Below are 114,583 nucleotides of genomic sequence, written 5' to 3'. Positions count from 1 at the left end.
GGGGGGCTCTGCAAGGCCTGGCGCAAATTGCCCCACTTGCTCCCCCTCCCCCCCCCACGGACGGCCCTGGGAAAAAATAAACCTTCTGCATCTCGGCACAAACCCAGTTTTGAGAAAACTTCTTTACAAGGTATCACTGGTTCTCAGCATCAGCTAGTGCTAAAAGGCACTAAAGCTCATTAAAAGGGTTGGACAGATATTTTCCATGGAAACTTTTTCTGGATTGAAATCTAGGGGTTTTTAAAAAGCAGAAAAAAAATCACAGACAATGTCTGCTTTCCTTCAAAATTTGTTGTGGTTTTTTTAAATTGAAATGCTGAAATTAGTCTGCCAAAACCTGAATATGGTTTGGGGTTTCGGAAGTGTGTGGCCAAATATTTGCTGCTTGCTGTGTTTGATTGTTTAAAGAAACAATAAAGTCTGCTTAAAAAAAATCCAAGACGTTCGAACCACCTCAGCTCATGACCAAATGCCTGAGCCTATTCAGTCAGAGATTTTTCCAGGTTTCTGATGCTCTGCTGGCTTCCTTGACTCATATCTGTCTCCATAACTTTGGGTTCATTTAGGTTAGAACATAAGAACAGCCATATTGGGTCAAACCAAAGGTCCATCCAGCCCAGTATCCTGTCTACTGACAATGGCCAATGCCAAGTCCCCCAGAGGGAGTGAACCTAACAGGTAATGATCAAGTGATCTCTCTCCTGCCATCCATCTCCACCCTCTGACAAACAGAGGCTAGGGACACCATTCCTTACCCTTCCTGGCTAATAGCCATTAATGGACTTAACCTCCATGCATTTATCTGTTTCCTAGATAAGTATAGCTTATGTACATACTCCACAAACTGAGCATTTGAGCTTTTTCCAGAATCTGGGATAAGCCTATGTTGTCAAAACTGAAATGCTCAAAATAGCGCATGCATGTGAATGGACACAGGGTGCTAAAATTAAATTAACCCAGGGGTTCTCAAACTGGGGTGTCAGGACCCCTCAGTGGGTCACGAGATTATTACTGGGGGTCGCAAGCTGTCAGCCTCCACCTCAAACCCCGCTTTGCCTCCAGCATTCATAATAGTGTTAAATATATATAAAAAAGTGTTTTTAATTTATAAAGGGGGGGGTCACACTTAGAGGTTTGCTATGTGAAAGGGTCACCAGTATAAAAGTTTGAGAACCACTGAATTAACCCTTCTGGAGCCTCAGGGAATGTAGGGGAGGGGAGGTCTCCCTTGGTAGGGTTGGGAAGGATATTGCTCTTCTCATGTGATCCCTCCAGCAGCAGCTAATTTTAAATGAAGCTACCCTCCCCTGAGATGAATCTCCCTATGACACTGAAATTAAATATAGACTATAATTTGGCATTTGAGAAGTGAAAGTGATGGTAGCCCTAATGGAAAAGCTAACAGCTTGGCTCTTCTGCAAGCCTCAAACTGCTGAATGAGCTTTAGGGTAGGGAAGGCTGTGCCTCCCCAAACAGCCTGGCCCTGCCCCCTATCCAACCCCCACCAACTTCCTGCCCCCGGACGGCCCCCCCCCGAATCCCCCACCCATCCTGCTCCTTGTCCCCTCACCATCCTCCAGAGACCCCACCACCACCCCGGGACCCCACCCCTGCTCCCTGTCTGCCCTGATGCCTATACACCCCGCTGAGTCCTGACAGACCCCCACAATGCCCACAATCCAACCCCCCCTTGTTCCCTGACCGCCCCCTCCCTGTGCCCTGACTGTCCCTGGGACTTCCTGCCCCTTGGCCAACCCCCCCAGCCCCTTACCCCTGGCTCCCCCCTCGCGTGGAGTCTCAGCGCATCCAGCAGCTTCCCTCGACAGCTGCAGCGTGTCTCTGGCCCGGCCCCTGAGCTCCTCCCCGCTCAGAGCTGCGTGGTCAGGGGGCGGGGCTGCGAGCTACAGGCTGAGCGGAGGGAACTCCGGCCCCGCTGGAGCTCGCAGCCCCGCCCCCTGACCACGTGGCTCTGAGCGGGGAGGAGCTCGGAGCCACGCTGCAGCTGTCCGGGACGCTGCTGGATGGGCTGAGGCTCCGGGAGTCAGGAGAGGGGCGGAGACGGGGTCGGGTGGGGCCAGGGAGGGAGCCTCAGCCATTCTCGTGGGGGCCCCTGGGAAGTCCAGGGCAAATTTCCCCACTTGCCGCCCCCCCCCCCCCGGGCGGCCCTGGGGCAAACTTGCTACACGCCCTTCTCTGCCAGGATGCCCCGTCTCTAACCTGGGGGAGACAGGGGAAGGTCAGTCTCCCCCCCAGGGCTTTCTTGCCCGGGAACAAGTTTGTAAGATCAACCCAACTCACGGGAGCGTCCCAAGAAAGTCAACGCCTGGCTGCTTAGCAAATCCAGCGCCTCTCAGCGCACCACGCCTGGGTGCGTGGGGCACCAACAGGCGCCCCCAGCACGGCCAAGCCGCGACAGAGCTGAGTTCAACGGGGTGGGGGGTCCAGGCTAGGTGCGAGGCCCGCCTGGGCTCGCTGTATGGCCGAGCCCAGGTTCCCTGCCGGGCGTAGCAGACGGGGGCGGTCCCGGCCCCTCTCTAGGCTCTAGGTCAGCAGGCTCCGCTAATCAAACCTCTGCGCCATTCCCGCCCCCACCGGCGGGGCGCGGCGCGGCGCGGCGCCGAGCAGGGAGGGAGGCGGTCCCTGGCCGCCCGTTGCCGCCCCCCTGATCCTCCTAGGGGCGCGCAGCGCAGGAGGCCGCGGCCCGAGCAGGAGCCGGGGCTCCGGGCAGCTGCACTGGCGGGAATGGCGGCCGGGCCGGGCTGAAAGGAGCGGAGCCGCGTCTCGAGGCCGCCATGAGGCTGCTGCGGGCTCTGCTGAGAGGCGCCTCCCCAGCCGGCCTCCCGCAGCAGGTGGATTTCTACGCCCGCTTCTCCCCGTCGCCCCTCTCCATGAAGCAGTTCCTGGACTTCGGTGAGTGCCAGGCTCCCCCCGAGCCCGGGGCGCCAGGCCGCCCGCAGCCTGAGCTGACCCGTCCGCCTCCCCGGGGCAGGAGGCTGTACCGCGCCACCAACGCCACGTGGGCAGAGACCGGGCTGCAGCGTGAACTCCTCCAGCCTATGGGACCACCGGCGGGTTGGGGGCTGCCAGTTCCACCTCTGCTCCGCGCTCACCCTAGTCCTCCCCAAGGCTTTACCCGGGCTCCTCTGGCAGCGCCTGCGGTTCTTCAGCCCCCAGGCGCCTCCTCCAGCGTGGGGGGTAGGCAGCGGTATGGGCTCTGCACCCTCCTCCCCTTCCCAGGCCCGCAGAGATAGAGAGCGGACTGGGCTCATTGCTCACAGGAGGGGACCCCCGAGTAAGCTGCTGGGCTCTCCAACCCTCGCCACCTCCCAACTCTGGCTCCCCCCGAGGCCTGATTGGCTGCTCTTTCCCCAGGAAGCGGGACGGTGGGGCGGGCAGCCCATCAGAGGGGTTTTTTTGGCCAGGTAAGGACTGAAATTCAATAGAGCGCTGCCGCTTGAGGCCTCATCAGGAGACTGGTTACAGCTGTGGACAAAGTTGTTGCGCTAGTGAATAAATGGATGACAGCTGGCAAGAAAGCAAAATATCTTGCAGAGTTTTTAAAATCAGAATTGCAGTCTACCACTAGAGAGCGAAGTGCTACACACAAAACAGTCTTAGAGGCAGACATTAGAAACCTTATCAAGTCTAGGTATGAAGTCACAATGCAATAGATCCAGTTTCTGTAGGTTCATCTCTTTGATAAATTATATGTACACATTCCTGGGGAACTGGGTCTAACACCCTTGTCCATCAGGAGTCAAAAACATAGGCTTCTACTATTTCAGTTAAAGAAGATACCCCTCAGCTGTTCAAAGTTAAAGGTCCCTTTATCCATTCAACATTTTTTACATCATTATTCATTTTACAATATGTTATGTAAAGACAAATGAGTATCCTTTATATATAAAAAGTCTATTCTAAATAATAAAAAAAATTAAATAAAACTACTACATTAAAATTAAAATGATAAATGATCTACAGCATTACACAGTAACAACTGTAATCATTCTATTGAACTAACCTCGTTATCTCTAGCTTGCTTCTTGCTTGCATATATATACCTGCCCCTGGAAATTTCCACTACTTGCATCCGACGAAGTGGGTATTCACCCACGAAAGCTCATGCTGCAAAACATCTGTTAGTCTATAAGGTGCCACAGGATTCTTTGCTGCTTTTGTAATTATTCTATGTATACTATATTTGAACAAGGATTGTAGTATTGTTCAGTTACTTTTTAAAACAAATATAGGCCCAAAACCTACTGTCTCCCCCTTACAGTGAGAATTTGCTTTCAAGGCAAATATTTCCCACAGCAATGCAGTAATTAATGTCTAAACACTGATGTCCATAAGGTCATGGCTAACCCGAAAAAATGTTCAAAATATATCAACTTTTTGACAGATTCTCAAAAGCTAGAAAACCAGCTGCTGAGGCTAAAAATTGTAGTGGATATGATTTTGTGCTCAGAGGTAGGAGTCTGGCAAAAGTACATGATCAGACATTCTCTATGCATTACAGTAGGATGGCTTTTTCAGTCTGGATTTTCTTAGTTTTCTTTTTTGAAGCTGCACCATTCACACAGACACAAAACTTGAATATTCCATATCAAGTCTACATTAAAAGAATGTAAAGATCACAAAGTCATATTATGTCATACAGGGTGAATTGATTTAAGTCAAAGCAATTTAAATCACTGATTTTAGTCTTTGATTAAATCAGCCAAGCAGTAAGCCTTGATTTAAATAATCCATTTTAATCTTGTTTTGTACTTTGTACTTTTTAGTTATTGTCCTAAAGAGATGCGGATTCACATTTTAGTAGCCATTAAAACACATTGATTTGCAACTAAACAAAGCTTTTACACTAAATTTGGTGCTTCTTTTTGCTAACCAGGTAGATATACTGCAGTGGGTCCCAAACTTTAACAACCTGTGAACCCCTTCCACTAAAATGTCAAGTCTTGTGAATCTCCTTCTAAAAATGAATATTTCCTGGGATTTTCTCCTTTACCTGAGTATAAATTATAAAAACAGTGATCTTGGAAATATAATTGTTTTATGACATGCTTATTACACACTGTTTATTATTAATTATTATTCACCATTACAGTATTTTATTACATTATGAAAACAGCAACACTCTTCCAAGATCTCACTTTCGTAGCTTGTATCACGTTGAATAAGCCTGTTATAAGACAAGGCTCCTACGTTTCATCAAGGAGTATCAGATGTGAAACAGCATGAAGGTATTTAAGAAGCCAACTTAAAGTGTTCCTCGTACACAAGCATTCAGGTCTTGAGCAGTCCATGCAAACAACACATGTTACAACAAAGCTTAAACTTATTGTTTTTTAAATTATTATGAAGAACACTAGCTGCCTGGTTAATTTTGAAAACATTAAAAAAATGCACCTCCCTTTCCGTTTCTTATAAGGAGTCTTGAAGTTTAAATTTCCTCAGTGTGTTAGATATGCTTGCTTTGATCTGCTTAGCTCTTGGAAGTCCAGGGGCTCTGGGTTGCTGGCCCTACGGGGTCCCTATGGACAGCTCTGTCCTCCATTAGGGAATTTTTTCCCGAGAAACCCTGTAACATTTCGCGAACCTCCAGGGGTTCACGAACCCCAGTTTGGGAACCACTGATATACTGTATCTATAAACATATTTAAGCATTTGTACAGCTTTACATACATTTATTTAGGTACTACATATTTTAAGTTATTAATTTGTTTAATTTTTTACTTGTGATTTGGGTCGCAATTCACATGCAATTAAAAATGCACAAAACCAGCATTTTAAAATGTTTATTATTACTTAAATAAAACTACCTTAAATATGCTGGATATATAAGAAAAAAGTTTATTAGAACATGTTTTGCATTTAAAATTAACTGATTTATTTAACAAAGGAAGTATTACTGTAATTAGTGAATTGAATCAATTTTCTGGTCACTATGTATTTCAAGATTTTAGAACTAGTGGATCTCATCCTCTTATACCTAGTTTTTATACATAAATTTGAAGAGGAAAACAAGAGTTCCTTCTTTTTCAACTCAAATTTGTTAACTTTGAATTTAGCTAGTCATTGAACTCAACTAGTTGAACAAATTGAAATGAAGAAAATATTCTCTCTGCACCTGCAGAAGAGGCTAATGCTGTCAAAAAATTAGTTTAGCACTTCAACAAACTCTGGTTCCAGATGCTTAGCCAATGGCTTTCATCAGGTCAGTGACTGAGTCTTTAAAACTTCAGCAAATATCTACTAGTTATGTTTATTTAATGTAAGCGATTTTAATAGATTATCACCACCTATGCTAAGTTCTAAACTTACCATATTTTCACATTTAATTTTAAATAGTTTAACATAAAAAATAAATCTAATTTAAATAAAAGATTTTTTTAAAATCATCGATTTATCCTGATATCATAGCTAAGCTACTATAAATAACCTTAACTCTGTGTCCTGCTGCAGGTGTTACTTCAGTCTTTAATTACATGATCACTATATTGTTTCTCTACAGCAAGCATTGTTTCTCTGCAGCATGCCCAAGTTAGACTGCACAGGATTTGAGGCAGTTGTTCGATTTTTGAATCCTCATTGTTCAATTAACAGATACTCATATCCAGTACATATTGTCCTCCAAATTTATGACACAGTAATGGCAAAACTTGGTCCCAATTATTACACTGATTTACAGAACCTTTGTGTCACTCACTGTGTATCTCTGCCTCATTCCCTTGCACCATCCAACTTGAAGACTGATGAAAGAAGTCCTATAGAAAAAAATAGTATCTCAGTGTGATATTAAAGGTTGATGTCAATGGGACTATCCACAGTGCATAAAGTTAATCACATGCATAAATTTCACAGGATTGGGGTCTGTCTCTTGTGTAAATTACAAATACATTGGGTCTCTTAAATCTTAATGCTGATGTTTTCACTATCTTAGATGGTGCACATTGTGGAAGAATAGATCTATTTAATGGGGAGCTATTATGGTTTAGGCCTTTATTCAGGAATTCACTGTTCATAGGTGCACAACTGCACTTGCTTGACACCCCATTTCAATCACAGACAGGGTTCCCTGTGGTGTGCGTGCATCCAGTGAATTTCAGAATCAGGGTTTTATGTTCTGAGGCTTGTTTGGAGAACATATATGTGATGGATTGTTATATTGATAAAGCAACTGTCACTTTAGAGCCATCTTGGCTCATCTGCATACTGCCTTGGGTTAGTGAAAATCTAGTAATCTCTCTTGTGATAAACTTGCTAAGTATGACAAGGAACTCATTTTACGTGAAACTGACTATTCCATCCTACAGATTGAAGTGTTCTCAAAATTAATTAAAAAATACCAGGGGTGTGAACTAAAAGTATTGTTACTCTGCACATGAGCAAAGAAGAGTTCCATTTTTCAGTATTCTTGTAAAAGATAAATAGATTAAAAAAAAAAACCACGTTAGTTTGGTTCTTGTGAAAGATCAGCTGACAGTCCAGGAGACTGAAGTCCTGGAATCAAAAATATTGGAGTTGGAAAAGTTTGACTTGATCAAAGTCTATCCCCCTTCCAGTGCAGGATTGCTCCCTATAGTACATTTTCTAGCGTTTTTCTATTCTAGTTTAAAAGTCTTATTTAGCTGCATAAGTAAGCTGCCCCATGTTTGTATTGCCAATGTGCTTCAACCCTTCTTTTAAAGGACCACCTGTAGGTTGGGAATGAAGGATTTCTCACCCTCCCTTCCCACCCCCATATTTTAGATCCATGATCTCAGCTAAAGCTAACAGTGCCATTTAGTGTCACCTGTGAAAGATGTGAGTTGGTTCAAGAAAATTCTCGTTGACTAATATTTTGTTGTGTTTTCATCCAAGAGCAAGTTTTTATGCCTACATAAAGTTTGACAGTGCTTGCTTTTCATGGATTGGATCCCTTGACAGTTCCATTAAACAGTACCTCTAACTTGTGATTGGTTGTTTTTTGTTTTTTTTTAAGATATAGTCTGAAAAGGAATTGGTCATTTTAGAGCTCTGTCGTTCTCCAGTTTTAAGGAACATTCTACATTTGAGCTGAATCAGGCTATCTGTTCCATTGCATACCAAGTCGGGCATTGTGCCAAAAATGTTGGAGACAATGCGGCCCATTCACATACCCTTTAGCTTAGGGAAAGGTGCATAGATCTAGAAGATAGGCGATAAAGAGCTCTGGTCTTACCTTGAGTTATCACTCTTTGTTTCTGGACATTTTATAGATCTTATTGCTGACAGTGGTGTCAGGTCTCTACCCTAGCAAGTATCATCTAGTCCATCCTCCCATGCTGAGGTAAAACAATAAAAGAGAGAATTTTTTATTAATGATAGAGCCTGTATTGGGATGTGAAGGTCCAGGGTTCAGATCCTGTTGATCCACATTGTTTTATGGTTGCATGTGATGACACCCTTCCCCCATGCCACAATACTTTTTGTAAGCAACTGGCTTATTTAATTCATGGTGAAAAATATCTTTTAAAACATAATTGTTCCTCAGTGACAAAGTAACTAGTATCTGCCAATTTTTGTTTTAAGGTGAAATAATACAAAGGGTCATATCCAAGTTATCCCTGTGTTCAAATCTGGTCTAATTTAACCTCAGAGCCAGACCACAAAAATGTGCAGGAAAATAGTGATCTATATTATGTTAACTATAAATAGCTATCTATAAATGTTAACTATATTCTGATTTTTCCAAATATATTTTGGTTTTAGGATCTGAAAATGCTTGTGAAAAGACTTCGTTTATGTTTTTGAGACAAGAGTTGCCTGTAAGATTGGCAAACATAATGAAAGAAATAAGTCTGCTTCCAGACAACCTGCTAAAAACACCTTCAGTTCAGCTGGTGCAGAGCTGGTAAGAACTGTCTTGTATTTATTATTTTACCTTTAAGGGTTTAGTGTTGTGCAAGTGTACTAAGAAATACTAAGTATATTAGGAAACTAAGCAGTTGCGAAAGAAACTCTTCACATACATGGTTGTTAAATGGTAGCATTAAACAATTTCTTCTGAATGTGACTCTTCCTATCTAAAATTCTATTTTGAAAATATCCTGGTCTATATTGATAGATTGAGAGAATGTTGAGTATTTTACTTCTAGCTGATCATCATGTTTTTACTCCTTGCTTTTCTTTCAAGAAAAAAACAGACTAGTCAGTTTCACTTCCATGTGTAGTTCATATTCAGTCAATTTCATTCATCCTTCTAGGTTGAAGACATTGAAAAGACATTTGTTTATGTTTAAGATGTTTCCTAATTTTAAGGTCAGAAGGGGAGCATCATGATCTAGTCTGACCTCCATAACAAACAGAATCTCAACCACTAGTTTCTGCATCAAGCCCATAACTTTTGTTTTATTACAGCATTTCTTTTAGAAAGATATCTAGTCTTGATTTAAAGATTTCAAGTGATGGAGAATTCCTCATATCCCTAGATAAATTATTCCAATGGTTAATCGCCCTGACTGTTAAATTTGTACCTTATTTCTAGTCTGAATTTGTCTAGATTCAGCTTTCAGACATTGGCTATTATGCCTTTTTCTGCTAGATTAAAAAACTGTCAGCCATTAGAAATCTCTTCATTTAAGTACTTATAAACTGATTGAGTCACCTCTTAACCTTCTTTTGGAAAATAAGTAGATTAAGCTTCCAAAGTCTGACTAGAGACATGTTTTCCAGACCTCAAGTCATTCTTTTAGCTCTTTTAAAAACCTTTTCCAATTTTTCAACATACTTTTTGAATTGTTGATACCAGAAGTGGTGCAGTAATATCTCTCCATGCAGCATTAGTGAGACTATCACCTCCTCACTCCTGCTTGATTTTCCTGTTTATGCAGGGAGTCCTCAGACTTGCGTTGTAAGTTGAAGCCGCTTTTCCTATAGGAATCAACGGTATGAAGGGGGGATTGGTTCCTGAACCAAGGCTTGATACACTATTTTCACCACAGTAACCCAGATTTTTGTACTAAATGACTGATGTTGCAACATCAATGTATTTACTGTACACTGTGTTTTGTAAACAGCATCCAAATAAATATATAAACTCACATATGCCGCTCAGAATGCGGGCAACATACAGGCTCAGAAACCAGGGAGAACGGTGTATATGTTGAGCCTCAGCCAATTACTGTTCAAGGTTTCTGATTGGCTCCCAGCCCCGGCTCAGCCAATCAAAAACAAGCAGCAACCCTACCCGGCAACAAGCTACCCTACTGTCTCAAAGCCAATCAGAAGCGACCCCTTCCAGCTCCATACCAGTATAACGTAACCAGGAAGTGATTTCAAGCAAACGTTATGCAAATCGAGCGCCCTAAGAGGGAAACAAGCGTTGTAGGGGCCACTCGTTGTATATCCAAAGATTGTGTTAGCCTCTTAGCTACAGCATCACACACAAGGCTTGTCTACACTCCCCTATAGTTTGGACTACAAGGGTATGAACAGCAGCGTGCACCAAAGTGCTGCTGTCTAACTCCCCTGTCTGGACATTGCTTGTGTGAACTAAAAGGTTCCTGTTAATGTGAACTAGGAGCCTTTTAGTATGCGCTCACCGTGTTCACACGGGGACATTACACAGCAGCACTTTGGTGCACACGGTTATTCACACCCTCACAGTCTGAATTGCAAGACAATGTAGACATCGCCTAAGATTTCATGTTCAGTTGATTATCTTCCATTACCCCATATTCCTTTTCACTGCCCCTGCATTCCAGGATACAGTTCCTCTTTTGTAAATGTGATCTACATTCTTAGTTCCTAGATGTGAGTTTGCATTTGGATGTATTAAAATGCATGTTGTTCAAATGAGCCTGCCTCACCAAGCAATCCAGACCTGTATAACTGGTCTGCCCCCTCAATTTTCTATTGGGCCAATGTGTCATCTGCAAATTTTACCAGCCATGATTTCTTGATCAATAATCCAAAAAAATATTTAGTAGCTTTAAGCCAAGAAAAGATCCCTGCGGGACAACATTAGAAACACCTCCACTGGATGATGGCACCTTACGTAGTTATTTTGTGATCTAACTAGTTTATAATCCACTTGATATGGACTACATTAATTTTGTGTAGTAGTTATTCCATAAGAATGTCATGTAGGAGTCAGAGACATGCCTTACAGAAATCTAAATGTATTATGTCAGTTACCTTTATCATTTTGGGTGAGATTATAACTTGGTTAGCTAAAGCTTGAAAAGACCTGTTTTCCATGAAATAATGCTGAGTGGCATTGATTATGCCACAGTCCTTTAATTCTTTGATCCCATGCAATAATTATTGAAAAGCTGATATGAGATTCAGTTTCCTAACTGCCAGTTTGTACTCATGGCTATCACCTTCCTATTTGTTATAATATTTTTAACAGCTACTTTCATTTCCTCTCTTAATCAGGATGGTTTTAACGTGAAAAGCCTTTGATTGTGGATTTATATTTTTGGGGCAACTAGAAGCATTCTTAAACAACTCACAATTAACATTCACATTTTGAGGTTTCAGTTTTCCTACCACTCGTTTTGCTTGCAATTGTGTAACTTTGGGAAATTGGCGTTTTTAAAGCATTAAGTATAGGTACTACTGGTTAGGACTATTCTATTTGCACATAAATGGCATTCAGTCATGATCATTTGCATAAAGGCAGCAGTCAATATATATCCACCAGAATGAGGTCCAGTATAGAATTATCGTAAATTGTTTGCAATATTGTTAGAAAGTTATCAACTATAATTTAATCATAATTAAAGTTATCATCCAAGGATGTTATACTAGTGGCAACATGAGACCTCTGACTTATGTCTCCAATATTGAAGTTCCCCATCATAATGCAATTTTTCTTTCTATAAATTATAAGTAGAAATTTAAGGAGCTGCTAATTCTGTTCCTTCAGCTGATTTGGGGGGGTCTATAATGGACTTCCACCTAGTAACTCCATCTTGTAATTTATCAGGTAGAATGTTAATTCATAATCATTCCAGGTCCTGTTCTTCTGAATTATCAATATTTATTTAGGTTCCTACCTGCCTCCCCTTCTGTCGACTCTCTTTCCTAAATAGTGTATCCAGTGATTTTAACATTTCACTTGTGACTCACCCTGTCAGGTTTCAGTAATACCAGTGTCAGATTTCTGATAGTAAATGAGCATTTCCAGTTCTTCTTGATTCCCAGCTGTCTAGCATTGGTATATTGGAGAATAAATTTGATTGCCATATGCCCCTCGATTCTTTATATGCATGCTATCTAGAGTCTCAATTATATGCAATGTGTTTACCCCCTTAGATGCATCCTCCCAACCACTTTAGCTAGTCTGTTCCCCCCAGAAGATTTGTTCTCCTTCTTCTGAGTTGGAGGCAGTCCAAGCCCTACATCTTTCTTTCTCCACAGAAGGTGATCCCAGGTTCCACAAAACCTGTTTTACACCACTTACCTAGCCAACAGTTTACCTGCAGTATCTTCTGTTGTCTCTCTTCTCTCACCACTGGGAAGAGAAGATCCAAGATCCTTACCTTCCTCTCCCTTCTAAGATCTTGGAGCCTTCAATGATCTGCAAAATGTATCTCCTGAATTTCTATTGGATAAGTCATGGAAATATTGGATTTGTTTTGTAAAATCTGATTTTAACAAATATAAATGTTCGCCCAAACTGACAGTTATGTCCCTATTAGTAGTTGGTTTTTCAAGACATTTTCCAGAAAGTTACCATTACTATACTGAACAATCATACACTAGCAGTGAGATTAAATACATGGTCCAGTACTGAAGGTCTTTCCATTTTTAGGTTTGTTATTCGTACCGTGTTGTATGAATTTAATATAGGACTACTTTTCTGTTGGCAGTAATGTTTTTGTTTTACTGATTAAGAGCTTTAAGAGATTAGCTCATTTCCCCCATACATCACTTAAAATAAATCACAGCATTAGCCATACCAAATATGTAAGTATGGCAGGAGCTTACTTGGTTTGGCTTTGGGCTCACTCACTGCCTCTGTTTCCCTGTTTAGGATTTCACTCCCAAACCACACATAGGCTCTCATGTAGCAAACACGTCCCTTTGTCGGTTCTGATTTATTAAAACAACATCACAGTTCAATGTCAGCTTAAATCAAAACCATTCTTTCCTCAGCTCTACAGTTCCTTCAGCCCCTGGCTGGGTGTAATAGGTCCTTCCCAACCCTAGGTCCTTCAGCCTAGTGTTTCCTAAAGACTCTTTCCCTTAAGGCCCCATACCCTCATGGCAAATAGCTCTACCCAAGTCTTTCCCTCTGGGTGCTATAGAAAGTCCTTTCCCAGGTATTCTCTAATCCTAGCTCTATTACACGAGCCTTCCTGTACTCTGGAGATCTCTCCTTCTCTAACTGAGCAGACTCCCTTTTATGGGAAGTACCATTGCTGATCTGAGGATCGGGTGGCTTCCTGATTATCACCTGATCCCTACTTCAAAACCTATCACCTGGTAAGCCAGTCTAGACGGTCAGAATGAGCCCCGTCCTTTTTAAAGGGCTAATGCACCATGTGGCAATAAGCATGTTACTACTTGTGTACTGGGTTGGGTGAGTGGAGGGATCTGCCTTCAGTGTGTGGGTGTGTTTAGAACCTATCCTCCACCCAACCCCCACTTACTTCCCTGCATAAAAATAGTTTATTGGATTTTGAGGGGCAGGTCTAATTTTGCACTTTAAAACATCATCTGAAGAATTTGCCTTTAAGATCAGCCTTGCAGCAAATGAATCATTACAATTTTCATCATTTTAAATGTAGCTGCTATACTGAACATTACTCACTTAAAAACCTGCTGATGCATCAGGTCCTCCTGGGGGAATTCTGCACCAAAAAATTAAAAATTCTGGGCCAAAGTAATAATTCATTTAAACTACAACAAAGAAATGTTATTTTCTGCACCCCTCAGAAGCAGTTCAGAGGCTTTGGGGAGTCAGGGGTAATGGAGGAGCTGAAGGAGAGGGAAGTAAATTGCTAAGAAGAAGCCTGGGTGTGAACTTGGAGAGTTGTTGGGTTGGGTGGAAAAAGTATGGAACGGGTTTTTTTTGGGTGTGGGGGAGGGATTGTTAGGGAGTTGGGGAGTCTGGTTGACTCCTAGCCTCCCCCATTCAGCCAAGCACATCTGCCCATGTCTCCATGTGGCCCTGCACCCCCTGCTCTCATCCTCGTGTGTCCCTGCACCCCACCCCCACTGTCCCTGCATCCCCATTCCCCCCTGCCTCAGTCTATCCCCCGACTAGCCCTTCTGAACCCCAGTCTATGACCCCTCAGCAGCCCTGTGTGCCCCACTCTGTCCATCCCCGCCATATCCCATCTCCCCTCATCTGGCCCCACAGGCATGTCACTGTGAGAAAAGCAGCCTCTGCTCTCTCCCTATTGACTCCTAGCTCCTATGGTGTGATGGCTGCCCTCTGTTTTGCTGCCACATCAGCCCCTGGTGGGTGAAAGGTGTCACTGCAGCGCCTCTCCAGCAGAATGTATTTTCTGTGGAGAAAAAAAAAATCTGCAGGGGACATGAATTCTTCACATGTGCAGTGGCGCAGAATTCATCTAGGAGTAATCAGGTAGAACTTATAATGAATTTAATCTGTTAAATTCACGTGAAAGTGAAAAATTGACAGGGCGGCTGCTTATATAATAAAATAAAAATGTGTCAATTAAGCAGTTACATTATGAAAGATTTATGGGAATGTATTTTATTGGGGAAGTCGCTTATTTCATGAATTTATTTAAAAAAGCAGAACAGGATAAAACATTAATATATATTATAGAAAAACTGACTTGTTTATGAGTTATCACAACCTTGAGAAGCAGTCTAATTGTGTGCGTACAACCCTGCACCTAAGGTGTTTTAAATTGGCCAGGTAAATAGAACACTATGTTCAATTTGTTACAACCTGTAAAAACTTGGCATATGTGTAGTTCTCAATAAAGCTGTCAAAATGGAGTGCAAGAAAAAATATGATTAACTTCTTCGAGTGTGAAAAACATTTTTAAATGATTTTGAGTTTTAATGCTTTTTTTATCCATTTGAATTATTAAAATTTTTAACAAACTTAAAAAAATAATCTTTTGGTAGGAGAACAAGCCAAAGCATTTTCAGCATACAAGATATTATTTTGAAAGTTGAAAGTGCCTGAAAGTAGGGGCTAGTAATGAAAATGCTTCTTTAACCTTACCTATAACATGACTATGCCAGGGGTGGCTAACCTGAGCCTGAGAAGGAGCTAGAATTTACTAATGTACATTGCCAAAGAATCACAGTAATACATCAGCAACCCCCCATCCGCTCCACCCCACTCCCAGTGCCTCCTGCTCACCTGCAGCCCTGATCAGTGCCTCCCTCTCCCTCCCCGCACCTCCCAGTCAGCTGTTTTGTGGCATGCAGGAAGCTCGGGGTGGGGGGGAGGAGCGAGGGCACTGCAGGCTCAGGGGAGGTGGCAGGAAGGGGTGGAGTGGGAATAGGGCCTGTGGCATAGCCGGGGGTTGAGCAGTGAACACTGCCCAGCATACTGGAGAGTTGGCACCTGTAGCTCCAGCCCTGGAGTCGGTGCTATACAAAGAATTGCATATTAACTTCTGAAGAGCTGCATGTGGCTCCAGAGCCACAGGCTGGCCACCCTGGGTCTATGCTTTTGTTCCTGATTACAAGCTAAGAAATGTTAAAAGAAAATTGTTAATGTCTTCACAAAATAGAAGATCTAGATGGAATATCATGACAAAAATCTACCATACAGGATTTATGTTTTAGGTATGTCCAGAGTCTTCAGGAAATCCTTGACTTTAAGGAGAAAAGTGCAGAAGATTCAGAAGTTATTCATAGGTAAGTGTGGTTTTTAAAATACTTTAAAATATGTATATTTATAAACAATGAATGGCAATTGATGGTTCAGATGAAGAAAATTTCTAAGGGTATATTTACACAGCAACTAGACACTTGTGTCTGGCCCAAGCCACCGATTTGGGCTTGCAGGACATGGGCTGTGTAGACTTCCACGCTCCGTTTGGAGCCCGAGTTCCAAGACCCTCACACGTTGCAGGGTCCTAGAGCCTGCGTTCCAGCCTGAGCCCAGAAGTCTACACAGCAGTGAAATAGCCCTGTGAGCCCAAGTCGGCTGGCATGGGCCAGCTGTGGGTGTCTAGTTGCTGTGTAGACGTACCCTAAGGGCCTTGACCTTTTAGTAACGGATCATAATCATAATATGACTCACAGGTTTTCACTAAATCAAGACAAATGAATGTTCCTTTTGTTTGTTTGATTTACCAAAAGTATAATTCTGGTCCCCAAAACTCAGTTTCTGTGAAATTGTAGAAAGTGAGTATGAGTAGAATGGTCTGGTTTAGATAATGGCACACAGGGGCGGCTCCAGGCACCAGCACGCCAAGCCACGGGGGGCGCTCTGCCGGTCGCCACGAGGGCGGCAGGCAGGTTGCCTTCAGAGGCATGCCACCTTCAGAGGCATGCCTGCGGAGGGTCCGCTGGTCCCGTGGCTTCGGCGGACCTCTCGCAGGCTGCCGCCGAATCCATGGGACCGGGGACCTCCTGCAGGCAAGCCGCCGAAGGCAGCCTGCCTGCCGTGCTTGGGGCGGCAAAATATCTAGAGCCGCCCCTGATGGCACATGCAACCTTTTACTTTTAGTCCAGTTCAAGTCACCAGTGTCTGAAGGTAGTTACCATCTGACAGCCACATGGTGATCTGTGCAAACATTGTTGGTCTCACTTCAGTTCTTACTGAAAAATATCTGTAAAACCCCCTATTATATATGGCACCGTTATTGGTAATTTCAGTTTAAATGAGGCTCAAGAGTGACCTATCTTTTTCTGCTAGGCTGGTTCTATACTATATCAGTAAATAGTGGGCTTCACTTTCCTTTGCTGACAGGAATTTAATGGGTGTTAAATTCACTTGAAAGTGAAAAATTGACAGTTCATTAATGTTAGGTTTACAGATACTGTGATAACAATCCGGAACCGACACAATGATGTAATTCCTACAATGGCTCAAGGTGTGATTGAGTACAAGGAAAGCTTTGGTGTTGATCCAGTGACCTGTCAGAATGTGCAGTATTTTTTAGATCGTTTCTACATGAGTCGCATTTCAATCAGAATGCTCCTCAATCAGCACTGTAAGTACTACTGTTAAAGGGGGGAAATCATGAATGGAATGTGTTGGTATATCTTACATTTATCTTTAGGTATTGATTATTTACTCAAATATACTGCTTACAGCATCGTCTTGATCCATTTGGAAACACCTGTGTATGCCTATAAAGCATTTTTTTTGTCATCAGCAAAGCAAATGAACCATTTTTCTTTACGAATGCTACAGCCAAAAATTATAAACTATGCTTATTCTGTTCCATTCAGCAATGCTGAAGACATGAAAACTGAAAATTGTGAAATCGCATTGCCTATTAAAAGTTATTTTCTTTGTTGGCAGCTTTGCTGTTTGGTGGAAAAATTAAAGTTAATCCAGCTCATCCAAAACACATTGGAAGCATTAATCCTAACTGCAATGTTGTTGAAGTTATTAAAGGTAAATTCAGGCAGACCAGCTGAACAAGAATTTTGAAAAGGTACATTAAAATCTATAGAGAGAACTAATATAAATCAGGTGGTTCTTATATTGTACTAATATCATCCTTGTGTGGAACAGAAAATTCCAGTTTGAATTTAATGTTTTTGTAATTCTACCAATATTTCAGTTTTTGTTAAAAAATATGAAAGGTCCACAATAAGAGTGCAGAATGATTTTGGTTTTTAGTTGATGATCTTTCCAATAAACTACAAAACATCTGAAAAAAGGAGGGAAATGTATTTTTTCTATTTACATTTTTCTGTTTTGATTTCATGTAGATGGCTATGAAAATGCTAAGAGACTTTGTGATTTGTATTACATGAGCTCTCCAGAACTTGTGCTTGAAGAGTTGAATGGTAAGTGTGTGTGGAAATTGGGGATCCTCCTCTTTCAAATGAGGAGCATCAGTCTGAGCAGAAGGTTTAATGATAGTTTTCCACTGTTGGTCTAACACAGTGTCTAAGGGGTCTGCAAAAGGTTGTTGTTACCATAAAACAGTGGTTTTCAACCTGGGGTCCGTGGACCATGTCTAAGATTTCCATTCCATTTGGACCTCCGTTTGAAATTTTTTAGTGGTCTGCAAAAGGAAAAGGTTGAAAACCACTGGTCTAACAACTTTTAACAGCCCTGTTCCCCCTTCCCCAAGATCTTTTGTATCTCTCCCCGCCTTTGTCTTTACAGTATGCCTATAGCTTTCTCATACGCCCATCCTCTCTGTGCCTTTGTCTTATTTTTCCCTCCTAACTCCTTTTTTATCGGTACAATTCATAGATCCAGTCAGTATTAAAGCTGTATTCCAATTTCTGTCTTTCATTTACCTATCAACTACTTGACTTATGGGTCCAATTAGGTACTTAGATGTGGCCATGTAAACAAGTATTTGCATCACCAATTGTGACAAAACAGCTTTTGAAAAATTGACTACAAGCATTCCTACACAGATGCAGCAGAGCTCATATCTTAAAAACTAATTGGGAATTGAGGAGTTCATAAAATCAAAAAAATTAATGAAATTGAATATCTCAAAATTACAGTGGGCACAGTGCATAAATTGAAACATGGTGCACTGGATCACATTTTTTAGTCCTTAAAACCCCTGCAAATCAATTTCCAATGCAATAAATGCATTCGAACGTGAAGGAATGTTGACTTGTTTTTTATCAATATAATTTTTGTTACGTGACTTTGGTTTTTTTCACCATTGGGAAAAATGATTCGGATAAAAGGTCATCTGTAAGATTGGTGTTTGTAAAATTGAGGTTCTACTGTACAGAAACATGCACGTGTATGTGTATATTAAAGTTACTTGAGCTCATCCAAAATATATTGGTAGCATTGATCCAAACAGCAACATTCCTGAAGTTATTAAAAGTAAATTCATGCAGATCTGCTAACAAGAATTTAGAGTGATCTAAATTGCATCTCCAAATAATTGCATGAGCAAAAATACACCATTTATGCCTGCAAAAATGAGAGCACACAAAGGAAAGCCTGATTAAGATTGGACTAAAAGTGAGGCCTTAATTATATTGTATAAGCACTTACCAGTTTTATTCTTTTGACTTTGGTAAATTTATTATTCTGTGTCAAGGTAAAATATGTTCTCCTCCATACTCTGAGCCTGAGGTGTTGGAAATATTTGTAGAGAAAAGCATGTTAAATTGCTGCAGGTGCCTCTTAGAAATTTGGATTGTATTATGAAGTATGATCAATCACACTGTAGTTTACAGTGTAGTTACAGTTTAGATATACAATCATAGAAATGTAGGGCTGAAAGGAATGTAGAGAAGTCATCAAATCCAGCCCCTGGCGCTGTGACAGGACCAAGTAAACTAAGGCTGTCCAACAGGTGTTTTATCTAATCTGTTCTTAAAAACCTGTGATGGGGATTCCACAACTTTCCTTGGAAGCCTGTTCCAGAGCTTAACTACTCCTGTAGTTAGAAAAGTTTTTCCTAATATCTAACCTAAATCTCCCTTGCTGCAGATTAAGCCCATTCTTGTCCTACCTTCAGTGGACATGAAGAACAATTGATCACTGTCCTCTTTATAACAGCCCTTTACATATTTGAAAACTGTTATCCCGTGCCTCCTCAGTCTTCTCTTCTCAGGACTAAATATGCTGAGTTTTTTTTAACCTTTCCTCACAAGTTTTGTAAACCTTTTATAATTTTTGTTGCTCTCCTCTGGCCTCTCCCCAATTTGTCCATATCTTTCCTAACGTGTGGGACCAGAATTGGACACAATACTCTAGCTGAGGCTTCATCAGTGCTGAGTAGAGGGACACTACCTCACGTCACTTACCTCACATGTCTTACATACAACACTCCAGAATATTAGCCTTTTTTCACAGCTGCATCACATTGTTGACTCATATTCAATTTGTGATCCACTGTAACCTCAGATTCTTTTCAGCAGTACTACCGCTTGGCCAGTTATTCCTCATTTTGTAGTTGTGCATTTGATTTCTCCTTCCTAAGTTAAGTATTTTGCACTTGTCTTTATTAAATTTCACTTTGGTAAATTCAGACCAATTCTCCAGTTTGTCAAGGTTGTTTTGAATTCCAATTCTGGCCTCCAAAGTGCCTACAATCTCTCCCAGCTTGGTGTCTTTTTAGATTTTAGAAGTATATTTTCCACTCCATTGTCCAAGTCATTAATGAAAATACTCAATAGTACTGGACCCAAAACTGACCCCTGTGGGACCTCACTAGATTCACCCTCCTAGTTTAAGAGTAGTTATCAATGGTTTGCTGTCAGAGTATGGTGTTTAACTAGTAGTGCACCTACTTTGTGGTCTAAATGAAATTAGCATATTTCCCTAGTTTGCTTATGAGAATGTCATGTGGGACTATCAAAAACCTTACTAAAATCAAGATATACCACATCTATTGCTTCTACCCTATCCACTAGGCCATTAACCCTGTCAAAGAAGGAAATCAGGTTAGTTTGGCATGATTTGTTCTTGACAAATCCTTGCTGGCTATTCCTTGTAACCCTCCAGGTGCTTACAAATTGATTGTTTAATAATTTGTTCCAGTATCTTTCCAGGTATTGAAGTTACACTGATTGGGCTTTAATTTCCTGGGTCCTCTTTTGTTCCCCTTTTTAAAGACAGCTGCTATGTTTGCCTGCTCTAGTCTTCTGGGACCTCAACAGTCCTCCAGGAGTTCTCAAAGATAATTGCTAATGGTTCTGAGATTATTTCAATTAGTTTAAGTATCCTAGGGTGAATTTCATTAGGCCCTGTCAATTTAAAGAATATTTATATAAGTTAGATATATTCAACCTGTTCTTTCCCTATTTTGGCTTCCATTCCTTCTCCCTTGTTGGTAATATTGTGTTGAGTCTCTGATTGCCATTAACTTTTTTTTTTCTGAAGATTGAAGCAAAATAGGCATTAAACATGTCAGCCTTCTCGATGTCATCAGTTTTTAGCTCTCCTCTAAGGGAAGGAGCTACACTTCCATCATTCAATTGCTCCTAATTTATTTAAAGAACCTCCTCTTATTGTCTTTCATGTCTCTAGCTAGGTGTAACTCATTTTGTAACTTAGTCTTTCTGATTGTGTAGTTACATGCTTGTGCTATTCTTTGTATTCCTCCTTAGCAATTTATCCATATTTTTACTTATTGTAGGATTTTTTATTTTCAGGTCTCTTAAAAGCTCCTGATGGAGCCCTATTGGTGTCCCACTAGTCTTCCTATCTTTTCTTTGTATCGGGATAGTTTGCAATTGTGTCTTTAATATTATTCTCTTGAGAAACTGTCAGCTCTCCTGAACTCCTTTTTCCCTCAGATTTTCTTCACATTGGACCTTACCTACCAGTTCTCTAAGTTTGTTAAAGTCTGCTTTTTTTAAGTCCATTGTCCTTATTCTGCTGCTCTCACTCTGTTATGCTTTTTGATAACTCATCACTAATTAATATAACTGGAATTGTGTTATTCATAAAGCATGGCCATAGTTTAATCACACTGTAATTGCAATGTAATTGCAGTGTAATTAATCATTATTGGAAAGTGTAACAGTTTTTCAAGACCATCTTTTTAAAAACAATTATTTCCCGTTCCCAATTTTATTACTAGAAATATGTTCAAATAAGATCTCAGCTTCCTCCCATTCCGTGGAAGTTGTAGGGCTCTGCACTCATTGTGTTCCATAATCTTGTTTCTGACAACTAAATCTCTACAACAACTAATCATGACATCACAAACACAGGATTTGGACTTCAGATGACGAATAAGCCTCAGGAACAGATTTGATGTTCTATGTCCAATACTTGCTAGCTCAGATTCTCCTGTGCATTATGGCTGCTCTTTGCCATTCTGGTAGTGCAGCCTGGATCTAAAGCTGACATAGCCAGCTACAGGAGGATCACCTCAGGGGAGGGAGAGCCTCTAATGGAGAAGAGCTTCTAAACTTCACCCTATGGCTGGTGTAAAGTTATGGCCAGGGATTCTCTGCACCTCAGGAATGCCTAGCTACTATAAAGGTACTATAGGACCATAGCAGCTAGTGCATCTTACACTGAGGGATAGGCTCTGTGCCCAATGATGGAAACACAAAGGTAGTTCAAAGCCACCTTTGCCCTTCCCAGATCCTGGGCCACCTGGGCATTCTTCACCCACCACTTGCATGGGCTAAGCTGAGAACTGAGGCCCCCTATATTAAGATTTGAATCTAAGGTAAAATAGCACTACTAGCTTGAGTGAGTGATAAGGGTAGGTCTGGCCTATTTTAAGAGCCAATATTTTTGACCTGCTAGGGTAAAAATAATTTTTTCATATTATTTGAAATCCCAGATGGCATACAGCACTAATCTCTAGCTGTAGTGGTTCTTAAAGTATTGGCTGCTAAAACAGCATGGGAAAGACTATTACAAAGGTAATTAGCTTGGTGAACTGATGGAAATATTTTTAGGGCCAGTAATCTTTTCCAAGCACTAGTCCTGGATTAGTGATCAAAAAAGAAGAAAAATCAATTCATGAAAATATTCCTAGTAATTTTTTTTGTTTGTTTTAAAGAGTGAGAACAAAGAGAGATTTGGAAACCAAAATGAGCAAAACTCTCTACAAAGATTTCCGGATACATCAGCAGATCTTTAAATAGACAAATGAATCCAAGAACACATTGTACTGCAGTTATTGTTCAGACATATTATGTATTCAAATGCAATATTACTAGCAGAAATAGCTTTTAAAATTAATTTCTACAAATACATTAAAACAAAGTTTCAAAACTCTGAAAGAATATAGAATGTTGAATGAGTTTTGACAAACATGATAGTAACATGTTTTCATGATTTATATTCAAATTTTCTTTTCATTTCCCTGTACTGTGTTTTATCAGTGAAAACAATCAAAACAAAACCAGATTCTATTTGTTGTTTGAACTACTTGGATATTGCCAAAACTAATAGTGGGCTTCCAGTATGTTGTCTAATTGATTGGGTTACTTTCTTTTCCAGCAAAATCATCAGGACAACCCATGCAAGTAGTATATGTACCATCCCATCTCTATCACATGGTTTTTGAACTTTTCAAGGTTTGTACAGTCGGATTACACAATCTGCATGGCATGTTTGTGTTCTGAGATGTGTATTTATTTGACATGTTGAACCAATTTTTAAACAACAACTTGCAAATTTGTATCTGCAATTGCACGATTCAGACATCTAAATTCCTGACTGCACCCACAGATCAGACAGGTAGACATCTAAATCTCATCATTTGTACACAGATGACTGTGTGTAAAATCAGAGGCTTTGAAAATGTGTCCTTTATCTTAATCATTCATGCAGGAATACTAAGACTTCCATATCAAGCCACATCTCTTCAGATACTTTTCTAACATATAGAACCTATGCATGCTGTAATTTAATCACCCTAGTGAAGCAATTCAGAACTAAAGCTATGCTTTTTCATATGCCTGTAGACTACTAATTTTTTTTTTCAAATTCACTCTGGTTGAGAACCAGTGAATTTATGATATCACACAACACTGATAAGTGATAATTGAGAGTGAGTCTGTGTAAAACTTTTTTTTATTAACAGTTGCTGGTATTTAACTCCAGTGGCTTAATTAATCCTTGGAGAGAGGATGTTTCTGTAAGAATTCAGCTCCTCTTCCAATAAAATAAGGCTAGCTCATGATATACATCTCTAAGTCTCCCCCAGTAAGACAGTAGCAAAGCCAGGGAAGACCAGACTTGATATTCCTGATATTTCTGTGGTAAAAAGCAAGCAGGAAATGTTTTTTAAGAAATATGTTTTTATTATATCTTTATACAAGTACAAAGTAAAAGTGGAAATACAATCTATAAATGGGCACACACAAAACTGTTTTTCTAAATTGACATGTTAACAGCACAAAAGTTACAATCAGATCTATGATTTCATTAAAACTACTTATTTTACTTTAATTTTAAATATTTCTCAGAATGCAATGAGAGCCACAATGGAACACTATACTGATGGAAGCGTTTACCCTCCAATTCAAGTACATGCCACATTAGGCAATGAGGATTTAACTGTGAAGGTAACTGCTTTGTTTGATGCTTAATTACTTTAATGGAAAATAGTTCGGAACCTGGGGGAATATTTTATAATGAATGGGTGATGCGACACTGGGAGTTTGTATCAATGCTGATAATGTATTGTGTAAGGAATAAGACCTTTGTGGGATTTCAGGACTTTCAGCATATTTATTTTTACGTAGCTATAATGTAAATAAACCATGTTTCTGTTCAAGGGTAAAGTGCCAATTTAGAAATGGAAGATAGCCAGCTTTGTAATTTGTCCAGAGCAGGTATCCTGTAAGTAGAAGTAACTATTGAGTGAGGTGCAGAACAGGTGTGGAATAAAGTAAGTCCAGCACAGGTGAAGCCTGCCTATGTTAGGCCTTGCCTTGCAGATACTTCTTTTAAGGGCAGCATCTCTTATATGGTTAGTGTTGGACTTTCAAGGTTGGTTGCAGTATATAGGTTTTCCTTAGAATTTAACTTCACCTATGTAGAAACAAATCTTCAGATTTTCTCTAGTAGTAAATGAGTACTAATAATTGTGCTGCTATGTAGCATCTTTGTTCCTAGAGTGCTGGCTAAAGCACTGAGAACTTTGTACCCATAGGATTCAGTTGATATGACCATTGCTGACTTTTACTGAATCTAACTTCCTCCACATGAAGATTAGAAATTGGAAGGAGGGTGAGGAAGAAAAAAAGCAGTGCACAACATGTAAGTGGGGTGTATGGCTTCTAAGCGTATATCTACGCAGTCCGCAGCAGTGAGCCTCCCAACCCATGTCAAAATTCGGGCTTGTGCCGCTGCGCTAAAATTATCAGCGTAGACCGTTCATACTCTGAAGCCTAGGGAGAAGAGTGGGCTTCAGAGCCTGAGCACCTGCCTAAGCTGTAACTTCAAATCACCACCTACACCACTATTTATAGTGCAGTAGCATGAGCCTGAGTCTGTCAGCCTGGGTTGAGAGGTCCATTGCTGCAGGCTGTGTAGACATAGTCTAAGTAATTCTGTGTAATTGTGGACATTTTTGGTGACAGCATTTTGGGAAACATCATTAACCTCAGCTGGGGTTTTGTGTGTATATATTGCTGTGGTTTATCAGATGATGAGTTTCTGTATTACCGTATATACTCGATCATAAGCCAGTTTGTTTATAAGCTGACACCCTCCCCCCCAATATGGAGAAGTAAATATGGAAAATTTCTATGACCCGTTCTTAAGCTGACCCTATAATTCAGGAGTCAGCAAACTTTGGTTCCTGGGCCATGAGGATAAGCTGCTGGTGGGCCAAGAGGTTTGTTTACCTTGAGTGTCCACAGGCAGAGGTAAACCTACGTAAACAAAGTGTCCTGGCGCGCCAGCTGCTTACCCTGATGGGCCGGGACAGCAACTGATGGGGAAATTTTTTTGGTGGGGAGAAACTGGGGGTCAGGGAGTAACTCCTGTGACCATCCCCCACATGACCCCACCCCTAGCCTGGGACCCCCACACTCTCCCTATCCTATCCCTTCCTACCTTATCTGGGGAGGATGTCTGTGGCCTGGCTGGAGCTGCTCCGGCGTGCTGGGCCAGACCAGGCAGCGCGGCCACAGCATATTCCAGCGGGCTGGGCTGGGCGGCACAGCCACAGCCTGCTCTGGGGGGCGGGCCCAAGCGGCACAGCCACAGCCTGCCAGCCCTGGAGCTGCAGTGAGAGCAGCGTGGCCAGAAGAGGAGACAGTCTGGTGCCACCTCTTCCCTTCTGCCGGTGCTCCCTCTCCTTGCTCCCCACCTCTCCCTCTCTATACCCGTTCATAAGCCAACCCGCTTCTCTGGTGCTTCCCTTTTTTACTAAAAAAAAATTCAGCTTATGAATGAGTATATATGGTAAATCTGATCCGATGATTTAATAAGGACAACTTGAGACTGTATAGTCTTCAGACTTCCATTGTACTTTATTCTTTATGAAAATCAGCTTGTGTTTCTGTTCTCTTTTATATACAAAAACCTAAAGTTGTTAATGTGTTCATTCAATTTGTAGATAAGCGATCGTGGTGGCGGTGTTCCGATGAGGAAAATTGATGGACTGTTTAACTATATGTATTCAACTGCACCACGTCCCCATGTTGAGACATCACGAGCAACACCTCTGGTCTGTAAGCCTTTTTTACTTTGTCCTCTGATAGTTGGGAAGCAGAAATTACCTGTATCTTTGTACTACTACGTGTTTTGCAGATAAGTGAATAGTCTAGCAATTCTGGTGTAAAAAATTAAATTGCCTTTCTGAAAGAAAAAAAAATTTGTAGACTCTTACAGCATTAAACAGAATTTGTAGCCTTAATGGTAAATAACAACAACACTATTTACCAAAATTTGAGTTTGAAATTCTGTTTCTTCAAGCTCTGAAGGAGAGAACAAGGAGCGACATTCCTTGAACTGTTGTAGGAGTTTCTGTAATCTGTTTCTGGGCAAGTACAGGACTTTGGTTCTGGAAGTAGAGAAGGAAAGGAAATTAATTTAGGGCTAGAAATTAATTTAGGATTTTAGGAACTTCTGTTTTTAAAATTGCCCCTTCTTTTGGATCAAGTCCATACTTGTCATTTTGAGTGAAATAGCTGTTCAGTTGTATAATCTTGACAAAAACAAAAGTATATAGCATGTGATCGTACAGATAAAGAGCTTACTCTCATGGTCCTTGCAAACTCCTAGTGTCTTCAGTAGATGTTTTAAGATATGTAAGAAATGTGGCATTGACCCACTGTCAATAACTTCCAATTGATGTTACCATCACATTACTCTGCCTTGGACTCCTTTTTTACCCCTATGTCATTCAAAATATTGGCCTATTTTATTAACAATTTTCTATATCCAGTGACTGGATAATTCCCACCAGTCTAAACCCATCAAAATAAACAGTGAAAGTACCTTTAATTCAAATTATTTGGTTCCAGAGATATTGCACAAATTAAACTAGTGATTAAGTGAAAGGCATAATATTTCTAACTTTTGCCCCGTGTTTAATTGTTAATGATTTAGGACGGGTTGTCAGACTTTCATAGTGTAGGTCACAAGCAAATTTAAGGAGGTTGCCTCTTAGGATTGCAAATGAGAAGACAGAGATGTTGGGCCACCTGCCCTAAGTCTCTGCCGTCTCAAGATCAGCAACAGCCAGACTAGTGGCTCCATGGGGATAGAGATAGTCATCCAATGTTCCACAGCAAGACAGTACTTCCACTAGTGCTCTTGCCTCCGGATAGCTGCAAGTAATAGCACCAACTGTGTTGTATAGCAGCCCTCAGAAAGAGGGTTTACTCCTTGCAGTCCCGTCCCCTCCCCTCTCCACAAAGAGCTAAGAAGGTTTTTGGGTAAATGGGTAGGAAAGGAGGGAAACTTGGAAACATTGGGGTAGGGAGGAGTAATACTTAAGATTTGGAGTCCTCAGCGCCTCTCTGGTCCTATATAAGGGATAGCATTTGAGAAAAGTAAACATGGATCCAGCAGTATGCTGACCCTAGCTGGATTTCCTCTAAATTTAAGTGGTACAGATATTGGTCTGCTATGCTGACAAATCTTCTGCAGATGATGCAGTTAACTCAAGTGTGCTTTTATATCTCTTCCCTCCACCCTCTCCCCTTTTATCAGGCTGGATTTGGTTATGGTTTGCCTATATCACGTCTGTACGCACAGTACTTCCAAGGAGATCTGAAACTGTATTCCTTAGAGGGGTATGGTACAGATGCAGTTATCTACATAAAGGTATAGTTTACCATCTTTTGGTACCAGTCTTAATGTAACTTGTAAATTTAATAAAAAAGTTTAATAAATGCTCAGCAAAATAGACTACTCACTATAGCTTCTGCTCTCTTTACAGGCTTTATCAACAGAATCAATCGAAAGGCTCCCTGTGTATAACAAATCAGCTTGGAAACATTATGTGGAAAACCATGAAGCAGATGACTGGTGTGTGCCAAGCAGTGAGCCAAAGGACATGACCACATTCCGCAGTATATAATTGTACAACAGTCCAGAAAAAGTAAACATGCTTTGGTTGTCTGTTTGCAAAGGGATTGTTTAGCAGGTTTATACCAAACATGGTTCAAATACTTCATGTGGAAATGTTTTTAGTAGGGAATAATAGGAAGTTGAAGTCCATAACTGTTTTCCAGTACTACTTTAAGGAATTAACTGAATTAAAACCAAATACACCTCTACCTTGATAGAATGCTGTCCTCGGGAGCCAAAAAATCTTACCGCATTATAGGTGAAACCGCTTTATATGGAACTTACTTTGATCCACCAGAGCGCGCAGCCTCCTCTCCCTCCCCCCCCCCCCCACCGAGCACTGCTTTACCACGTTATATCGGGGTAGAGGTGTATGTAGTTTAAGAAATACACCTGTAATTTGTTCCACTTTGTATTTCCAATTTACTTCTGGAGCAGTAATTTTAGATTTTATACAGGGTCTAGGGTAACTTATTTCACAGCTGGCTTGAATAGCACAGTTCACATAATTTAAACTCTCCTAATGGAAGTATTATTGAAATAGCAGCTCGCCAGAACTGCTAATACCAATTCTTTGTATTAAGCATTGGATGAAGTTATCAAATGATCTAAACATTGATGTATAAAACATTAAAGTAGTTATTTAAAGCATTAATAGATTTATAAAACTCATTAGGCAATTTTTCACATTTCTCCACCATCTTCTAGCCAAGGAGCTCAAAAGCACTTTACAAACCTGAATAAATTTAGCAAAATTAGAAACAAATATTTGAATTCAAGTACAGAAGCTCCAGTAGGCAATCATGTGTTGTTTTACTTTGTTCTGAAATCAATGAATCAGTACATACTACTAGTAGTAGATTATTCAGAGGGGCAAGGTAACAGCTGTAAACTAAATGATTCTCAAGTTGTATTTGCCTATACAGTTTATCAGCTGTGGAAATCATTTTAAAAAAATGAAGCTTTCTTTTTGAAAATCCAATTTTAAAAAAGGTAATAAAAGGTAATAATTGGAGATATACCAATCTCCTAGAACTGGAAGGGACCTTGAAAGGTCATCGAGTCCAGCCCCCCGCCTTCACTAGCAGGACCAATTTTTGCCCCAGATCCCTAAGTGGCCCCCTCAAGGACTGAACTCACAACCCTGGGTTTAGCAGGCCAATGCTCAAACCACTGAGCTATCCCTCCCCCCTGCTGCCTCTGGTATAATGCATTGCAGGTATAAAATACCAGTTATGGGTCTTCTGAGAACTGAAGTTGGCATACTTACTGTGAAATAGCAGCTTCTGAGGGTTTACAGTAAAGATTTGCAGGTCTTCCTCTCTCTTTCTGCAGGTAATGTCCAAATACCATTTGTGGGTAGTCAGTGGCTTTGACATTCTGGTAAAGCCTCGAATTCTGGGATCATAGATTAGGTAACTACTGTTAATATGGAGAAATATTGCAAAATCTGCATCTTTACTGGGCAGATCAGTGTAATAGTAGGACAACAGGACCTACCAGTTAACCAGGTGTATTTAAAGAGTACAAATAATGTTAAAAATCAACTTTATTTTGCTATGCTCTTTTTTCCTATAATATTTTAGGTATATCTGCTCTCTCTAGTGAGGGATGCAACAGTGTTGATGGCTTCAACTTTTCTGCTGACACCAGCTATTTAAGCCCATGTAATACCTCCAGGTCATGCGTGTACATCCCACTGAATTCTCTCATCCCCAAAAACTTAGAATGCTGCAGAGAAGCACTTGCAATCCCAGCGCCTAACTCAAATGACCGATCCTTAACTGCTCTATAGATGGTGAGAGATATGCATGTGCCAGAAAGCACACCCAGTTTCAGCAGTCTACCAGGTCAAAATAGAGCAGAGGATGGTGAGACTTACACAGGTCTGCTTGATCACAACCCTGTGATTTCTTATTATTGAATAGATAAGGAAAGAAGCTGGAACGGTAAGTATGCTATAGTCCTATTTTGTGAGGGATGACTTCAGGTGAATTCCTCATCTGTAAGTGGAGGATAGATAGGGATGTTGTGAGGGTAAATTTTGTTTGTGTGGCACGTCACCATTGTATATAAGTGCCTAAAAGGCAATACAATGTAAGACTATTTCGTACTGAAATTAATGCCCCAATCTTGCAACTGAATCCAGGCAGGAAACGGTTTGTAGAATGCGGTCAACATTTATATAAAGGAGGGAAGTGTTTGCTAAACATTTGCAACTGTCACTCTTGACAGCCTAATGCTAAAAGTAATACCATGGATTTTTAAAATAATTATGTTTTGAAACATATACTTTAACATGTTAAATATTTTCAAAACAATTTGTATAAAATTTTGAAATATCTAATCATATTTCCACTTAAGAATTCAATTGAACTGATTTTAGAATGATTTTCCATATTTGTTCTTAGACATTACTAACAGATCGGCTATAACAGATTGCCTGCACTGAAGATCTATCCAAAGAATACAAGAGAGTTTTCATGTGGAATTACTGAAGTAGAAACCTTTGCTACCCACAGCTTAACATAATCAAAATGTATGAGAACAAAAGTTCTGGGCCCCTAGCAAAGTAATCCAATGTAGATATTTCAATAGTTTTCCTCCTCCACTGGCGGTGGTGGAAATTAACTGTTTAGTAAATTTCAGAGTGTGCAGTATTTACTCCTAGTCATGACAGTTGACTTGCTATGTTTCATTTACTTCACTACAGTAGCTGGTTCAAGATATTGATTTTTATATATACACATCTTCATTACTGTACTGAAAAATAATCACTGCCACTTGGCTGTTAAGTATCAAAAGAAAATTAAGCAGTTGCAGATGTAGTGAAATGGATAGTTATACTCTCTTGAAACACTGGGATTCAACCCTATATTTAGAATTTTTGGTTTGTGTGATAAAATTAAACTGCAATGTGATTTTTTTTTTATCATATTGAAGCAATAAATGTGTCCATTAATGCAATTTAGAAAAATCCAACTTTCAGTTGACTTATTCTTTGGGTGACTGGAGACTGAAAAAGTTCTAAGGAGTCATCCAACCCTTTCGAGCCTCAAGTGCCAGGGAGGGAGGTTCTCTTTCAAAGAGTAACTCATGCAGCACAACCAGTCACCTTATCTGCACCTGTTCAACTGTCACAGTACTGCAGAGACAGGCTTGTGAAAGTACGGGCTGGTCTACACTGGGGGGGAAATCGATCTAAGATACGCAGCTTCAGCTACATGAATAGCATAGCTGAAGTCGAAGTACCTTAGATCGAATTACCGTCCTCACAGCGCGGGATCGACGTCCGCGGCTCCCCATGTCGACTCCGCTACCGCCGTTCGCATTGGTGGAGTTCCGGAGTCAACAGGAGCGTGTTCGGGGATCAATATATCACGTCTAGATGAGACGCGATATATCGATCCCTGAGAAATCGATTGCTACCCCCCCATCCGGCCAGTAGTGAAGACGTACCCTACTATTCATATATCCTCAAATACAGCACTCATTTCAATGGCCCCAACCTTCAGATATTGTGGAGCTGGAAGAAGGAAAAACCCTAGGACACTACATCAATAACCTCCAGTCCATGGATCAGCCCTTCACTTGTTCCTCACATATACCAGGGGGAGGGGACCCAGCGATGAGAGGGGAAACAGTACCTGGCATTACAGGTCTTGCACCACTCTAGAATTCTGACTAACCTGTCCCAGCAGACAAAAATTCTCCTCCCTTGTGAGCAACAAAGAACTCCTTTGGCCACTCAACCTCTGGAAATTGATTGATTGACTAGATACCAGGAATTATCTACCTTAAACTCACTAATTTCCTACGAATTAAAAATACGCAAAACAATAAGCTTCTTTTCTTAATTAAAACAGAGCTAAAAATAGAGAAGACATTTAATAGAAATACAAACTTTAAATTTTATTTGAAAATTAGTAGTGTGCATTTCCACAAAGTCCTTTTCCTCTTCTGAATTCCAGAGAAATCTTCCATATTTTAAACACTTGAGAAATGTCAGAAGTGAAATGATCATTTAATTAAAAATGAAAAACATTAATTCATATATTTAAAGGAGAACTTGGTCCACATAATTGCAATATTTAAACTAGCAATTCAGAATTCCAAGATCTTGTAATTTTCTATTCCACTCCATGATGGAATTAACATTTTTATTCCATTATTTTTCTGAAAAAAAAATCTAAGGAAGTGCTTTTGTAATATTTCTACAAGCTGTTATGCAATTACACAAGAACACACATCAAATCATGTTTAAACTATTCCAAGAATCAAATCCTCCTTTAAAAAGAAAGTCTATAGTCTACGATTTAACAATTAAATACAATGCAGAAACCCAGTGCTTCATTGATAAATTTTTCTACAATTCTCATCTCTATTTTAAGTATGGAAAAACAGTATTGTTTAAAATTAGCAAATATATAAATTTGGTCCCCAAAAATCTTGTAGTGAGTATAAAAGAGAAATACTCATTGCAAATGGATCTTATTCATAGCATAAAACTATAAAAACTATATTATTTAGGAAAAATATGTAAAAAAATTATCTATTTTTATGTTTACACCCTGTTCCAACATCCCATAGTGTAGCTTACAGAGAGAACTTAGTGTTATGCTTAGCGTAAGTAGTTTGTGAAAACTACTTACATACTATTTTCAGTAAGTTGCAACAAATGAAATTCAAAAATCAGCATATAACTACAGTAAATTTTGAATTAAAAATGGACCACTGGGAAAACAAGATTTTAAAGAAAACAATTCAATAAATTTGAAATACAGGCTTTGTTTTTTTAAATAAATTTAACATTGCTGTTTTCTTAAACTTAATTTTTCACTATACAACATTAGTGGCAACAGATAAAGTGTCACACTGAACTTGATGGCAGGATTTTCTATTGTCCATATATCAGATTAAACCCAATATTTATAGTTTAAGTCAACTGCAAGAGTTGACTAATATTTGAATGAATACCCTTTTCCACCTCCCCCAACGTGACATCCCACTTTCCACAAACATAAGTTTCAATGGATATTTCAGGGATATGGTGTTTTTACATATCAGTCATAAAAGCACGCACAGTATTTAAGGCAGAAAGTTAAATTATTGTCTATTAGTACAGGCAGAGTCAACTAGATAAAAAATATTGAAAACATTATTTCATTTTAATGGAACATGTAGTGGGGAGGGAATACAGAAATTAAAGTAAATAACCTACCATGTTAAACTGTTGCACTTTACCTCCCTAATTGTACAATTATATACAATTTTGTTGCACTTCTTCAAGTTGAAGTAAGTCTGTGCTAAAATAAAACCAGATCATTTTAACAGCTTGATTCTACAGCAGCTACCACTCTGCCACTCTTGCGAACTTCTCTTTCCTTCTTTTGACCTTTTTCTTTCTGTTTTTCCAGTTTTTCTTGTGTTTTTTTAATATCCTTAATTTTCTTCTTTATTGTGGATCGGTCGTTTTGGCTGGAAACCCCCAGAGCCTTTAAGAGAAATTATGTTTAGTTACTCTGGTTTCAAGAAAGTATTACAGAAGCTGCAAGAAATTGTACAGGTCTTTTCTATAGATTTACTCCCTTTATCTCAGATGTAGACCATTTACAATTTTTAACTGTAATGTGAGATGGTCACCTTGCTGATAAATGGGGTGGGGGAGGTGGGTAGCCTAGGTTTTGTATTGTTGTTTTGAATAAGAAGTTTCATGTGGCACTTAAAAGAAAGTGGAGCATCTGAGATTTTCTAATGAGTGATAAAATCAAATTAAACTGTTTTAAATTAATCTTCTAATGGCTCCCTTGATGCAGCTGCACTTTACATACATGAACTGCTGTTACTGTATTCCTACTCCTTTTACAGAGAATGTTGCTGAACTCAGATCAATCACCTGCGATATTTAATAGCTTGAGAAAATTACCTATGAAAACACCTTGCAGGACTCTAACAACTATCTTTTAACACAAAGTCACATACAATTCTTGGCAGTTCAGTGAACTGAATGAAACAAAGCTAATGGGTGAAAAAGCCCCTCCTTCCCCTCAGCAACAGTAATACCTTTCAAATGCCAAAATCCAACTTGAAAAATTTGTTTCAAGACACATTAAGGAAAAGTGGGTTTGTGCTTTTTTTTTTAATCACTTCATCTAGAAGCAAAAAGGGGCAGGCTCAAAGATCCTAAATTCCCAAATTTTTTTTTTTTTTTTTTTTTTTTTAAAAGGGACTGCAGGGTGATTTTACATTGGAAATTCAGGTTCTGTTTGCCCACGGAGACATTATCATGAATGAAGTTGAAAAGACAACACTGAGACAGTGAGATCTAAGTAACTGAGAAGGGATTTTTAGTTGCTGTTTAAAATCTGATTTTTTATAACATCTATTTTACTTCAGAGATTAGCAATTTGAATTAACATTTGTGAGTTCCTTCCTGCCTCCTCCCCTGCCAGCACTGACCCTAGTCTCCCACAATCCCTTCACTGCCACAGTGAGCCCATTCCAACCTCTTCTACTGCATTATTCCATTCTCATTCCCTTCCTAAACCTTTTCCTAGATTCTCGTTGTCCCCTGACTCCTTCCTCTCACAATGCAAGCCCACCCTGGTCTCTTCTATCCTCAAAAAAACCACAACACACATCCCACAACATTGTTTGTCTCTCCAACTGTTTCACCATCTCTCTCCTCCCCAGTCACCTCAACTTTTCAAATACGCAGTCTAACACTGATGTAGTTAATCCCTCTCCATCAGTGCTTTATTTCAACCCTTGCAGTTTCTCTTTTCTCTACTCTACTGAAATGATTGCAAGGTCTACCAGTCTCACCCCCCCCACCCCCTCCCCGAGTGAACACAGCCACATGTAAGGGGGCCAAAGCCATGGCGGGGGCCAGGCGTGATTCCACTCCTGGCCCTGGCCCTGCCCCTCCCCCAGCCTTGGCCCCAGGCTGGGAACAGAACTGTGCTGAGGTTGGGGATGGGAGCAGGCACAGGGATGAGTGCCACTGGGGACGGGACCGGAGCAGAACTGGGGGCAGGAAGGGGCTGGCCAGCGCTTCCTCCCCAGAGCTGTGGCCCTGCTCCCAGCCCCGGGTGATGGTGGTGGTGCGGACAGGGATAAGGGGAGGGGGCACAACCCTCAAAAGCTTGGGAACCACTGCTTTAAAGCTTTAAATGTAATTGGGAACTGATTATCTGAGATTGCTTCTCACCTTGGTGCCACATTTTTCCCATAGGTCTGTCATCACCTTGGATCTGTTAACCTCCAGGTAATATTGTAAGGGCCAGCTTTCTGCCCAGACATTTAGGAAGGGAATATTATTTACTTATTAGAAGCCATTTGTTTGTGATGGAAAAGGACTCTACTTATTATACTGAATATTAACAGGGCATTGTCTATCTCAGTTATTGTAAGCATTGTAAGAACACAGGGTAATGTCTTAATAGAAAGTAGCTTTATAAATCAAAAGGATGAAATCAAAATAAAGAAGGGCTGAAACCAGTACTCAATGAAGTCAGTGGCCAGACTCCTATTGATTTCAGTGAGTATTGGATCAGGCCCTAAATCACCACACACATTTTTCAAAGTAATTTTGAAAAATCATTTGCCTCACTGAGAACGGAGGTGTCATATATAAGGTATTGTAGACTTGTGATAGCAGTACAATCAGACTTTTGAACAAGGGTTGATTGTTCATTCATGCCATGTATTAATCCAATATTAGGATAATATAAAGAGGAATCCTGTCAGCTTAATAGTTTTTTTTTAAAATAGGTTTCTTTGACTGTTACTTAAACCATAATAGAGCGTTATAATGGAATCTACAAACTAAATAATCTTTCTTTAAACACTACTTTGCTTGTTTACTTTTTGCATTTCTCTCAAGTAGGAAAGAAAAAATAAACTAGACAATTCACTTCTCTATAGACTGTTTCTTTTTAATTTCACTTCCAGGTTCTTATGCTTTAGCACAGCATTCAGTGTAAACAAGCACTGCAGTCCCTTTAAAAAAATTCCAGTGGACTTCTAAATAAATTCATGGAAGCATTTCTATGTGTTTGCAAAAGCATGTTTATAACTTAAATTTTGAATAAAACTGGCCCTTACAAGGTACTTTTTAGGCAACTAAAATGAATATATTTTTAAAGGTAGGTGTAGTAAAATTGAAAACATCTTCCATAATTTTTACCTGCAACTGTTTATACATTTCATCTTCCTTAATTATACTTTTATATTAAGTTGGACAGTAATATTTGTGAGTAGAGTGCATTTCAATTTTTGATCAGCAGATGGCAACATCTGATTTCAGTTCCCAAACAGCAGTATTATTTTATATCTGGAGAACTCCAGTGCAATACTGTGACTGTTTGAAGCACCAACATGCCACACTTCCCATAGTTATCTGTTAAGATACCAAATACTGTTTTCCCTGTTGTCCAAGGAAACATTTCTATGTTAATTTATAGGAAATTTAGAGTTGCAAATCCATTCCAAGAGACAGATGTATTTAAATGGCAGTTAAAGGTTCATAAAACTACATTTTTTCTTCAGAAAAAGATATTCTAATTCCGCTATTAGTCACTAGATTTTGGTTTCGCACTTTACTGAACTGTGTCAGAGAAAACCTCCTTTTAGAATAACACCCTGCCAATCCAAAAAGTAGTCTAATAATATGAATGAACAAAGAAGAGCTGGAATGGACATGCAGCATGCAAATATCAGAGGCAAGATGACCGCCTCAAGGCTGCAGCTGGTTGTCTCTCTTGGGTTTTTTAAAAACCCAGCTATGTATCAAGAAAACATGGAAGGAAAGGCTTCTATCTTACAAAAAATGTTCATCAATGCCTGAATAGGAAAAGGATAAGTATCTATATTTAAAAGAAGTTTATATGAACTGGCAATCAAACTTCTAACATTTATAAATTACAAATACACACAGGGGCATGTGCTTACCTTTAGCTTATCACTGTCAAGCAGCATTAATTGCTGTCCATCTATATTCTTGGCGGTAAACTCTGCAATATATTGCTCCATGTTCATCCCCATCAACCAATGGCATACCTGTTGGGTTGTCCACTCTGAAATTGGTCTACTATGCCACTGATTTTGTTTTCCTGTTGCTGCACATTCATCATCTAGTGCCTAACCAACCAAGAAAGTGACAGTGAATAGTTTAAAATGAAACATTTTTCCCACTTAACTATACATCAAATTTCAGTTACCAACTGAGTTTGGGTAACAAAGTGCATATTTTAATACTAACAATTCTATCACACAAAATCAATTCACACAGTTCTGAACTTGAAAGTTAAGTATCTTAATGAAAATATTTTGATCTAAATTTAAGTAACTGGATTTTAAAAGTTTTAAAAATTGTATTTTTCCTCTACAAAACTTAACATTTTTTTAAGGTCTTACAGGGCCTCATAACATGTAGTCACAGTTAATTTTTTTTTTAAATTCAAGACAAATAAAAGCATCACAGTAGCCAAGATGACAAAATTCATTACAAAAGTAAGGAAGAAAATCTGCAAGGCATTTTAGTTCTGTCTGAGTAGTTTATTTCTAATGAAAGTCTAAAACTGTCGCTAGATGCCAGCTGGTAGCCTCAGCTGCTAGGACTGGACTACAGTTCCAGCTGCCCCCAACAGAGGCTACTGCAGAGCTTGCTAGCGCCTACAAAGAGGCTACTCCCTGCCTGTGAAAAGTCTGAATGGTGTGGCCCATGTGAGCAGGTGGAGCAGCAGCTACCTGCTCCTTTCATTTTCTCACACAGGAGAAGGGGAGACAAAGGTGAATTAAATGTAGAGCTGAAGGGCAGGGACCCACGAGAATGTGCCTCCCTCCTGTCCAGACAACTGCAGGGTGTACTGGACCATGGACAGGGAAGATGTGTCGAGAAGGGTCTTTCCCATTACTGAATAGTGAAAGGAAAGACAGCTCCCGCCTACTGTGCATTTGTTGTACTTTTCAGATCGATCACAGCCCTTCTACTTTACCACTTGTATTCTTGCCATGTATAGGATTTTCAGTTGTTTGTGTTCTCTTAACCGAAGGAAAGACAACTATTTTTTCCTTAGCTTAGGGAGGGTCACTATGTCAAAGTTTGAGAACGCTTCTCTTGCTTTTACTGGAAACAATGAGGTCTTTGTCTATTCAGGACAAAAGAGTTTGTGCCTGCCTCTACCCTAATTGATATACACAAGAGAGACCTCACAATTGTTACAAAATAGCTCGGTGAGGAAACAATCTTCTAAGCAATGTTGTCTGAAGTACTTTATTTAATGCCTGTATCTGGATAGAGACAGCGTGAAGTTTTCTACCTAAGAGCTTGGCTACACTGGAGAGTTGCAGCGCTGGTGGTGGGTTTACAGCGCTGCAAGTTACTCACCGTCCATACTTGCAAGGCACATACAGCGCTGCATCTCCCTGGCTGCAGCGCTGGCTGTACTCCTGCTCTGCCTCGGGTATAACTATTGCAGCGCTGGTGATGCAGTGCTGCTCCGCCAGCGTGGCCACCAAAAGCGCTGTTATTGGCCTCCAGAGGTATTTAGAGGTATCCCAGAATGCCTGTTCAGCCACTCTGCTCATCAGTTCGAACTCTACTGCTCTGGCCTTAGGTGACCCGCCCTTTAAATGCCCCGGGAATTTTAAAAATCCCCTTCCTGTTTGCTCAGCCAGGTGTGGAGTGCAATCAGTGAATCTTTCCAGGTGACCATGCCTCCACGCACCAAACGAACCCCAGCATGGAGCACTGGCGAGTTGCTGGACCTCATCAGTGTTTGGGGGGAGGAAGCTGTGCAGTCCCAGCTGCGCTCCAGCCGTAGGAATTATGATACCTTTGGCCAGGTATCAAAGGCCATGCTGGAAAGGGGCCATGACCGGGACGCGCTGCAGTGCAGGGTTAAAGTGAAGGAGCTGTGGAGTGCCTATTGCAAAGCCCGCGAGGGAAACCGCTGCTCCGGCGCTGCCCCCACGACCTGCCGTTTTTACAAGGAGCTGGATGCGATACGTGGGGGTGACCCCACTGCCAATCCGACGACCACAATGGACACTTCAGAGCAGGGTGGGGCGTGCAGGAGGAGGAGGGGGAGGAAACCGAGAGTGAGGGTACTGGGGGGGAGGGGGAGACACCCCAGAGTCCCAGGAGGCATGCAGCCAGGAGCTCTTCTCAAGCCAGGAGGAAGGTAGCCAGTCCCAGCAGCCGGTACTTGGTGAAGGAGAAGCAGAAGAGCGGGTTACCGGTAAGCGGCTTTTATTTTCAGGATGGAAATGTTTCGGGAGAGGAGAGGGGGTTAGGGCTGCATGCATGCATGCCTAGATGTGGAATAGCCCCCCAATGATGTGGTCTACCACCTCGCGGTAATCGGCCTCAGTAATCTCTTCAAAAGTTTCAGCCAGAGCGTGGGCAATGCACTTGCGCAAGTTTATAGGGAGAGCCACTGTGGTCCTTGTCCCAGTCAGGCTAACATGTCCACGCCACTGTGTCGTGAGGGGTCGGGGGACCATTGCTGCACACAGGCAAGCTGCATAGGGGCCAGGGCGGAATCCGCATTGCTGTAGAAGAGCCTCCCGCTCTTCCCAGGTGACTCGCAGCAGCTAGATATCTTCCAGGATTAACTCCTGTGGAAAATGTTGGGAGAGTGTTCAGTGTAGATGCCCCCTGTAGCTGTTTGCTGTCCCCAATGCACAGAAACCCCTGCACAGCCCTGAAACAATCAGTCCCCCTTACTCACTATTTCGTGGCTCCTGTGGGTTATGCACGCTCTGTTTGGTATGGGAAAAGTATGCTAAAGTGAAGACTGTAAACTCCTTCACTGTGTGGGAATAACTGTCTGGATGAGATTATAAACAATGCTGCCTCTGTTAACTGTTGCCATTTTTGCCTTTCGAAAAGTGTCCTTGACTACTGGACTGCCTGTATCATCGACTGCTCAGAGGCTACAAAACCTCAGGAAGAAGCCGCAAAAAAGCAAAGACGACATGCTGAAAGCAGTTATGGATCAGTCTGCCAGAGAGAGTAAGAAAGTGCAGGACTGGAGGGAAAGGGAAAGCAGGATCCACCAGAGAAATGCAGCGGCTAAGAAAAGCACAAAGCAGCTGATAAGCATCCTGGCGCACCAAGCGGACTCTATCGAGTCACTCGTAGCCATGCAGGCAGAGCACTACCGTGCCAGCCCCCCCCGGGTCCCAAAGCTCTTTCCCTTGTGCCCCAATGTCAGCTCCAAACCCCCTTCCCCAGCATCCAGGTTCTTACCACCACCAGTTGTCCCCAACACCTGTACGTTCACCAACCAGCCCTGAGAACTACGACCCTTACCCTATGCACTCAACCCCCATCACCATGCAGTATTTTCATCCCGAAGTGCAGCACTCATTGCACAGCACTCCAGACAGGACATATTCAAACCTGTGACTGTACAGTCCACCCGTCCACCCCCCTGCCCTTTTAGGTTCCCAAAATGTTGTGTGTCTGTCAATAACGTTATTTTCTTTTCAATAAATGAATTATTGGCTTTGAAAACAATCTTTATTATTGCAGAAATTGAAAGATTCCGTAGCCCAGGAAATAAACAGGCACTGCAAATCATTTTAGGAAAAACAGATTCCTACTAACATTGTAACCACTGCACTTCACTCCTGTGCAAGGCAACAAACATTACTGTTGGCTTTCAGCCTCAAATTCCTCCCTCAAGGCATCCCTAATCCTTGTAGCCCTTTGCTGGGCCTCTCTGGTAGCCCTGCTCTCTGGCTGTGCAAATTCAGCCTCCAGGCGTTGAACCTCGGCGGTCCATGCCTGACTGAATGTTTCACCCTTCCCTTCACAAATATTATGGAGGGTACAGCATGTGGATATAACCGCAGGGACGCTGCTTTCCCCCAAGTCTAGCTTCCCAGACAGAGATCGCCAGCGCCCCTTTAAACGGCCAAAAGCACACTCCACAGTCATTCGGCACCGGCTCAGCCTGTAGTTGAACCGGTCCTTGCTCCTGTCAAGCTTCCCTGTATACGGTTTCATGAGCCGAGGCATTAACGGGTAAGCGGGGTCTCCAAGGATCACAATGGGCATTTCGACGTCCCCTACTGTGATCTTCCGGTCTGGGAAAAAAAGTCCCAGCCTGCATCTTCCTGAACAGGCCACTATTCTGAAAGATGCGTGCATCATGCACCTTTCCAGGCCAGCCTGTGTAAATGTCAATGAAACGCCCACGGTGATCCACAAGCGCCTGGAGAACCATAGAGAAATACCCCTTCCGATTAACGTACTCGTATGCTAGGTGGGGTGGTGCCACAATAGGAATATGCGTCCCATCTATCGCCCCTCCACAGTTAGGGAAACCCATTTGTGCAAAGCCATCCACAATGTCCTGCACGTTCCCCAGAGTCACGGTTCTTCTTAGCTGGATGCGATTAATGGCCCTGCAAACTTGCATCAACATGATTCCAACGGTCGACTTTCCCACTCCAAACTGGTTCCCGACCGATCGGTAGCTGTCTGGAGTTGCCAGCTCCCAGACTGCAATAGCCACTCGCTTCTCCACTGGCAAGGCAGCTCTCAATCTCGTGTCCTTGCGCCGCAGGGTGGGGGCAAGCTCAGCACACAGTCCCATGAAAGTGGCTTTTCTCATCCGAAAGTTCTGCAGCCACTGCTCATCATCCCAGACTTCTATGACGATGTGATCCCACTACTCAGTGCTTGTTTCCCGAGCCCAAAAGCGGCGTTCCATGGTGCTGAGGATTTCCGTGAATGCCACAAGCAATTTAGTGTCATACGCGTCAGGCGACTCGATATCATCATCGTCGGACTCCTCACTGTCACTTTGGAGCTGAAGGAATAGCTCAACTGCCAAACGTGATGTGCTGGCGAGACTCATCAGCATATTCCTCAGCAGTTCAGGCTCCATTTCCCACAGAAATCGCGCTGCACAGAAACCGTTGGGAGAGTCACAATGGCGCCAAACGTGGACGGAAAAACAGTGACTGCTGGGATGTGAAGCAATGCATCACGGGGCATTGGGACAGGAAGCGGAATGACCCGCACCCTTCCGTCCCCTTCCCACAACCCACGGCGCCAAAATGGGACGAGGTGCTCTGTGGGATAGCTGCCGATAATGCACCACTCCCAACAGCGCTGCAAATGCTGCAAATGTGGCCACACTGCAGCGCTGGTAGCTGTCAGTGTGGCCACACTCCAGCGCTTTCCCTACACAGTTGTACGAAGACAGCTGTAACTCCCAGCGCTGCACGTCTGCAAGTGTAGCCAAGCCCTAAGACATCAGGCAGTAGATTCCTGAAGTACAGAGAGAAAATCCACTGTACAAACTGCTAATGGGAATGGAAGAGAATTTAAAAAAAAAAGTTTTGAAAACAATGTACTTTTGAAAAAGTACCAGAGTTCAGAATTCCTTGATCTGATGCAGTAATGCAAAATATATATATTAGTAGGACAAGAGCTCCAGATGTCTGTGGCACCAAGAGACTCAGAATATATATATATTTTTAAACTGCAGATCAGGTTCATGGGGATTAAAACTCTGATTACAGTAAAGGCAACTAAAATTATCTGACAATTTACACTTTAAGATCTGTGAACTGAATGGATTATTCAAACAAAGACATTTTCATATTTGATTGTGAGTAACGAACAATGAGTACAAACGTTTAAACCGAACAGCTATTGGGAATCCTAATTTTTGTGAACACAGCTTGAGCAGAGTGTGAACAAGTCTACTTGACACCTATTTTCCAGGACAATCTTGAATGTGTTTATCTAGGGGGAACAACCATCAGCTCAAAGAACAGGGCTTGTTATACTACTCATTGCAAGTCTTATATAAGCCAAAAGCAACATTACTTTTAATCTCCATGCCATACTAGCAGCTGCTAGAGATACTCAGAAGTTTTAATTTGTACTTTCAACTGTTCAAGTTTGACCACGGTGTGAGGTTAATGGACAATCCTGTTGTGGTCTCCTCAATAGAATATATATGTTGTCAAAGCTAAAAATTAAGTAAAATATTATCCAAATATATTTAAAGTTATATAAAGTACATGAAATCTGGAGTTAAAATTTACTTTACTTATCAGATTTATATTTTGTTTCTTTAATCTACGGTGCCTGTATTACAATTGTATTGTTGCCAATCCAGGACATCAATACTTAAGAGGATGTATTCCAGTTACATAAACAGGGCCAGATTCTCTAATACACTAAGTTTCCACTTGATACAACAGGAGAAATCAGGTCCCTCAGGGAGTCTGTTATAGTTATCTGGCTCTCAGGGAGGATCTGTGCTGCTGGCCCTCAAGCTGCGCTAATTTACTCCTGCTAGCAACACTCCAAGGCGCTGTGACCCAGTCATATCCTCAGATACTCCTTCCTGACCCAGACCCTCCTACATTAGAGTCGCATTGCAAAAGCCAGGTACACTGATTATGCCAGCTGAGAGCTCCCCCACATGAAGGGAATTCTCAGCTGGCCAGATCCAGCTGCTTTCCAGCCCCTTTGCATCTCTAGAATACCAGAAGAGGCCAGACTCTGGCTCATACTTTTTTCCTTTACTCCTATAAAAATGACATGTTAACGTTACAGTATTATATCGCTTACTGATTTGCTTATTACATACAACAATTTGTAAAATCATCTTATTTATCCTCAAGACTTATTTTTTTTTATTCCTCCAAAACTCTTTGCCCTTTGTGCTGACAGGTCTTTCACTCTCCGCCAGCTAAGATTGACAAATTGAGTCAGAAATTATAGACTCAGGCTGGTCTACACTAGAAAATTAGCTTGGCATAACTGCATTGCTCAGGGGTGTGAAAAATCCACACCCCAAGCGGTGTAGTTATGCTGACCTAAGTCCCCATGCAGACAGATTTATAGGGTTCTTTGAACATGTATTAGCTATATATCAGAGGAAGTAGGGTCAAAAACTCAGCCTTTGCACTAAAACAATCTAAAACACACCCCCACTCCCAAAAAAGGGCAGAGATTTCTGACCCTACACACATTTTTTCCCCCATTGCCACACAGGGAAAGCAAGGGGGAGGACAGAATTAAAAAAATAGGTAAAACTTCTTTAGAGAAAGTTGAGGGGCTGGTGAAACAGAATGCTAGCCTTTTGTAATTTAAGAGAGCTTATAATACAACAATGAATGTGATTAAAAGAACCAAACTTGTGTGGGAAGGCTTAAAGAATGGGGAAAAAGATTAGTCACTGCATCCTGTAATTAGTTCTTTGAGATGTGTCCCCCATGGGGGCTCTACTTCAGGTATGCATGCATCCCACATGCCTTTGATCCGAGATTTTCATTAGCAGTGTCTCTTCAGTCCACGCATGCAGTGTTGATATCCTAGTGCCCTGCACCAAGGCTATATCAGGGAAGAGGTTTCCCACACCTTTAATGAATCTTACAGTTGTTGTAGAGTGAGTGAAGAGCAAGAACCCTCAATTGTGGAAAGAAAAGTTGTTACGGTAGCCAAATGAACCTTAAGAGAACTAACTGACAATCCCATTTTCTTTAATCGCAACAGATAATCCAGAACATGCAGAAGCTAGGTGGATTCAGGAACAACTTTCCAGAGTTCACACCAGTGACTAAATCCCCACTTTTGAAGGTAAGCATTTCTCGTTGAATCTTTCCTACAATTTAGAAATATCTGCTGTAACTCTGCAGAACAAGCCAACTAATTCCTGCAAAAGGAGGAGGCGGAGAATTTTCAGATTACGATGCAGCAGTCAATTGGCGTCCTGGGAGAGAAGCTGAGGAACGAGTGGAAGATTTATTGTTGGACAAAGAGCTAGGTGAAACAGGCAAAGAAACTATGTCTATCTCGACCACGTCAGGACTATTAGGACAACTCTGGCCTTGTCCTGTTAGATTTTGTTCACCATTCTGACATGAAAGCTGCCAGGGGAAATGCATAAAAAAGAGTTGCTTCATTCTAAGGAGGAGGAAGGCACCTAACACCTCCACCCCTTAACAGAACAGATGACAAATCCTGTTTGTAGCAGTGGTGAAGAGCTTCACCTCTGGGAATCCCCAAGTTTGAATTATACTGACAAGAATCTGGGAGTCCAATTCCCATTTGCAGTACTGAGGAATAAAACCTGCTGGGAACATTGGCATTCACATTTTGCCTGCCCAGGAGATACACTGCTGAAAATCTTATGTGATTTTTTTTTAAATGCACTAGTTCCATAACCTTATTGCTCTGGCACAGAGGGAAAGGGATCTCACTCCTCCATGCCAACTGATATGAAACATGCAGGCCACATTGTCTGTCATGAATCTGTCTGATGAGAGGCAGAAAATGGAGGCAGGCATTTCTGACTGCTCTGAGCTCCAACAGGTTGATGTGGAGGATAGTTTATTGGGGTGACGCTCTGCCCTGTATCATGAGAGCATCAAGATGTTATTCCTAGCCTAACAGATGCATCTGTGGCTAGTTACCCTTAGCATAAGCTAAAGGAAGGGAACTTCCTTTCCCTACACTGCAATGGTCTTTCCACCAATCTAGGGAGTGCTTCACCTGTTGGAAGAACTGACACACGTTTGTCCAGGCTATGTCTCTTTGGTAAGCAAACTGATCTGAGCCATCCTGGAAACAATGAAAGAGTAATCTCACATATTCTGTCAAAGGTGCAAGCCACCATGTGATCTAGAAGTTGAAGACAGTTTCTGACAGGGGGTCCTCCTACAGCTTGCTTCTTGGCAGCGACCGGGGAATGGGAGCAGTGCCGTGTCGGGTGTTTTGGGGGCCCAGAAGATCGCCGGTCCTGAGATGAGCATGGGATCTTCTGCGGTGCCGAAGATGGTACCGCTGGAGGAGCGCTCCGCACTGAGATACTCGGGCCCGTGTCTTGAGAGGGCCGCAGGGCCAACTCCATGAGGAGTTGCCTAAGACGAATCTCCCTCTCCTTATGCATCCGAGCTTTGAATGCTTTACAAATTCTGCACTTGTCCGCTTGATGACCCTCCCCCAGACACCTGAGACAGGAATCGTGGGGGTCGCCCGTAACCATGGGCCTGTTGCAAGACTTGAAGCCCTGAGATGGCATGCCCCAGGGCCCTACAGGGCAGTCATTGACGAGACTGCGCTCAACAACTAAACTACACTTTATACTATAGAAAAAACAATTAAAACTTAACACTAACTACTAACAATGAACCAACAATGAAGATAAGAGAATGCTAGAGCACTTGATAAGGCAAGAGACCACTGTTCCAACCACCGTCACAGGCGGTAAGAAGGAACTGAAGGGGGATGGGTTGGCCTGGCAGGGGCTTATATGGATCACCATTTCGGCGCTACCTCAGGGGGTGCTAGGAAAAAAAAGTTTCTGACATCCGCGCGCACACCTAACTGGAATTGATATGAGCAATCACTCGAAGAAGAAATCCTTTACCATATTCAGGAATTCTCTGGGGAAATCAGACAACTATAGCCAAGATGCCCTGTGCATCATCACTGCTGTGGAAATGGAGCAGGCTACAGTGTCTGCATCATCCAGAGCTGCCTGGAAAATTGTCCTCGCCAGTACCTGTCCCTCAGCAATGGTAGCCTGACATTATTACCTTTGGTCTGGAGGAAGGTGTTGAATGAAAACTGAATTTTGCATAATTTGTGAAGTTATATTTGGCCATCATTTCCTGTAATTCATAATGTGGAATTTAATGGTTGTAGATGAATAAGATTTCCTTCCTAAAAGGTCCAGGCACTTCTGGTCTGTCATGGGGGGAGGGGGGACACTTATACCATTTGTTCACTGGTGTCAACTACCAGAGAGTTGAGTGGAGGGTGGGAAAATAGAAACTCAGAGTCCTTGGTGGGAACATAATACTTTATCAGCTCTCTCAAACATAGGTGTTACTGTGGGCAGCGTTTGCCAAATGGTATTTGCAGGTTCCAGCCCAGCCTCACTGATAGGAAGGACAACCCTGGATGGTGTTGCAGAGTGAACAATATCCAACAGCTTCTGTCATGATTCTTTGATCTCCATGAGAGGTATCTGTAGGGAGTCTTCCATGTGTTTAATGAGGTCTTGAAATCGCTGACAATCATTGGCCATAGGCGGAAGCATCATTACCACCTCTTTGGGTGATGAGGATGAGATGGTAGTCTGAGGGGTGGCTTCTTCATCTGCCCTTGCCTCCTGATCCTCAAACCTTTCCTCTTGAGTGGTGTGATGGGAGAGGAGAAGCTTGAGTCTACACCATCATCTTAATGGGAGAGAGTTGAGGCCTTGGAGAACTGTTGACAATAAGCTATCCAGGGGTCCCAATATGGCCACTGAGCACCATATCCAGGGGCAGGCATCCAGGGTTGTTTCCACCAAGAATGATGAGCTCCCTAGAAATCCTCTGTCTCTTTCATAAAGAGGTTCCTATGTAGGTACACAGGAGAACGTTGGACAGAGATCAGTGATACTGAAGGGAGGTCTCTATCACTCTTCCTCCTCTAATTGGGGAACTCCAACTGAAGAGGGACGTGAGTCAGAGAGGTATATGGGTCTATGACAGAGTGGTTCTCGGTACTGATGGAGACTCTGGTTCCATAAGTCCTTTGGGTACTTAAAGTCTTGCAGTACTGAGCAGAATTGTGGTAACCATTGTGGTACCAAAGGCGTGGTATGCTCATCCCTGCAGGATGGTACTGAGAATTTCAAATGCTTTTGAAGGCATTGACATAGATGGAAACTTCGTCATACTGGGTACTGAAGAACCCAACAGGGGTACTGGAAGAGGGGTTAAGTCCAGTGGTACTGGTTTTAGGTATTTGTTCTGGCCATTTCTGCTAAGCAGTAGTGGGTTCTTCTCAGAGAGACATGCTTACCCTTAGAGATATGTGATTTCCCCCCTTGCCTTTATTGGAGAAGACATTCTCCTCTATTGCAATGACTCTCAAGGTTGAAGAAGCTGTTCACCTGCCCAGAGAACGAGGTCATTCTGAGGTACACTACTTAATAGGAGAGTTAGAGATCCTCTTTTGGGGACTTTCAGAGAAGGTCTCTGAGGCTTTCCCTTTTCTGGGGGAGTACTGCACTAAGCTCAAAGAGTGCAAGATACTCCCCAGAGATTGATGTACTGAGGAGAGGGGAGGGTGTTGTTCTGACCTGGCTCTGAAGTAGGGCAAAATGACTGCTCTACCATCAACAGCCACAGCTTGATTTCCTGGTCTTTTAGAGGCCTGGATTTGAGGGTGAAACAGAAGTTACCCTTCTGCGCAATGTGCAACTTTCCTAGGCAGCAAATGCACTTAGAGTGTTTGTTGTTGATCAGAATGACCTCTACACAAGGCAGCGTTTAAAGCCCAGTGAACTGGGCATAATCCTTTCAGGGACTAGCTCCCTGAAGGAAATAAAACAAATCTTTTAAATAACCAGTTGAACTAACTACAAACTAACAAACCACTAAATAAAAGTAAAATAAATTAAGCTAGACCAGAGTAAGCAAGTAACTGAGATATGCCTAATGCGGATACACTAAGTTCTGTCTCAGACCAAGGCAGCTGAGAAGGAATTGAAGGTAATTCGCCTGCAAGCCTGATACAGCCTTGGTCTGGGGCATGAGGATCTCAACAGAACACTGCTAATGAAAATCTCCAGACAAAGGCTCATGGGGCACATGCATACCTGGCCACTGACCAAAGAAGAATCTAAATTAGTATAAGATAAGATAATACCAAAATACCAGCACTCTCCCCAATTTGACATACTGTTGCTATGACAACTCTGACCTCAGCATACAGTATACTGCCTTAGATTCTGCTCAGTTAAAGCATTTTAAAACATAGCTTCAAGTAAATATTTTTTTCCCTTGCAAATGCTGCATCACAAGAATTTTTTTTTAAAAAACTAACTGGGCCCACAAACAACATACAAGTGCCTCAGCTGATTGCTCCCCAACCAGTCACTAAATGCTAGCCCAGTTTTCCTCTACCTTCACTGAGGAAAATGGCTTAAAGCATGGATGGACTTTTCTTTTTATGAAAACTGAAAAGCAGCAAAAAGAGAGTGTCAGGGTGAGCAAATGCCCTAAAAACAAACACACACAGCTACAGGTATGTTAATTTTTAACACTTAAGGATCCCTAACTAATCCTCTCCTTTTCATAGGCAGAAGTGCTGTCCCTGGCTGTTTGTACATCAACAGGAGCTGTTGCTGGGAAAGCAGCTCCTACTTGCAGAAAAAGATGACTGCCAATTCAAAGAACAGGATCCAAGAAAGTTGTGGAGAGTGAAGACAAGGAAGATCAACTTTCCTCACCCCAAAGAATCTGGATAGTCTTGGGAGTGACTGAGGATAAGACCCCACAGTGCCCAAAGACTGTAAGGGGATGGTGAGACACCAACAACAGATCAAAAGGTTCCCAAGAGGGGAGGAGGGGAGCACCTACATGCTGGGTGATAACCAGTTTACTAGCAAGACACTTGAGAAGCCGGGAAGCTCAATATGCAGGACTGGCTTCACTGCAACTAGCCTGCAGAACTCCCCAGAAGCACTCTTCACTCAGTTCTCTATATTTTTGAGAGTATTCTTGTGTTCTACCCTACCCTCAACTGCAATAGAGGGAGGAGTCATAGAGTTAACTCCTTTCTCCAGCCAACTCATGCACCTTTAGGAGGTGTTTCATCCCCAGCTCGTTCTAGACTTTTAAAGGGCATGGGAGAGGTGTGTACTGGTACTTCCCCCTTTTCCTCTTTTGCAGCAGCTTTTTGAAGCAGAAGTTTGTTCCTCTGAAGGCAGGGGATGCTATTGTGGCTAGTTCACCTCTGGTGATGATATATGAAGCTACCCAAGCAAGGTGGGACTTCTAACCTGTGAAGGAGGTGTTAAGTCCGAGGCCCTAAATGTTCAGACTTAATCTTTAAGAATGACTAAAATTGGCCACTTACTTAACCTGACCCTCACTTATACCAGAACTAATAATAATGAGTGGAAATAAATACTGCTTACTTTTTACCATGTAAAGTCATAATTCAGGAATAATTTTAATCTTTCTGCCATGCATATGCAGCTGTTGAGCAACACTTTTTAAAAAACAACAATTATTGTACAAGTCATAGCATAGTTTATGACAGGTACCAGTTTAACAGCCTCTCACTGACTACCAATTTTTCTGAAGTTGGAGAGCTGCAAGTACAGGTAAAATACCTCATTGAAAAAACTGCTTCATGCACAAAAATGCAGCAAGCTCAGTATTTCCAAGTACAAATTTTCTTGGGACAGGACAAGGATATTTAAGATAATTGCTAAAAAAACCTGCTGTTTAAAGTTAACTTTCATTTGCTGACATACAAAGCTCATACAAATATCAAACGAACAAGTAAAAGACGGTTACTCACCGTAGTAACTGTTGTTCTTCGAGATGTGTTGCTCCTATCCATTCCAGTTAGGTGTGCGCGCTGCGCGTGCACGGCTCTTCGGAAGATTTTTACCCTAGCAACACTCGGTGGGTCGGCTGGGCGCCCCCTGGAGTGGCGCCGCTATAGCGCAGGATATATACCCCTGCCGACCCATCCGCTCCTCAGTTCCTTCTTGCCGGCTACTCCGACAGTGGGGAAGGAGGGCGGGTCTGGAATGGATAGGAGCAACACATCTCGAAGAACAACAGTTACTACGGTGAGTAACCGTCTTTTCTTCTTCGAGTGATTGCTCCTATGCATTCCAGTTAGGTGATTCCAAAGCCTTATGTAGGCGGTGGGGTCGGAGTTAGATGCTGCAGAATGCAAACTTCTGTGCCAAAGGCTGCATCATCTCTGGACACTTGGGCCAATGAGGCAAAGGTGTGTACTAGCTGCACGACACATCCCCTGAAAGGGTATGTGGGCCAAGAAGGCAGCAGGGAAGCCTGAGCCCTGGTGGAATGTGCAGGAAGGTGGCTCCATGGAACATGGGCTAAACACAGGAGGCGCAGATGCACCAGTCATCGAAGATGAAATCCTCTAGGAGGAGACGGGTATGTCCCTCGTCCGGTATGCCAGTACGATGAAGATTCGGGGGCGTTACGCAAGGGCTTTGTCCGCTCGATATAGATTGCGGACGCCCTACGGACGTCTAGGGAGGGCAATTGTTGCTCTCCTTGCGATGAGTGTGGCTTCGGAAAGAAGACCAGAAGGAAGCTATCCTGGATGATATGAGAGGCTGACACCACCTTTAGGGAGGAAGGCCGGACACGGTCACAACTGCACTTGTCCTTGAGAGACACAGTATACCGTGGGTCCATCGCGAGCGCCTGAAGCTCGGAGACTCGTCTGGCCGATGGAAAGGCTACAAAGAAGACTGTCTTCCAGGACAGGTATGCCAGCGAGCATGTCATCAGTGTCCCGAATGGGCAATCATAAAACTGGCGAGAACCAGGTTGAAGACCCAGGTTGTGGCGGGGGCATAACGCTCCAAGTCCTTGAGGAATCTAGAAACCACAAGGCGTAAGAATACGGAGCGGCCACTCCCCGCTGGGTGGAAGGGAGAGATGGCTGCCAAGAGTGCCCTTAATGAGGGCCGCGCCATGTGCTGCTGTTTGAGACCAGAGGTAGTCCAAGGCGGACTGGATCGGGACCTCGGCGGGAGAAACATTGTGCGTTTCGTAGCAGCAGGAGAAACGCTTCCACTCTGCCAGATACGTTAACCGAGTGGAGGATCTCCTATCACCCAGGAGAATCCTGTAGAGCCGAGGCAGAACAATGTAATTCGGATCGGTTTAGCCACACAGCAGCCCTGCTGTGAGGTGCAGGGATTACCAGTCTGGGTGGTGAAGCTTGCTGCGATCCCGCGAAATGGGGTCTGGGCCAAGAGGTAGGGAAATAGGGTTGGCTACCGACAGGGGTAGCGACCTGGTGTACCAGTGCTGCCTGGGATACGCTGGAGCGATCATGATCAGGTGCGCTCTGCCCCTGCGGAGTTTTAGCAGGGCCCTGCAAGCCAGCGGGAACGGTGGAAATTGGACAGCCGATGGCTCATCCATGGCATCAGAAACCTCTCCAAGACTGAGCCCGGGGAGAGGTCTTGGAATGAGGAGGACTTCTCTCTGTTTTCGCTCTCGCGGGAGCGAAGAGGGCTACGTGGGGAAAGACCCACTTCCGAAAAACGGAATGGATACCGTCCGGAGGGAACGACCACTTGTGAGACCGGAAGGATCTGCTGAGGCGATCCGCCAGCTGAAAAGCCTGGCAGACAAGGCAGACTGCTCCCAGCTCTCGGACACTGATGCGTAAGGCCAGCTCTTGGGCCGACCAAAGGCCGTGAGTGCGAAGCTGACCCAGGTGAGCACGCAGCCGAGAGATGGGGTGTCCGTCATGAGGGACCCCGAGGGGTGAATGGAACAGCATCCCTGGATACACCAGGGAGGGCACTGACTCTCGGTCGAGGGAGCCTAGGATGCTCAGGGGGAACGAGACGAACGGTGGTATCTCTGCCCGGGTGGGACACCAAGGTGAGCCACGATTGGAGTGGACAGAGGCGAAGCCTGGCATGTTTGGAAACAAACGCGCAGACCGCCATGTGACTCAGGAAACCTAGGCCTGGGCGAGCCAAAGTTGTTGGGAAGGTCCGTAGACCTTGTACAATTGTTACAACCGCATGAAACCAAGGCTGAGGTAAGCAGGCTCTGGTGAGATTGGAGTCCAGGGTGGCTCCAATGAATTCTATTCCCTGTGTGGGAACCAGAGTGGATTTTACCATTGATGATCAGGCCTAGACACCGGAATAGGTCCGTGTCGATGCCCACAGGACTGGTACTTGGGCTCGGAGGTCCCTCGAACGAGCCAATGTGGAAGAGAAATGGGGACATGAAAATACGCGCCCGTCATATCGAGGGCGGCATACAGTTTCCGGGATCCAAGGGTGGGATGACGGTCCCTCTGGGAACCATGCGGAACCTATCCGCAGCGTGAACTTGTTGAGGACCCGCAGGTCTAGGATATGTCTGAGACCTCCCTTCGCCTAGGGGATTAGGTTTCATCCCTAGGCACCTCCTGTATAGCTCCGATGAAGAGGAGCGTCCGCACCTGTTGCAAGAGGAATCGCTCATGAGAGGGGTCCCTAAGAGGGACGAGGATGGTTAGAAGGACCTTAACTTTGAGGGCCTGATTGATGCCCACGACCGCATAAGTGACGCCTGCTGGCAAAGTCTTGTCATTGCCTAGGCGCCGGGTAAGAGCGGTGAGGCTGGGGACAGAAAGGTCGGCGCTAAGCACCGGCGTGTGCATGCTAATAGAGAGCGGAAAGTGACCCTGCTGCCCTTCAGGCTTTGCAGCCTAGGGCCAGCTTTCTCAGAGAACAGGCCTTTGCCAGTGCAGGGCAAGTCCTGTATAGTGGACAGCAGCTGCGAGGGAAGGCTTGATAGCCAGGAAATGCGCCTCGTGGCCACACCCGAGGCCAGGGTCGTGGCAGTGAAGTCAGCTGCATCCAACTAGGCCTGGAGGGAAGCTCTATCCAGCTTCCTCCTTCGATCCAGGAGGGCATCGAACTCTTGACGTGAGTTCTGAAGAACCGACTCTGTAAAGTTGCCCACCGCCACCCGTAGTAGCGGCTAAGCAGGGCTTGCTAGTTTGCTACACAAAGTGGCAGGGCCCCCGCTGAGTACATCGTACGGCCCGTAAGACCAGTCGCCTAGCCCCCTAGGATTTAGGAGCTTGTGCCTGCTGGCCATGGCATTCCATCCCATTGAGGGACTGGACGACAAGGGAGCGGGGGGGGGTTAGATGTACCTAGGTACTCGTACCCCCTGGATGATGCTATGCACTTGCATTCCGATCAGAGGAGGGCCCGAGGAGTATGTTCCTGCCCCCGCCTCAGCTGGGGAGGAGGAAGAAGAAAGGCCAGGGACAAGCGGGTCCTGTGTGGGCTCGCGCTCCTGGACGACCTCCTGATCCGGTGGGATCTGGGAGCCCGGTGGCTGAACCGGGGCTTGCTCCGTACTGGTCGCAGGGGGACGGCTAATTGCCGCCTCTGACACCCAGAGTTCTGACGGAACGGAGCGAGATGGGAGCACCGGTATGCCTCTGGCGTGGCAGTACGCCCATGGTGACTAGAAGGACTTCTGATAGGTCTCCTGGAAGTCTCTGGAGGGCACATCGGAAAATAGAGTACTGCGCATATGAAGTGTCCGCACGTGGCAACACGGATGCGTGACTGAGTGGCCCTGAAGGAGCTGAAGAGCCTTTGGTAGAGTCTCCTTCTCTAACTGACGTCGCTCGACTCGGCACCGGGGATCGGTACCGGGATACATACCGGTACCGAGAACGAGACCTGCCACCGGAGCTGTGCTGGGCGGTCGACCGAGAGCGCGAGGCTCGACGTTCAGGAGTGGGTACGGGAGTCTCGGTGCCTGGGGCGGTGCCGGGAGCGGGATCGGTGCCGAATGTACCCGGCCAGCGAACGTGACGCTGGCCGGTGCCGCGAGTACTAAAGGTACCGCAATGGAGAACGGTGCCGAGACCACGAGCGGCGTCGGAACCTCGATCGGTGACGGGACCGAGAACGTCTGCGGGACCGCGATCGGGGACGGTGCCGCTCTGCGGTGCCGACGCAGGGTGGCGTGAGCAAGACAGGCTCGCCAAAAGACCATATAACCCGCACCAGCGATGTCGGGGGTTAAGCAGCGCAGGCTCTGCCCTTGCTATCAACTCCCTCGCTGTGGAAATGTTCCCAGCGTGGAGGGAATAGTGAGCTCGACCACAGCTCGCGCTGGGGAGCATTCAGGTGTTGGACTCGACGGCTCTTGCGAGGCCGTAGTCTACGGTGCTGATACTGTCGGTGCCGTAGCAGTCACCGGTGCCGGGCAGCCTGACGTAGTAGAGCGCTCGGGCTGCGGAGCGGGCCGCTGAAAAGCGAGCTCGACCATGGTTCGTACCGGGGAGCTTTCCAGCACCGGACTCAACAGCTCTTGCCTGGCCGGAGTTAACGGTGTGGATACTGTCGGTGCCGCGGCAGACATCGGTGCCGGGCGATCCGACTGAGCATAGCGCTCGGCTGCGGAGCAGGCGGCTCGGACGCAGCTTCATAAGGAGCTCGACCACTGTCCGTACCGGGGAGCTCTCCAGCACCGGACTCGACGGCTCTTGCCTGGCCGGAGTTAATGGTGTGGATATTGTCGGTGCCGCGGCAGACATCGGTGCCGGGCGATCCGACTGAGCAGAGCGCTCGGCTGCGGAGCAGGCGGCTCGGACGCAGCGTCATAGCGAGCTCGACCATGGTCCGTACCGGGGAGCTTTCCGGCACCGGACTCGACGGCTCTTGCCTGGCCGGAGTTAATGGTGCGGATATTGTCAGTGCCGCGGCAGACATCGGTGCCGGGCGATCCGACTGAGCAGAGCGCTCGGCTGCGGAGCAGGCGGCTCGGACGCAGCAAGTATATTGTGCCTCTTCATCCTCCAGGAGAGGGAACCATGCCGAGTGGACGTCGGAGTCAGCGAGGGCCAGTGCCGGGAGGCCTTGGCGGCACCAGGGAACCGGTGCCGAGGGAGCGCTCCTTGAAGACTAACCAGAGCTCGGCGCCGAGAGCGGAGGAGCAAGAGCTGCCTCCCTCAGGAGCCGTGTGAGACGAAAGTCCCGCTCCCCTTTGTTCTGGGATCAAAGGCCCCGCAAATGCGGCACTTATCTGTCAGTTGAGAATCCTCGAGGCACTTAGGAGAGGATCTCTTGTCGGCAATGGCTTGTGGCCGGCCGAGCATTGTAAAACCCTGTGGACCGGGCATCGGACCCGGCACCTGGTGAGGGGAAGGGGATAAACCCCGAACCCCTGAAAATAAATCCTATACTACAAACAAATAAAGTTAACTACAACTATAAACTATACACTAAACGAGAGAAACTACGAGTAGCTAGGGAGGTGGAGGTCAGCTAAGCTGCGCTCCACTGTTCTAACGGCCGTCACAGGCGGAAAGAAGGAACTGAGGAGCGGATGGGTCGGCAGGGGTATATATCCTGCGCTATAGCGGCGCCACTCCAGGGGGCGCCCAGCCGACCCACCGAGTGTTGCTAGGGTAAGTCTTCCAAAGAGCCGTGCACGCACGGCGTGCACACCTAACTGGAATGCATAGGAGCAATCACTCGAAGAACAATAATACTGGTACCATGAAAGAGTTACATTTACTAGAGTACAGTCTCCTTTATAACAATTTAGGCTTAGTTGCAATTTTATAAACACTATGTGTGCATACAGACAACTATTGCTGGAAGTCTAAAACTGAGAATTAGCTAAAAACTGCATTTGAAACTTAACGATCAAATACTCAAGAAAATGTTGGGCTTAGTAAAGATTTTAAACAAATCTGCATTACTTGACATTTTTAGCAGCATGAATTCCATCCACTAACCTCAAAAGAGCATAGTGCTTTCCAGTGGTATGTACTAGATTCCCTTGGATTTTGGTTAGAAATATGACCATTTCCCAAAAAAAACCATCAGAAATTATTCCAGTCCTGAAACTTGTGACCATTAAGATATATTTTTAGACACCATGTAATTTTTGTGCTAATGGACACAAACTTGTAGCATCATGCATAAAAGTCTATCTTTTTAGATAATAAATATCAGAATATATTTTATGCACTTTACCAAAATTTGGTTTAAGTTAATTATCTAAGAGCATCAGATCATTCATGATCTGCTGTTAAAAATTTTCTTCAAACATTATCACTATCTGTTTAGCTGCCTTGAAGGCACTATAACTCATCTGAAAGATGACTGAAGTATAGTTTTTGCAACTGCTTCCGTTCTTTTATTGTTTGTTCTATAAAACATGACAATTCCTTGAAACAGATATACTTTTTAAAACATATAAAAGACTAGATTAAGTCTAAGATTTCCGCTGAAGGCAAAGGTTAGAGTTTTGCCAGAAAAAGAACTCTGACTTTCAAATAGATTAAATGCTTTTTATAGATTAAATATATCTAAATAGTTTGTTATCTTATACATGAAAAAGAAATTTAAACATGCACTGATGTGAGGCAAGTTGAAAAATCCTGCAAATTTCATTCACCCACTCAAATTTTTTGGGTACATATCTTTGAAATTCATAATTTTAATTTACTATACAGCATTACTACCAATTAAAGCTATATTTGACTATAAATTGTGACGCAAAGGCTAAAATGCCTCCTTACAATCTGAGTCCTTGTTAAGTAACTATTTCAGTATTAAAGATGATAAAAAATATTAAGATACTGTGATAACTATCTAGTTTCAAACAAAACAAAGCCTATTATATTAATAGACAGTCTGTAGTACGAATTGCAACATCAACAAGACATATACACACTTTGAAACTCACCTCATTTGAAGAGAAGGTTAAAGTGTGTGAACGCCCTGACAGATTTGGTTCTGTCACTAACCCTGACAGATCACAACTTGGCCTGCTATGGTATGAATCATCTATGACAATTCTACTCTGCAAACAAGTGAAAATAATGTTTTATTAACTGAACCCTTGGAATAGTAGATCAGAAGGAGACATTCTAGTACCCTTGATACGTTGTAAAAAAGAAATTAAACGTGAGTTATCTATAAATTTTAGATCTACCATGTATGAAATATGTTCACTTCATCAGGAGTCTTGACTTGTTTTTTCTGAACTCCCAAATTAACAATTATTATAGCAGTATTGAAGCCATTTTGGCAGTAATGCCACTTCATGCAGCAAGTCAGTCATGTTTAAGTTAAGTAGAACTGAGCAAGGTCAGTACTTGGAAAGAATATTTCAAAAGGTACATCCAGGTCATGCAGGAAGTGGTTAGAAATTCAGCTGGTGGAATTATTCCCTCTAAAATTTGTATGAAACTAAAGACACAGCATGGTATTATGGGATATACTGTCTTTTGAATGACACAAAACTAAAATCCTGACCACTTATGATCATAAAGGTTTCCCTACCACAACAGTAGCCCCATGCCTTGGTGAAATTTCTACTGTTGTAATTGTACTTAAATTCCCCCTGAAGTTTTAATCTTGTCTTAAACTGTTGTGTGGTAATGCTATGTACTTAAACAATATCCTCATTTCATCCTGGAGGTGGCTGCATTTCCGCAGTAGATAAAGTGATCAATGCATAGTTAGGTCTGTAAAGTACATTGGAATGCAAAGTACTACATAATTGTATAATATCAGCAGGAGGAACTTAAGAGGAGATATAGCTGCACTGTTCTGGTATTTTTTAAGACAAGATGTGTCACGTCTTCTATTTATAACCAGTTTCAGTCAAGATGGCTATATATAGGAGGAGCCCTATTTTTGTACTAAGCTGAACTGATCACTACATTTTAGAATGCAAATTAAATAATTTTTCAGGAATCTTCACAACAAATGCTTGGTTTGTCTTAATGTGGTAACATTTACAGCAGCCACTCCATTGGATAATCTACATACAAGTTAATACATTCTAATTATCTCCCAAATAGTAAATTTTGGTGAACATATTCTTAAGTACTTGCCATAAGTGACTACACCTACTATACTATTAAATATTTTTGACTATACATTGTTACTCAAGTAAATTTCAGGTTAAAAACTACTAATGTAAAGCATAATTTTTTATAGTTAGCAAATGTTTAATCTTCATACTGGTAAACTTTTAACCTACTTAAATAAGTTAGTACATTAGGATGTGCTTAGTCAGGAAAGCATTTTCACCTATAGGTCTTGGCAAGGAGGTGAGAACCTGAACATTCTGGGTTCAAATTTAGCTGCAGCCACTAACTGACACCTTGGACAACTCACCTGACCTCTTCTTTTGACTCAGTCACCTTAGCTGTAAAGTTAAGAAAAACTAAAGGCCTCACAAAAAAAACAGATATTGTCGCTGACAAACTTTTCAGAGTAAGCCACAGGATAAACTCAGCATTCCGAATAAATAAGATCCTAAAAGAACAGGTTCTAAGCCCCTAATCACAATCTTTTATTTTTATCTTGCTGAAATAGAATTCACTGAGGCATGTGATCAAATGAAGTTAGTCTTACATTTTAAAAGTGCTTTTGACTATAAAAGCAAAATAAGAGTTGCACATACAGGACTAAATTTTGCTCCCAAATACATACCTGCTAGTCCACTGGAGATGTGTGCGTTTATGGAGGGCAGCAATGGTCTCCATAGTATATTATTGTATATATTTAACAGCATCTTTTCTATTCTGATTACTGCAACCTCCATCACTTTGGTCTTGACACCATTTCACCTTTCTCTGGTCAGTGCAAAAGGCTTGTGTCAAGGACACAGGTCTTGTACATTGCTTTGACCAAGACACTTTTTTTTCCCCTTAAATCTCACCACTGGTGGTCCTTTGTGTTATTTATCAAATTAAGACTCCTTTGTTTTCAAAGCCTATCCTGAGTCAACTCTAATTGGTAGGGATGTCATGCAATAACCATATACTTATAATTAATGTCTTAGGCCACAGACTAAACTAAACTGATTTGTTAAGACATTTTTCCTAATTTCTTTTCTTTACGGTGTCATTGGACTGAGTTAAGGTTGTTTGGGTGCTTTACTTATGCATTTACCTACTTGAGTGTATGGATTTTTTAAGTTTAGCTTTAACGCTGAATATCCAGAGTTTATAATGCTTGTTTTGGGGATAATTACTTCATCCTTGTGTTGTATTTTACCTGGTACTACTGATATGTACTCCAACCTTAATATCTTATTAACATAGTTCTCTCTCTCACTGGGATTTTCCTACCATTTCCTTTCTTTCTTTTTTTTTTTTGGGGGGGGGGAGGATGTAAGGGGGAGGGTGGGATGTATTTTAAAATCTGTACATGCTTCTTAGTAGGGGCTGCTCTTAGTATCAGGTCACATCTCTGGTTTTACTAGTTATTTTAGATTTTAAGGTCTGTTATAGGCTTCCAGATACATAAAATGTTATCGGTAATTCTACAATCTGATTACTACTGCCTCCTTTTACCAAAGCAATTCCAACCAGTAGAGGAAGAGACTATTTGGGAGTCTCTCTCTCCAAGAGAGCAACATCATCCCCAGTAGCATCTTCCTTACCTTCCTAGTAAGTTTAGAGGCAATTTCCTGTTCAGGATTTGTAAGTGAGGGTGCAGAATGCTATCCATAGTATCATCAATTAAGAGTGGTGCAGAGCATTGACAGAAGAGTCTTTGTAGTGCAACTGTGCTCATTCTACTGAGAGAATTAAGTGGTCTGAAAAAAGCCTTTTGATGTACACTGTTTCATTTAAGTGTTATTTTAAAAACACAACAGTCCAGTCACTAGTGGTTAAACTGACAAAAAGTATGTTCTGAATTTAGTTTGAAAAGCAAGTAGTTTTCAGATTATACAGCGTATAGTAGTTAATAAATACACTATTTTTGGTAGGGCTGTCAATTAATTGTAGTTAATGCATACAATTAATGCAAAACAAATTATATTAAAAATAGTTTAGATTAATTGCAGTTTTAATTGAACTGTTAAACAATAATAGAATTGCAATTTAAATTTATTATAAATATTTTTGAATGCTTTTCTACATTTTCAAATATGTTGATATCAATTACAAATACAAAATACAAAGTGCACAGTGCTCATTTAATATTATTTTGATTACAAATATTTGCACTGAAAAAAGATGAACAAAAGAAATAATATTTTTCATTACACCTCATACTGTCCTACCAAGTCACCATTCAGTCCTACTTCTTGTTCAGCCAACCACTAAGACAAACAAGTTAGTTGACTTTTATGGGAGATAACACTGCCCGCTTCTTATTTATAATGTTGCCTGAAAGCGAATATAGGGATTTGAATGGCAGTGTTGTAGCGGGTGTTGCAAGGGATTTACGTGCCAGACAAGCTAAACATTCCTATGCCCCTTCATGCTTTGGCTTGTAGGTTCTAAAGTTTTACATTTTGAGTGCAGTTATGTAGAAAAACTTAAAATCTACCTTTGTGTAAGTTGCACTTTCACAATAATGTGATTGCACTACAGTACTTGTATGAGATCAACTGAAAAAAGTTTTTTTACAGTGCAAATATTTGTAATAAAAATTATAATATAAAGTGAGCACTGTACACTGTATTCTGTGCTGTAATTGATAAACATTTGAAAAATGTAGAAAACATCCAAAAATATTTATAATAAATTTAAATTGGCATTCTATTATTGTTTAACAGTTGAATTAAAACTGCGATTAATCACAACTGTTTTTTAATCTTGTGATTAATTGCGATTTTTAAAAATCATTTTAAAGCCCTAATTAATTGCATGATAGCTGCGTCCACTGGCCCTAATCAGATCAATGTTCCTTTCTGCTGGGTTCTGTAGAAAGATTTGACTCCATACATTTTAATAGTTGATTAATGATCTGGAGGATGGCATGGACTGCACCCTCAGGAATTTTGCAGATGACACTAAACTAGGAGGAGTGGTAGATACGTTGGAGGGTAGGGATAGGATACAGAGGGACCTAAACAAATTAGAGGATTGGGCCAAAAGAAATCTGATGGAGGTTCAACATGGACGAGTGCAGAGTCCTGCACTTAGGACGGAAGAATCCTATGCACTGCTACAGACTAGGGACCGAATGGCTAGGCAGCAGTTCTGCAGAAAAGGACCTCGGGGTTACAGTGGACGAGAAGCTGGATATGAGTTGACAGTGTGCCCTTGTTGCCAAGAAGACTAGCGGCATTTTGGGCTGTATAAGTAAGGGCATTGCCAACAGATCAAGGGATGTAATCATTTCCCTCTATTCGACATTGGTGAGGCCTCATCTGGAGTAATGTGTCCAGTTTTGGGCCCCATACTACAAGAAGGATGTGGAAAAATTGGAAAGAGTCCAGTGGAGAGCAACAAAAATGATTAGGGGGCTGGAGCACGTGACTTATGAGGAGAGGCTGAGGGAACTGGGATTGTTTAGCCTGCAGAAGAGAAGAATGGGGTGGGGGGGGATTTGATAGCTGCTTTCAACTACCTGAAAGGGGGTTCCAAAGAGGATAGATCTAGACTGTTCTCAGTGGTACCAGATGACAGAACAAGGAGTAATGGTCTCAAGTTGCAGTGGGGGAGGTTTAGGTTGGATATTAGGAAAAACTTTTTCACTAGGAGGGTGGTAAAGCACTGGAATGGGTTACCCAGGGAGGTGGTGGAATCTCCTTCCTTAGAGGTTTTTAGGGTCAGGCTTGACAAAGCCCTGGCTGGGATGATTTAGTTGGGGATTGGTCCTGCTTTGAGCAGGGGGTTGGACTAGATGATCTCCTGAGGTCCCTTCCGACCCTGATATTCTATGATTGCCTGCAAATGCTTAATGTGACTCTCAAAATGTTCACAGGAAAGAGGAGGAAAATTCTAAGTAAACAATAAATTTCACTAAAAGTTTACACCTCGTTAGGAGAACTATCCTTCCTGCATAAATGCTCAGGAAAAAAAAAATTCTGCAAGAACTCTGGAGTGGTGTAAATGATCTCATTTCACATTTGTTCCATAAAGATTAAGGAATTTAGTAAGATGATAATATATAAATATATGACACTACAGTGTTTTTCATAGCAATACAGTATTGTTTGATAATGTGTGGAATAGTTTTGTGCCTGGCTAGAAGCTTAGGAGGCAGTGCCAAAATATCTAAGTTACAGCAAACACTATTGAAGTTAATTATCTTTAAAAATTAGCTATGTGAATGGTATATATACACCACGGGCTCTACCACAGGAAAGGACTGTAAGTAAAGTAGTATTAGGAAGAACACTGAGTAACTTGTCAATCTCAAAGGGCAAACTACTGAACAGACAGTTGAGGCATTGGTAGGACAGTGTAGGAAAGTTTGTACTACTGATGCCCTTGCTATGCCTGAGAATACAATAAGTCTCCAAAGTGGCCACCTTTCACAAACATTAACTTCTCTTCAATTTAGAAAAATTGCTATTACATGGTAAATTGTAATTCTGTACATTAGTGAAATAAAATCCTAACGCTAGAGTAGTTATATACACTATCAAAAGATTAAATGCTACATTTACAGATTTTCACACAAGAGAATAATCAGAAATAGTTCTTACCATACTTTCAGGAGTTTCTACATTCCACTATTTCTTTTAAACAGTATATTTTCATGAATTCTCCACAATGGCTGTAAAATTATTACCAATCAGTAATATACACAACCAACCTCAACTGCAACAATATTATTCCCCTGGAAAAGGTGTAATGGGAAATTGGTCTATTTTTTGTGTTACTTAAATGACAACATGCAAAACTGGGTACTCAACTCAGCTACATCTCTATCTTAAATTTCACTTTCTTCTAAAATTAGGTTTATTTGTCCAAAACCTTACTATTTGTAATTCAGTTTATTCAATTTGATTACTAACTGCCCGAGTCAGTAGTTCCACTAAGCCAGAAGAGGAGACCACAAAGCTGATCTTGGTGGGACTGTTACAATATTTGGTATCCCACTGAGTGTGGATTTAGGGCCAGTCAGTACACAGGTAACCGTCAAAGAATCGGTGTCAACTTCCACCACTAGGGGCCTCTACAGCATAGGCTAATGACTAGCTAAAGACTGCTGTGCCCTCCAGGCAGAAAAAACTGTCTCCTAGGCCAAGAAAAGAGCCAAGAGCAACCATCAAGACTGAGGTATGAGAGAAGGGAATGGGAGGTGGAATCAGTTGGCAGTGGGACACAATCTATTGGAAAAGCTGAAAGTGATAACGAACAGGATGAAAAGGTATGGGGTGGAGGAGAATCAGTTGGGGGTCTGGAGGGGAAGAGATGAGAGATCCCCAGAGGCACAGAAAGTGAAGTCAATACAGGTGAGAACAGGCTCAGCATCCTCTACCTGAGCATGCTTTAAGTGGGGCATGTGCTGGCACATCACAGCACTGGGCCTTCTGCCACCTATCAATAAAACTATTACTCCAGGGGGAAGGGTTACATAGACAGAACCTCACGTTTATCATGCCTCAAATGGTTCATGAAATGCTGAACTGCTGGACACTACTGGTACACAAACACTTCAGGCAAATTCTATCATTTCTTGTTTATAGAGAGTTTTGCAATATCATAAAGAGATATCAATTGTAAATCCCTTATAAATTATACATTAAAAATAACCTAATATTCACCAGGATTTACACACACTCACTCTAACAGAGGGCCTGGTGACCCCAAAGCCCTAGCTCATTTGGAGAAGCATCCCTGGGTGTGGGAGAGAAAGGGCAATATTATGGCTCCCACTACACAGATACAATAGATGGCTGGAGAAGAACAAAGATACACAAGTTCCACAAACAAAACAAAAAAAATAATAATAATACGGCACAACATTCTTTAAACTAAAATGCCAACATGTTCCACTTGAGGGATTCTCAAACTTTTCATGGGAAGGACCAGATGTTAACATGAGAGACAGAAGACAGACAGAGAGAGAGATCTTGCAATAAAACACTTCCCATCCTACTTATAAACTCACAGACCACTTCCCCTCCCACTTTTAAGTATGCAGACCCCTTAACAGAGTCTTGTGACAACTACTGCAATTCCTTATGTGAAAAACATCAGAACAGTTTTTAATATATTTTAACTGTATTTTCATGTAATTAGCAACTAGACAAGGAAAGCCAGCACTATGTTCTCAGCAAACTCCACACATTTATCAGTGGCTTCCCTATACTATAGTATAGAAAAAACTCGGTTCTATATGTTCCATATGGCCCTAGATCAAGTGGTATAAAGTAGAATGTGAAAGCCCACTGTAGAGGACTGATGACAAAAAATCAGTTGTAGGAATTAAAACTGAATTTTGTGTAAGTTTAATATTTGAATAGTTTATAGTCTCCGACAAGAAAAAATCCAAAGGGAACACAGGAATAAAGATAACAAATGGGTAAATTAAAAATGGAATTTAGTGATTAGATTGTTTGTGTATCTATTTTTAAATGTGTTTAGACAACCACCACTGTTTTATGGAAATTACATTCACTATAGCCAAATGAGAACTACTTAATGGGACATCATCAGAATTTTTAGTAAATTTCAGTTATTTCTTCCCAGGACCTCTGCTTCCACTAAGCCTAACAATACCCTTACCCAAATAGTTCAGACTGTCAAGACGGAAACTTGATAGTAGTAATTTGAATTATATAGTGTCATTTTTTATAGAATGTACAAAAAGCTTTTTTTTAAACTCACTAAATCATTAGTAGAATTACTCAGTAGTAACTTTCAAAATAGCACTGTCAATGATTTAAGACAGCACTTCCCATCCCCACTCCCCAATTTAGCAATGTGGGAAGGGCTAGGTGGTCACAATTCCCTACACCTGTTTATGACCTCAAATTGAGAACCCCAGTTTAAGGTATTTAAAAGACATTGGGTGAATTTTTCAAAAGCACTTAGGAGCTTAGCACCCATTTTCAAAATAAACACTTGAAAAAGAGTTTACCCATTTTCAAGTTTTACTTTCTGTACTTGAAAGTTTAAGTAAAATTTATTTTATTTTTCCTTCTGGCATATATAGTTTCCTCTGCTCTGCTATCCCAGCCCTTTATGAATGCTGAAGTCAACAGGCACCATTTTATTTTCCTTCCTTTTCTTCTGCATAAAATTAGGTGGCCCTCAAAAATATGCACAGTTTAAGGAACTGTTAATTTGTGCACAACCAGCTGAAGGAACACAAAACAAAATACATTGTTTCTGAGCAGGACCTATTTAATTCCTTGGCAAAATACAAAGTAAAGTTAGAATTTGGAGGATAAGTCTCACCACATGCTTATTTTATATGAATTCAAATGTTGGCTCTCAATTACTTACAGAATCTTGTAATCATTTCTCTTACTATCTGAAAACACTTAAAGTATTAGTTTTCAAGATCCTAAATACTTAGAACTTGGACCCTGAATGAGTAAAACCATATCAAACCCAAATGTTCAAAATATAACTTATTTGTGTACGTTTACCTTGCTTCTGTTTTTCTCTTGACCCTGTTCGAATACAGTGGCCTGTCCACTCTGAGAAAAGGTTAGGCTGCTACTGGAAACCTGAGGCTCTTTGTGACTGTCCCCAAACCAAGAGAAAGGTATGCAAGTAGGAACAGGAGAGTCTGAATCTGATGCAGATTGATTGTTGCCAGAGTCTTCCAATAACTCTCGGGAGCCTCTGAAATAAATGGAATGATAATTGTCTTGCAATAACCTGCTATATGTCTTTAATAACGGTCTAAATGGCATATTAATAAAAAATGTATGTATCTTAGAGGGTTAATATTAAAATAATTGCTGAGTTATTTAACAGCTTTAAAAACATTCAAGATGGCTTAACACTTTCAAACCAGTATCCTAGGACTACTGAGAATTACTCCCGAAGTGGCTTTTCTTGCTACAATACAATATATTTTTTGCTTGCAAGCAGAACAGAATTCGTTTCATAATATGAGTAACTAACATGTAAAACGATTTTCCTTATTTCATAAGCATAGAAGCCCATCTTCCCATCAATGTACTGATTTATGCAATATTTAATTGCGCTTATACTAACATGTACTTGAGCCTTAAGAATACACAGTAATGGTAGTTAATTATTTTTAAGAATGCAATATATATTTATAAAAAATACCGGCTATCCAGAGAGCTCCTTGGAGTTTCCTTCTCTTGTTTCTTGCCTTTACCACCAGATTTCCGTAAACCTCTGAAGTAAAAAAATAAATAAATAAATAAAAATAAAATAAAAAAAGCTTTTTAAAATATAATTACTACAATTTAATGCTTTATATCAAAAGGAGTTAAATATTTGTTATGCATTAATACACATTTAATTCATAACACATTCATAAAAGTCATTTAAAAATACTACACACAGTGGAGACCAATTTTGCAGAATATCTTTCATGTGATTTAAGGTGCATTACTACATACAGGCAAAGACTTACAAGAAGGAAGGAAAAGATTTAATGAATCACCTACAGGAGTGTATATGCTAAAGAAATAGATACAAGGTCCCAGCCCCAAGCAGTTTACTATCTAATGGATAAAAATACCAGTACTGATACGTTTACCATTGGGGGATAGAGGAGGTCAACACAGAGAAAACCAGTTAAAGGGAAAAATGTGTTGGACTCAGGGCCTATATACTCCATTTCACAATGGTACCAAATTCCATGTGAGCAACCCCTACGTTCCACAGCAACATTTACTCTATTTCCATATATTTAATGACCCAAACTTTAAAATGCCACTTGATGTGAAATTTGTTGCTTACTTTCAAGGATGGGGGTGGGGTTTTTCTTTTGCTATGCTCTCCAGTCAGTCTGACTCCATCTTCAGTTTCCTGCTATGCTGGATAGGTGGCTTGGCTGCGTTGCCCTCCAAAGTACCAGGTAAAGGGGGAAGCTTATAGCTGACTTTGTCAGCGGTTTTCCCCATCTCCCCAAATCTCAGCTGTTGCACCATCCTCCCAGCAAGCCAACACTTTAATCTATACTTATGATTCTCCCCCAATCCTCTCTTCCCAGCCTTAAACTGGACTGCAGATTTGACTCCCTGATACTCTGCTGCCTGCCTCTGTGGAACAGTGTAGTGAGCGTGCATTATAATCTAATCCCATCCATGTGAAGAAAAGTTGGGCAAAATAGGCATCTGCAAAAGAGGTAGAACCAAGCAGAGAAACCGAAAATATTGCGCTCCCGGCTCCAGCAAAAAGGTTACATTTTGAACATGGTAAGATACGAAAACAAACAATTAAAGCATAACTCAACCAAGCATAACTCTGCTCTGTAGTGTTGCCATGCAACAATCTTATGGTTCAGGCATTTTAGTGTTTAGTCTCATTTTAGATTAAATTTATTTTTTTAAAAACATTTGCTAACCTCATATCATGGGGGTAATAAAGTAAATGGAGGCAATGGCCATATTTGCTAAGGGCAGTCCATGGCTTCAGTTCCATTAATAATAATCATAATAAAATTAGAGAGACAAGGTAAGTGAGGTAAAATCTTTTAATGGACCAACTTCTGTTGGTGAAAGAAACAAGCTTTCAAGCTCTTCTTCAGTTATACTGCTACAACACCACAGCAAACAATAAGATGGCAGCTGTTTTGAAAGAAGGCAATTATTTGAGGAATTCTCTGACAAACCACTCTCCAGCCTCTGCTTAAAGGCAAAAAGTGATCACTAATCCTAAAAAATATTTGAAACGTTTGAAGAGGATGCATTATTCAGATACTAAGATCATTCAGGAGAAAAAGTGTCTGCATTAAGGGGTTAATTTTCTTAACTGATTTATTTTAAAAAGTGAATTTAACTGAAATTAATGGATTTACTTTAAATTCTCAGAAAATTAATTTTTTATTCAGAGTAAATGCTGTAATTTTGGGGAGGGCATATTATATTATTTTTCTTACATAACAAAGAGGATAAGTCCCTGTTTTAAATGCAAAACATATAATTTTGTGCGTATGTATTATGGAGGTGCAGCTGGCACCTCCATAATACATATAACACAATTATGTTATAAGTACACTGTCCCACAAACTCTATGCATGTGTTTACACATTTTGTTTTGGTAATTCTACCATGCCAAGCACCAGAGTGAAAGTGGACAAGGACCAAGTGGGTACTAATATACGCTACTGGAGCTGGAATTACCGCAGCTGCTGGCACCAGACTTCCTCTCCAATAAATCCTTTAATGAGGATCCAAAGTGTACTCATTCCAATTACAGGGCCTCGTAGTAGACTGCTAGCTAAAGGAATTTAGGAATTTGGAGACAGTATCTTGGGGGCAAGGGAGGAGTGGGAGAAAAAATATCACAAATGCACAGGAAAAGTATGTTTCACGATATTTTCTATTTAAAGAAGATGGTAACTTAGCATAAGTAATATTTAAAGCTACTTATTCCTCCACCAACTCATAAGTCTCTTACCCAAAATCTGGAAATCTCCTTTTGGCCTTTCCTGATGACGCAACATCGTTTGTTTCTCCTGTCTTGTCTTCATTTCTCTTGTCATCTATGTGAAAAAAGAAAAATAAATATTCTGTAAACTTACTAAAGCTATCTGTATGCTTTGAGTGTATTGTTAAGATGCATGCCCTTCCCAACCACAACAAAATTTAAAAAGAAACTCAAAGCATAAGTTCACAGTAATTAATTCACATCCACTGTACAGCTACAGAAGTGAAAAAACTAATGTTAACTGCAGGAAGGGGATAGATCTTTCAACTTCCCATTTAAAAAAAAAAAATGCAATTATTGATGTAAAATCCTTAAATTCCTGCCACCTTGTTTTGATACAAGAATGTCTTAAAAATTACATTTTGTAATGTATTCTCTCAAAAAAATTGTTAATGGAAGCTTAAGTTTTATACCCACAGAGTCCAGGAAAATCCAAAGTTAAGGTTGCCTCACCATTCCTTCAGTCTGTATTCCATTTTCTCAAGCTATACTCATCTGTGCCATTTCCTTAGATATTTTCAATCAGATGTAGTTTTGATAATCAAAGACAAGGCTGTAAGCACCCAAATTGTTGGGTAAATATTAACCCTTTAGGTTAGCCATAGAGAAAGGAGATATTTTACACCGTAATTTTACTGAATTAGCATATAGATATACTGACAAGAGATTTTCCTTCTGTTTTCCTTTCATTCCGATTCTGCTATACTGCCATTTGTCAGTAACATTGTTTTTGGTAAGTAGCATATTTTAGCTCCTCCATACGATAAACTCTGTCATCTTAAATTTGTTTTGCTCAAGTGTTAATTTAAAAGGGGATACAAAGAGAAAATTGCTTCAGAATGGCTTCTCCTCCTCCCAAAATATATGCTTCCAATTCACATTATCTGTCACACACCTAAGCTAATACACACACAGAGAAAATAAGCTGTACTAGGTATTAAAGGCAGCAAATAGCATAATAAAGCTGTTTGGAAAATATTTTAATTGAAAGTGAGCACACTAGCGAAAGCACTGATATGGGGGTGTGATTCAATATCATTCATGAACTAATGACAAGGAGATGGGTATTTTGTTGGGTGAATGTTGCCTGAATTTAAGATACTATTGCTTTTATATTAGAATAGATTAAAAAAATCAATAATTTAAAAATAGATTTTTAAAAAATTAAATAAAGTTTTACTTTTTTAAACTAAACATTTTAAATTTGAAATGGATAATCTATTAAAATTATTTAAATTAAATACAAAAATAATATTGGGTAGTACATATCTGCTGCCAAATGTTAATGAAAGTCAAACCACTAAACTGATAAAAGTCACTGGCTAAGTACCTGGAACCAGAGTCTGCTGAAGTGCTAAACCAGTTTTTGATAGCAGTAGTATCTTTTGCAGGTGCACAGAGTATTTTCTTCATGTCAGTTTACTCAACTAACTCAGTTCAACACCTAGTTCATAAAAACTAGGTGTGAAGATGAGACCTACTAGTTCTAAAATCTTGAAGGACTCAGTGACCAGAAATAATCAGCTCAATTCATTAAGTACAGATAATAATTCCTGTGTTTGATCAGTTTTTAAATGCAAAACATGTTTTGATAAACTCTTCTCTTTTGCTTCCCAGGACACTGAAAGCACTTATTTAATAAAAAATTTTTGTTCTTGTTCATTTTTAATTGAATTTTCACCCAACTAGACCTTGACACAAATCACAAGTAAAAAAAATGTTGTAATTAAGAAATGCTGTCAACATTTTCTAGTATAAAATTTAATTTTACATTTTAATGTGAAATTTATGAGTCTGAATAAATGTAAATGTAACTATATAATTGCTTAAATAAATGTGTATATAGTGCCTCCTCCTGCTTAGCAAAAAGAAGCACCAAATGTAGTATAAAGATCATATTTAATCCACTGAAATCAGCATGTTTTAATGGTTACCATCCAATGACACTCAACCTTTCTTTAGGAAAATAGCTAAAAAGTATAAATTCAAATCATGATTAAAATCAATGGTTTAAATCAAGGTTTCCTGATTGCTGATTTAAATCGTGATTAAAATCAGCGACTCAAATTGCTTTAATATAAAACAGAGTCGACTGATTTAAAAAGTTTGTAAGGAAATTCACTTAACCTTAGCATTTTTTTTTAAATGTAGGAAATATTTAGGTTTAATTTGTATTTGTAAAGGTTGAATAAGGGTAACCCTCTAAGTCAGAGCCTCAAAAAGTTGTTTTGCCATTGATTTAACTAACTAGTACATTGGAACTGCCACACTAAAACAAATCAGTGGTCCATTCAGTCCAGTACCCTGCCTATGACAGTAGCTAGTACCAGATGCTAAAGGAGAAGGTGCCAACAACTACAACCATGGTATAACCAGCTCATATGGGAAGTTTTTTCATAAAATCTTATCAGTTGTTGGCTTATGCCTTGAACTATAAGGGTTTACACTCTCTCTAAAAAAATGTTTAAAGTCTAGCTAATGAAACTGTGGATATTCCCATTTCCCCAATAACCATTTGATTTTTTTTTTAAATCCCCTAAACTCCTCACCTCAGTGACAACTTATAGCAATAAGTTCCACAGGTTCATTATGGATTGTAAAAAAGGTATTTTCTTTTATCAATTTCAAATTGTCTGCCTTTCAGTTTCATTGACTGGCCCTTTGTTCTTATGCTATGTAATAGGTTCATAGGAGTGCTCTATTTATTTTCCCTATGCTATTAATGGTTTTGCAAAGTTCTATGATGGTCTTCTCTGAAATAAAGAGCCCCAGTGTCTCCTCATATGGAAGTTTTTCCAAGCCTGTAATCATTTGTCACCTTTCTCTGAGCCCCTTTTAATTCTGCAATATCTTGTCTGATATGGAATGAGCAGAACTAAACACAGTAGTCCAGTGAGCCTTCACAACTGACTTTTACTGAAAATATTAAATGCCATTATAAGTCTACTCAATTATTCAAGTACCCTAAAATTTTGTTAGCTTTTTTTATCACTGTGCATTGAGTAGAGATTTTCATTGGGCTGGATGTCCACAATGACATACAGGTATTTCTCCTAAGCGGTTACAGTTAAATTTAGAACCCACCGAGGTGTATGAATAGTTGTAAGGTTATAAACATTGGAAAGAATAATTACATTTGTCAATGGTGAATTTTATTTGCCATCATGCTCTCCATTCAGATAGCACTATCAGTCCTCTCAAATTCCTCAGTCTTCCTCTTGTCTTGACTAACCTAAGTAACTGTATCACCTGCAAAATTTGCTACTTCACTGTTCACATGCTTTTCCAAATTTTGCACAGGATCACTAAAAATAAATAAATAAAAATAAAAAGAGAAAAAGCAATGGCAATCCTAGTGGTTCCTCATGCATGAAGATCACCAGGTTTATTGGATCTTGGTACCGCTAGATGAGGCCTTTTCTATATCCAATACATAACCCTCGTTCAGAAGCTCTATGTCAAATGTCTTGGAAGCAGAGAGCAAAATCTTAGAGATGGTTTGTGATGGTTTGCTTCCCCTCTGAATGCCACCAGATGTGCTGCGATGCCACTGAATCAGCTATTCTGCCAGCCAGGGTCCCCTTTGCCTCGTCTTGCTGGGCTAGGCTCTCAAGCCTCTTCCAGCCAAGCACACAGGCAGGGCCACGCCCAGCTGCACAGGAGAGACAGAGAGATCCTCTCTGGAAGGATTCAGCCTTAGCAGCTTGCACCAACACTCTGGTGCCCACTCCCTTTAAGGGGTACAAAACCAAGGGTTTTATGAAATTCGCTTCCTCCCTCAACGTGGAGGAAGATATACACAATTTCTTGCCATGGCAGTTAGAAATTACATAAACTGAGTTATATTATAAACAAGAAATAAGTTTAACAACTAAAAAAGGTGAATTTTAAGTGGTAAAAGTGGTAACAAACAAAACAAAGCAGATTACTGAGCAAATAAACGAAAGTACACAAGCTAAGCTCAATATACTTAAGAAACAGGTTACAAAATGTAATTTCTTACCCTAAATGTTATTTTAGGCAGGTTGCAAACTTTCTGTGGTTCAGAGTTCCAGTTATATTTCATTTCAGACTGGACCCATCTCAGTCTGGACTCCCCCGCACCTTCCCTTCAGGTGGCTTTAGCAGTCTTTCTTCTTGGTCAGACAAGCCACAGAGAAAAGGATTCCCGTTTGCCTTCCTCTCCACCCTTAAATAAGATTTACACAAGGCAGGAATCCTTTGTTTCCCAAACTTCACCCCGACCTTACCTTCCACTGGAAAGTTACAAGAAGTCCCAGGTAATGACAAGATCACCTAACATAGGAGTGTCACAGTTATGTCCCCAGATGCCTCCCAGGAGGGAGAGAGATTAGTATCTTCATGGTTTTGTTTTTCCTTCCTGATGGCTCATTAAATTTGATGGCCTGTTGTCTGGTGGGTGTCTTCCCATCCAGTTGTAATTGTTACATAGTCCATATTTCTAACTTTAGATACAAAAATGATACACGCATACAAACTGGATAATCACATGATCACATCCTGGAATACTCAAGAAGCTGACTGAGGAGATATCTGAGCCATTAGCAATTATCTTTGCAAAGTCATGGAAGATAGACATCCCAGAAGAATGGAAAAGGGCAAATATAGTACCCATCTACAAAAAGGGTAATAAGGACAACCTGGGGAATTACAGATCAGTCAGCTTCAACTTCTGTACCCAGAAAGATAATGGAGTAATTAACTAAGCAATCAATTTATAAACACCTAGAAGATGATAAGGTGATAAGTAACAGTCAGCATGGATTTGTGAAGAACAAATCGCGTCAAACCAACCTAATAGCTTTCTTTGACAGGGTAACAAGTCTTGTGGACGGGAGGAAGCAATAGATGTGGTATATCTTGACTTTAGTAAGGCTTTTGATACGGTCTCACATGACTTTTTCATAAACAAACTAGGGAAATAAGACCTAGATGGAAACTATAAGGAGGGTGCATAACTGGTTGGAAAATCGTTCCCAGAGAGTAGTTATCAGGGGTTCAAAGTCATGCTGGAAAGGGCATAATGAGCGGGGTCCCGTAGGGATCAGTTCTGGCTCCGGTTCTGTTCAATATCTTCATCAATGATTTAGATAATGGCATACAGAGTACACTTATAAAGTTTGCCGATGATACCAACCCGGGAGGGCTTGCAAGTGCTTTGAAAGATAGGATTAAAATTCATAATGATCTGGACAAACTGGAGAAATTCATTAAGGACAAATGCAAAGTACTCCACTTAGGAAGGAACAATCAGTTGCACACATACAAAATGGGAAATGACTGTCTAGGAAGGTGTACTGCAGAAAGGGATCTGGGGGGGATCATAGTGGATCACAAGCTAAATATGAGTCAACAGTGTAACACTGTTGCAAAAAAAGCAAACATCATTCTGGGACGTATTAGCAGGAGTATTGTAAGCAAGATACAAGAAGTAATTCTTCCACTCTACTCCGCGCTGATTAGGCCTCAACTGAGTATTACGTCCAGTTCTGAGAGCCACATTTCAAAACAGATGTGGACAGATTGGGGAAAGTCCAGAGAAGAGCAACAAAAATGACAAAATGTCTAGAAAACATGACCTATGAGGGAAGATTGAAAAAATTGGGTTTGTTTAGTCTGGAGAAGAGAAGACTGAGAGGGACATAACAGTTTTCAAGTACATAAAAGGCTGTTACAAGAAGGAGGGAGAAAAATTGTTGTTCTTAACCTCTGAGGATAGGACAAGAAGCAATGGGCTTAAATTGTAGCAAGGGCGGTTTAGGTTGGACATTAGGAAAACCACTCTGAAGAGTTAGGAAGTTTAAGCACTGGAATAAGTTGCCTAGGGAGGTGGTGGAATCTCCATCATTGGGGATTTTTAAGAGCAGGTTGGACAAACACCTGTCAGGGATGGTCTAGATAATACTTAGTCCTGCCTTGAGTACAGGTGACTGGACTAGATGACCTCTCAAGGTCCCTTCCAGTTCTATGATTCAGTAAATCATAGCCTTTCCAATGATACCTTACAAGACCCATCTAGCATAAAGTAGATCTCAGTTATATCATATTCATATCATAAGCATATTTTCATAAAGAATATGGAGTGCAACATCACATGGTTAATTATCCAAATTGATAGTCCAGGAGGAAAGGTGGGGGAAGTCCAGTATGCAAGGAACTGAACCAGAATTCAATTTTTTAAACTGGAACAAAGACAGAAGTATTGATTCCAAGAAGCTGAAAATTCCAGCAATTTTACAGTTTCTTCAGGATGGTGTATGCACAGTCCTGACGTACAACTCAGAAGGGTCCAGCTTTTCACCCTAGGAAGTGTCTTCAACTCAGACTGCCACTTTTCTTTGGCTTACCATCCCCCATGTTATCAAATTTAAGAGCAGTTCAATTGACAAAACCTCTGCATCAGCCCATCTTTTCCACTTGAGATCTCCCTATAATACTGTAAACCCTTAAGTTTAGTTCCTCTGAACCTCTCAATTTATTGGATCCATTAATTTTAATAATTAAATGCGTTTCTTGTTGGCAACTACATCCGCTGGGTGGATATCTGAAACCACTGCATTCTCCATGGAAGAACTGTACCATATTTTCATGAGGCAAAGTAGCTCTTAGAACAGCTTCTGATTAAACTTCAAAATGAACACTCCACTCTGTATTTCCCAAGATACTGTACTGCTTTCATTTTGTTCTAATACAGCCCAACAGAAAAAAAGCATGGTACTAGCCGGATGAAACACTCTCTCTAAGCAATGAATATAAGAAACTATGTCCCTATTCCTTTAATACTACTCAAAGCATGAAGGAAAGCAGTCATTAAAAACTCCTGTAAGGAAGAGGATATATTATATTGCTGAAACATGTGTCTACCTCATTTCCTGAGAGGATCAGGGCCCATATCACAAGGTTAATGAAAACCTCTTGCAAAATAAGTATTGACTTCAGTGGATATGATATGGTAAGCAACAACTTGATTTTCAAATCATTCACTAGATGTTACAAAATGGATCTTCAAGCATCGACAGGAGGGTGTTCCAGTCAACAGTCCCTAAGTAGATATTTCAAAGGCTTCAATCAGGGCTATCTGTCCTTACCTCTTCCCCCCTAATTTATTTTCCACTACTCACAACTTGTCTATCAGGGAGGAACAGTGGAAAAATTATCAAGAATGGAAAACCTACTTATCTGCTAATTTCCTTTATTCTAGTAATCTCTCTGCCAATTTGGCCCACTCAGTGGAAGGCAAAATATGTGTTTTTCATTAAAATATTACGCTTTTATGGCAGTGCGTACATTTTTTTTTTTTAATAAATGTGTTAAAATAGAAAGTTTTTATTAAGTAATGTGTTTTATGATTTGGAATAGCTTCTGGAAGGCAGACAGAACCAATATCACCTGAAAATGTTACAGCCACCCCAAGGCCTGTATATAGAGGAAGGTACAATATGGTCAATCGAGGATTAGTGGACAGATTGTTAATTTCCTTTCTTTTAGTAGGTGAGTAATTTTTTTCATTCTAGGCACATTTACCATGCACGTATCTGCCTCCATGTTACACAGTTGCCTAATGTTTTTTAGATCTTAAATTACTCTAAGTAATTTAGAAAATGTTACTGGCAAATTTTTCCACTTCACTGTTCATCCTCTTCCAGATAATACATTAAATACTTCCTAGGTTCACCATACTAGGAATTTAATTCCATGTTGAACACTGTATATTTATTCCTACCTCTTATTTTCTATCCTTTCCCTTCAACAATTTCCAGTGAAAGACAGAAGTTTACTTCTCATCTCATGACTTAGTTTCCTTTATGGCACTTTAAACCAGGTTATTTTGCAACAAAAAAGTTTAAAAACAGACATTTATTTCTCCAAGAGAATTTTATAAAGAAAAGTAACATTTTCCAAAATGTGAAAGAGCAGTGCAATTGTTTAAAAAATAAGCAGACCAACTGATACAAGCTGTATGGATGGGATAGGAGGAGGTAGAAAGGATTGTTCCTCCACCATTAAATATAATTGGTAGGCATTAAATTTCATTAGATAGTTAGAATCCAGCCCACTGAAGTACCATTTAATGTCATTTTGTCCAGAGAATAAACTTGCAGTATTAGTAATCTATCATCTTTGATGTACGGCATTAAACTCTACAACACCACCAGTTTTAAGACAAACACTTGAAACACTTCCTCGGGTCACTAAGAGAAATTTCTGTACTCTGTGACAATACCTGCTTATGGTTCAGTGCAGAAGAAAACAAAATCATTTGCACATTATGTATCCGCTATGACAAGACCATTTTTGTACAGCCAAGTATACAGACCACTTCAGTGCTAGCACTCCAGAGATAAGCTGAATCAGTAGATTACAAAACAGCTGTTGGCTGAGGATATAAAAATAATAGTCTATTGCAATAGAGTGCAATCATTATCTGCCTTAACACAGCTTGTTAACTGGTGAAGGAAATACTTCCCTTACAAAATATTTAATTTGGTTCCTTTTTCAATTACTCTACGAGAAAAAGACCATATACTTCTCTTGAATTATGACTATTAGTGAGCAGCATGATTATAATCTGTTCAGCCTTCTCACATTCTTTGCATCCTAAAATATGAAAGCCCTAATACAGTAACTCACCAGAATGTTCACAACCTGTTATTTTGCTTGAACATTCAGCTCACCTTTGGAAAAGGTCAGGCCATTGCTGAAACTTTGCAAGAGTTAATTGACATCAGCTAAATGAATAACTCTAAGGTCATGGCCCAAGGAAATGATGAGCTAAACTTGCAGTACGTGTACAGATAAATTTTTCTAAAATATGTACTCTAATTCAAATAGGAATTATTTCAGGGAACTTCTGTGGCCTGTACTATACAGGAGGTCACATTAGATTATCACAATGGTCCTTTCTGGCCTTGGAATCTTAAGACTCTATTAAGGACAAATAATATGCTTGAAATGTAATACTACAGTACCCACAGATTAGCTCTTCTGCATACCCGGACAACTGACATGGCTCCTTTATTACTTATGTGAAGGCAATGTCTTAGACTCCCTGGAATTATACATTTGAGACTCTCTCCCTTTGGAAATAGATAAACAGAGGTGTTTAATTTAAGCTTCTGTCTGCTCTCTGTATAGATGCTAAAGAACCTATGACACTTAAGAAAAAGGGGATTTTATCCCAGTAGTCTTAGTCAAAACTTCCCCCTTCCCTACTTCATTAATATACAGCATGCTGTCTGACTGCAACTGACCACCCTAGCAGGGAGTTTGCTATTTTTCAGCAGTGCTATATGTACATGATTTCTAAAGTGCTTTTGGATCTTTTAGCATGAGAAGCCTATCAAGGTACTCTGGCTAGGCTAGTCTGTTATTTTAAAACTTGAAATACTGTGATAAACTTAAGGCAAACCAATGTTTGGATATATACTTGAAAATATTTCAGAGGGAGAGACGTGGTCTAAGGAGACTGAACACAGAACTTGGTGCTAGAAATCCATGACTTTGATACAGACTCTCAGGCCTTGGCAAGACAAATTCTGTCTCAGTTTCTCCTTCTGAAAAAAATGAAGATATATCAACCTAATAATGCTATGAGGGTTCAATTAATATTTGTAGAGCACTATTTTTCATAGTTTTAAGTATTAAACAAAATCTTCATTTTCCATTTTAGATGCAGATTACACAGTAATTAGCATGATACATATTGTACGTATGATGAATAAGAAAGTCCAGTCTCCATATAAAAGGAGTTGTATCAAGAAAACAGTAAACAGAGCCGTACCCTAGGTGTCTAACGCTTAGATTTTGTCATCTAACTTCATGCTCATGTTGTGACCCCAAAGCCTGACATGAACTGAAGTCAGAGTACCATTTTAATTATATGGACTTTAAGTAGTCCTGCCACCCTCTGCACAGAGGTTGCCACTATTCAATCATCTGTATTTAAACCCTGTTCCAAAAGAACATAACCCACAACATCTCCATTTTGTAAAACTTTCCTAACCTTGCTACAGTATGGACTAGGTATCCTGAATATCACAGTAATACTATCTTGCTAAAATTTTTAACTAACTAGTCTCATAGCATACAATTAATCTTACACTAAGAATACATTTTACATTAGAGTAAGTAGCTTTTCCTTTTCCAAGCAGATAATTGAATACTGTTCAATTATGTTGAATAATGTTCAACACTAATTAAAAAAAAAAAAAAGAGCATTTTGACCCAAAGGCCCTCAAAAAACCTTTATGACTTACCTTTGGCCTCTCTTCCTTTCCCTTTTGATTCTCTGTGCCTAACATTCTTGAAATATGCTTGAGGAGAACTGGGAGTTACATCATCACTGGGAGGAGAGTAAGTAGTACTCGTGCTGTTTTCATTGTTTGGTTTGTGTGTAGGAGAAGAGTGAGTGGAAACAGAAGGACTTGACTCTAACAAACTCTCTGTGCTTTCCACTGGTTCAGACTTTTCAATCCTTTGATCTGCATCATTCAACTGGGATAAAGTTAGCTTTTCTGTTACTTCTAAAGACTTGACTTGACATGCTGTACCAATTTCTCTATTGTGGATAGCATCCTCTATATCCTCATCCTATAAATATATTTTAAAATAAAAGAGGTTATGGTAAATATAGTATTCAATTGTGCAGTCATAACATTTATGGTAAAAGCTTTTAAAAAAAATAAAGCATTACAAAAATCAATCTTAAAACTTAATATGCCAAAGAAATTATGTCGACTCTTTTCTGTTTAAAACATAGGAGTTTATTTTTCCTCAATGCACATGGAGATTGACCTTATAAACTACCTTTATTGTAATACAACATTTTAATTTTAATAAAAACAGACTTTGCATATTCCTCAAGCTTTTATGATCTGGGCACATAGATTATACTGGGATAAGGGGCCTGCATATAGACAGATAATTATACTATCACAATACACAGAGAGCAGTCATCAGTAACTAAATTCTGATTTTATTAATCACTTAGAGTTATCATCTGGAGTGAATTTTCAACTTTCTCCTCTTTCTACAGCTTCAAAAACCAAAATTTCCTCTTCATCTAAGCCAGTGAAACCCTCAGATATGCCTTTGTCATCTCTTGAAAATGGTGATTTAATGAATTGTGTCATCTTCCAAGGCTCCTCTCGGGTCCAACTAAATAATTCTACTAAAATCATTCAACTTCTGCCATGTCATACACTCCTGAAATTCTTTAACTGGCTTCCCCGCACCATCTGCATCAAGATCACATTTTTTGACCTGACCTTCAAGGCTTAGCCAGAATGTTCTGCTCACAACTCCAGTCTCTTTCCTTTCTATTTCCCCTCTCAGTTTTCCCAGTCAAGAAGCCCCTTTTTTGAAATCTGGTCTTTTTGACATCCACAGTGTGGAGAAGGGCTTCACCAGAACACACATGCCAGCACGCAAAGAATGTTGACAGGACATTAAGGTGGAATGCCTACATTCTCTTAAGAAAAAAAAAAAAAAAAAAAAAAAAAAAGGAAGGGTCTCTAACACCACCTTCTCTTTCCACAACTTGGTATAAGATAAAGCAGTAACTATGGCCTAAAGCTCACCTTTTGCAAGCTTATGTCACTGCCACTAGGATAATGACTTTCCACATAAGAAATGTAAGGTCACAGAAAAGGAGCAGTCATCAGTTGCCAGGACTACACAAATATGCCACAATACAGTTTTGTATTGATGGGTCAGTTTGTCTAGGTTTGTGAACACAAGCACTCCCAGCCTGTGCGGAAGGACTACTGCCAAGCATTTCATGAAAACATGGCCCAAAAAAAAACCACATTTTTCTTTTTTGCTAAACAAATGACAACAAAAACCCATGAAATTTAAACAGGAACTGACAAAGAAAGGCAAATAATTTTAGAAAAAGGATATACTATGAGCCAGAACTGAGGTAAACAATCAGGTACAAGGAACTCCTTCTCCAGAAGAGGAAAGCAAAACTGGCTTGAAACACATGGGCAGCAAAATATATAGCCAGCTACACTCCCTCTAAACTGCGCAGCTGCCAAAAAGAGTCAACCGAGTGCCGCACACTTGATTAGCAGAGACATGCACATCCAGCAACATGTGTTCAGGTGCCCCTCCTCTCGCTGCCCTGCAGCTGCGTTGCTCCGGCCCAGCTGCTCCCACAACCATCCTGCTCGCGGGGGAAGAAGGAGGTGCTGATGTCAGGGTGTCCCTCTCCTCCCTACCCACATGCCCCATCTCTGCAGAGTGGGGAAGGGGAGACAGGGCTCAGAAGCAGGACAGAGCTGCTGTGGTCTGAACGAGCCTTCTGGTGAGTGCCTCTCTGCTTAAAGGAGACAGTGCACGGTCTTTCACACTTTCCCAGCTCTCACACATTCACCTCCCAACACATACGTGTGTTATTATTGTCTTCTTGGTACTTCCTGCAATGCATATATATTCTCTATAATTCTATTCTTTCAAAGTGCTGTCATTTTAGTTTTTTGAATGGTGTATGCATTTAATAATTTAATTTCTCTCTCATGCTTAAATTTAATTGAGTAGTGAGTTCTAAAATGCCTAACTTGTCCTGGTTGGAGTAATTTTATATTTTTAAAAAGTTACCATAGGGATATTTATATTTAGGTTTTCTGTTTCTACTGGTGGCACACATCACCTCAATTATTGGTACACATAAAATTCATTCTGCAAATGCATGGAAAAAATTAGAGGGAACACTGATAGCTGGGGGGGAATTACATGTAATGTCTGCTAGTGGGTTTGGTCCATGCGCTACTCAGACTACTGCTGCCTGGTATGGCCCAAGAATGGTCTTTGAGCTTTGGAAGTTCTGTTGGTTTTGGGGCTAAGTGAGTATTAATCTAGGATTGGAAAACCTGTTTCTGGTGGCTTCAGACAGATATCTAGCTGCTGTCTAACAAAATGGTCAAAATGATTACTGGCTAGAGCTATGCCTTCTCATTTCCTGAGATGGAGAAGTATGAAAGGATAAATCTGTGCATGCCACCACAATGAAGATGAAGTTCCAAGTTCGTACAATTACCAAGAGCAGTGATCCATCCAGGCAATACTCAAAGAACGTAAGACAAGGAATAGAAACTGAGAAAGCCTAGCCACACTAAATTTTACTGTTGGCAATGCAAGGCTAGACAATAAAATGATTTGAAGCTAAATCATATTCTCTAACGTGTATCAGAATACTATATTGACACCCTCTTTCTTGTGGAATCAAGTGGCCTTTACAAAGAGACAGATAGATTTTATTTTAAACCAAATTTTGGAAGATATAACAAGCTACAAACAGAGAATTAAAGGTTAGCAAGCAAGCATATTTCAAATAGAAAAATTACCAGACTACTTGTTTAAATTTATCACTTATATTCATGTTAACAGTTGTTTTTCACACAGACTGTTTTTAAAGTTATGCACAGAGGGTGAACTTTGAAAGAATTGTTCACCCAACCTAGCATGAGAATCTGTGATACTTCTGCACGCTCTGAATAAAGTATGTTCAAGGTTCTTGGTGTGCTGCACTTCCCCCTACAGTACTGCAGTATTAAAAATAACATTTATCACAATATTTATACTTATTTCCCCACTCTTACCTACTTTATATGCTTATTTAAAATATTAAATACAAAATAAGAATCATAAGTTTTGGCTGATTTGATCTGGTTTAGTTTAAGAAACGTCAAAGTTGTGTGTTGAACACCTTACACATTTCTAGCTTAATGATAACTAATTCTTTAGAGGATTTACTGATTCTAGTCAGAAGTCACAAAGTAGAACTTAATTTTGGATAGTTATTCTAAATTGTTAATATAAATGAAAACAGTATACTGAATATATATTATACATAGATATCAGTACCTGTAGAGCTGATTTCTGCTGTCCAGTTCCAAGAGATTCTTTTAGCTTTGATCGAGAAGGTGGCTGACGTTTTACTTTCAGAGCAAGCTGAGCTTTTGCTTTGTGGGCACTAGTATCTAATCTTGGAGTATCCCCCATAAAAGTATCAAAATCTGCAACAAACAAAATAAATACTTACAAAAAGTTGTGCCAGGAAAGTTCTCAAACAAATCAATCTAAGCAAAAGTCAAGTATTTTCTGTTACTTTCAGTATACATCTTCAAAAAGTAAAAACAACATTTCTCTCATCTGCTAATTGTTTACCATTATGACAATACCATTTTATATGAAGGGTGTGTCCCTATATCTGTCAGTCAGAGACATGGCAACCAATCTGAAAGTAGGCTCTTTCAGTCCCTTTTCCTTGTTGAACCTCATCAGATTTCTTTTGGCCCTATCCTCCAATTTGTGTGGGTCACTCTGGACCCTATCCCTACCCTGCAGCATATCTACCTCTCCCCACTCCCACATTTCCTCACTCCCACCTTCCCACACTGGAGCTGAGAATTTCCAAAACTGCAGAAAAACAAGTTAGGCTCCCCCAAGTTTTCCAAAGAGCCACTTTCCCTGAGCATGACACCTGACTGGCAGCAAGAGATCATGAAAACCTGAATCTTATTTGTAGATTCTGACAGCTTCTGGGCAGGAAAGGAGGGACATCTGGGTTCAGAAGAACCAATCTCAACAGTTTTAAGAATGGAGTAATACATTGGCAGTAACTGATCTGTAAAACCCTCTTACCAAAAAACTGGTAGTCCATAATCCAAGATTGATTTTTGCTCTCCTAGACACCTCCTGAGTGTCTTAGTGAGGTTGGAAACTAAGTAGCCTATTCCTTGAGGGAAACCCCATTAGGATTTTCCAAGGAATGAGAGGGAGGGATAGGACAAAGAGCAGGGAAAGGAAAATTTGCATTTGGCCCAGTTCTCCCTTCTTCAGGAAATCCACTTGGGGTGGGGGAGAAAGAGATTTTCCCTTTGAGAGGCAGCACACAGGTCCCTGGAAACAGTGAAGGAGGTGGTTAAGTGTCCTGCTTCAGAGTCTTCTTTGGAGAAGATGGGAAGGGAGCCCCAAAGGAGGAAGAGATGAATAATCTAAAGTTAACCCAAGCAATGGCCCTTAGGTGAAATCTCACAAGCTGATGAACAAGGAGCAGCCTGAGAGATGTCAACCTGCAGGATGATCCTTGTTGTGATTCTCTGAGCTGGTGTCCTCCTCTTTAATATCTGGTTCTTCTGTTCCCAGAGTCCCAAAACTGAACGAGGCTATTCGAGCCTGGTAGGGGCACCCTATTCAGGGTCAATCACGTTCCCCTTCTTCCTTGTGCTCACCATAGCAGAGCTGTAGAAGATGTTTGGGGAGAAGATGGACACACTGAACAGTAAGGACTCACTGCAGGAGTTGAACAGGATGGGCTTTTTTTGGTATCTCTGCCCCCCCCCGTCCAATTCTTTTAAAAGTCTTAAACCTTCTTCTGCTTCGCCAGAGCTCTGAAGTACGGGGTCTCAAGAAAACACAACCACCACATCTAAAGACTAGGCTACTGCTGCTGTTCCAGAAAGAGGCAAGAGAATAAATGGCAGAAGTCTGCCTGCCTTTCACAGATGGGGGTGGGGGAAACTAGGCACAAAAAACTCTAAATCTGGATTGATTGCTACCTGCTTGACAGATGAGAGGACACATGTATATTGGACACGTGACAAAAGCTGGTAACTGCCGCAGATGCCATATGCACTGATATACCATTAAACGTTAAAAGTTGAACATTTCACTTGTTTATGCCAACACCTCAATTTTTTTATTTTTTTTTTTAAATAGGGCCTGCATTTCTCCTCAGAGGAGACCATCCAGGAACTTTGAAGGCTGTAAGTTGAGGGCAGTGTACATGAGTGTCTGTAGAAATTCTACCCGATAATTTTTTAAGAATCATAGCGATGGCAATTCAAATCCTATAACACATGGATGTATCAGAAGAGGTACTTCTAGTAGAGATAAGGAGGTATTAAATGCCACAGTACAAGGCATGATTAGTAAGACCTCATCTAGAATACTCTATACTGTTCTGGTCACCCATGTTCAAGAAAGATGCATTCAAACTGGAACAGGTCCAGAGAAGGACTACTGTGATGATCAGGAGACTGGAGAGTCTATTTGAGAAGAGATATCATTCTCTCTATAAATACATCAGGAAGGTAAACACCAGTAAGGGAGAAGAAATAGCTGAAGGATAATGTTGGCAGAAGAACAAAAGGGTATAAAACTGGCAATGAATAAATTTAGGCTGGAAATTAGAGGAATGTTTCTAAACATCAGAGGAATGAAGCTCTGGGACAGCCTTGCAATAGAAACAGCAAAGGAAGTAACCTACGCAGCATTAAGATGGAGTTTGTTAAGTTTGTGAACTGGATAACATGTTGGGGTTGCCCAGAACAGCAGGGAACTGCACTCGAGAACCGAGGAGGTACCTTCCTGTCCTATGTTCAACACAGAACCTTTTCTGTTTCAGATTTTTTTAGGCCTCAGGTAGCAGCTAACTGCAAATCTCTCCCCTCTACTCCTCCTACAAACACTCCGAACTACACAAAACTTCTGAAACTGGTATGGTAAACCTTGCAAATCCCAACCCCACAGCAACTTTTTACAGGATGGTCTTATGTTATCTTTAAGTCTCACCAGTCTACCCTAACAATTCACTGGCCTATTAGACCAAGGATCATCATCAACTCAGGGCAAAAGTTCTCAACCTTTTCCAGGTTCCCCCCTTCCCCTATTTAGTACTATGGAAGGGGTAGGATGGTTTTGACTCTTGATACCGGTTTGCAATCCCAAGCTTTAGAACTCATGCCTTTGAGTATTAAAAAGAAGCATTTCCCCCCCAAACCCTCCTTCACAGAGTTCTATTTCCACTTTTTTCCTCCAATACCTTGTATTTGTTCAGTTCCACACTGTCCAGTGTCTAAAATGGCCCTAGTAGCTAACATGAAAGGAATCTACTGCAGTTCCTAACAAACCCCTAGCCAGTCAATCAAGACCAAATTTGCACATCTTCATAAATAAAGCTGACCAAAGTCAAAGTCATCCCAATAACCTGATGGGAGTTTAAACATCTTTCCACAGGTATTTAAAGGGAACTGCTAAGTGCAGAATTTCCTGGGGTAGACAAAGCAAAGCAAAAACTAGAGGAGAATGTTACATTCGGTCTCTCTCCAGTGTTAGCATTCTCTCTCCTGCTCATTTTTTGTATCCAAGGAGATAAGACATGGTTAATCAATCACATATAGATAGTGGAGTACAAAACAAATCACCTTAACAAAATAAGGACAAATAGGAGACTCTAGTAAATATACATGACCCTAGAAAAAAGGTCAGGAAATGTTTTCCATTGGAATATACATATGAGCATACTTTGAGTTAGACAGATGAAATATTCATATGGCTGACAAATTTTCATCCTGTAAAACTTTTAGGCATGAATTTGTTTAGTCATTTAGATCCAGCACCAAAACAAGTCCATCCATCCTTCAATACCAAGCAAACAGATGTAGATTCCCTGAAGTCCACAGACTGTGATTGGAACAATGCTTTCCATGAAGATGTGCAAAGCTATAAATAAAAAAAGATGATCCTTTGGAAAGATTCTTAGGAAAATTGGATAAGCCTTCTGATCACCAAACAGAAGTTCAGGAAATGGGATAACACTGCATTAGAAGCTTCTATCAATTTAGGGGTTTCTGGAGAGCCGGTCAGATCTCAATATTTGAGTTAATTGGGTAAACTTTATTTACTAAACTCATAAGATCTTCACATTGAAAGGAAAAAAATTATTCTATTCAGACTTGGTGGTTTTATGACGTGGAAAGTGTATTTCCAACGAGGACACATTATAAATAAAAGTTCTCTCTATCCAAGAAGCCAGTTTCCCGGCAAATAATGACCCAAGACGTTAAAGTAAGCAAATACACTTCTTAAGGTTGTAGCAAAGGTGTTGCCAAAAATGCCTATCTTTTTCCTTTGTGTTTGGTACAGCATTCTGATAAGATCCCTATCATATAATATTGCCCATCATGTAAATCGTCCTTTTCTAGTACATTAAGAAAACATCGAGCCATTCAAAGTAGAACTCAACGCTTGTTTAAAAATAAACAATTTTTTCGCAGGGTACTTAAGCAAATACATCAGTGTCCAATCTACATACTTCTTTTCATCAAGATATGTATAATGCTCCATTAAAAAGGATCACAGTCAACTTTGTGCCTATCACTTCCCACACACAATCCCCAAAATCCAGTATAAGTACAAAACATTTTCTGTACTATACAGTTTTTAACTCTCTCTTTTTTAAACACACAAACATAGCTCTCTTCCACCACACACCCCCATTAACTTATTTGGTTACAGTTGATACTTTAGAGTTTTATTATCACAGGTTTTTAATTTCTGTTACTGCTGAACTTACCGGTATCTGAAGAAACTAATTTTTCCACTGCTGATGAGACTATTTCTTTTGTATTTTCTTCTTTAATCTCTGAGCATTCATTTAGTTTTTCTGGACTTTGAGAGACAGTGTCCAGCAAAATGCTACTGCCAATCAGACAAGGTATTCGCTCATATATTTTTAATTTGTTCTGAAGCTCTGAAATCTGCAAATATTAAAATTCAAAGTTAGATGCCACTTCTCAAGAATGAGAAAACTGTATTAAAAATATTATATTGCCTACCTCCTCTTGCAATATGTTCTGTTGCGCTGCATGTTTCTTGTCTCTTTCTTCAAGAACCCTTGTATGATCCTCTTCTTTTTTCATAAATTCTATTTCTCTAGTGGGGGAAGATACAATTGTACTGCAACATTAGAAGGGTTTCAGGTGATAAGGAAACATATTAAAATTGGTTATTTATTGAATTAATTATACTTGTTGCAACGTCACTATTTAAACACTGCAAATGGCCATCACACAACTTCCAGTAATGGTGTTCATTATTTTTGTAAGCCCACTCTCCCCTCAAGTATGTGCATTATAAATACCAGGAAAAACAGGAGTTATAACGGTAAAGTTTACTCCGGGCTGAAGCTTAAAATGCTATACAAGTTCAGTGGCACTTTTTCACCCTTAAGATTCTTTAGAAAATTCCATTTGGCTATTTTTAACCTGTAAAAATTCAAACAAATATGTATAAGATGTTATGTGGATATAGAACCCAAACTATTGGAACTGCTCTGCTTTGTCCTAAATTTTACATAAATAAGATGGTGCAGCTGCCAAAGTATTTTATATGCATTCCATAGGTTGCGATAGGGCTCCACAGTTAAGCGCCAATATCCTGTCAACTTCCTTTTTCGCCCAACCGAGTGAGTCTGTAATGGCCTGCGGTTTATGCAACAAAAATTATTCTGAAACTGCCTACCAAAGAAAGCGAGAAGGACAAAAGCAAATTGCCCCAGGGGAGAGAGGGAACATCTTACAGTGATATAAAATGCAGCAATACCACTGTAAATCAAGCAACTAAAAGAACCTGACTGAAAATAATAGTCCAGGTCAGCCAGAGAGCGGTAACAGTGTACACAATGCAGTGTGGAGCTGAGAGCCAGAATGTAAGCAGACATAGTCATGTTATGTTTGAGCTCCAGAGCAGGGATGCTTCAAAGAACAGAAGAGGGACCTTTCAAGAGACTCTTAAATTGTGTGAAAAGGCACAGGGTAAGAGGTAGTAATTCTAGATGTGTGTAGTAGAGATAAACATCACAGACTGCACTCAGAGAAGCAGCAAGTGCAGAAACTGCATTGTACGCTCACAGCAGCTACTCAAAACATGCCACAGGTGTGTTTTGCACTATCAGACACTTCCAAGTGGACTTCAGGGATAGCTCAAATTTCAGTAGTCTACCCTGGAGAGAAGAAAGGCGTTAATGACCATTGCTATATCTGAATAAGGGCAGACTATTCACAGCCTCTTAAGACGCTATGCCTGATATTTAGATACCAATCACAGATTGAGCTGGAGATCGTTTTTGGCTCTATCAGGACTCACTATGGGGACTCATGGACCTTTTCTTAGGTAGCTCCTTGGGATCTCCTCCCCTTGAAGTACAGGGTTGTGGTGAGGTCTCCTGCTGTGGCTCAGGTGGTTGAAGGGCAGACTCTGTGAGTAGGAGTTTGAGCCTCGGTTCTCTGTCCTTTCTGGATCTGGGCTTCAGTTGCTGACACAAACCACACTTCTGTGGGATGTTTCTCTCCCAGGTAGCAGATGCACTGAGAGTGTCCGTCAGTCACTGGGATAAATTCCTTGCAACTGAGGTTTTGGCTACACTTGCACTTCAAAGCGCTGCCACGGCAGCGCTTTGAAGCGCTAAGTGTAGTCAAAGCGCCAGCGCTGGGAGAGAGCTCTCCCAGCGCTGTCCGTACTCCACCTCCCTGTGGGGAATAACGTACAGCGCTCCCAGCGCTGGGGCTTTGACCACACTGGCGCTTTGCAGCGCCGCAATTTGCAGCGCTGGAGAGGGTGTGTTTTCACACCCTGCTGCAGCGCTGCAAATTTGCAAGTGTAGCCAAGGCCTGAGACACTTCTTGAAGCCCACAGAGCCCCCCCCAAACTGGGGCTTGATGAAATAACAAAAAGTCTTTTCTTTTTCTAGACAATGGCCAAATAAAAATGTAAAGAAAGTAAAAGGAAGAAAAGAGATTTCAGAAGGAAGCTAAAGATTAGCAATTCTAAAAAAAAGTTAACAATCCGTGAACGGACAGCTAAAGCACAGTCTCTAACTGGGGTGGTTGAGAAGGAACTGAGAAGGGTTCGCTCACACACACTGGTTAGCCTCATGGCAGAGCACAGGGTGGGCTGAACGGACACTGCTACCAAAGTTATCTGATTAGCAGTGCAGGGACGCAGACATACCTACAGTGGAGCACCCAAAAGGACACTATTCGAAGAAGAAAGTTAAGTAATCAATACTTAATTGATTAGTAAATGCCCCATTATTAATTTATTTACCACCTAGGGATGTCAAAAAAGGATTATGGCCCCACTGTGTTCAGCACCATGCAACAAAGAGTTTCTCTTTCAGAAACATCACAGTTAGAAAGAAACTATGGGAAAAAACAGGAAAAATATTAATGCAACTGTGATGTTATCTGATTAAAATATGACCATATAGATCATTGTTGTAACCACTGTTATATATTTGCAACATATCTTATACAAAATGTGGCATGTATGAGGTCTATGGAAAGATTATGATTTGCTGAATATGATTATGCTATGTGTATGCATGTATCATTTTTGTATTTGAGTTTATGAGTATTGGCTCTTTACCTGTATTTCAAATGTTTGCCCCTGTGGTAATGCCCACAAGGTATTTAGCCTGCACATCTTGACGGGACTATTCAAATTAAGTGACTCATTAAAGAACACTTAACTCACAATGGAAGACACCTATCCACTGTTAATGGAATTTCCTGCCAGGACTAAGTCAAGTCATGCATGGACATGTGACTTGCTCATGTGACTCCAAACTCCATCTTGTACCTATAATTTTCCACTAGCAATGCTGAGGGCTTTGTTTGAAACAATGGATTTCTCTCCACATGGCAGAAGCTATAAAAAGTCCTTGAAACACCTCCATTTTGCCTCTTTCCTGCTCAAGCCTCTGGACCAGAGGTGGGCAAACTGCGGTCCGCGGCTCCTGTCCAGCCCCTGAGCTCCTGCCCCAGGAGGCCAGCCCCCGGCCCCTCCCCTGCTGTTCCCCCTCCCCTGCAGCCTCAGTGCACCCCGCCGCTGGCGCAATGTTCTGGGCGGCGGGCTGCAAGCTCCTGGGGCAGCACTGCTGGAGAGCCCAGCCTGACCCGGTGCTCTGTGCTGCGCAGCGTGGCTGTAGCACCACCAGCCACCAGTGCTCCAGGCAGAGTGGTAAGGGGGCAGGGAGCAGCGGGGGTTGGATAGAGGGCAGGGGAGTTCAGGGGGGTGGATAGGGGTCGAGTCAGTCAGAAGGGGGATGAATGGGGGCACAGGTCCCGGGGGCAGTCAGGAAGAAGGGAGGGTTGGATGGTGCAAAGGGGGAGTCAGGGGACAGGGAGTGGGGTGGGTGGGTGGATGACGCAGGGATCCCAGGGGGCCATTAGGGAACAGGGTGGATTGGAGTCCCGGGAGACAGGATGGGGGGAGGGAGGGTAGCCCATGCCTCCCACCCCTAACCGGCCCTCCATACAGTTTCCGAAACTCAATGCGGCCCGCAGGCCAAAAAGTTTGCCTGTCCCTGCTCTGGGCTATTAACTTATACTAATGGGAGCATTCCAACTGAGGGACTGATGACTTTCCAATGATATGGAAGCAGCCAGAGACTTGACTAAGGCCAGCAGTTTATTCCATCACTGCTACAAGCATGAACCAAGAACTTTGCATTTATTGCATGTATTTGATTCCTTTAACCTATATATAAACACCTTTAGATTTTAGATACTAAAGGATTGGCAACAGCATGATTTTGGGGTAAGATCTGACTTGTATATTGACCTGGGTGTGTGGCTAGTCCTTTGGGATCAGAAGAACCTGTTATTTGATTAAATTGGTTTTAAAGAACCACTCATACAAGTCTAGTGTTTTCGGTGGTGATACAAGGACTGGAATGTCTAAGGAAACTGCTGTTCTGACTTCTTGTTAGCCTGTGTGTTGAAACAGAAGTTTACTTTTGTTGCTGGTCTGGTATATCTCATGGGAGAATAACCACTAGTTTGGGGTGTATCTGCCCTATTTCTCAGCAGTTTGTCCTGAATTTGGTACTCTCAGTTGTGACCCACAAAGGCACAGTTACAGCAACAAGGGTGAAGAAAAGTATTTAACCAATTCAACCCACCACTACATGCAGAAGTCGTCAGGTTTTTGTATTTAGGAGTGCTGAAGCACTGTTATCATGAAGCCAACCTTCTCTGCACCTCAACATGCTACCCCTTTATTTCCCTCATCCCACTAGATGCATTATTACATCCTCTTGTTGCATAACCACTGGCACCAGCTGTCAGTCTATTCTTCAGCGGGCTGCAGAGTAAAGACAGATGTCCCTGCTGCAAGGTAATTCCCAGATCGGGTAGAATGTACACGCTAGCTCTGATCGACCTTGCGTGCTAAAAATAGCAGTTTGGCCATGGCAGCGCAAACAGCAGCTCAGGCTAGCAGCCCAAATACATACTGAAGATCTCAGACAGGATTGTACTTGGGCTGCTAGCCCATGCTGTTGTAACCACAATGCTATTTTTAGCACACCCCCATTGATCAGAGTTAGCGTGTGTACAGCTACATGAGCTGGAAATTGCATCTTCCAGCTGCCAATATAGACATGCCCTAAGACTACACACTTTCTTTGGTATAACTGTGCTTCTCAGGGGTGTAAAAAAATCCACCCCCAAGTGACAGTCATACCGACCATAATGCCCTGTATAGATAGTGCTGCACCAATGCAAGTTTATAGTGTAGACCTGTCCTAAATGTTACAGTAAGTCAATTAGTAACTCTGGATTGCTCCCCACCTTGTGTCCTAACTCCCCCTGCATCTGACACACAGGAAGAGTGAGAGCGCACGAGACTTGCCCTTTCATTATCTGAAAAAAATTCAGGAACAAACAAGATAAATACAATTCTGGAAATCAGCTAAAGGCCATTCTCTCAATCTCTCTCAATATGATAAGGTGAATGAGTTGTCTCCAAATATTTCAACCTTTACATATGTATATTCTAACTACATACCAAAATTACATTAAATATGTTAAGGGTTCAATGTCAATCATTCAGAAGTTGGAAAACGCCATAAATGAGATTCCTCCTGCAGTCTTAATTCACCCTGTGTGCATATACAGCATGATACAGTCTTAATTACATACTATCCCCACCCCCTCATAACAACAGGATCCCTGCCTCATTCAATACATGGATGGTGCTGACTACATATTTCTTTTTATGCTTATCATTCAGTGTATAGCCACAGAGGCTATATTTATCACATGCCAGCCTGACTCATCAATGAGTCCCTAGTGACAGTCAACACTGAATATAGTATCACTGATTTGATTTTTATGGTAATTATCACCATATTACCTGAATGCTTCACAATTTATTTTCACATTTTGAGAGGTAAGGTGGAATTATCAACAACATTTAAGAGATGGGGGACTGAGTCACAGATTAAGGGCAAAAACTATCAGCAGTATGTACTATAATTCTGGGTGTTCAATTTGTGATATCTGAAAAATCAGGTCCTAGAGTATTCAGCATTTCATAGCCCTTCATATGTTCAACACACAGCTCCCATTGAGTATATTTGTTGTTGAGAGTGCTCAGCACTTCTACAAACCAAGCCCCAAGTGTCTCAAGATAAGCACCCAGAAAACAAAGAGCATAGTTAGTGGCCAGCTGTTGAACATTCTAGTTTAGGTGACTTGCCCAGCTGATCATATAGGAAACTGTTAGAGAGAGAGATAATCCGCTCTTCAGGTAGTATTCAATTGCCTTAACCATGAGACCATCCTTTCTCTTCCTGAAGTCCTCTGCCTCTTTCACTACACATCTTCCAATTTTTGCAACAAATGAGGCAGAGGTCCTATAAACAACCTCTTTCAATATAGAACCCCAATTCAATCCGTGTGCCCCCACCAATTCCATGAATGAGGCAGGAGTATTGAGGGAAACCGTATGGATCATGCAATTAAACACTACCATAATGCATATGCACAAAGGGCTGAATTAAAAGTTGCATAGACAGCCTTAACTCTGGTATTTCCTAAGTTTTGAGTATTTAACTTCATAAACTTAACATTCTTTTAATTTATGATTTTGCATCCAATTTCCTAAGTTTTTAAACAAGCAAACTGAAAAAATAAATTCAATCCTGTGGAATTATATTTATCCCCATATGGGTAATTATAAGCAATTCGGGGGCAGGGACTGTCTTTTTGGTTTGTGTATATACACCCTAGCACAATGGAGTCCTGGTTCATGACTGTTGCTCCTATGGGCTACAATAATACTAGCACAGGTTGAAACTTTTAGAGCCACGCAATAGCCTTCTACCACTTGAAGTAACATAGTATTTGGTAGCAGTAGTAAGTTATCATCCATGGGGACTAGCCATTAGCGGAGGATGAGACACACTTTGCCTGCAAGTCTCACAACTATTTGGCTAGACAGCATATGAATGCTGGGACTTAGGAATCCTGGGTTCTATAAGGGAGTATGTTTATTGGTTATGGACCCATCAGCCCTGTCCCCGGCAGTACGTCCCCTTCTGGCACTGCTCCTGTGTCCCCAATTTTTATCTCCTCAGCTTGTCTCTGTGCCCCACTGCTAGTATACAGCCTGACCCATCCCCCACTCACAATATGATTCTTCTTCACCTTCCTGCTTATTTCCCTTCTGCATTTGAGTCAGGCTGTTGCTGTTTTCTCCTCCATGCTGCTGAGACACCAGCAGGGAGAACACTGCAAGAACAAGAGAGACAGACAACCTCCCTACTTTCAGATCCAATGCCTGACATCACAGCAACCAGGAGTAACAACTGAAGAAAAGTCTTGCTCAGACACTGCAGCCCTTGGCTGCAATATACTCAGTGTGCATAGAACGTTTGGAAAATTTTGCTTCCATCTTATAAATAAATCTCTAGGGTATATGTGAACAGCAATTTTCAAAAACATTTAAGTTGACCAGATTTGGATGGATTTTCACAGGATAAGAGGCACCTCTCTGAACACAAGAAAATGTACATGCTAATTTCAAGTCTGTCTTCCAATGGGAATGTACCCACGTCCACACCCTACACACTATTATAATAATCTTTGTACAAGTATGCCTGTAAGGTATCATTTGAAAATTCATAATTTGCTGGACAAGAGTGTCCTAATAAAATGTGTGGGGCAACGTTGTATGTGAAGTTAAAATTTTCCTGTATATTAACAACATATGTTCCAAAACACAGCCCTACCCAAACAGAAGTTGGCAAAACAGGTCCATCCTAAATAAATGAATGTGCGCTCTGCTTAATTTGCATTTAAGCAGTAATCAGAGTCATCAAGCAGGAAGGGGAGAGAAAGGAAGCTCAAACAGATGAGAAAAAAGGAGCAGGGAACATCCGTCTACATAGACTTTGTCTCCTGATACCTAGCTGGAAATGTTTTTCAAAAGGGGTACTGAAACTATAAAAAGGAAGGGCAAACACCCCAAGACACCCTTCTCTCCCTTGCTGCCCATGGCATTCACAGCAACCAGGGGTAACAACTGAAGGAAAGTCTTGCTCAAACACTGCAGCCCTTGGCTGCAACATAGTCGGTGTGCATAGGGTTAGGGTTAAGGTTGAAGCACTCATTGGATTCTGGGAGAAGGTTTGTCCTAAGAAGTTTTGTCCAAAGACTGTTGAGAGCATTAGTGAGAAAACTTTGCTTTGAATTTAACACAGTTTAAAGATACAAAAACACAAATGGTGCCTCTTTCTTTTTCTTGTTACCATTTCTGACCTTTTAGCCCCATTACTTGTACTAACTTTAAAATCTCTCTTTTTAGTTAATAAAACCTGTTTTATCTAATCCAGTGTGTTTAAATTGAAGCATCCGGAAAACTCCATTGTGGTGGCAAGTTGTGTGCATATAATTTCTATTAAAGAAATAACAGACTTTTATATAAACTTGCAGTGTCCAGGAAAGGGCTGGGCAGTACAGGACATGCATATCGGGGGGAGAGGGGAATCTAAGAATTGGGGTGTGTTGGGGTCACCCTGCAGGGTGGGGAGGTAACTAAGGCTGATAAGAGCTGGTAAGAGCCAAAGTGTGGCTGCAGCACATGCACAGACATAGCTGGAAGTGACTTGCATGCTGGAGGCTGTATATGAGCAATCCAGGCTGGAGGCTACAGCAAAGCATTTTAAAGGGCATCCCAGGTTAGAGGGCAGAGGCGACACAGCTATTCAGTCTGGATTGTACCATGGTATGTCACACAACTAAACCACTGTTAGAATTTAACATTTTCAAAACAATGTATTTTTTCCTACCCGCATTCGCAGAAACAGCTGAACCATTTTGCTGAAACTTCCCCCGCAAAAGTCAGCCTTTGGCAGACTAGTGGCATGGAGAAATTCAGCCTGATGGTTAAAGTTTGGAAGAATTATAAGCAACTGGAAACAGGATCTTATAATGGAGACTACTAAGCAACCTTAACTAGAGGTGTTGCTACTAGCTCTGCCTATGTCAGGCAGATGGAACCAAGAAAAAGACCAGTTTTTTAAAATCTTTTCATGAAATTATTTCACTTTAGTGTACTTACTTCTGTTGATAATCTTTAAGTAATTTTTTGGCCTTGTTGTATTTCTTCTCCAGGGCATCATACTGTTCCTGGGTTTCTTTAAGATGTTCATTTACGGTCTTACATAAACTTTGTGCCTCTAACCAATAGGTCTCCAACTTCTTAATTTTCTCTTTGCTCTCTTCTAAAGTTTGTTGAAGCTGGGATTTACTTGACTCCCATTCAACTTTTTCAGCTTCGGTAGTTTTTAACTTGAAAGGAAAACATTCAGAACAATCCTTAGAACTATATCTTAAGATAAAAGTTAAAAATAAACAAGCGTAAGTGGATAATAGCGACTAACTTACTAAACAAATCTCAGCAGTATTAAAAGAAGACCTTGAATAGGTATACAACCTTTCATCCAGTAGTACCTAAAATATTTTAAGTCTCTTTATATAGATATCACTTCAATACATCCATCACTTTCCATGCTGTGTGAGTTTTAGAAATAAGTCAAGAATCTCTAAGGGCCCGATCCTGCAAATAGGTCATCACACGTGGAATCCCTACACTTTCTCAAAGCCCAACAACATGAGGCCAACTGCATGACCGGGACCTAGATTTATGTTTCTATTAAAGTTTCCTGTTTAATTTTAGTAGTAGCAGCATTTTAGTGTTCCATCTCACGTTTGAGTGAGAAGTACTATCTTTTTGGTTTAAAAATAATTCTCCTCTTGATTTCCCTTCTGTCATGTTGGAATGTAAGTGTAACAAGTTAATAAAGAAATGTTCTATAGTTCCAAATATCTGTGTGCTTAGTAGTGTATTTTCACACATGGCCATGACCAAGTTGTCTAGCTTTCTGTGCTGAGGCTGAAAGACATGCAGCATACACCATTGTCACGTGCACAGGATGCTGATGAATGCCCTTCTGGAGACAGCAGTAAATGGCCAAAATTCATCAGAACTGGTTGTAACCTGGCTCACTGAGAAGAATGAGAGACACACACTGCTGTACTTTCTCCATGCCCTAAGGCCGGTATTTCTACACATAAGAAAACGGCTGCTCACAGCTCTCTGTCCCCACCTCACCCAACAACATGGAAAAGAGGAGACAAAACTTCTCTTTCCCAGAACAACCAGAAACTGTAAGAATGCTGAGCTAGCCCTCAGCCCAAGAGAAGTTATATGGCGTGCCCTCTCACCCAAGAAGCTTGTGTATTTGCATCGGGGGGAGGTTGGCCAGTTCCCCTTCCTATAATGCTCCAAAAACTCCTTCCTAGAAGTGACCACTGTCCCAGAGTGGCAAATACATCCACTGCTCTCTAATTTCTACACAAAGGGACCTAATTTTTATGAAACACCAATACTGAACTGAGGCAAGTTTCTATCCATTGAACTATTCAATTCAATAAATTCTACTTTAAACAATATTATTCAAGCATTTTATCCTATTATAGAATTTCTTCAATCTGTCACAGAATTCAGTATTTGTGTAACCCAGAATTTAGGTTTACAAATGTGTGTCTAGTGTGCCCAAAGTACATGGTGCCCTAGCCTTAAAATAGACATCTACTGACCTTCATTTGGTTTCCAACTTTTTCTCCTCTAAACATTAATCCTATCATGAACAATGTGAACATTAAACATTGCAAAACTTTAAAAGAAGTAACTTACTCTCTCTTTTAGTTGGTTAACTTCAGCTGTTGTTACTGCATGCTTTAATTGTAGCTAGAATGAAATGTAATAGTTTTGTCAAGAAATATACAGAAAGATATTTGAAAGATTATTGCAAGTTTGTTACTAAATATTTAAGGCCTGATTCTCCTCTCACTTAAGCCAGTTTTACATTAGTGTAAATCCATTCACTTGCTCAATAAAGTTACTCATGATTTTCACCAGCATTAAAGAAGAGAACCAGGCTCTTATACTTTATATGTTTTTCCAAAATTAAGCTCCCAATTTAAGAAGAAAAGGTTTATAGGTCTTCTGATGTCCATATTTGTTATAAAAAAAAACCAAATCATGACCATCTGTATTTGAAAAATTCACAAATTAATTTATGGAAATGGCTAAGAAAAGCAAGCAAATTAAAATCCTGTTTGAAATGAAGTGAACATACCAAAAACAGTGAAAGTCAGTAATGCTTTGTAACTGGGCAAGTAGTAAATGCAGTCAAGTGAAAAATACAGTAGTGCTGGGTCTTTTTATTTAAGTTCATAAAGAATATCATGAAGTATTTTTACATTAAGCCGTATGTTTAAGGAGCAAGACTGGTATCAAGAGACTTCAGTAGATTACAGGGGTACATAAAGGCTTCATTTAAGTCAAGAACACAGACAATTACAACAGTATGTCTTCAGAAATCTACTATTAAGTATGCATACATAAGGGCGATAGCAAATTTGTTGAAGACAACCTCTCAGATCTTAAATCTCACCTTAGAGGCACAGAATACCAAAAGTATGTTGAAACAAGTGAAATTATGAGTCTGAACACTTGATTTAGATTCACTATCAATAGAGAATGGATTTCCACCTAGAGTCAATTCCCATCATATCCCCAAGCGTATAAGGTATTTATGCATGGATGTCCCATTATGGTCTAGCAGATTCTCACCATGCTTCCCCAACTTATAACATTGGAAGTGGTCTCCAGTCTGGAATCCAAACTCCTTCAGTATCACCAAGAAAATCAGCTTCACAAAGCCTCTAATAAATCCAAACCTCATTAGAAAGTATTTGAAGCAAGTATGGAGAAGCATCCACCACTGCCATCACAGGGTGACATAGCTCTTATGCAGAGCATATTTGCCCAAAAAGCAGTCTGTAAAAATCAACTTTGCACATACTTGTTTACAAAACAGAATGTTAATCACGTTATGGGAAAGGGCTATAGTTCAGATACACTAAACAAAAATGGAGGGTATAGGAATAATATTCCTAGATTTGTTTCATATACTCTTAAGAACTCCCACACTACACTGATGCGGTAAACAGAAAAATCAAGCCAAAGAAGATGGTTACGCCTATGTCTGGAATATGTGAAAATAAGTATTAGTTTGAGTTAAAGTAGAAAAGTTGACACATTTATATGAGATTTATTTTTACTTTTATCAGCTGAAGCTGGGACCATGGTACACTGGGAAGGCAGTATAAACAAAGCCCTATAGTTTCTGATAGTCAACGTCTTTTGAGCCAATGCTCTGGCAGCTTTTTTTTTTAAGCTTCTGAAACATTTATTTTGAATTTTATGTACATCAATTTTGACAAAATCCCCAAATTTGAAAGGTCATTTACAAGAGGCCTTTTTTTGTCAGAGGAAAAAGAAGAATATGATGAGACAGGGCACAAAGGAGATTAATACCAACTTTAGAAGACCCAGATGCTCTTCGGCACACCACATAAGATTCGTAAGAAACTTAGGTTATGTTATTGTACCTCTTTAAATTTAAGAAGAAACTGTGCTGAATCCATATCCAGTGGCAAATTCATATCTTCATTTTCATTTTCAGGAAGATAAAAGACTTCCACAGACTTTCCATGTAAATGTGACTCAAAAGCATCATCATCATCATCATCATAATCATCATCCTAACAAGATATAAAAACATTACTTTACTGAAGTAAAGCACAGACCTTTCTTTAATGGCAAAAACCTATTTTCTTATACATACAGTCTTCAAATAACCCAAAATCATAATTACATCACTTCTGTTGACTAGCAATTGTCCTCTTTTCCTTGTTGATTGAGCAACTTATACTTATAATGTACTGTTAAGGTAATCTGCAAACATTTTACATAAAAATTCCCCAAACAGAAAAGGGCAAATAAGAAACAGCTATCCCAAATGATAGTTGATTTTTAATATTAACTTCCTCTCTTCAGGTTCCCTTGAAGTTTTCTCCCAGAAGACTGTGTCCTGCTCAGATAGGATACTAACCTGAGGCCTGTTGGGAATGTATTAAGTGACATTATTATATGAAGTGATATTTCTAAGTTTATATGTTACTATTATCATTTTTAATCAAGTTGCACCTTTTCACTTTTATCCCTTGGTTGTCTGGTTCAAAAACATTTAGTCCATTTTTTGTAAAATATTTCCAAGTCGATTAAAAATACAGACTTACTTTATATACTATATAGCTATTTTATTGGTAGCTATACCTGTTCTGTATCATCCTGGGCACAGTGCTGCTCATATAGGCATCTCTCTTGCTCTAACGTCTCACTGATAAGACGAGCTACTTCACTCTGAGTCCCAGGTTTCTCTCTTCCAATTAGAAACCTATAAGGAAAAAAAACCCAATTAAAAGGTAGTACAGGGCAAGTGTATGTTTAATATATGGTAGCCTGTTACACTGTCTTTGGTGACCACTTACGTTAAATTTCTATAAAAACATTTTACACAATTTGCTGCTTCTTTCCCTTTATCTCTCTGTTAATGAACAATTTATTCCCAATTATTTTTTAATTATAAAATATGTATATATAAAAAAAACCACATACCTCACACTGCCTTTGGTGTTTTTTAGCACAGTGGCTGCAAAAAGCTGAGTTACTCCTACTAAACTTATACCATCAACCTCAACAATCTGATCATTTACTTGGATTCTGCAAGACAAATCATTCAATATTTAGCAATAAAGCTGACAAAGATTTTGGTTTAACAAATTATCTGCACAATGTAAATTGAAATTATTATTAATTCTATGTGATAAATATCCCTTTAAATTCTGCAGTATTTAATTTGACAATTTGTTGAGCCTCAGGTTAACAGCTAAAATATTGATCTCCTGTCCCCTGACTCCTATGAAGTTAATCTATTTTAATTTGTTTTATATTTGCCTTGATATTTTCAGCAATTTACATTCTTACTGGCATTTTGGGTTGTCAACATTATTCTTGTGGGAATGTTTTGTGCATGCATATCCTGCAAGTGTTTTCATTGCTGCTGCGGGCAAACCTAACTTGTGCCTTGTAAAGGTGATAACTGTTTGGAGATCGGGGAGATATAGTTACTAAAAAGCAGAAGAAAAAGTTGAAGCAATCAGATAGTCACATGAATTCATAAATAATAAAATATTCCTACCTCTGAAGACATAACACAAGCGTATTAAATTATAGTCTTTTCAAGAGGTACCATACTACGGCTTCTAAATCAATGCATTAGTCGAAAGATATCACCATGCATGGGTGGTTAAGCCAAGAAAAATAAATGGCCACCTTTTTCCACAGGCACTGCCAGTAAAGTAAGTGGCATAGGTGGACAAAAATGCCCTGCAAATGCCCTTACCTAAAGCCTACCACTATCTTGGTGAACAGAGAACTCTAGATTTAGTTTTGCTTATTTTGGAGTAGACTTCATAGGGATGTTTACTGATACCTTCACAGTTTAAGTCACATGACTGGAAAAAAGTCCAAAATGAAGTTAATCAAATATTAACTTTTGCAACATAAGACATAGGAATTAGCAAACTGGATCGAACCAATGGTCTATCTAGTCTGTTATGCTTTGTCAGCAGCCTACAGCAAATGCCTAAAAAGGAAGGTGTAAGAAACCCTGTTATGGATAAGTATTGAACAATCTTACCATAAGAGAAGGTTCTTCCTAATCAGATAATCAGTACCTGGCCTATGCCTAAAACAATTTATTTCTCTTTTTTCCTCTTAGGATAATTGTGTACAAGATGGAAGATAAAGGGTGAGATTTGCAGCTCGTGTAAATCAGTGTAATGCCACTGAAGTCAAAACCACTGTGCTGATTTACACTAGCTAACAGGTATAACATGTTTAGTGTTTTGATATTTAACTTGATATGTCTACTAAGGCTTTTTCATGCTTAACTAAATACCAAAACGGTGGAAGATGAAGAAATTGCAGATGTCTGATATTAAAATATGCTGTACTGTATTATGTCCTCCTGTACTTTGGGATTAGAATAATTTATAAGAAGATTTGAGATGTTAAATTCAATGAAAATTGCAGTTAGTTATCTGATTAAATGTCATAATATTTTAAGAGCATAATACTATCAGTTTTTTGCCTTCCAGGTTTCTGTAATTCATATACTGTACATCTAAAAAAGAGAATTACTATATTACATTTTATATATATTTTACTGAAGAGTCCTTGACTGTAAATCATTTTTGCAAAGTCTGGTAGTTAGCAAAATGGTATGAGCAACTTGAATGAAAACTCACCGTCCGTCTCTTTGAGCAGCTCCACCTTCAGTTATTGTTTTTACAAAAATTCCCAGTTTTTCCAGTCCCTGATCTGCACCAACACCCATTCCAATAATACTAATGCCTAGGCCACTGTCACCTATGGGACTCAAAAATTCTAACATTAGCCACAACACATTTTAAAAGGTAGTTTTCATAAATTATTATAGTCATCAATGAAAATGCACATGTGCTATTCCTGGTCTTCATCTAACATGCTCACTGGCTTGCTGTGTCTCCCCCTTAGTAATATTTGCAACATAACGATAACTCAGACTGGCTGTTTCCAGTAAGATTACAACCCAACAGACGAATACAAAATCATACTTAATTAAAATGATCCAGAACAGCAAAAGCTTTACATCCCCATTATGAAAGTCTCTGTGTGTTGTGAAAAGAGTTTAATGTTATTAGTCTGTCTAGGCACCCAACTTCGGAGGCCCCCACACTGTCGTATCTGATAACTTTGGATTGAATTCTAAAGTTTTAGGAGTTTGAGCTACTAATGGTTCCCATTTTACAAACACTTATGTACTTTATGCATTATGGGCCAGATCCTCAGGCTGGTGTAAATTGTCGTACCTCAACTGGACTGTAACTGAGCAACAACAATTTACAATAAATACTTAATTCAGCGAAACTATTCTGATGTAAAGTAAAGCTGTGTGCAAGTCTTTCAAGGATCGAGGCCTAAACGTAGTAGAAACATCTTCAAATGGCTTCAGCCTATATAAGAAAAATCATTTTCCCAAGCAATTATTTGACATTTAACTTGCACCTTTTTCAATTTCCACAGGAAACACTTCCATTTTTTCCACCCTCTTCTCTAGTTCATACTCTGCTGATGCTGCCACAGGGTCAACCTCTTCATTACGTCTATCATAATCTTCATTTGAGTAAGTACTGAAAACCTTAGAAAGATAAGAGATCTTATTTTACTGCAGTTTTGACTCAAACATGAATATCAAAAAGAAAGCCAACCTAACTATTTCATTGTCCTACACACTCAACTTGTCTGAGCAATAATAAAGAGGTTGCAGGATTTTGTTTTCAAATACATACACAGGATAGTTTCAGAGGGGATAATAAATAAGTGTCAAGCCAAATATTTCAGCACCTTTTACTTGAATACGAAACAACTATGCACCAGAACTCACTGAGGCATACTTCTCTCCTTTTAGATAACTAGGGAATGCTATTATAGAGCCTTTGTAAAATCGCTATAAAAAAATAGAGCATAATCTGCTAATCACTTTATGCTATGAACAGATGCAGTTTGATTTTGCAAGAGATTCAAACTGTCTCCCAGAAAAAGGAAATACCATGTTACATACATGACTATATTTAGTAATCACTGCAGCTGAATGTTTGTTAAAAATAAAGTGGTAATAATAAATACTAATAAATAACCAGGACTAAGATGGCAAACCAGAAATGAGAAGAAATAGATACTATATCGACAGTGGTTCTTATTTACAATGAAAGAAAATGTTCATACTTAAATATATAGTTTTATGCTGAAAAAAAAAAAGAACATCAAAGTATAAGGTTAAGGGGAGGACAAGTCCCCAGCAGCAGGGGAGGCCACCCCACTGCTGAAACAGTTCCTGCCCAAGAAGGGCACCCACATTCCTGGATGGTGAGTGAGTAAGGCCAGGGCTGTCCCTACTCATACGCAAAGTATGCAGCTCAAATTTCCTGGTGCCCTATGTAGCTGTGCGCTCCTCCAGCCCCTGCTCTGCCTCTTCCCCATGGCCCCCACCCCTGCTCCGCCCCAGCCCTTCCCCCACTCCATCCCTTCCCCAAAGCCCCCGCCCCTGCTCTGCCCGAGCCTCACCCCCACTCTCCTGAGGACTACAGCAGGGTCGGGCCTGCTTTCACTGGCAGCGGGAAGTGCAGCAGGGGAGTTGCGTAGCCATAGGGCCATGACAGCGGAGCTGCAGAGGGCTCCCTGCATGGCTGTGGGGCCAGTGACACACAATCCTTGCAGGCACAATGTGTGGGGGAGGCTGTGGTCTTGGTGAGGCAGAGCAGAGAACCCCAGCCAGGACCACAAGGAGGACAACAAGCCTCCAGTCGCAGCAGAGGCCACCCTGTTGCTGAATGGCTTCTGCCTGGGGATGGAGCCATTCAGCAGCAGAGTGGCATCTCCTATAGATGAGGACTCATCCTCCTCCTCCTCCAAGTCCTGGTTTGGGGGGGGTCTCTGCTCTGCTTGCCAAGACCCCAGTCTTCCCCACACCTTGTGCCAGCAAGGATTGGGTGTCACTGGCCTCGGCTCTCACTCTAGGGCTCCCTGCACAGGACTGGGGACACCCAATCGCTGCAGGCGCGAGGTGTGTTGGGGAAGCTGTTCTCACTGTTACCGATGGATTTTTTTCATTGATTTCAGTGTGTCAGCTGAAATCAACATTTACAAACATCTACTGAGTTAAATCTAATCCTGCCAAGCCTATGCTGCACTGCCAAGTTCTAGCCACTTCTACGCCTTTAGTCCAAAGGTAGATTACATCAATATTGGTCCAAAGACAAAATAGTGACGTTAAACTTGTTTTCCTGTGTGGATTCTGGGATCTGTCTAGCTATATCACCCAAGTAGGGGAAAAGGTACTAAAATGACTGGCCAGAAGCAGTAAAGAAGACTGGGATAGAAAAAGGAAAAATAAATCGCAGTAGGCTTGGCCTACGCTGGGAATGAGGAAGTACTGAACTCAAACTAGTTGCTGTTTCTTATCTTCTCTTTCTACCCTCTCGTCAGCTGCTGTGGAGTACTCCCTTAGTCTCAGGCAGAATCAGTCACTCTCTTATCCTGCTCTTCCTAGGACTCCCACATCCCAGAAGGGAAGTTAACAAGGGTGCAACCAGAGGTACTTGCTCCTCCCTTCCTGCAATTCAGAAGATGTCTATAGCACAGGAGCTGATGGGCAGCAGGAATGCTCAGGGAACTCCCAGCTCAATCAGTGCTACTTTTGGGATTACAGGGAAGGCAGTGTACCATAATTATATGGCTAGTTTAAACGGTTCCATTTTTCAATCGGTCATGGCTCAGGTAGCTTTTTCAATTAATAATCAAATACAAGGTTTTCTTCTTAACACAGCTTACTCCTGGGGGAATTCTGCGCCAAAAAAAAAAAATTCTGCACATTTTATTTGTCAAAATAACACTTGATAATCATGCCCATTTCAATTATTTTGGTAATTTATTTCAAAATATACATCAGCAACCATGTCTGTAACAACAGAAACAAAAAAAATTCCTCCGGGAGTAGTTAAGGAAACCCCTACAACAACCCAGTTCCTGTTTCTCTGCCCTCTGTCCCCCAGAGCCTAGCCACCGGGCACCCCCCAGCCCAGACACCCACAACCCTTCCCCCCAGAGCCCAGCCACCTGGCCCCACCCCAACCCAGACACCCACAACCCTTCCCCCGAGAGCCCAGCCACCTGGCCCCAGCCCAGCCCCCCACAACCCTACCCCCCAGAGCCCAGCCATATGGCATCCCTCCAGCCCAGACACTTGCATGCACCCCCTTCTCCAGAGCCCAGCCACCAGGCCCCACCCAGTCCAGCCCCAACAACCCTTCCCTCCAGAGCCGAGCCACAGGGCATCCCCCCAGAGCCCAGCCACATGCACGCACCCCCTCCCCCAGAGCCCAGCCACCGGGCACCCCCCCAGCCTAGCCACCCACAACCCTTCCCCCCAGAGCCCAGCCACTGGGCACCCCGCAGCCCAGAAACCCACAACCCTTCCCCCAGAGCCGAGCCACTGGGCATCCCCCAGCCCAGAAACCCACAACCCTTCCCCTAGAACCCAGCCATGGGGCACCCCCCAGCCCAGACACTCACACGTGTCCCCTGCCCCCCAGAGCCCAGCCCCCCACCCCACTCGCATGTGTCCCCTACCCCCAGAACACAGCCACAGGGCACCCCCGCAGCCCAGACACTCGCACATGTTCCCTACCCCCAGATCCCAGCCACAGGGCACACCCCCTAGCCCGGACACTCGTACGCACCCCCTACTCCCCAGAGGCCAGCTGTGGGTGCCCTCCCAACCCAGACACTCACACGCTCCCCCTCTCATCCAACTGTGGGACCTCCCCAGGCCAGACACTCATACCACCTTCCCCCCCTCCTACCTTCCCTCCCGAGCCAGTGATCCACAAGGAGAAACAGCCTGATGCTAGGTCCCAGGCTTGTACAACATTCCCTGTAAGCCCCCTCCTTCCTTCAGGGTGTGCTGGGAACTACAGCTGCTGGAAACCCTTCCCCTCCCCCTCTCCTCTATTTGAAAGCTAAGCTCTGTGGGTCCAGGTCCAGCGCCCCCTGGTGACAGCCAGCAGCTCTGAAGCCTATTTCGGGGTGGGAGGGCTGGGAGGGAAATTCTGCGCATAATGTTAATTTCTGTGCAAATTCTGCATTGCGCAGGGCGCAGAATTCCCCCGGGACTAACAGTTGCCCTGAAGAGCCAAAAGTGGCTTATGTGCCACAGACTAGACCAGGGGTCGGCAACCTTTCAGAAGTGGTGTCTTCATTTATTCACTCTAATTTAAGGTTTCGCGTGCCAGCAATACATTTTAACATTTGTAGAAGGTCTTTCTCTATAAGTCTATAACATATAACTAAACTATTGTTGCATGTAAAGTAAATAAGGTTTTTAAAATGTTTAAGAAGCTTCATTTAAAATTAAATTAAAATGCAGAGCCCCCTGGACCTGTGGCCAGGACCCAGGCAGCGTGAGTGCCACTGAAAATCAGCTCGTGTGCCACCTTCGGCACCCGTGCCATAGGTTGCCTACCCCTGGACTAGACACTACTTCTATTACCCCAACATAAGTGCCATTCAAGACAGTGCTATGTCAATGGGAGAGCTTCTCCTGCCGACATAGCTTCTGCTGCTTGCAGAGTTGGTTTTATTATGCCCACAGAAGAGCTCTCTCCCATCAGCATACAGCATCTTCACCAGACACACTGCAGCGCTGTACAGGTAGATACGCCCTAAGTTACCACACTGAAACAGTGAGAAAAAGGTGCTTTTAGGACTGATCAGAACATCTGTGCCACTTCCTAAGTACAAGACCCAGATTCCATGCCAACCCAATTCTTGACACTTCTACTTCAAATTGGCTCTCCCCCACTCCACTATGTTATGCTCCTCTATGGTTGTTTCAACCCTTTCCCAGACAAGGCAGCAAGCTCTCATCCCACCTACTGTCAGCAGCCACCGTAGCATAGACTCTGGGTTCAGCTTTGTGCCAAAAGTCCCAGGCATCTGATGAAAGCACACACTATCATCCACTGCTGCTTCTAGGGCTGAGGACGAGAAAGCAGCAGGAAGAGACTGCTCATACAAAGGAGGATGACTGGGAAAAATATTTGTGGTAGTAGGGAGTAAAGTAGAGAGAATCACTGCAGGTAAGGTTTCTCAAGTCAGCCCCTTCAACCAGCAACTCCAGCCCTCTTCCCTGGCATACTGATTTACCAAAACCCTAATTACATCCATGTAGAAAATGACCAGTTTTGTAATATTTAGACACAGTCGTGGGCATAATGACTTCAGTATTTCTTACTTTGTATTCTATCGGCCAAGCAATCATAGCCCCATTCTAATTGCATCTCCTTGCCCCCATTTCAGCAAATCCCTTAATCAACTTTAAGACACATAATCTGGAACACCAAACACCTGTCTTAACTTTATTATTTGTTTTCACACACTCTTAAAATAAAAAGTTAGGAAGGATTTTATATAGTACTGACAAGAATAAAGGATGCAGTGTACTGGGTTCAAAGGGGCCGAGGATCAAGTCTAAGGTTGTCCAAAAGGAGCATATGAAGAGGTACAAAAAGGACAGAATTCAAAGCATTTGTGAGAAGAATGGACACTCCAATGCCAAAAAACGAAACCCCTCAGTATTCAAACAACAAATGCCAAAGTGTTAACACAGCAAGTGTCAGATTAAAATTTTTCTTTCCAGCCTGTTGAGTTAAGATCTCACTGGAAGAGAGGGTCCTCTGATATGGTTAGAACCAAAACAGGATTTTAAAAAGTAGGTATGGAAATTTCTAAAATCAAAAATACCTTATGTAAACAATTAAACATTTTAATTGCAGTTTACCACATTCAGAAAAATGAATCCTATGCTGGAAAACAATTTGGATGTCTTTAAGGTAACACAGGTTAGGTGATATTCTGTATTAATTCACAGCTATTCATATAGTTCAAGAAAGTTAACCTAAATATTTTAAAGAAAAGACTAAGTTGTTCATAACTTTGAATATTCAATCCTGTATTTTGTTCACTTTTCAGTCTGTTTCTAGATATAAACATTAAGAACTTTCACTGATTTCTCAAAATATTAATAATCAGATACAAAAAAAATGAGTATACCACCTATGAATTCTGCAAGTTAACAATTAGATTTTATATATCTTTTAAGTTTAAAAATGCACCCATCACATAAGAACTGTAGATTAGCTGTAAAAATAATTTATCTAAACTGACTAATTCAGAACACCAACAGGAAAAAAAAACCAAGGGCACACAAGAAACTCAAATTCACTCAAGTTATCCATCAGAAAACACCACATCCTCCTTGTCAAACAAAGATGAAAAAATACTCTTAGTTACTGCAGTTATCTTTTGGAATCCTCAGCCTCTCCAGGATTGCAGCAGGATTCAAAACTGTGAACATCTGAAAAGACATACAGATACTACTTCCATGACTGCCCTTTACTACTACCACTTCCACTACCAGAATCTGTTTCCACCTCTCTACTTTCCAGGTTGAGTAGCTCTTATCCATATCCCAACTTGATCAAAAACAGGAAAAAAAGCAAACATGTTATTTCATGCAGGTACAATAAGGCGATGTAAAAGAGCTAAGTGTCATCATTATACTGGTATTGCCACTCAAACCATCTCATGATCTTCCTTAGTGGCTTCACAAATACTCTGAACAGCAGAGATAACAGAACAGGTGGTCTTCAACATCATCCTAAAAGCAGATGAACAATCACTCAATACCACCCACCCTCTCACTCAGTACCCTGTATCTCCACAGACACCACAAAGCAGTAGGGCTTGAAAAATCCACTCACCTAGGGGAAAGATTCCTACTACCTATCTGACAGCATCTGCAGAATCTATACTTTTATTTAAAAACCACCTCTAACCCTCCTGGCTGAGAAGATAATCCTCCAAGCTTAAATGCACCATAAACTAATGCAATGATGGCTTCCTAAGTCCTCACACAGCTACAGTGCCTCTTCTGCTGCTCAGAATTTTGTTGGTTTCAGTGTTGAGCATAGGGACCTGAACAGCACAATTAAAAGTCATAAGAATAAGATCAGTTTCATGCTACTATTGCTTGAGAAACTCTGAACAGTACAGCCAGGCACTCAAACTATTTCCCCTCCCCAAAAAGAGAAGCAGGGAAGCAGTAATGCAGCAAAGACTGCCCCTCCCCATCTCCCTCCCTCCCGCCACCCAACAGCCAGGAAGCAATGGGATGAGACTGTAGAACAGAGAGAGAATGTGTCTCCCTTCAAAACATCCAGAGTATGCATTTTGAGATGCTTTAAATTTATCAGATATCTACAAGCCAGAGGCTATAGAACAAGACTGAGGCTTTGGAGGGGGGAAAATAGTAAATCTATTCTTGTTGCAGCCACCAGAAAGCTAAAAGAGGGGAAGAGCAGCAGACATGACATAGGGATGGCCACAGCTAAAGATGAGATATTGGAGGGAGAGGGCCAGGGCTCACAGGTGGCACCAAACATGTTCTCTCTTGGGTACTTGGCTGGCTGGTTCTTGCTCACATGCTCAAGGTCTAACTGATCACCATGGGTGGGGAGGGGAAGAAATTTTTCACCAGGCCAGACTAGCAGTGACAGTTTGATTTTTTGCCCTCCTCTGCAGCATGTGAGCCTGCATCGCTTGCCAGGATTTTCTGGATGTATCACACTGCCATTGCGAGGGTCTCAGGCACTGGTGCACCTCAGCCCCTCCTATTCTCTGCCTGTGGCACATAACAGACTAGTCTTCTGTGAGTTGTAAAACCTTGATCTAACTTTGGCTGTTAAGCTTAGGATGTGGGTGCTGTTGGTTGCCTGTGAGACACAGGAGGTCAGACTAGATGATCTGGTGGTCCCTTCTGGCCTTAGTCATAGTGTGTATGAGAAACAATCAGTTCAATTTGCTAACTTCAGATAATACTCCCTAAGTTTAATAAATCAGCTTTAAATGCAAAACAGGTTTTGATAAAATGTCTTTTTATATGTACCCAACACATTTAAGGTAGTTTTATTTAGCTAATGCATAATTTTAAAATGCTCTTTTTGTGCATTTTAACTGAATTCCAATTTCCATCCAAATACAGCTTAACACAAATCACAAGTAAAAAAAATAATAATTTTTCTTCCACAGACAACACAGTTCAGTCCCGGAGTTTAACTAGGATCAACAAATTACTAACTCTGTACCTTAACCATGCTACTGCCCAGCAAACATCTACTGCAGCAGAATAGGTTTGGGAAGATGATTAGAACAGTTTTAATTAACAGGTTGATAGCACACAACTGTGTTTTAGCCATGTTGGGAAACTATGGGGTCCTCCACTATAGGAATTACAGCATAGATTAGACCCTTTTTAGGTCCCGCAGTTCAAAAGGAGGGAAAGCAAGCCCTAACAAGGTAAAAATCATGACTATAACATAGATGAAATCTGTATCCCCGGAATATCATCATCTAATAGAGAAAAGTATGCTGAATAATCACACACACCCCCCTTGCATTTAAAGTACAGCTGGAATAACTCAGGTTTGCTAGATGACCCCAGGTAGAGAGGGGGTTGAAATCCTGAAGAATTTTGCAATGAACTGTTAGAGGTGGTAATTCTTGTTTACAACTCTATTCAATATTGCTTCATTTTGCAAATATAAACACCATTTTAAAAGTTCTGAAAGGTGAATAATCAAAATGGACTTCCTGTATGGTTAAGAACATGTTTAGAAACAAAGCAAAACATCATTACGACATACTTTACCTTGATAGGGGCTGTTGAAAACTTGACTCTTTTGTCCGGCTCAGGATCTTCCTCTTCAGACAGCCCAGGAAACTCCTCATAATCACTGTCATAGGTATACTCCTCTTCCCGCTCCATTGTTTCATTACCTTCAGGGCCCTGGTTTTCAGACTCTGTATCCCGGTCATCATCAAAACCTGCATTCTCTATTCCAAAAGCACTGACAGAAAATGCAATAAACTTCTCTCTCTGATTTTCCACCACATGCTCCTCCTCCTCCTCTTCAGTGTCCCCCTCTTGTTCTAGATTGTCCAGAACCTGTGTGATAAGAACCTCCTTCAGAGACACTCCCTCTCTTATTTCTTTCTGACTGGGCTCACTGCATACTGTTATCTCTTCCAGTCCTCCAAATGAATGATTGTTCCTGTTCTCTTCCCCGGTTTGGTGCCTGAGTGGTTGTTCCCCATGAAAGACACTATCTTTCCTCAAGGTATCTTCTTTATTCCCTGAGGTTTCTTTTTGCACTGCAACCAGTTCAGCTCGAACCATCTCTACCTGGGAGATCTGTGGGGGGGCACTGTCCCCTAACCACTTGGCCTCCTTATCAGATGTGTTGTTCACATCCTGCTGGGCCCTCCCAGGAGCCACTTGCTCCCTTGTATGCACTTCTTCAGGTGACTGACTCAGCTCATCCCTGCTGCTGCTGCTGAGACAAACAGGCTCTCTGGGACATGGACTCTCCTCAGTGTATCCTTGAATAGCAGCAGGTGAGCTACAGGGGAGCACATACCCTTGACCTGGGGTGCCCTCACTTTCGGAAATTTCTTTGGATTCTTCAGTATCACTGTCACCAAGAAAACTTTCCAGCCTTCTAGAAATTGGTCCTGCATTTAAAGAGGAGGATCTCGGGCCACCACTGAGATGCTGCTGCCTATGCTCATCACTGCCTTGACTTTCAGCTCTTTCCAGGGCCATATGAGGGATCACATCTATATTGAAATTAAAATGATCCACCACACTGCTGCAGTCAGGAGAAGCTGAACCACGTCTTGTCTTATCATCACTTCTTTCACATTTGCTGGGAGAATATCTGTCCAATGAGCTCCGCTGCTTTATGTTCCTCTCGAAAAGTTTCCTGGTCTCAGAAAACTTTTCTGCCAAGGCAGCTTTGTCCAGATCACCTTCATCTTTGCTGCGGATGATTTTGTCACCCATGGAAGACACAGGCAGTGAGTCCAGGGGGCTGCAGCAGGGGCTAGTATTAAGGAGGTTATTTTTTTGGACACTGTGGAAAGATGGGCTGCTGGGAGAAGGTACAAGATCGGTTGGTACTGCCCTGATGATCTTGGCCTCAGTGGGGGAGCTGCTTTCACACAGTGGTGTGGCAGACGAGCCCCCCATTTGCAGGAACATGTTTTTGATCTTGTGTACTCTGTTGCCATAGGTGGCAGCTCTGCCTCGGCTGTGTGCGTCATTCCCCCCTCCACTGGAGGTGGTGTTCAGCTTCTGTTGGGGGCCCACTTTGTTGGAAGCATTTTCAGGGATGTTTATCCCATCGAAGGAGCATTTGATGGCATGGAAATCAGATTTATAAGTATTTCTGTGTGGAGAAGCGCTTCTCAGAGTCCTTTCCCCTTTGCCTTCAGTTTTCATCATTGTCAGAAACAGAGATCCTCACTCTGGGCAAAGAATGTGGAGGAAAATCCACAGCACCAACAGCCTCTGCCACCCCCACACTGCCTAGATATGATCCTATTGTGGCTTGGAGAGGATAAGACTTGAAAAGCAGCCTCTGGCTGGGTTATTCTTCCATGCTCACATTGAAATGAGTTATGGGAGAGAGATCAGGACATATCTGGATATATATGATATTAAATCCTCTGGTGATCATGGTATTCAGAAAGCCATCTGCAGAGAGAGGAAGAATAATTTAATTTACTTGGGACCTCACCAGTGTGTGACATGCATCTGAAATTTGTCAGCCTCCCCAGAGCTTGAAAGGGAATTTCCCACCCTGAGGAAGGGCGAGAAATAAGCCCATTGTGTCCCCGTTCCCTGCAAGGAAAGAGCAGATCAAGTTCTCTACATGTCTGCCTGCCCTGCCCATGAACAACCTGGAGTGCAGCGCCGGACTAACACTCGGTGAGTGTGTCACTCTCACTCCATGCCCTCCGGGGGTGCCACGGCCCACCACGCCCTCCACAGCCGACACGGACTCGCCTCCCACGGGGCGGCCAAAGCCAACCCGCCCCAGCGCTTGTCCCACCCACCCCGGCTGCCGGGGGACACGCTGGCTAACCCACCCCGCTCCAGTCTGAGCAGCTGCGGCCAGCCTGGCCCCTCCCGTGCGCCGGCCCCGCGGCGTGGTGTCCCAGGGGCGCAGCGCTCCCAGACTCGCTCCCGCGGGGGCAGCTTCCCCCGGCCCGGCCCGGCCCGCCGCACGTCCCTCGCGGCTCCGGGCGCCCCGCGCTGCCCGGAAGGGAAAAAACCCACAAGTTTCGGCCCCGAGTTGGAGCGTCCCGGGCGAGCGAGTCCCCCGAGGGGGAGCCGGGCTCACCACAGAGCCGAGCCCTGCTTCCCAGCACCTCACCCCAAACTTTCCAGCCCAGCTGGGGGCGGGGGTGCTGCCCGGCTCCCTCCCCTCAGCTCTCCCGGCCGCACGCACAGCGCCATCGTTACCCACCCCCAGGCAGCCGCAGCCCGAACTCCTTTCCCCGCCCCACTCACCGGCCGCATCACGCCCGCCCGACTCACTCTGCCCGCCCGCCCGGCGCCCCCTCCTTCCCCGTGCGCGCCGCCCGCGCGCTCTCACACAAAGACTGGCGCGACGAGCACGAGCCTATTCCGCTCCACACTGGGGGGAGGAGGGGTGGCGAGGGAAGCTCCTCCTCCGCTGGGATATACCACGCTGGGATAAGGGCTTGGTTGGGATGATACCATCTGGGGAAGGGTAGCGGAGTGCTCGGGTGTCTCGGTCACTCTGCTCCCGGCTGCTGAGAGGAGCCTTCAGCCCTAAGGCTGGTTCTCTCTGATCTATAGTTTCCCCTCCCATAGTAGCCGATGTAGGGCCCGCTCCTGGAGCAAGCAGCTCCCAGTTCCACTGGGCCCGCTTCTGAGAGGTGTTGAGGAGACTCAGCTCCTGGTGAACCCAGGTGATCAGCGCGTCTCGGGATTTCCCCCGTAATTCCTGAACTGA

The 114,583-nt window shown here is 41.5% G+C and overlaps 2 protein-coding genes across 13 annotated transcripts; one reads left to right on the top strand and one right to left on the bottom strand.

The window, feature by feature from the left end:
- The first annotated feature begins 2,649 nt into the window (after positions 1 to 2,649).
- Positions 2,650 to 49,229, top strand: PDK1 (pyruvate dehydrogenase kinase 1). 5 transcript variants are annotated; one of them, XR_005586077.1, is made up of 13 exons: positions 2,650 to 2,910; positions 8,737 to 8,878; positions 15,757 to 15,828; positions 16,948 to 17,132; positions 17,447 to 17,542; positions 17,863 to 17,940; positions 23,051 to 23,127; positions 24,022 to 24,120; positions 26,124 to 26,234; positions 27,725 to 27,838; positions 27,954 to 28,115; positions 44,619 to 44,702; positions 49,203 to 49,229. XR_005586077.1 is itself a non-coding variant. In XM_039494062.1 (13 exons), exons 3-12 carry the CDS (start codon positions 8,769 to 8,771, stop codon positions 28,092 to 28,094), a joined length of 1,083 nt encoding a protein of 360 aa, XP_039349996.1. In that variant the 5' UTR covers positions 2,835 to 2,910; positions 3,373 to 3,422; positions 8,737 to 8,768; the 3' UTR covers positions 28,095 to 28,115; positions 29,304 to 29,355. The 5 variants fall into 5 exon arrangements, 4 of the variants coding, with proteins under 4 accessions (XP_039349995.1, XP_039349993.1, XP_039349994.1 ...); XM_039494062.1 differs by lacking the exons at positions 44,619 to 44,702; positions 49,203 to 49,229 and adding exons at positions 3,373 to 3,422; positions 29,304 to 29,355 and having other exon boundaries at positions 2,835 to 2,910; XM_039494061.1 differs by lacking the exons at positions 44,619 to 44,702; positions 49,203 to 49,229 and adding an exon at positions 30,496 to 31,294.
- On the bottom strand, positions 29,355 to 114,317 carry LOC120374412 (neurabin-1-like). 8 transcript variants are annotated; one of them, XR_005586076.1, is made up of 19 exons: positions 111,409 to 113,043; positions 103,149 to 103,281; positions 102,350 to 102,470; positions 100,656 to 100,760; positions 100,314 to 100,434; positions 99,587 to 99,739; positions 97,824 to 97,877; positions 96,186 to 96,415; positions 87,614 to 87,710; positions 87,352 to 87,535; positions 82,857 to 83,008; positions 79,247 to 79,580; positions 68,940 to 69,024; positions 66,636 to 66,707; positions 65,981 to 66,179; positions 57,362 to 57,478; positions 37,037 to 37,225; positions 33,306 to 33,579; positions 29,355 to 29,482 (listed from the first exon to the last, which is right to left on the bottom strand). XR_005586076.1 is itself a non-coding variant. In XM_039494053.1 (19 exons), the coding sequence occupies exons 2-19, from the start codon at positions 113,041 to 113,043 to the stop codon at positions 33,412 to 33,414; spliced, it is 4,149 nt and encodes a 1,382-aa protein (XP_039349987.1). In that variant the 5' UTR covers positions 113,044 to 113,295; positions 114,200 to 114,317. The 8 variants fall into 8 exon arrangements, 7 of the variants coding, with proteins under 7 accessions (XP_039349991.1, XP_039349985.1, XP_039349987.1 ...); XM_039494053.1 differs by lacking the exon at positions 29,355 to 29,482 and adding an exon at positions 114,200 to 114,317 and having other exon boundaries at positions 33,412 to 33,579; positions 111,409 to 113,295; XM_039494052.1 differs by lacking the exon at positions 29,355 to 29,482 and adding an exon at positions 114,115 to 114,251 and having other exon boundaries at positions 33,412 to 33,579; positions 111,409 to 113,295.
- Between the last annotated feature and the right edge of the window lie 266 nt (positions 114,318 to 114,583).

Source organism: Mauremys reevesii, linkage group 11, assembly GCF_016161935.1.
Source record: "Mauremys reevesii isolate NIE-2019 linkage group 11, ASM1616193v1, whole genome shotgun sequence".
In the NCBI taxonomy this organism is placed as follows: Eukaryota; Metazoa; Chordata; order Testudines; family Geoemydidae; genus Mauremys; species Mauremys reevesii.
Note: the sequence above shows the minus strand (reverse complement) of the source record. Positions and strands in the feature narration are given on the sequence as shown.

Bases quoted from the DNA above. Each gene is read 5' to 3' on its own strand.
- PDK1 (XM_039494061.1), top strand. From the start codon at position 2,793: ATGAGGCTGCTGCGGGCTCTGCTGAGAGGCGCCTCCCCAGCCGGCCTC. The intron at 2,911-8,736 runs GTGAGTGCCAGG...TTTTGGTTTTAG, and splicing joins GAAGCAGTTCCTGGACTTCG to GATCTGAAAATGCTTGTGAA. The intron at 23,128-24,021 runs GTTTGTACAGTC...AATATTTCTCAG, and splicing joins TGGTTTTTGAACTTTTCAAG to AATGCAATGAGAGCCACAAT.
- LOC120374412 (XM_039494053.1), bottom strand. From the start codon at position 113,043: ATGATGAAAACTGAAGGCAAAGGGGAAAGGACTCTGAGAAGCGCTTCT. The intron at 100,761-102,349 runs GTGAGTTTTCAT...TTTGTCTTGCAG, and splicing joins GCTGCTCAAAGAGACGGACG to AATCCAAGTAAATGATCAGA. The intron at 37,226-57,361 runs GTGAGTTTCAAA...TTGGTTGGTTAG, and splicing joins TAACCTTCTCTTCAAATGAG to GCACTAGATGATGAATGTGC.